Here is a 116,705-nt window from a genome sequence, read left to right as displayed (position 1 = left end):
CTCTAGCACCCCTTTTCCACCAGGGCAGTTCCAGGGCCGGTTTGGAGCTGAGGCCTTATCTCAAATCAGTTCTTTGCATTTAGACTCCTTAAGAACCAGCTCTCTGCAGGGAAACTGTCAGAGCGGCACCAACTCAGTGGTTTACCAGCACAGTTTAATAAAGCTTTGCTTAAAATTTGATTTTGGCGTCTAATCTGACTTCTGTCCTTGTCCCAGTTTACATGCAACTGAGAAAATCGAATAACTGACGGGAATGTGTCCTCCTCCCCATCACTAGGAGCCGGATATGACCGATTACGTCATAACAAACAAGTGGAGAAAGCGGGAAACCAGCATTCTGGAACAACAAGAACAACAAAATGGTGATTTGGAGGGGCAGACATGAACGCCGGATGCTGTTGGAGGGCTACAACAGGAGCCTGTCTTCAGTTCAACATTTTGTGCCGCCGATACTGACCGGCTACTGCGGCACTGCAATTGGCTTTCTTGGATGTTTTTGTTCCAGGGTCATTGTCATAGATGCCGGCGAAAATCTAATCACATTATCTGGGTGTCCTCATCGGAGTTTGAGAACTCCTACATCAGTAACAACAGTATCAACTAACACATTTACATGCACTTCAGTTGTTCAGTTATAGTCACATTAAGGCAATAATTAGGTTTTTTCAAGTGTAATGTAAACTTACTGACTGACGCCAGTTTAGTTTACCTGCAGTGTGATTAATGCCAGATAATCTTATGTTCAGTCAGGCCGGTTTCCTGCCTTTCTCCCCTTGTTTATTATGATGTAATAGGTCAACCGGAAAGGGGGCCATATTAAACCGCTGAAACTATGCATTTCTCCACCTCGTGTTGAAGAGGAGAACACGTTCCGGTCAGTTATTCCATTTTCTCAGTTGCATGCTGGGACAAGGAAAGAAGTCTGGTTAGACGCCAAAATCAAATTTTAAGTATAGCTCGATTAAACTGTGCATGTAAACGCAGTAAGTGTTAATAAGAAGGTAATCTCCGTCCACAGTGATCAGACGAGCAGCACTGTGGTGTTAAACCAGGCGTGATCACAGAGACGTAATGACTACAACTACTAAAACTCAGGTTCATGGTCAAAAAGGGTCCATATGATCTACATCAGAAAACAAGACCATCACTGAGAATATCTTAGTTTCTACATCACATGAATAAATGGACGGCTCAGCTCCAGAAAGTCGTTTTCAGCCAGACGGCCTGGCCGCTGTCTGGCTTCATTTCTCTTTTAGCAACCCCCATTCCAAAATAGTTGGGATGTTGTCTGAAATATAATAAAATATAATGCAATAATTTGCTGATGATTTTTGACAAAACCAATTGCAAACTGTACAAAGAAAAAACATTTAGTGTTCAAACTGATAAATATACAGTCAAAAAAATGAATGTGAGAAACGGCCTTATTGTCTGTAAATACAGGATAATACACCACCATCTGACTGACACACTGTTTTCTGTTGGTAAAACAATTTTGTTTATCGCAAGAGATTTTTTTTGCTGAGTCATTTCTAACTGGTTTGAAGTGGGCGGGGCTCAGTTAGATAAATATCAGACATCAAATAACCCACCTGAAAAACATTGTGCAGGAACTCTCAGGGAAGTAGTGAACAAAGTTCCTCTAAAACATTTTCACACACTGAAAACTCTGCAGCAAGTTCGGCTCAGAGGTTTTTGTTCAGAGATTAAGAAGGTTCTTCCATACAGCATGTCCCAGTTATTGTTATTAAAATCTGACTTGTAACGACCAACAGAAAAACATGTCTGAGCTACTGGAGTGACACTAAAAACGAAAATCTACATAATCAAGAACCTTATACATGACCCCTTATACATGCATTTTGACTTTCTGCATTATAGAAGAAAATGTATTTTTAAAAAAGGGGGAATGTATTAAGGGTGCATATTAAAAGGTTAAATAAAGGCCAGCTGTTGAGCAGACTGTCATTATAACTAGAAAATTTCCTCTGGGGAAATTCTGAAACGGCCACGAGGGCTACTGCCGGTGTGTGTACACTATGATGAGATTCTTCAGAGATTTCAAACAATTAATACTAGTAATGTTATGATACTATATAATATACAAGGAGCACACCTACAACAAGCATTATTTTTCAAGTATTTATTTATACAGCAACCTATGCCCTTTAACCTCAAAATGTGTGTGTGTGTGTGTGTGTGTGTGTGTGTGTGTGTGTGAAACATGTGTATCTGGAGGAGTGTGTGCGCTTACACGCGCATTTGTGTGTGTGTGTAACGAAAATCGCATAGAGTTACCTGTGTGTGTGTGTAATTAAAATCAGATAAAGTTACCTGTGTGTGTGTGTATCTGTAACTGTAATCACAGCAAAGATCAAAGGCAATCAGAGCAGAGCAATCAAGAGAATTAACTGCCACCTGAATGTTCCGGATAGTGACAGCAACCAGAGGTAGACAGACTGGAATTTCTGGCCTCGAACAGAAAGCATTTTTGGCAAAACCATAATACCTATCATTGATCCGACTTCACTTTGAGCGTCCTGAGTTCTTTCTGAACATCTAAAATTTTTTTTTTAAAGAAAAATGAAAAAATAGCTTTGTTAGAGCTATCTAAAAAAACTGCTACATCTCTCTTTTTCAGAAATCTTCCTGCATTTTTAATATGGGAGCCAATGAGGCTGTTGGTGCGTGTTGGTGGCGCATCTGTGCGTCCTACGCCCAAAATATAAATCTGACAGCTTTACCAGAGGATTGTGAGTGAGAAGACAAATTTTCCTATGTTTCTATGTATAAATTATCTCTGTAGAGTGGAATTTGCGGCCTAGAGCGCAGTTTTCAAATGTATTTTTTGACAATTTTTTCTCTCCCTCTACACTCTGGCGATGATGTCACACACTGTGACACGAACATTCCATGCAATACACACACATAATTTCTCGAAAAAATTATTATGGTCATTGAACAGGGATTGATAATTAACTATATGACCTATCGAAACGTGGATTAATACACCGATAAACAAGACTTGTGTCTACTGTTTAAAGTTTAAATGGAGCCTCTAAGTAAAATTATACCACAGAAGTAGACGTTTAAAAATCTCCAATTATTGTTCTTTTTCGCTCTTTTTTTTTTTTTACGTCCGTCCCATTCACTTCAATGCAAAATTTTGGGCAGTTTTTCGCGACTTACGTCGTGAAATAGCACACCGATCCCGATCAAACTGCACGTTTTGATATATAATTTGTCCTGCATCTCTTCAAGTTGTAGGACTAGTAGCGGGACGAAATTGCGTCCGGAAGAGGAAGAAGAAAAAATCCACAGTATAACAATACTTACAAAAATGGTCCCTACAGCTTATGCTATGGGACCAGTGCTCGGTGCGATTGCCCCGTGGCCCTAAAAATATCATCCATAAAATATATTTTATATTTATTAACTCAAGATTGATGAGTGTCATTTACCCTGCATATGTATGTTAATATTCATAATTATAGATTGTGTTACACGCTACTTATTTCAGAGATTTCATTAAGTGGTGACGACTTCTTTCATTAGTGATGTTCTGCTTTACAAAAAGGCCCAACAGCCTGTTTTCAGTAGGCCAGGGAGCGTTCAGGGTCAGATGAGATCCATAACTGAGCTCTGAAACCTTTGAACCAGTTTGGGGCTTTACGTACAAACACTTTATATCATCATAAGAAATAATCAGGACACTTTCATGCATTGTTGCGTCTGTGAGTCCACATAAAGGGACAACATTTAGATAAAAATGTCAGCTGTCAACAAGTCAATCAAAACTGGTGAACTCCTAATGAAGCCGGTTAGCTTTAGTTTAGACTCTAAATAATAATGTACATGATATCTAAAGTAAACTCAGGGGAAAAGCTGAAAGCTGCACACAGGAAGAATGATTGATTGTCAGATGTACCTGGAGGTGACACACCTGAATCCATCAGTCCTCACTGACAGCAGCACAGAGAGAACCGTCTGCAGCCGACTGGATAAACTGCTCAGAAGGACACGCTCACCGTCACCACTTTGTTTTCAGACAAGAGGAACCAGTAAAAACTGTCAACAGCATAAAGGTCAAAAGTTACGCTTCACATTACTCCAACAGCAGTGTTTCGCTCCATGACTTTCAACAGCTCAGGTATTTGGTTTTGTTTTGACCCACAAGTTTCCATAAATACCCAATATGTCGTGCTGATTAAAATAATGTGCATTTTTTATAAGTGTCTCTTTTTCTGCAGCGGTGGAAAAATACCCAATAAAGTCAGCATCCTCTCTTCCAAATCACACAAAGTAAATGTAAAGTAAGTATTCTCAGTAAAAAAAAAAGTTAAAACGCTTGTTCTTCATTTTGCAGTCATTCCCATCCAGGAGGAACTTTAAAGGTTGATCATTCTGTAGCTTGGCAGTCAAGGCCGGCTCTATGCTGGGGCAAGAGGGGGCCGAGCCCCCTGAAATAAATGTCTTGCCCCTTCAAATCAACATTTTAGAAGTTGAGAAAGCACATTTGAATATACTCACAAAATGTATAGACATTACAATTTGACAAAATTATCTGCAATAGCGGAAAATTCACCGAAAAAGGGACACATGATACACGATTGTTGATTGAAATCTGGAAGAAGGATGTTTTATTTTATTTAAATTCTTCAGTCCCCCCCCCCTGAGGGATTGCCACCTTATTGTGGTCAGGGGGTTTGCGTGCCTCAGTGACTTTAAGAGCTAAAGCAGCAGGAGGTTAGTCTTCAGGTGGGACACCCAAGTTGGACAGGTCTGAAGGTAGAAGCCTGACAAAGTGTAAACCACTTCTCCAGGTTGGGGTTGGACACATAGACCCCTTTCAATGAACAAAGCATCGTTACTATAAGCACAGAAAAAAAAGTGCTGGAACATGATGTGTACACATGATGCCCCCTTCACATTTCTGACTGCCCCCTCATATATGCCTGCCTAGAACCAGCCCTGTTGGCAGTACTGATCCTTATGTATTATAATCTAAACATTTTGGTCAAAGTTTGAATGTTTTATCATCAATTATTTTCCCAACACACCATTCTGATGTGATCTGAAGTAGTTTTTTAGTGTCTTACAGTTGCATCATGCCTCTTTGTAGTTGTTTCATGTATTTACAGTCATTCGTTGTCAGTCTTTGTCTCTTTGAGTGACTTTTTGCAGGCGCTGGGAAGCGGGATTTTAGTATTCAGTAATTCATCCATGGACAAATGGTTAAAACCTTAAAATTAATGGAGTAATGGATACAAAATTGAAATAACTTGAATTTCCCTCTGGATAAAAAAAGTATCTATCTATCTAGGTTAAATCAGAACTTTTAGGGAGAAATTAATCAGAATCAGAAATACTTTATTGATCCCCGTGGGAAATTGCTTACGGTTGTTGCTGTACAAGAATAGAAGTAATGTTTAATGTTATAAAATGAAGATATATTTTTTAAGTACTTTACACTAAATATTCATTCATACACTTGCACTAATTTTGCACTGCCTCATGTCCTCACAGTATTTCTTCTTGTATATTATTTCCTTGTATTTTTTTTATTGTCTCTTCCTTCTCTAATTTTGCACATTCATACTAGTGCCCCGCGACCCGGCCCCAGATAAGTGGAGGAAAATGGATGGATGGATGGATAGTTCAAATTAGTTGAGATGAACAGACCTGAGTTCCTGTGACTCAGCAGGAGTTGGACCTCCAGTAACAGTTAATGACATTAAAGTCTCTCTGTCTGTCTGTGCAGAGTTCAGCTGAGTTATTTTTGGACGCTGACGCTCGTCCAATACATGCTGCACGTATGTAATGGTTCAGGGGATTTTCAGAGGAATTACTCTTCTTTGAGGATGTGTTTTTTCCAGGAACGATGGTGATGCTTTTTGAGGCCGAACTGGATCTGCCAGTTACACACGACAAACATTCAGTGTTGAAGTCAACAAAGAAGCTTTCTTGAGCAGCTGGAAGGACAGGTATATGTGCAGGTATGCAGAAGTGCAGAGAACTCTTGGCAAACTCCACACAGCACCGGGAAACGACCTGAAACCGGATTAACCAGTTACACCATTTATGACAAATGATTTTTTAAAATGTAATCAGAGCAGCAAAGCAAAAAGGGCTACAGCTTTTACATATAAAGCACATACAGAAAACAAAATGACATAAGGCAGCCTGTGGGCCGACAGTCGGTTTATATCTGTAAAATAACAGCTCATAAATCTGCTCATCAGTGGGGGAAGAGTTATTAATATCTTTACTGCGGTAAATGTACTAATGCATCACTGTGGAACTTCTCCACTACAAGTAAAAGTCCTGCATTCAAAACTTACTGAGGTAAAAGTACAAAAGTATCAGAAAATGTACTTAAAGTAAAAGTAAAGGTACTTGTTATGCAGAGTGAACCCACTCAGATTGTTTTATATATATTACTGGATTATATTTATTATTATAAAAATTAATGCATTTATGTAAGCCGTGTTTTGATGTTCAAGTCATTTGAACTACTTAATATACCCGATCTGAAAAGTAACTAAAGCTGTCAGATACATGATGTGGAGTAAAAAGTATAAAGTTCATAAATGGAAAAATACTCCTGTTCGCACATTTGTACTTGTTTTCATAAAAAATTTTTGACTGTTTGGTTTATCGAAAAACTATTCTCGTATGATTTCTTATGAAAGGTTTGTATCACGTCGTATAGATTTTAAACACTCAGGCAACAAAACCACTGAACTGATCATCAGTGAAGCTTCTGATGACTTGAAAGAGTTGTTAAACTCGCAACAACTCTTTTATTCAGTATTTCATTTGGTCTAGTAATTGTTGCACTAACTCTATCTGTATGTAAGGTTCTCGCCTCCTCTCGCTGCTGCATCATTGTAAATGTGAACTGGTTCCCAATTTACCGTAAATAAAATTGATGAATAACAACAAAAAACAATTACAATTCATCATGAGTGGAATGTGGATGTTTGTGCAAAGAAAAAGCTGCAGGATCACCAGTTATTGTCATTTATCCAGCGGGGAAGATTCAGCTGCAATCATGAAATAGTTGAGATGTTTCAGTCTGGACCAGAGACCTGCCACCATTAGCTGAAAACAACTAAAATATGTCAGTTTCTTCCAGTCAAGCATGTGACTGTGCTCCACGTCTAAAATGAACAGACGATATCTACCAATCAGATAGAAAGCAGCTCTAACTTTAACACCAATGACTCATGAGAAGTAAAACTAGTTCACACAAATTAAATTTTTACATGTCAAATAAGGTTAGAGTTATTATTAACTGTCCTGATGAATCACTGGATGTTTATAAATTAAATAGATAAAAGCCTGAGGTGACTCTCAAACAGCTGGTTGTACTACAAATGGAGAATAAAATAAAGCTGAATATTCTCACAGCTGGAACGACTTCCAATTAATGATCAAAACAACTTTAGATTAATTTTCTGTGAATCATCACACAATTATTCATTTCAGCTTTGAACATGTGTCCATTGTTCAACTTATAATGAAGGCATTGTGATATCAAATTACTCCTCATGCTCTCAGGTAACCAAGAGCCTGAGGCACGGATTCACCAGGAACTGTCTGTTCTCAGACCGGCCTCTCAGCGTGCACAGTCTGGAGATTAAAAGTTAAGGGATGGTTCTGTGATCTGCTCAACTCGATTCATATCTTCTGACTGTGTGCAGTCATTGAGCAACATTTTGCATACAGCAAATTATATGTAAAGTCAACGTTTGTGCTCCTGCAGCTGCTCAGGTTTCCACCACAGACTGAATAAACAAGGTTTCCACAGTCAACAGGTTAAACACCTGCAGCTGCTCCACTGTCAACCTGTTACTGGACTTGGTGTGTGAAAATAGTTTTTGTGGTAATTTCAGTTGAGAGGTCAGAGGCTCCAGATGCAGACAAATGTCTTTCAATCGGGACTGGTTATTTTTCTGTTATGAATTCTTGCAAGAAATATTTGTTTCTTTCAATAAATATTTATATCCACAATGTGATGATGCTTAACACTTGGCGGACATCATTTTTTAGCAGGATCCTGCATTTGACTGCATGTGTTAGTCCATCTGGAGCTAATCTCTCCTCCCCGTCCTCCTGGACCAATCAGCTCAGATTTGCACATTTCTGTCTTTCTGCTGAAGGACCTCTCATGGTCACAGTGATTCATTATTTTTGATAAACCTGTTTGATTGATTTTATATCATCACTGACTGCTGACTCCTCACTTCCCAGCCTGTAGGGGCGCAAGACAAGCCTCATCTATTGCAGAACCTCGCTGCACCACACGTTTAAACACAGTTTCCTTCTGTCATCCACCATGTTTGAAATAAGCACTATGGCTACCGTACCTTTTGTACAGCTCCCGTAATGTCTGGATTAATAATATGATCCGGAGGTGCACACAGCTCAGATTTCATCGCCTTCATCAGTATGAAGACAAAATAAAGTGATTTATCTGTGATTTAATGTGAATAAACGGCTCAAAAGGATACAGAAATAACATGATGCTGATGTGTAAAGTCTGAACTTGTGCTTTCTCAGGGCTGTCTGCAGGAACACAAGGAAACTTGTTAAAATGCTCGTTTTCTGAGAGATGTAATCCTTGAAAATCCTTTTAAATGTGGAGCTTCAAGCTTTTAAATTTGTCACTGAAGTGGATTGAAGAGCCACACGCTGCACCTCCTGACTTCTATTAAACATTTATACAACACTTACTGTATGAAAGTATGCACCTGAATGTTTTGATAATTAACATCAATCTCTTGTGAACAGTGTGCCAAGTAAAAAACAGGCGTGGCAGCAAAATGAACAAGTTTAACAAGCAAGTTTATCGGAAGGTGAATAAAGGCCTGCTAAGAAAGTAAACCAGAGCAGTTTTATATAAGCTGATGATTACACATGTGACATGTAAGAGAATCAAGATGTTCAACATGTCTGAGAGTTACTAGGACTTTAACTTGACCTTTGGAAGTTTCAGAGCTAACAGCCTTTGGGTGTGACCTCAGGCTCAGTGAGAACAATCCTCAGAGTGAAAGCTCAAACACAGACCTTTGTCTGGTGTTAAACCCTGTCTGCAGCTCCAACAGCACAGTTTCTATTCAACCAGGACAAAGATGTGTAAAGAACCACAGACTCATTGTTTAATTTATCAACACTTTGATTTGATCACCAGCACATGCACACTACAAAACAACTCATAAATAACAAATAAATACACTACAGTCAACAGAAACATCTGAAATACATCTGCAGAGAACAAGCCTCATTTAAAGAAGGGGATTTTACTTCGTCTTCATATCTTCTCATGACACATGGAATAACTGGAGCAGAGAGAAATGTATTTAAATGGATCAAGTGTTCTCAAATTAACTTTATTTTAACTTCACATTTAAAACATGAGCTATCAGACGTGTTTGAGTCGTCATGCTGCTAAAGACAGAAGCACTCAGTCTGTTGGTTCCATTTTCACCTTTGTTTTCACGGCTTCCATCATATAGAGGTGTTTTAATAAGAAATGTGTTAAAGTTTATATTTAGAATAATCACTTAATGTGCATTTTGTGTCCTAAGAAAAACAATGCCACAATTGTTCTGATCCGTCTAAAGTCTGAAAATCTGGTGCAGACAAATTCTGAGTCAGGATTTCTGAAGAATTAGGAAACACGTTAACAAATGTTGTGTCCTGAGAAAAAGCCGTTTCCTAATAATATATTTAGTCTTTGGAGACATGGAACTACACTTTTTTCCTATGAGTATAGTCCCACCTACCCAAAAACTTAATGTAATATGATAAGTAAAACTCACTTTTCAGCACAGAGGACACTTCAACCAAACCACTAACAGGTGACTATAGTTATAAGATACCAGAGTAATAATGTTGACACTTGGCCCAAGGCCCAAGATCAGATTAAGTTTAATTTAGGTTCGTTGGAAATTTGTCAACTATAACCTAACTTAACCTAATCTAACCTAACCTAACCAGAGGGTTTGACAATGTTGTTAAACGTGTCTGACAGCTCGTGTTCAGTTGGCTGGTAAAATGAGGACTGATAAATGATAACATTCATGGACACTGAGAAAATCGATCCTTTATCTGAATGAGGCTCTCTGAGCAGACGGACGAGTCACATGAACGACAGCAAACACAGAAAACATTTTCTACACGCAGTGAAAAGGATGGAGGAGAACAGAGTGATAGAAAAGGTGAGGGGTGAGCTTCAGTAAGGACGGCCCCGACGCTCCTGTCTGTGGTCGCCCCTGCAACAAAACAACATCTGATTACATTACCAGCATCCAACCAATGAGCAGCGAGTGCATGGAGAACAGGTGTGTGTGTGTGTGTGTGTTTATACAATGATGGTTTGACACAAATGAGACTGACCCCCAACATCCATTTGAATCACCATGAGAAACACTCCAACATCACTCTATTTCTCTGACTTATTTCAAAACTAACTGAACCAAAATGAATTGCTGTTTGTTAACTGACCTTGATGAAAAATCTGTAAAGTTACTGAGTTAAAGTTGAGTCAGGATTCAGGATTCACTTTATTGAGCCACAATGTAGTAAATGTGTGTTTGGCTGCAACCAAAGATGCAATTGTGAAATGTTTCCATATACATAAAAAGCAGCAGGAATCTACAGGTAAAATATCTAAGAAAATAATATAAAAAACATACACTGATACCAAATGGATAAAAAAAATATATAAAAAGACTGGAAAATACTGGATCATCAATAAATGAGTGAAATGTGCTGGTGTGCTGTCATTTACATGGCGCTCTGACCCTCCCTAAAACTAATCACATGACCTTCAGCTGAACTTTGGAATTTATTTTTACACCAAACAAGGAGTGTTTAGTTCTGTAAATGGACGTGTGCTGTGCTGCCACTTCTATGATGTTGAAACATTGTACAGGAGTGCCATGTGTTGAGTGTCACTGACCTTGCGTCCATCTTCCCGGGGCCGTATCCTCCGCGCTCGCCACCCCGCCCCCCTCTGAAGCCCCCGCGGTCCCCCCCCCGGCCCCTGAAGCCGCCCCGCTCAAACCCCCCTCTGCGCTCTCCTCCTCCGTAGCCTCCTGACAGCAGAACACACAGTTAGTTTGTAACGACACTTCTACTGCATCCACTGCTGCACAGAGCTCAAACATCACAGTAATAATACATTTATATGGTATTATTACTGGTTATACGTTACTATTAGTGGAGTGTCGTCACAAAAGTTATAGAAGTAACAACAAAGTTTAATTACTTACTCCTGTAAATACTAATCAAACCATTCATATCAGAAAAAGTGAAGTAAACTACGTATTATTACTATTCCTAAAAACATTACTTTTTGACAGTTTATAAAGACGACAGACGATAACACAAAGGGTGCAGAAGTCTCACCTCTATCCATCGGGGACATCCCTCCAGCGTCCTCAGGCTTCGGGGCCTTGCACTGGTTACACTCGTTACGCCACGAGAAGTTCAGGTTCCCACAGTTACTGAAGACGAATGTGCACAAAGGACAGAAATCAATGGGAAAAAAAATCTCTAAACATTTGTCATGCATTCCTTCATAGTTTTTGCACAATTAGCTCCATTAACAAACATTTAATAAAAGCTTGAACAACAAGTCAACATTCTTTTAAACAAATTTTGTAGCATTAAAACTGTATAAATAGTCGCAGGCATGAATGAAATCACCCAATCCTGACTCACGGGTTTGAACACTTCCAGTCTCCGGCTCTCTGTTGTCCTCCTCCTCCACCTCCTCCTCCTCCGTTGCCTCCGTTACCTCCAGGGAAACCTCCACCCCGACCTCCTCCAAATCCTCCACGACCCATCGGCCCTGCAGGGAGCATAGAGACAAACCAGTTTGTGTTTACATTAACTAGCCTCTTCATGTCTCTGTACTTTCAGCTGTTAAATAACTTTACGTGTGATGAAAAGGAATTAGAGAAACATTTTGTCACCGACAGACCTGAAGTCAACACAGACGAGACGTCCTCAATTTGATTATAAAAATATTAATCTTAGCATTTATAGTTTTCTGAAGACTGGGAAAACTTCATGTGCTGAGGAATCTGTGTGACAGGTCATAAAACTACGGAGCAGCTTTCCCGACACTGGGCCGTGTCGGCAAATTGTTTTACTAACTGTTGTTTCAATCTTGAATCAAAGAACATCTGCACACTCAAATCACGGCGAGAACAACTAACAAGTAACTTAACTACAAGTAACCTGTTCTTGCCTTGCAGAATCAAAAAGCTCCAACCAAACCGTGCAAAATGCCAATCTTGAAAAAACAAATAAAGTGTAAAAACCTGGCTCACCCCCTCGTCCTCGGCCCCCCCTCATGCCACCTCGACCTCCGAAGTCAGCTCTGCGTGTGGCGAAAGACACCTTGATGGGATTTCCATTGAAGTCCTTACCTGCGGAAGAAATAATGTGCTTTGCAGTAAATCACAATATGGATGAAGAACAAGCTTTGAACTTAACATAACAGAAGAAAAATAAGTGTAAATTAATGTCAGTTTAACCCTTGTTAGTCCTCCCGTCGACTATGCACTGGTGGACCTCAGGGGTCAAAGAAGACCCCATGACATTAGACTGGTTTTAGGACATGTAGAAAAAAAATTATTAACAACTTTTTTTCACCTTTTAAGGCAACTCATGAACTCCCAATGGTGGCAGTATGAATGTGTGTGTGTGTGAACGGGTGAATGAGCGCCGTCTGTAGTGTAAAGCGCTTTGGATAAAATCGCTATATAAGTGCAGTCCATTTATAATTTTCATATTTTTTTCATTATTATTGGTAAATTTTTAGTCAAATATACAAAATTAGGGCCTAATTTCAAGAGAAAAAAATAATAAAACCTGAATATTTTTTTCAATAGTAACCCACCCCTAATAGTAATAGTGAGTAGGTTATGTCAACTTTTAGTGAAACTAGATGACAGCAAAAAAAAGTTAAAAAAAAAAAAAATCACACCTGTGGTCAAAAAGGACCCCAGGACCACAGGATGGTTAAAAAATGACAAGCCAGTTCTAAGTTGGAGAAAAAAGTATAAAAACTAACTTTTCAAGCCTCCTGTAGCACAGTCCACTGCTCTGCTGTTCTCTCTATGTTCCATACTCATATCCACCAAACTACTGCTGAATACATTCAGATATTACACCCTCAGCTGCAGCCTTGTTGAAGGTACCACGGCTTTAAGCAAGAAACGAATTGTCCAGGAGGAAATGTGTACAACTTATTTTAAGTTTTGTATGAATTTAAAACTGCTAAAGTTTTCCTGCGTCTGACTTTTGAAGCTAAAACTTGGAGTTCTCAATGATCCTCAGCTCACCATCAAACCAGTCGATGGCAGCCTTGGCTGAGGGGGGGTCATCGAAGGACACCGTGGCCTCCCCCTTAAGCTTCCCCGTCTCTCTGTCTGTGTACAGGTTGATCATGGGCAGACCCGTCTTCTTGTTGACCTGAGGGGACAGGAGGACAGATGCAGCGGTTGAATTAGGTCACATGATAGCCTTCATAGAAATTTAGAGACAGAAATAAATTATTCAGTTGAAAAAATCTGCCAGGAGGTCCAGTCATGAATTTCATTGCAGAAAATCTGAATTTCTACTTTAAAAGTTGTTTGAGTTGAATTAGATCAGATTCAAGATGTCTAAGAACCCCCTTTCTTTTCAAAGTTTATCTGAATTTAAAGACCTAAATTAATAAATAATTGTGCAGCAACTTGAGCTTTATTTTTAAATCAACATGAAATGTTGCTAAAAAGTTTCTTATTTTGAAATAAAGCTCCTTTAACTGTAAACACAACACGTGAATGAAACACACAGGCAGTGATGATGACACACACACACACACACACACACACACACAGACACACACAGACACACACAGACACACACAGACACGCACAGATTTACCTTAATGATTCCAATCTGCTTGAAGAAGTCAGCCACTGACTCGACAGTGTAGTCATCTCCCAGGCCTTGTACGAAGATGGTGTTATTATCAGAGTTATCCTGGTCCTGCACTGTTGGAGGAACAGGGAGATTTTAAGAAGTTAACAGGGCAGTGAACACATCACACATCACACAACAGCTGACTGGTTAAAGCATGTAAAATGGTGTTTTGGCCAAACTAAGGCAGTTTATTGACCTGGAAATATCTGAAATATTATCAACTTATGAAAGTATCAGACTCTCTCGCTAGAGAAATGATTAAAGACATAAACAAAAAGTGATGGAAATGAGGATATTTCTTATAATGACACCTCGTCAGTGTCTGAACGAAGAGATAGTTTGTCCAAATGTTGGTGAGAGGGTCAGTAAACAATTTATTTTAGACAATTATTATCCATGGGCGGGGGTCCAGAAAATAATTTATTTTGTTCAAATATTATCCATGGGCGGGGGTCCAAAAAAACAAACACTTTTTGGGACATGTATTATCTATGGAAGGGGGTCAAGAAATGATCTCTTTTGGATACTTGTTATCTAAGGAAGGGGCTCAAAAACATGTGTTCTTTTGACAACTAACATCCATTAGTCATGGGTCAGAAAACATCTCTTTTGGACCATTATTAACGAAGGAAGACATTTGTTTTGGAGCAGTAACATCATCAGCAGGGTACTTACTGAAGCCTGGTCCTCCATGTCCATGACCGGCCTCTCTTGGTCCTTGAGAGGGAATAAAACAGAAATTATTTGAGAACAAACGAATAATAAAGCACATAAACACCTTACACAATACTGTGTTTCTTCCTCTGTGTGTGTGGAGATTTGATCTAAGGGCCTTACCAGGACCGCCTGTATGTGTGTGTCATCAACCAAACGAAACATTTGCTCTCCTGTCTTTCAACCGTGTCATTATTTCATCTTTCAATGTCACTTCACAGCACAATAAGTAGCTGGTTTTATCTTCAGTAAGTGTACGTAACCAGACTGTACACATCAGAATAAACAGCACACACTTCACAGAACACCATTTCACTGGTTTGGTTGTTTGTTGTTCCAACAAGTAAACATGATGAACAATCCACAAGTCAACGGGTTTGTGTTAATGCATTTCTTTATGCACTAGAAATAATTTCCTGTCACACAAACATCACTAACACATTGCAACACAGTGTGCACACCTTCAGCTGACACGGTAATCCATGTCACTCACTCACTCCTTTGTTAAGATGCGTGAATACTAAAGGAGACAAAGGATTCTTGGAAATTGCCCAAACATACATCTTGAGGATAAGAACACCATGTTTGTCATTCTGAGACTGATTTAAAGTGATTGGTAAATAAAGTACAACAGTTACAAACTCTTTACCCGTTCATGAAACCAACAAGAAGAAATTATTTGTTGTCTTAAGTCTGTCACCTTATTAAGTCTGCCTCTTTTATACCAGAGCTTCTGGAGCTTAAATGTTCCATCTTTTAAACAAACTCTGCATTGTGATAAAGAGCCAGAGCCAAACCCCTTTCTTCAACACAACCGTTGAACCTCTCCAGATCTGGCAGGACTCGACTGAAACTGATGACCGATAATTCTTCTGAACTGTGAAGAATGTCACAGTAAACTGATCAGACTGCACTAAACTTGGCACCAACTGGAACATGACGCAGTGTTGTTTCCCAAAAAGAAGAAGGAAAAAAGCTTCCTTTCCAGTGACACACCTTTTCAATGACTGATAACACCATGTTACCATGACGAATGTGTACAGGCATTTGTGTCAAAAGTTAAACCCAGATTTCAGATTTTAAGTCTCAATTTCACTTGATAAATGAATTTAATGAACAACAACCATACATTAAATTCATTTGGATTTTAAATAGATTCTAAAGGACTATTTTTTATCTATGTATGCGTAGCCTGATTCCAAACAGTTGGAGCGTAAATAAAACAGAATGTGATCCTCGTTGATATTTAATCACCGGAAAACTGTACAAAGACAATAAATAAATAAATTCACACTTTGGATTTGAAGCTCTCTGAGTGTGTCCCAACTTCTTTGGACTCTGGGTTTTATAAGTGATGTTTTGTGAGGTTCATAGTATTGTTCAGCTAAAGATCTCCTTCCTGCTGACCAGAGGCACCAACAGGACCGCAGAGTCCTTCAGAGGTTGGTGGACCCTCAGATAAACACAGACCAGTCTGCATGATTCATACAGAACCACAGCTAGTAGGATTATGAAGGATCCTCACCACCCAACCACTGACTGTTTCTACTCCTACACAAGTCCAACACAGAGGGATCAGAGATCTTTATTCTTCAAACGGTCAGGACACCCTGGCCTATGTCTGCTTCCTGTGAAGCCTTTGAATATTTGCAAATTTCCACTTGATTATATAAGAAGTGGGAAGTATTAAGCGTACAGTTTATACACTGATAGAACTGGGCTAATACATATTTAATATTATAGTGTTTTATGTTTGAATTTGTATTATCTCTTATACTTTTTGTTTTTTAAATGATCACTCGCATATTGTTTGTGTATGTAACAGATAACATCACTGATGCATTTATAATTCAACACTGGACCCTGCTGCCTTCACCTTCACTCATCAGAATGACATTGAACCACTGATACTGAAATCATGTTATCACCATGTGTAACTACTGTAAATGTGACATCACTGGTGCATCAAATCTGCTGCTTCATAATTTAAACAAACAAATAAAAACAAATCCAATGTAAATCTCTGAGTGAGCCTTCAGTCACAGACATAAAGCCTCCAACAGTACACCTATAGCATACATACGTACTAATGACACCAGCGTGTGATTATGAGCCTTTGGTTACGTCAACAATAGAAGAGGCCATGAGATTAAACCTCTACACCCTCTGCTCTGTTGTTCCAGATGGATTAGCACATTATAGAGAAACAACAACTGTTCCTTACGTTGACAGCACAACATGTACGCTATCAAGTTACTGCGGCTTGAAAACTTTCCACAGTTGTACAATGAAACCAGTTTTTCCCTTTAACTCTTATCTCTGTCACAGAACCGAAAGCCTTCAACACGTTTCACTGTCACGCTGACATTAGGTTTTCATGATGTCAAACCTGTTGTTGCTTATCTCGTTTCTTTAGATGATTTTGACTACCCCATCAGGTTTCATCACTCCGGACAAAACCTGAGCACACCTTCCATCAGATTCAAACACCATCAATGTACTCGCACAGAGCAGCAGAACTACACATAAAGATAAAATGTAGCATGTAACTCCCTCTGCTGGAGTGTGAGTGCAGGATCCACACAGAGGCACCCTGAGGTTCTTACCTGTGAGCCCATACTGTGGGAAACAGGCACCACACTTTACCTTGTGCAGCAGAAGTTGAAATAACATGAAAGTCTTGACAATAAGTTTGACCTACCCTGTTTAAAGTCATATTTTCCAACAGTTGGATACCTCAATTTTCTACACATAATACTGAATGCATAACACACATTTTGCCTGCATGTGTTTTCTCTGTTCATATATTCACCAAAGCGTCGCTGCAGGGGGTCACAGTTCGGTTCACGCAGCAACACGTTATGCAGATTGATGCATGTAATGTAAAGTTTACAAGTGCGACTTCCACTCGACTTCTAGCCTTTATTGAAAGCAACACCTGCTGAGGTTTGCTAATCAAGCGGACTGGTGTGTGACACTATAGTGAGAACAAATAGAAGAGCAGAGCTGGAAGACCTGCCTGCAGGTTCCCGCTCAGCTCGTCAGTAACACAGACAATCTGTTTAAGACGAGTCAGAGTGTCGGCATCGCTCCACTGTTGTCCGAGATGTAAATGAAACACATGAAATATAATTACACATGTTCAACATCATCATCAGATGTGTCAATCACCGGGTCAAGAAAAAACTATCAGAGCCCAAATCCTTCAGCAGAGCAGGCTAAAACAGAAACATTTATACAGTATATAATCAAGGTGGGACTAACTTAAGCACTAATCATAATGCACGTTTATTATTACATTTTATATTTAAATTTGAAATTTCATTAAGAGATGCTTTTCAGTTTAATCATCAATTGCGACCTGTTTGTTTGTTTAGTGCTCATACAGAGTAATACTGAAATGTTCCTTATTGAGTCAGAAAGCAAAAGTTAGCCTTGAGTCCAGAACACTTTGTCTGTTTGTGTATTTGGGTTTTACTTTGAGTGTACTGCAGTGGCAGCAAGTCGTGACTAACCCGAGGTTTGAACCGAACCGTGACTTCTGTGTACTGTTATACCCCCACTCAATATGCTACATAAAACACACATTTCTGTGTTTACACAACTCTGTATTAATCAGTAGTATAAACGAGTTTTCCTTCTCAGAGTAGTTAGATTACCTAGAAAGCACACAGCTACTTCATGCTTTAAGTGTACTGATCTCCCCTCCTTTTAGCTTCCACTCCTCAAACTCAACAAACCTTTTTGTTCAAGTGTTTTTCTTTGTCACTTACCACCAAACTTATTGAATCCTCCACGATCGCCCATTCTGATGAGGAGGAAGAGAGAAACGACACACATTGAAGGCTGGTGCTGACAGCGATTTCTCTCAACGGCTTGTGGGTTCATTCTCAGTCTCTGACTTAAACCCACCCCTCTTCAGTTGGCACTCTGAACCCTTACTCAGTTTGTTCAAAGGTCCTGAATGCACCACGAGGACAAGAGGCCACTTTAAAGACCTTGTCATTTCACCCTGAAGCTCTATCAAGTCTTTTATTGACTTGCATGAACCCATTTTAGTTTATTAAACTTGGTTTTGTGTCAATTAACCAACCCACACATTAACACCTTGGATCCCTGGTTGGGTATATTTTTAATCTTTGAGTCTTTTCTCACAATCTCCCAAATGATTAATATTTCAGTCACTTTCCTCCAACTCCAAGAAGCCTATTAACTGTCTGTAGACGTCCCCCCTTTTTGCAATTTCCCAAATAATGGCTTAAGAGCAGGAAGCCAGCCTGGAGAGAAGGTAAGAGCCTAGGAGAAGATTCAAAGATTGATTAAAGCAGAGTATGACACAGTGGGGGCTGGTTGGAAAGGTGGTGGTGAGAAAGGCAGGTGATGGCAAAGTTTAGTGACGTGTTAGTGAAAGCTAACTTAGTTCTTAAAATACTTTTCTCTTCTCTGCTTTCTGCTCCACGTGTACCGGTGCATAGAACTTTTAAAATGACATGCTCTATAAGGCTTATACCTGCACAAGATGTTTTATAGCTCCTTGACTAAAGAAGTTCTTTTAACACTTAGTCGAGTGTCTCTCATAGAGAAGCACGCCTTTAAGTCTTATTTTTATCAGAGATGTGCTAAGAAGTTTCTCGAAAAAAGTCATTCAGCATGAAAAAATAATTCAAAAATGACTAACTAAAGAAAGAGGGTGCAGCCCTAAGACCGATATTATTCGGTACAGAAAATGTGACAAATTATTCTAAAATAAGAGACTTTCCTCGTTTTTAGAGCGCAGCACGTTTTTACAGACAAAGAGACTCAAAAAGAGAAGGAAGAAACTCCATGTTGGCTTTAAACGTCACAGCTCGTAGCAGCTTACTGGTCAACTCTGGATGAGTGGAGTAAAAGTCTAAAATATCTAACAAATAATTATTGTGCTTTGAGCAAATTTGTCTAAGTCAGAGTTATATGTCTGCATTTAGTTAACACTTAAAGAAGTAAAAGTTTGTGCCTTTTCTTAACAATACAGACACTTTATAACACCAAGAGATCACATGGAGTTGCAGGACAAACATGTCACTTACATGTACCTCCATTCTTAAATCTTGAACAAAGATCTTTCAAAAAACATTTTAACTCTTCAATATATCAGATAGAAATGTATCCTGATTTAACAACACTTTACCAGCTAATTAGTGCTCAGTGCCATCTGCTGACTGACACATTGGAGATTCAGTTCCAGATGTTGTGCAGGGAGGAGACTCAGATACAGTCAGTGATGGGTGAGAGGACATACGATGAATGGGAAAACTAACTTGTCTATGGGTTCATTATCAACATTATAAGATCACAAGGAAGTACATGAAATATTGTGCCACCTCGATACAAAACACATGAACTTACCACAACACTTTCTGCTTCACTATTGCTGTAAAATCTTGGTTCTGTGATTTGTCTCTCTTCTTTCTGAGTAAATAAACGGAAATTTGCCCAAACCCATATTTATATATATTTTAAATGTATATCTTTCCTCCTTAACTTTGCACAGAGAAGTCTGTTTTATATAATGAATATCATTTTGGGCAAACTACTTCTTCATCTGTTCGATGCAACAAGTTAGTTTTCCTTTTTTCCTCTTAGAAAACAGATACAAATAAATTCTCTTTAGTATAGCAGTAATGTTGTTGTTTATGACCTGGTTTTGTGGCAACACTGAGTTTGAGTGTCATCATACCATCATTTCTTAGAAAGTCTAGGACCAGATATGTCTTAAATCTCTTGTCTGACCATGAAAGTGCACTTTTTGTTTGTATCCCACTGGCAGGTGAGAGTCTGCAGAGTATGCTGGGCAAAAGATTTTCGGTTCTTAAAGTTAGTTTATGTTAAAAAAGGCAACAAGACCACAAGATATCGATTTCATAAATGCAGCAACACCAGCATGCAGCCACACCACCATGAGAAACCACCAGCATGGTTACATGTTGCTATTCAGACTCAATGGTTTGTTTGCCGTTGTTGTTCTTTAGTAAATTACTTTATGAAAGACAAAAGATAAAAACTCTACATAGTGCCGTTTGAGATTTTCATTCATTCCTTCCCACATGTTTGCTTTCTGTTGTATGTGAAGAAAACAAGTCTTTCTTGAATGATGGACAGTCATGTTTCAACCAGAACTCTCATTTGGAAGATTTTAGACAGAAACAGAGAAGGTCACCCAAGGGCCTTATAGGTTTTGGTGGGAATAATCAAAACATTTGAGGAGATGTTTCCTAACCAGCATTAAGCCACAAGGACATCAGATTCAAACCCCTGTATGATAAGAAGTACACTCAGAATTTTGACCCAGTTTACAAGCTCTTCAGACAAACATACTGTTGGTAACCACGTTTGAACACGTACAGTTTCCTTTTGTCTTTTCTGGACGAACACGTCAGAGGTGTTTTTCTAAATGTTTAATATTCTGCTACAGCATCCAGGCAATGATAGCTTTGTGTCTGCTGGACAGATTGATGTACCACCAACATTAAGTCCTGTTTTGAGTTTTGATATTAGCAATACAAAACAACAAAAGTTGATCTGGTTCAAATTGGATCACATTTTGGGAACATGAACACTCTTTTTAGTGCACGCACTAACATGTGAATGTTTGAACATGCATGTAATTAAGTAATTAACCGAGAAAAGGAAATGCCAGATGTTTTTCAAACCACTCAGTGGGATGATGACACATGTCATAGTACAGCAGCAGCTTTTAATAATGACAAGTATCTGGATGGATATTAGTGATTCTTGCCCTGGTTTTATTTGGTAACAGATCAGAACTGATTGTGTTTTTGCAGCCAAGTATCTTTCCTCAGTTTAACTTATGGAGGTGCTGCGACTCACAGATAAACTTTTATTATGTGTTCACCTAAAATAGGTGCATGTGTGGCAACAAACCAAGATATGTGCAGCCGTCACTAGTAGAGATAGATCATTTAAGAATCCCTGAGACTCCCTTTGCTCAGAAGCACAGAGATGCCTCTTTTTGCTTTAGCATGTAGCTATACATGTGGAACAGTAATGCTCTCCTCTTTTATTTTCCTCATCACAGGTGAGGAAACATTTACATGCATCACTGTACTCAGACTCAGGAGATCTACTGAGACTTGGGACATGGACACTGGATGGTTTTTAACACTCACCCCATGCCTCCTCTTCCTCTTGGTCCACCTCGAACACCTCGGTCGAAACCGCGATCATATCCGCCACCACCGCGGCCTCCAAATCCACCCCCGCGCCCCCTGCCACCTCGGCCATCCTGACCTCCGTAGCCTCCATCAGGACTGCCGTATCCTCCTCCTCCACCTCCTCCGCTCATCGGAGGGCTTTCGTCTCCGTATCCTAAGAGAGAGTGAGATAATCAGATCTCAGCAGATTTACTTTAACTCTCTCCTATAAAAGCTATGTCACAGCATTTTCTATTTGAATTCTTTTTATCTCCTGTGTGGCAATGCCACAGCGTTTGTAAAGGTGAATGCAATTTGAGGTGCTCAAAATAGTAAAACAAACATCTGAAAAACACAACAGCAACATGTTTTTCTATTAACAATAAGGCCTCACTGCAAACTATTTCTACTTTCCTGCTAAAGAAGTAGTCCCTCTGGAAGCTGTTGGAGAGCTCTGTGGACTGTCCTGAACTATAAAAAGGATGTCATGTACGATTCAGTGTACATTAATATAATTTCATTTGTAAAAATAAACCCAACATACACATTAGACATTAAAAGTAGATATGAACCCATCCCTTACCTCCACCTTGGCCGTACTGGCTCTGCTGGCTGTAGCTCTGTGGAGGGGGGGTGCTGTAGCTCGGAGGCTGGTTGTAGTGACCTCCTCCATGTTGGGGTGGTTGTTGGTGGCTGCTGCTGCTGCCCCCGTAGCCACCAGTCTGACCTCCACCGCTGCCGTAACCACCTCCTCCCTGTCCAACGCTCGGCGGCTGGTTGTAGCCAGAAGCCTGCGAGTTACCTTCATATCTGTTGAAGGTTTGGATGAGAGAAGCTTTAAAACACTAGAAAACACCTTAACCAAGGCTACACAACTGTGGCCCTGCAGCTTTCTATAGGAGAAACCTAAACTGGTGTCCAAACTGTTCTTAAACCCTGAGTCACCTTCATGTATACAATGATAAATCCTCACATCAGATCGATACATAAATCATGTCAATCATCTTTTTCTAATTCTGTTTCAGTGAGGTATGCAAAGCCCTCACTATATGGCACCAAATTTATACTCCAGCCAACATGTGGCTAAAATCTGTAAATGAAAGTATTAAATCTGAAGCTGATGGCGTCTTACCCTGCAGAGGACGAGGGAGGAGGCTGCTGCTGGCCGTACCCAGAGAAGGATGACTGCTGGTTGTAGCTCATGCTGGAGGGCTGGTTGCTGCTGTTATAGCCTCCAGGACTGTAGGACTGATTATAACCACCACCACCTCCACCACCACCACCACCACCACTGCCACCGCCGCCGCCACCCTGGTTAGAGGGTGGAGAACTGTATCCTACCGGCAGAAGAGAAGAGATAGAGACAGGACATGGAGATAAAGTGAACTACACCTCGATGTGTGACTGTGTAGTGTTGGACTGACTGTTCCTCTACCTGACTGGGACTGCCCGTAGCTGCCGTATCCTCCCTGGCTGTAGGAGCCGGGGCTGCTGTCAGAGCTCTGGTTGTAGCCTCCGTAGCCCTGCTGGCTGTAGCTCTGTCCAGAAGACTGACCGTAGCCATGGTTAGCACCACCACCTCCACCACCTCCACCACCTCCACCATAGGACCCATAGCTGCCAGACATAAAAAGAAAAAAGTTCAAACACCAAATATGAACACATTGCTTAAAAATATTATGCACTGAGAGTAGGCACATTTCCATAACTTTGCAAGAATATACATCTTTCATTAATTAAAAAAAATGTAATGTATGTAAACAAGGAGGTCTTGTCCCAACCACAAGGATGAGAAACCTTTGTAATTGAGATGTTACTTACCCCTGGCCAGATGTTTGGGAATAGTCTATGGAATAACCAAAGTGAGTGTTAAAAACAAAGTCTTGATTGTTTTTAAAGTATACATCAAATGTAACAAAGTTTCATTCATCCTAACACTATAATTATATTCTGATGAAAAATAAATGAATGTTACTTTCTGTACTGAAAAAAATACAAGACATGTTTTAATACCTGTTTTTATTAAAACAACATAATCTTCTAACATAAATTCAATCGGATGGGATCATATTCCATAAGATCATCATATGTTTGTAGTGTGACTGTTTTCAGCTTTGTGAAGACGACTTTTCCAGTTGATCGAAGAGGAATTTTAAACAGTTTATATGCTGATGAAGATCCTTTGGTTTATCACAGACTTTTAAAATAAACACATGTGGAGATACATGGTTTTGGACAGGAAGGGGAGAGGAAAGCTGTCAGACTGATGCAGTGCAGTAAAAAGTACAATGTTTACCTCTGAGATGTAATCGAGTACAAGTATAAAGTAGCAATAAATGGAAATACTCAAATAAAAGCACCTCGAATGTGCACTTAACGTTAAGTACAGACACATTACTTGAGTACTTGTGTTACATCTCGCTATTACTACAATATCGTCACACTGTTAAAATAACCGTTTAAGTCATTTTTTGTCAAAATTGTTTTTTTGGCCTAAATCATCTCCTCATGACGCCGGCCACCTATGGTAAAATCGCCTACATCCTCAGTTGATCAGATCATGTGATTTTACTTATTTGACAATTTGCCACATTCATACGCATCAGATAAGAACCCAGCAAAGAAGAGCTAGAGGGAGATTGTTTAGTTATCAGTTTAGTTTATCGGTGTTTTATTGTTGACACTAATATTGGTAACACTTTACTCTAAGATGTCTACATAAGAGTGACATAAGCATGTCATAAACATGACATGGGAGGTGTCATGAACATTAATGACACTTTGAAGTAACATTAATGCTCATGATACTTGTCATGTCATGTTTCTGACAGGATTGTGTGACTTTTATGTAGACACCTTCAAAATAAAGTGTTACCATATCTTGCTTAAGTCACAAAGGCATGTTCAAAAAATTGCCTAAGTCATTTATTTCTCTTAAGTTACATAATTTACACACAGTGTTATTACTATGCCAATAGCCATCCTTTGTTACATCCTTTTTGAGTGAAATGATCAATAAATGTCATATGTTACACTTTTGGTGAAGTTTTTTGTGTTTCCTGCAAAACTTGAAAAAATGAGTTAGGCTTATTATTCTAACAGGGTGACTATATGTGGTTTGTTACACAAGCGGCTTTCATTCATTTTCAGATGCGCAGTTTAGTTGTCTAGAATTAAACGTGATGTTTTCTCGTTAATAAGAAAAATAAAATTATGTTCTGTTATCATTATGTCATTAGACTCGCAGTCTGTGCTTTGAGAAGCGGGGCAGCTTTCTGAAACCGGTTCAGTGGCACTAACGGCCGAGCTAACGTTAGCTCATGAGCTAAATACTAACGGAATATGCCGGTAGCTAGCATAGGTCAATTTAACAGTAATAGCACTAATGTCAGTGTTAGCTAGCCGGTAACGTTATAGTTTGCTCCTCCCAGCGGGTAAACGGTGCTGTGAGGTCCGTCTGTATTATAACCGATTCATCTAGAGCAGTAATTTAAACACATACAATGAGCAGCTAACGACAACAACCAACACTGACGTCTTGTCACTCGCTAACGTTAGCATTGTCACCGGTAACGTTACACCTTCGTTCCTTAGCTGACGTTAAGTAACGGTAATTAACTGAACCTTCGCTGCTGAGACATCGCTAACGTTACTGAAGCACCGATGAGGAGCTTTTCTTACCGTTAGACGCCATTTCGACGAGCTAGAAGCGGCCGTTAACCTCCAGTGGAGCGGATCACACGGTGTGTTGTTGACCGAGCCGAGGAGGAGGAGGACGGGATGAAGATGATGAATACTGACGGTGTCCGGCCTGCAGTTCCGCCTGCGGCCACAGGGAGCGCTGAGCCAACGTCTTCCCGTCAATCAACAAACAACAGATGATAATATTTATTATTAATGACGGAAATAATAACATAGTAAGGCAAAACAAATGCATTTATATGACACAATCCAGACACGAGGTAGTTTCATTGTGTTTTATTGATAATTAAACTTCACTTCCCCCACATTAATATTTTTGTGCATCACACAACTTTCACAAATTTGTTAGTGTCTTTGTTAGTGTCTTTTTATAGTAGGTATATTTTCCACATTTTTAAAAAACTTTCTACAGTCATGTTCTTGACTTTTGCCAATATCTATCATTTCCTCATAAAGTGTTTATTGAATGCATTAAAAACAGGTCTGCTTTTCAAGGCAGATAAAAAAAACCTATTAGCTGCACACCATGGTGCTAAGATAAAAAAAATCATAATAATGATACTTCAAATTACATCCTATACAAAAATAGGCAACTGTATGGGTGTTTTCAACAGAGGCAGAATGAAGAGAAATATTTAAGATTTTTAAAAAATCAGTAAATGTGAAAATAAATGTGCCCCACATGAGGTTGGTCTTGGTAAAGTGCAATATTTGGAGCAATGATGGAAGTAGTACAGAGGTATAATTCTGTTTTAATATTTATATTTTCTAATGAGACAAAACAATGAAGCCATCTAGAATGACAATGTTCAAAATACCAGGATAAAGTGTTGATGTTTTTAATTTTCTTCTTTTTTCACTTAGTTATTAACACTTCAAAAGTAAACTTGGACCTGTTTATAACGTTTATGTTTTCTCGTCACCATGGCAGCAGAGTTTCCTCAGCAGCAGCCTGACTGACCTCAGGTGAGTAACAACAGAAACAGGTGACGCTGAAGGTGTCATCACTGACTATTTTCTTTAACTTTCTCCTCATTTTTTACTCTGTTATCTATCTGGGAATATATTTCATTTTGACCTTCATATGTTGCACTCAAGGACAGTCACGGATCTCTGATTTCTATTGATTTCTGCCTGTAAAGCTTCGATTACAGACAGTCAGCAGTTGGCTCAGTATTCAGTGAGTGCAGCATATTTGTTTAGAATATGGTGACCTTAAAGAAATCTATAGGGTCTCAAACTTTGTGGTTATCTTTAGATTGAGATTCAAGCAAGAAACTGTGTATCCATTTTCTGTATTTTCTGGTCTATCTGGGTGTCTTTTATGGATGTGTTCTTCGACCTCAAGCAGAAATCTGTCAGGCTGGACTGCAATTTTGTTTTTTAAAGAACCCCTCTCACTCGACTAACAACCTTTTTAATAACCTTCCTTTTTACAACAGACTGAAGAAGCAAAAGAGCAGAACATTTAGGTTTCAGACCAGCAGATATCCTGACACTGACACCCAGCAGGTAAAATGCTGTTTTAAAAAACACTTGTTTATGTGTTTTAAAGGCTTGTGGGTCTTTAGATGCTGCTGTTTTATTTGTGGTGTTCCTCTGTGTTGAATTTGATTTTACTCATTTGTTTTATGCATTTATGATGATTTTTATGGATATTATTTGTTTTGTACTTAATGCATTTTATGCTCTAAGAGTGAGTGGTTATTATTTTTGTTTTAGTGAGCTCATTAAGAAGAATCCCAGTCAGTCATGTTGATAGAAATATTTATTCCAGACAAGTAAAGAAACCTCTGGAGCTTTGGACATGATGAGTTTGATGGATGGGGACCAGAGGGGGAGCCACCATGGTCCACAGTGTCAAAGCAAAGCAAAAGCCTCCAGACCGAGGCGTCTGCATCAGAGCACCCTGACCTTTGGTGACACAGTTCCATGCTACAGCACCACCCACAGCCAGGTCAGCCCACTGTCAGGGACTCAGATGAATTCTGCTTTCAGATAGTCTCTGCAGTCTCTTTATTATTTTCTGTCTTCATGACGGTCAGAGTTTTTCTGGAAGGTCATCTGACGGACGTCCTCTCGTCTTCCACCTGAGAGAGCCCAGCTTCCCTTCGCAGCATCACAGCTGCCTGGATGTCAGCGACATCGCCACACCGCTGCAGAGTCTGCTGCAGTCACACACTAAAGACGTGCACGGGCCCAAACACATCACTCCGGTGAGGGCTGCAGCCGAAACCTGCAAACATCAAGAACACATCACAACATTCCATCAGTTTGATGAGTTTTTAGCAGCTTTTGGGCTGTTTTGATTCTTTCTATGATAAAAAAAAAACTTTAAGAGATGTTGTAATGCAATTATCTTTTTATTCTGCATTTTGCTGTATGTAACACATTGTTATTGGTTCCTATCTTAGCAGTAACACTTTTGAAATTAAATAAATATTGATGCTCCATGAAGCAAACAAGACTTGCAGCATTGAGCCCGCAAATGAAAAGGAGTGCTAGTGTTCAGACTATACTATACTAGATGTTTTATGAGGAAGGAACTGGATTTATCACTTTGTTAAGGCCTTTAGAATACACACATACAGTTAACTCTAAAGGGCACCTTTATTTAGTACGCAATTACTTTAATGGCAAATAAGATCAGCTTTGTCAGCCTTTTATCAGTCTTTTTATTCAGGATGTAGGCAGAGATGTATTTCTCTTATCTATTTATGATTCTAATATTTCTATGAAACTTCAAATGATTCTTGGTTTAATTCATCACATCAATTCAACACTTTCTGTTCTTTGGTCCCTCCAGAGGACCAACCTGAGGGTGGATAACTGGGCTCGGTATCGCAGCGGCCAGGCCGTCAGAGAGATCACCAATCCACCGGACCCACTGGATCCCCCTGAGTACTGCAGCACCTACAGAGCAGGACACACACTTCCACTGAGCGGCAGCTCGCCACAGCTGGCAGGCGGCAAACCAACACAGTGGCATCACCACGACGTACTGACAGGTAGAGCGAGCTCTGCAGCTTAAACATCAAAACATACATTCAGTGTTAGTTTCTAGTCTGTGGGACTATTTCATGTTACACCAGGGTCACAGTTACACCTGAGTTTGCTGCCAAGGTCACTCTTGAATTTCACCTGAATTATTGACACACCAGCATGTAAAATGATTGTTATTCTGTAATGACGTGCTGAAAGAAGCTTCACTGTGACCACTGGAGCACAAAGAATACAATCTTTTAGTTGTAATTATAATGATATATTATCTTCTTTTATGGTTGTAATTATAATTATTGTTTGGATGTCTCAATAGTAATATTTACAATAATAGTATGATTAGTAACAGTTTATCAAGAAATGTAAACTCCTATATTTATTGCATTTTAAAAAGCATTAATAAATAGTACTTTGTCAATGTTTTGTCCACGTTTATTGAAGTACTTGCCTGTTATTTCTGATTGTTTTATTTTGAAAGTATTTTATTGCTAACCTGAATGTTTCCCTGCCATCTGGTGGTCAGAGTGAGGAACTGCAACATTCCGTTTAAATGTGTGGTCAACACATCAGGATAATCATTATTATTAATAATATATGCACCCAAATATAAGCTTTAATAGATGTATAACTCTTGTCCATAAAAAGTATAATAAAATATTTCAATCTAAAAATTCCAAGTTCCTAATTTTGGGCCCAGATTACAGGTTCTCACACATTTCCTGTGAGTTTTGACCTTTAAAGAGAAAATGAAATGCATTTGCATCGTGCAGAGAAAAGAAAGTCTTGCACAATAATGCATTAATATATAATAACGTGTGTGCAGGTGAACAGAGGCAGGAGGAGCATCCAGGTAAAGCCTGCAGACAGACCAGAGACCAGCTGCTGTGGGCAGCGAGGCGCTGGGAGACAGACTGCTGCGCACTCAGACTCTACTGACACACAGCACAACACTCACACACTGCAGACTGCATTAAACATCTGATCCTCTTCCAGGACTCCGTTCTACTTTTGCTAAAAAGATGGTTATAAAATGCACAAGTCGCTCATTTCTAAAAAAAATCTTTTGTCTGACTTTGTTAAAAGAGCTGATTTCTCTTCTGTACTACAGCTCAATGAATCAATGAGTGTGTGTGTCAGACCTGCAGCAGATCACAATGTGAACTAGGACTGCAAGCAGTACTGAACGGGCCCTCGCAGTACACGCATGTCGGGGCATGCTGCCATCGGGATGTGTGCGTTACAGGGGCCAGTCTATACCACCCCTATGAATTTCATTGCCTTAAGTGTTATAGTGTGGCCACGGTACCAAATATGAAATTAGACTGCCACCACAGTGCCACCTAGGGGCCGATCAATAAAACCTTAAAGGGTTATCCTCAGGAGGGCATTGATAATAAGTATACCAAGTTTGGTGTTAATCCGACCAACCGATTTGGAGATATAAAATACTTCAATTTAAAGAGCGCCACCTAGTGGTCATCGGCCAAAATTTTGCACAGAGCCTCAGGGGCTCATGGGGAAGTAGGATCTTGAGTTTCATGTCATTCAGACACACCAATGTGGAGATATGCAACACTTTGTGTTTTGTGTTTAAAATAGCGCCACCTGCAAGAAGTTGTTATTTAATAACTTGAGTATTCTTTGGGTTAGCAAAATTATTTTAATAACTTTTTGTTATGAGGGTCCATAGATGCTGTGTGCAAAGTTTGGTGCAAAACGATGAAATTGCCTAGGAGAAAAAGTATGTTTACGACATTTTGCAAATTTGCGGAAAAAAAAAACTATGTGAAAAAGGGCGTGGCCTATATCACGACATTCAGCACAACTCAGTGAACACGTGGATATAAGGTTTTTGAATGTGCGATAAAGTATGTGGGAGTTATTAGCCGAAACGCACTTTCCTTTATTATAGCGCCACCTAGTGGTGGAAATTCAGGATGACAATATATTATACATTTTTTCGCCCGGTGTGACTTATAAAGTTTCATGAGTTTTGGGGTATGTTCAGGCAGTGAAAAATGCAATCATTTGGGAAGAAGAAAACAAAAATCATTCGAAATACAATAGGGACCTCGCAGGTTGTTGCCTGCTCGGGCCCTAATAAAGTCTGGCATGTCACCAAACCTCTTCTTGCTGCAAACACAAGAACAGCCCTGGAGGGAAACAACTCCGTCTCAGTTATGCAAGATGCAGAAATTAGACACTTTAAGGTCTGAAGGAGGAAAAAAAGTGTGACCAGAGAATGACTGGAAATTAAGTTCAATCTTCATTCTTTTAGCCATTTTGTCTCATTGAACTGAGGGAAATAATTCTCTTTAACTGCTAAATGCTCCACTATGTTCATAAGCTGTTTACATGAGCGTTTCTTGCTGAGCAGCTAATTATTTATACACTCTATGGTATTTTAGAAATGATTTTTAGGGCCACATCCTATTGTGACCAAAACACAGAGCAGTGAGAAGAAACCCAAAACAATGAGCCAAAAGATGCTGTTAAGGTCTGTAGAGCTGCAGGGAACTGCAGTCGGTAAAATTATTTGTAGCTTCAAGCGACACTTTTCACATGATGCATTAGTATAAAAGAAACATGGTTATATTCACTTTAAGGCCATGTTTCAACCTGGTGACCAGATTAGACATTTACTGAGCACAGAACTGCTTTAAATTTAAAGTTTTATTAAACCCTGAAGCTCACTCTGCACACCTGAAGCAAAAGTACAGCAGCAGTCAACTCAAACCAAGAAACAAACACCAGAGAAGATTAATTTAAATCAAACTTTATTCATTTTGGTAAAGAACTCCAATAAAGACAAATAATGAAATGAGTTCAAAGACAAATCAAACCAGAAACAATGAAATTGAGGAAAAGAGAGACAAACAAGAAGAACAGAGAAAAGGAGACAGACAGAGGGAGGGATAGAGTGAGAGAGCCTATTTACACAGACAGCCCCCATCAGGACACTGAGGGACATACGGAGCAGAGTCCAGCTAGCAGCGGTACAGCAGTAGACTTACAGTTGCACTCCTGATGAACTCAGATTTAAATCCAGTTGTTTTCAGCGTTATCATTTTTTTATTTTTATAAATAGAACCAAAGCAGAATAAGCAAAAAAAGGTAAAATTTACATGACCTGTCCTTATGTGACAAAAAGATCCTGAAAAAAAAACAAACTGAGAAATCTATGGGAGGTTAAAATGATGCAGTAATGCTACAAAAACTGCTCAGTAGTCACTTTGTCTAAGTAGAGGGAATGGCTTAAAAGCATTACTGACATCTTAAAGTGAAGCACACTGAACTAAGAGACAGAGGGGGGGATGTCACTGGGTGTGTGTGTGTGTTGTTGCGCGTCTCAGTGCTGGGATGAACATGTGACAATATCAGAACCTTCATGTGGTGGCGGCATGCATGGCGGATAAATCTTTTAAAAAAACACAACCAAGTGCTTGAGGTTTAAATGTGAGAAGGTGTGGGAGAGAAATTAAACTTATCCAATGTGTGAAAAAAAAAAAAAAAAAAAAAAAAAAAAAAAGTGCTTCTTTCTCTGCGGCAGAGACCGAAAGCAGGAGGCTCGTTTTGCTCTCCTCTCTTCTTCAAACAACTTCCTTCCATCTTTCATTTTGTGTCGTCGTTCATCTTTCAGAGGTTTCCCCTTCATCCGCACTTCTGTCTACTCGTTCTTCTTCTCCTTCTGTTTGAGCAGTTTGTTGATCTCCCTCTTGGCCATGGAGGCGTACTTCGTGATGACGCCGTGCTGGTTCAGGCCGGGCAGCAGCAGCAGGAAGCTCACTGCAGGAGGAGAAAGATGAACGTGTCAGCAGCTGATGAGTCACAAGTAACACTTTTAGTCATGTGGCCAATCACTGAGCCTACACTCAATAAGGTAAGGGTTATTGTACTGGGTATTGGGAGGGTGAGGTTATAGATGGTTCCCGATTTCTAAAGCCTCCACAGGAAAAACAGTTTCTGGAGGATTTTTCTAGTTTAGAGTTCCAGAAATGAAATTCAAAAACATTTCCCAGAGCAAGTAGTAACTGGAAAAACAGCCCTCACACACTATACTGGTGTGCTTCACATTTCTAAGTTTTTATAAAAAACAGTTTGTCAAATCATTTGTTTAACCACTGAAGTATTGATCGTGTTGCAGATAGCATTGCTTTACTTTTACATGTTAACACTTTTTCCACAGTAATGCTTAAAGATCTGTTAATATCAAGAGTGTAGAAGTTTCCACAATGACACTAAAAGTTCACCCCAAGCATCGGATATAGATTCCACAGTGAAATTTTATTTTTAGTAGCTCCAGAGATGTGGAGCTGTGGGATCCCTAAATTACTGCCTTTAATACAAACTTGTAAGTTCTTGTTTACGCCAGAGGAAGCTCACTAGGTGAAATGCCTGATGTTACAGACACTGCTGCTCGGCAACTAAACAAATAGATCAACAACTCCCTAATTTCTAATCGAAAGAGGAAGTTTCCTACATTCCAACACAACTGAGGCACAATGAGTGCAAAGGCAACATGACAGCTCTCGGCTGGTCACTGAAGGCACCATGCAGCAGTTTGTGACAAGCCTACCTGTGCAAAAACAGGTCTGATGCATTTCTTAAACAAAAAAGGTGCTGAGGGGATTGTGTGAGTAAGTCTTCAAAAAAAAAAAAAAAACCAAATAAGCCTCATGAGCAACTTGATCCGAGATTAAAACAAAGAATTCTTTGTTGTTTAAGAGTCATGCACCCTCTGAAGTCATTTCTTCTACATGGCTTTCCCGTCAGCTGAATCCCTGACATGTATCAGCTTATAAAACTGATGTTTGGCTCCTACAGCTGGCAGGCCGCTGATTCAACAACTGCCACTTTCCCTAAGGCATCGCTGAGCAGCTCTCAGGCTGACGAAGGCTTTGTCCCATGAGACAAAAGGATTTCAGGTTTCACTGCAAATGCACTTCCCAATTTGGTCTCAATTAACAGTGAAGATCCAAAGTCTAAATCACACGTCTTTAATAGGAAAGTGACAGCACTAATTTAATATTACAATTACTGGAACTATCTGTTGTCTCAGGGATCCAGGTATTGATCTACATTACTGCTTCTGAGTCACAGCAGTAGGAAGCCTGAGTGACGCAGGGCTCATGTGACTTCACTGTCCACCTCAGGAGCTCTGTACATCTTCAGTTCCAGGGTTAGACATGTAAAAACAGCTGATACTGAGGATTTAAATCCATTTTAAAAGGTCTTCACAAGCAGAACATCTGATGACTAGCAGCAACGTTTGCAACTGCTAAAAAAAGAAAAGAAGAAAACAACCCATAAACCTGACAACCACAACTTCCTGTTTCAGATCTATCGTGCATCACAGCAGCTAAACTAAGAGGAAACATTCATTGAAGCAGCTAAAGATGTAAAGGCAGGGGTCTGGGAGCATCTTGTGACTGTTGGTGATCAAAGCTTTAGTTTCCAGATAATCCTCTCACATACCAATGCATAAAATGAGATGACCAACACAGGAGGAAAGGATTAGCCATTTAAACAGTAAAAACACTGCACTGATAATATACTCACCGATCAGGTAGGTCAGGAACAGGTTGTGCACCTGCTGTCCGATCCAGGCCACCGCCAGCAGGCTGCTGATCACTGAGGCAAAGTACTGTGGAGAGCAGGGAGGTCACATTACAGTCAGACTACAGCATTATTCCACAGATGCACGGCCACATGATCAATTTATTTATCACCAAAACATATGCTGTCAATCTATAAAAAAAACAACAAAACTGTCATTGAATTCAATAATGTAATTTAACGGTGTTATAGCATGCTGTGAAAAACCTGGTTATCTCCGCATGTAACCCAGTTTGAGGTCTGTTAAGTGGAGCAGCAGAGCCAAATCAGCTGAGGATATTTTTATCTGGAGCACAGAGAAAGCTCGCCATTGTAACAAACGGCAGTGCAGACAGCTTTCAGGCTGATGTCTACAGTATGTAAAGGCCAACGCTCAGTGACAGATTCACTGTCTGTGTGGGAGAGTCAGATTAAACTTTTATATATTCTTATTTACCATTTTGGGCTTCTCCTCCTTCAGGGCGCAGAGACGCTTCCACCAGCCGACCATGCGGCGCTGGGTTTTCACCAGGTTACTGCAGATCTCGTGGAAACGCTGCTGCTGCTCAGTGGTCCTGTAACAAGGAGAAGAGCAGGTTAAAAACAGTAAAACTGACTGCAACCTGGCAGAGTTTGTTCAGTTAAAGCAGATGAATATTCACCAACACCACCTCTTAATCTGGTCATCGAGAGGAAACAGATAAATTCAGTGTGGTTTGTCACATACAGACAGCCATCTTTGCTTGCTAGCTGCTCTTCGATAGAGAAAATGTATACAGTGAATGTTTGCAACAACTCCCTGTCGAGCTCACGTTGTCTGAAATTTTAACATCAAATCTTATGTCAGACCACTTGTAATCTCCCTTAAAGAAAATGGAATTGACAACTCGCTTGATACATTTCTCTTTGAAGTCATTTCTCAAATGTGAATATTTGTGGGCATTTTTAATCTCATGATATAAAATTTAAGACATGCTATTTGGAAGCATTTAATTGGGCGCTGGGAAACAGATTTTTCACCATTTCATTAGAGACAAAGGCCTGATTGATCCACTAGTCAGATGTGAAGGGCCATAAACATCCTGTGTGTATGTTACAGTGCTGCAAGACTGAGGAGATAAAACTCTGGCAAGGGCAAGAGGACTTGACTGGAAGAGGGCAGCTGGGAAAAGTGGCCTTCAGTTTCTGCTTAGCCATCGTCCCCTATTTTGGTCCTTGTTGTCAGGGAGCCAAACAGAGACCGTGACCAGACTTTGATAGCTCCGTTTAAGCAGCCCTCAGACACACTACTGCTATCCAGCTGACTCTGCAGGCTCAGCAGCAGCAGAGCTACACAGCATGTTCTCAGAGAATCTTTATCAGACTCCATGGATCAATAGAAAACCATTTCCTATCTACAAATACAAAGCTGCCTTTAAACCCAGGGGTGAGTTAGTTCCCATCCCGATTCAATTACCTCCATAACTTAACCCTGACAAAAGCTGGTGCATTTATCCTACTCACAAACCACCCAGTGCAACATGCAGAACACCCCGATAACTCTTCACTTAACCATTTATCTTAATAACACTCAGGACTAGTCTGACCCAGCATGTGTGCTGCTTCGGCCTGAGGAATGTGCAGCATTGCACAAGGGTCCAGGTCATGCTGTGCTGGTTCAGAGTTACATGGAGAGGCTGAAGGCGTCTGGTGGAGGACGGACATCCAACACACTGCGCCAACTGCAGGCTGTCACTCTATCCTGTCCTGGTGTCTGTTTCACACTCAGCTGAGTGAAGCGCTGTGTAATGTCAAAGCTCCATGAAATAGTTGACCAGGTTTCAGGTGACACTCAGAATGTCGAATTAAGTACAGCAAAAAGAGGAAACTCCCCTTTCTCCCAAAAAGTGATATTGAAATAGCCCTTTGGCTCAGATCAGCTCAAGAACCAAGAAAATCTCCAACTGATGTTTGATTCCAAATTAAAACTCACTATGCTGGCTTTGGAGCCATCTACCAACAAGACAGCAAACAAAACCCTGAGGTCCAGCCCCAGCTTCATTGACAGCATAGTCTGTTGTAGAACTATACAACTTTTGTCATTTGTCCTTGTTCATTCCAAGTCCATGCAGACAGGATTGGATTTGTCAGGTGTAGCAGTGTTTGTTCAGATTGACATCCAAGTAAAACCCAGAAAATCTTCTAACTAGCACAAAGCCCTGACACAAAACAGTGATCCTGTAGGACAAAGCATATTTTTATAGGTTGAATTTTTTTCATGGTCTAATGGAAAACCTATTTAATTAATTTTTCACCATCAATGTGACTTTCATCCTCATGCTCTTACCACTTATTGGAGCCGAAGACTCTGGGTGCGAGGGTGGGCACCAGGTAGTCTGCTAGGCAAAGCAGCATGACAGCACAGGAGAGCCCAGTCAGCACTGAAGGGTCCAGGTAGTAAATCAGACTGCAGGAGGTGGAAGAAGACAAAGGCAGTCAGTCATGGTGAAGAGCCAGTTTCATGTCAAGTACTCACAGTGGAACCAAGGGTGTTTTGCTTCATGCATGCAGGCATAAAGTATTGCGGACTTTCCCTTCTCATATGGCAACATAACAGTTTCAAGATAACTGCTTATTGCGAGATTCTTGCATGTGTGCTGGAGCTGTAATATAAAAAACTGTCTGCAAAGAGAATGCAAAAGGCCTCAGACTAACTGAACCAGATATTGGGAAGGAGGGTGTGTGCATTTGGCATCATAAAAAAAGGAATGCACCGTGTTAGCGAAAAGGCACTGACAGAAAACAGTCCCTTTGTGTTCTAGTCTGGATTCTTCATGCTAGTCAAGACTTACTGACAAACAACAGAATGCCACAATATAAGCTCTTTAACTAAAATCTAATCTGGTATAATCCACAACATTTCTTTCTTCAAGCTTAGCATTTCCAAAATGTTGGAAACTAATAAAACCTTTGAACCTGTTTTAGGACATTGATACACCAGCGAGTCAGATTCTGAACCAGAGCAGCTCATTAGCGTAGATACTTCTTGTTATGGATATGTCTCACTGCTGAGCAAGAGGAAATGTGTGCAATGCCCGCTATGTGCCTAGCAGTGTGTAAGCCTGTGACGCAGCACACAGTTAAATGCACTCACAGGAAGACCACGGAGGTGACACCCATCAGGGCACCGGGGAACCACGGCTTCTCCCAGCGCAGGACGCGATCCCCAGCCAGGATCACCTCACCCCAGCCCTGCAGCTGCTCCTCCAGCTGGGCCGTTTCCTGAGCCTGGACACAAAATTATACACATTACAGAACTAACAGAGATTAGTGTTCTTGATTTTAACAAAAATGTGCATAATATCAGGAGTATTTCAGATTTAAAAGGGATTATATCTGCAGGTATCATGGAGGAGTTTCTCCTGGGCCATGCAACTGGAGCCTGAATGTCAAAATATTCCTGTACAATACTCATTCCATTTAACCCACACTATAAGATAATAAAATTAAATATAAAGTACATGCGGAGAAGAAAACTGCAAGGTAAAGCGACGGTAATATGATATGATATCATATAATATAATATGAAACACGTCTATGTTAACAGTTTATACTTATTTAGGATTAGCTAATATACTCGATGCGTCTATTTACCTTTAACCCCTATATAATGGGGATTGAATGAGTTCACTTTGTTGCAAGTCATAGCGTGCTTTAAAGCCAATTCAACGAAATTCTCAAATCCTGACATCATTATTATCCTGCTTTATTTGGGCCGTGGGGGGTTGAGGAAACTTGCTGGTAATGTTTGTGGAAACACACATGTATTTAGTGTTTAAAGAGGAGGTGGGTGGGCTCGGCAATAAGCGAGTGAACGATAACGGTATTTCCTCTTGTCTATGTGACTGTGCAGTATGGCTCTACGCAGGAAATAGGAAATAAAAAACACGTTTCGTGAAGTTTATAGTCAGATGAAAATGTCCTAACTCGATTTCAAGTTAGCGTTAGCGGCCGATAGCGACGTCCCAAAGGTCTTTTCTGAAGCTAACTGGCGTATTAACCCAACGTCAGCTTGCTAACTGGTTAGCTGCCGAGCTAGCTGACGTTAACTGCGACGGCACTTTGACGGATGGTCGGATTAGCCATCGAAGCTAACTCAGACTAAGCTAGTTTAAGTTGCTTGCTACTCGGCGGCGCAAAGTTCACGATGATTGAACAAATCTTCAAAAACACAGGCCTCTGGATGCGTGAACGCTACCAGATTAGCAGTTGATGCTAACGTTTCTGTTACACACACCCACAGCGGGCAGAATCCGTTTAAATTCACCAGTAAATAAAATACTCACGAGCATATTTGCGCTCTTGTTGTCACCTTCAGCCATCGTTACTGACCCACCGTCGGTTAGGAGTCTATTGTAGATTTCGTTATTGTTTAAATAGGGAAACGACCCACAGAGCAGCAGCGCACACGCCTCCTTTACTGACTTTGGCGTCACTAACGGTCGTGCTCTGGCAGGATGTATTTATATCAAAAATTGCGTCAAAATCCGCAAGTTGCATGCTGGGAAATGTAGTCTAGAAGTCGTTATGCGAAAACAATTGTGCCAAGGATTATTTATACAATCTATGATTCACACACAAGGAATTTTATGTTTTGAAAAATAAAATCAAAAGCGATAAAAATGAGTTTACAGTTCAGATTCTTTATTTATAATAGGCACAACACTGAGAAACAGTTGTTGACTGGCTTTAAAAGGGAAAGTGAACTGGCAATATAATACTATGAATAAAATATGTACACTATATCTGTTTTGTATAGCAGCTCTTCAAAAGATCAGTGGAGCATGACTACTGGTAACACCTGCTCATTGGGTTTTGTTTTTTTTTGCCGTTTTTTATTATTATTATCATTTTCTTTATTCATATTCTTGAGAAGACTGAATTGCAGTTCACTCTTTTGCCACAGAGGGACAGCATTTACCAACACAAGATGAGCCTGAAAATCTTTTTTAAAAAAAACTTTTTTTATTTACAGCTTCTATTCAGTTTATTAACTTTTAGTGAGTGAAACAAAAGTTTTTGACTGGGCGGGAGTGTTCAGCAAAATATGATATTGTAACGTGTTTGGAGAGAGCGTAGGGAGTGTTTCCCAGAATGCTTTGAAGCACTGTGTTTCACATGTAAATAAGGGTTTGGAAGCAATCTAAGTGTTACATTGACATGTTAGGTTTGTTACACAGGTTGCGTTAATGTCTAGTTATTTATGTTCACTGTTATTTATTGTTGTTTTGGGGATGAGTCAGAGAGTACCGTTAGTGAACTGACTTTTAAATTTTGTGACCGCCTGCCTCTTTTCCTGATATGTGCACTTCGCTATGTGATTGTATCGCAAAAAAGCTACATTAAAGTATTATTAATTTTATTTTTCGTGTAAATGAAATTATTGAAAAAAGCCATACATACATACAAACATCCACAGGTATATACACTAACAAATAGGATAATAAGAATGTTATGGGAAAAGAACTTAAGAAAAAGTGTAAAAGGGGTTGTTTAAATCAAATCAAATCAAATCAAATCTAGGAAAGGTCGAATAAAGTAATGACTTCCTAACTTCTTTTATAGTGTTAGAGGTGTCTATTATTTCCAATATGCTATATTTTGATACCATATTAAATGTATATTTCACATATGGAAAATGTGCTTTCCTATTACTTTACAGACATTATAATTGTATCACAACTAATAGCAGTCGAATTACAGTAATAATATATGAGATCAGTCAGTACATAACAACCTGCCAGTGATCTCTTTAAGTCTCTTCTTAAACCGTACTTTTATCGAGAGCCTTTCCCGATTTTACTTACGTAAACATCAACTTTCCTTGAACTGTCTTTTAATTGCACAGAATATTGTCATTTGGTCAATGGTGTCATTTACAGACAGACAGACAGACAGACAGACAGATAGATAGATAGATAGATAGATAGATAGGAACTTTATTAATCCCTCTGGAAGGTTCCCTCATTATATTGCACTTCCAGTAGCAGCACAACACCAATACAATACGATACAATAGAATACAGTTAAAACTAGCATGAATGTGCAAAATGAGAGAATAATATAAATACAAGGAAATAATATACAAGAAGAAATACTGTACGATATTGACATGAGGGAGTGCATAAACAGTGCAAAATTAGTGCAAGTGTATGAAAGTGCATGAATGATTAATTACTGTAGAGTGCCTTAAAAAAAAACAAAAAAACAACAACTTTATTTTATTTTAAAATGACTTCTATTCTTAAACATCAGCAACTGTAACAAAGCAATTTCCCCCCGGGCATCAATAAAGTATTTGTGATTCCTATTAATTTCTTTGTCTCTAACAGTTCTGATTAAACCTACATTGACTTGAACACCTGAACGGATCGCATTTTAAACGTGTGTGTGACGTCATTTGGTTTCATCTCGTTCCTGCTTTGGTTGGAGATCAGACCAGCTAGCTGCGAGCTAACTAGCCACATTTCTTTATTTTTTTTTCATAGTTTTAAGGACTCGGTTATAATAAGGTGTGTTTTATCGTCTGACTCGACGGGATATTACTTATCGGCAAAGTCCCCTCGACCAAGTTTTCTCTCCGCTCCCGGAGAAAACACTGGTACGTAATAAGTACGTTAGCTTGCTAGCTTAGATTGGAATCGCTCGCTAACGGATAAGTGTGGCTGGGCCTTTAGAAATGTGTTGATATAAATTCACCGTGTGTGTTATTGAACCGCATATTAAAGCAGTGATTTTCAGCGATATTAGCCTCATCAAGTAACGCTGTGTATGACGCTTTGTCTCAGCCTTAGTCATCATAAATGTGCTGGTTTACATTCAAACGTAGCAACAGGCCTGATCTGGCGCACGTGTTAATGTACGACTACATTCATTTTATCATAATCTCAAGATATGATTATGATTGTGGTTATATAATTAGCCCTGCCAGCAGCCATACAGATCTGCCTAATGTCCCATAAGCCTTTTAGCACCCGTGATACGTTGTGAGAAACCTGTGCTACACAACAATAATGCCGCCTGCGTTATTTCTGTTTCAGAGGTTTCATAAAACTCCTGGATCGTTTCTGCCACCGTCATAAAACTCAGTGTGTGACCTTAAATAACAATCATGACGGTGATCCTGAATCACTACAAGTTAGTTTATGTCAGCCATCTTAGAATACAAAGTCCCTGTTCACTCTTTTAAAATGCTAAAAATGGCAAAATGCGAAACTGCAGAGTTTAATTCTGCGATTTACCTTTAATGTTTAGGATGTTAGGATTTGGTCTTGATTCTCTGTTTAGTTGTCTATGCATTTTTAAATATCTGCTTCTGTAATGGTTTGTGTTAGAGTGGGAAGTCTTTATGGCTGCAATAAATAAAAATGATTAACAATTGCTGGCATCAGATAGATGGAGAACTGTAATCGCAGCGGGAAATTATACCACAGCAGCTAAGCAAAAAGGTCATGCTAAAAACGATCCAGTACTTATACAAAACATATGGACTATAGCATTAATAATACTTTTTTTTACTATCCATATATACATGTGTGCAGAGTTATGGATCAGATGGATGAGTCAGTAAACCTTCATACTGTAGAACTTTTTCTTTGATGCTGTTAACCATCTAAGCTTCATATAAACTTCCACCTACAACTAAAGAAAAAGGTAAAACTACTGGCTTAAAAGTTGTTACTTACAGACCTACCTTTATTTAGCTGACACTTTTAACCACTGAGGGTACAAACCCTCAAAAAGAGCAAGACTCATTCAGTTACATCAGCTTCATCAAATATGCTGTTTTACTTTAAGTGAAACATTAACAGACAAGCTAAATAGTTTTATTTATGGGCTAAGGTGCAGTATGAATGAGAGTTTTCTGCTGTCCTGATGGAGGAGTTCATCCCACCGTCATGCAGCCAGGACAGCAAACAGTCGTGATTTAAATACTAGTGATGGTGGCTCAACTTAAACACATATCTCTGTGTTTTCTTGTAGAGCCATGTACAATGGGATCGGCCTGACGACTCCGCGAGGCAGCGGCACCAACGGCTATGTACAACGCAACCTGTCCAGCCTGCGGGTCAAGCGGCCGCGGGACGAGCGTGGCGGTGAGCGAGATGAGAAGGACCGGGAGAGGCTGGAGAGTCAGCTCAACAGGCAGCCCAATGCTGACATCCTGGAGCACCAGCGGAAGAGGCAGCTGGAGGTCAAGTGTGCCGAGCTGCAGGACATGATGGAGGAGCAAGGGTAAGAGGAACGTTGTGCTTTCACATCTGCACGGGGTTCTGCTGACACAAATAGGGCTGTAATCACACCTGAAACAAAGGACCCATCGCTGCCGACTTGAAATTGTCTTTCTTTTTATATGGAGTCCACAGCAGATATTTAACTTGAGGCTCTAACAGTTTAATAATGTCTTTAACCTTGGCTCAAAACTATCAGCTGTCGTCATTGATTCTGTGACTGATGTACATGTACTGCTCTGGAAAGCTGCATCTTACTTTTAAAGCTACAACCTTGAGGTTTTGTATTTTTATAGCTAGTTAAATTATTTCAAGCATCAATCAGCTCTCAAATAAATTATCCAGTAAACTTTTACAGCATCAACTAATTGTTTCAGCACTATTTAAAGGGTGTTATCATTTTCTTTGCTTGCTACAGGTTTCTTTTATTTAGTAATGTAATTGTACGGAAATGTTGCAGTCTGTTTGACGAGGACATAGAGTGGACAGCAGCTCACCACAGTGAGAGAGAAATAAGAATAGTGGCAAGATTGTTGCTTTTTATCTGTTCAGTGTTAAATACTCGTCTCTGTTTGGGTGTTTAGGTATTCAGCGGAGGAAATCGAGGAGAAAGTCAACAGTTTCCGTATGATGCTGCAGGAGAAGCAGGAGCCGGCTCCCGCCGCCACCGAGAGGCCAACGTAAGTACAAAACACACACACACATACAGACGACAAGGACTAATATGGCTCCATTTTAAAGAAAAAGACAAGACAAATAGTTTTAATGGAATAAAACCTTTTGTGACTAGTGATAGTTCACTGTGATGCTCTTTAGTTCAGAATGTAAATATTGAGACATTTTAGTATTAAAGTATTGAACCTATGTACTGTTTCAAATTAAACATCATTATTTTATATGTCACTGTGTCCATAACACAAAGCCGTTTGGTCTGTTTCCTCTCAGGGCGACAGAGACTCATGCTCTGGCTGCAGCCAACCAGCAGAAGAACGATCGCCTTCGAGCTGCTTTCGGCATTGCCAGTGACTATGTAGATGGCTCATCCTTCCACGCCGACCGCAAGGAGAAAGAGAAGGAGAAGAGGGAGCAAGAGCGCCTGGAGAGGGACAGGCTGCAGCAGCAGAAATACACGTGAGTATCAAACTAATGTGCAATTTGTATTGCAATCTAACAAAGTAACAGAGCTGGACAATGTGGCGACAAATAATTGTCAGTGTTGTTCTGCTTCGTCTAAAAGGCTTTAAAAAAGGACGAAGTGAACATTAATATACATTAAAAAAGAGCTTTGTGCAATGCTAGACGTGTAATCAGTCATGCAGTCTTTCACTTATTAAGTTTTCAGTGGTATTTACATGCAAATGCTCTGTGAGCAGGAGCTGTTATAATAGTTTAAAGTGGAGTAATTCCTTCTGAGACCGTACTAAAATTAATCTAAAAGGCTCTGAAGAAGGCACAGTGTTGACAAAATATCAGCTGATGGAGAAAAGTTTATGCTCTATATGTGTCCAAAGTGTTATTGCTTTTAAGACATTGTAATACTTGTTGTGTATTTTGCAAATAACATAGTTTAAAAGGTAATCTGTGCACTCACCATATCATGTGGTCTTTCCTCAGGTTGGTGGAAGATTCAGACAACTCAGAGTCTCCTCCCAAGAAGCGCAGCCGGAAGAAGAAAAAGAAAAACAAGACCAGAGACAGGTGAGAAAATGAAACTGATAAAGAGCACAACAGTTCCTGCTGCTGAAGAAGCGCTCTGACGTTCATTTGTTCCTTCTGTCAGCAGCTCAGAGAGTCCGTCCCCGTCTCCTCGACGAGAGAAGAAGAAATCCAAAAAGAAGAAAAAGAAACGGTACTCCATCCGTGGATTCTCATCTTACATTTGATTATTTAACATGTGCCGTGATTGTTAACTGGAACATTTGTGTTTTCAGTGAGGCGTCAGAAGACGAGGAGGAGGAAGAAGACGACAGGTAGCTGTTTTAATTTAACCCGTTTGTGTCCATCACATCTGTCCCGCCTCAGCAAATAGCCAGATTTGTTGCTTTGTTCTTGTCCTGTCAGAGTTTATACTGTAAATAGAGAATTTTATTGGAAAGACATTCAGAGTTTTGGTTCTTGACAGTAGCAAGTTCCAGAAATACTTCTGTAATGTTATTAATGTGTTGCAGGCTACTGAATATATGGAATTGTGTCTAAATCTCTGTCATCGCTGTCCCACTCAAAGTTCCTCAGATGAGAAGCAGAAGAAGTCAAAGAAGAAAACAAAGAAGAGTGAAAGTTCAAGTCCTCCAAAATCAAAAGCAGTGCCTGGACCCAGGAGTGTGTCCTCCAGCTCTGCTCACAGGTAAATAATAAAAATACCAGCTTTTTACCAGCTGTGCTATAAACACATTGGCCTTGAGACATTTTTGGAAAATACTGTGTTCAGACTAGTTTGTTTAAACGTATGACATTCTTTATTGGACTGTGATGGAAATCCATCCGTCAGTATATGCATTTATTTCTCTCTCATATCAACAGCGAGTCTCCAGCTCCACTGAGATCACGTCAAGAGGAACAAACTGCAAGAAAAGCTGATGAAGGCAGAAAGGGGAGATCTCCAGACAGGAGAAGACGAGGCTACGAGGAGCACAGCCCGCATCATCAGGGAGGAGAAGGGGTAAGCCACTTCTAAACAAATCTTGTGTTTTTTTTTGCTTATGCTAAGGATGTTATTGTGTATCTACTGAGAACATAAAGCTGTGTGTGAAATGACACCAACAAGTCTTTCGCTCTGTCATCTAGAAAAGGCCCAATCTTGAGAGAGAGAAACAGCGGCCGAGTGAGACGGAGAAGACCTCCTCCAAGAGGAGACATGACTCTTCATCTCCTTCTCCACCACCACAGACAGAAAAAAACAAGGAGAGGGAGAAGAGGAGGCGTTCCCGGAGCATAGAAAACGAGAGGGAGAAAGGGAGACGTTCAAGAAGCAGAGAGATGGAGAAGAGGAGGCTTTCCAGGAGCATAGAAAAAGAGAGGGAGAGAGGAAGGAGCCCCAGAAGCAGAGAGCTGGAGAGAGGGAGGCGTTCAAGGAGCAGAGACAACGAGAGGGAGATTAGGAGGCGCTCCAGAAGCAGAGAAATGGAGAAAGGGAGGCGCTCCAGAAGCAGAGAGATGGAGAAAGGGAGGCGCTCCAGAAGCAGAGAGATGGAGAAAGGGAGGCGATCGAGGAGCAGAGACGTGAAGAAAGTGAGGCGTTCAAGGAGCAGAGAGGTGGAGAAAGTGGAGCGTTCAAGGAGCAGAGAAAAGAGGGACAAAGGAAAGGAGAGCGTTCCTCAGAGGACCAGACATGACTCGTCCTCATCCCGTTCTCCTTCTCCTCCACCTCCTCCCAAACAGGAGACTAGGAGGGGAAGGAGCAGAGACACTGAGCGCGAAAAAGACCGAAGTAAACATGACAAAAAGACGAGACACGACTCCTCGTCTCCCTCACATCCCCCGGAGAAGGACAGGGCAAGGAGTGGAGAGAGGGAGCGCAGGACCGACAGAGATCTGCAGTCAAAGGCAGCAAATGAGAGGGACAACAGGAGAGATGCTGGGAAGAGACAGGAGAGGGAGGCGTCTCCCTTCCAACAGAGAAATGACCGAAGGAGGGATGGAGGACATCCCTCCTGTGATCCCCCTTCACCTGCCTCTCGCTCACCTGTCGCCAATGGGCGTCAAAGGGAAAGGGAGGACGAGAGGAGACGAGAGAAAGACAGGGAAGACATTAAGGAGAGAGGCAGGCATCTGAGGGAGCCAGACAGAGATTTTGGTCAAGAAGGAGGCAGAAAGAGAGAAGAGGCTGTCCGATCGACTGCAGAAAGCAAGCGAGATGGATCCAGGAAGGCGGAGAAAGGCAGGAGCGAAAGACCAGAGACAACCGAGAGGCAAGAGATGACTAGAAGCCCTCCCCGGAAGGAGAAACGTGACGACAAGGAGAGAAAAGTAGAGAGCAGCAGCAGTAGCAGCAGCGGTAGCAGCAGCAGTAGCAGTAGTGATAGTGACAGTGATAGCTCCTCCTCTTCATCCTCCTCTTCCTCTTCCTCCTCGTCCTCATCCTCTGAAGATGAGGGCAAGGCGAAGAAGGATGGGTCAGCGGAGAGGGAAAAAGGCCCCGCGAAAAATCCACCATCTGCCATTGGAGCTGCAGTCCAGAGGTATCTAGCCAACGGCAGAAAGGAAAGTCCTGTCCCTGCTGCTGAGGGTGACGGGGCTCGACGAGCCCAGAAGGAGAGAGAAGCTGGAGCAGACAAGCATGAGAGAGGGAGAGCAGAGAGTTACCCGTCCCGGAGTAAAGGTCAGGAGCGATACAGCCCCTCACAGATGGACAGCCCCAGTCCTCCTCCTTCACCATCCAGCAGAGCAGACGCCAGCAGAGGCAGCAGCAGGTACCCTCCCTCTGAGGCAGAGGCAGAGAAAACAAGGGTGGAGGGGAGAGTTGGAGAGAGAGAGAGGGTGAGGGAGAGGGAAGCAGCAAGGAGACCGGTGAGGTCCAGCCCTTCAGCCAGGAGGTCACGCTCTCCACCTCAGAAAACCTCCACCGCCTCCCCAGCACGTCGCACGCCACCAAGGCAGTATCAGGAACCCCCACCCCGATCCAGGAGAGCTTCACCTCCTCCAGCCTGGTCAGACCGGGAGAGAGAAAGGGACAGAGACAGGCAGAGGGACAGAGAAAGAGACAGAGACAGGGAGAGGGAGAGAGACAGGGAGCGGGACAGAGAGAGGGACAGAGAGAGGGAGCGGGACAGAGAGAGGGAAAGAGAGAGGGAGAGAGAACGTGAGAGGATTTCCAGGAGGAGCAGGAGCCCAAGAAGGCGCAGCAGGTCCAGGTCGAGAAGTCCGAGGAGACGAAGCCCCCCCAGCAGGTGAGACCCAAACCTTCACTTCTGCCTTTGTACCTGGGCTGACCAACAGGAGAACAGTGTGGATTAAAGCACTGTTGATCAGCCAATTATCTTGGATAACGGATGATAATAGTAAAAAAAAAAAAAAAATTTTTGCATTATTAATTTATGCATTTACACAATCAGTGATTTTTTTTTTTTTTTTAAAGATGTGTGCATTTATATTTCCAGCTATCCTTTCTGCATTTATCACCTAGAACTGTTTTGGTTTTGAACTTCATATTTGTCTAATAGAGTAGATTGCGCTTCATTTGTATAGTATAGTTTTGTTCATGATTGTGATCGGTCAAACTCTGCTCCTTTTATGTAAACTAGCTAATAACTTGATTAAGGAAACCTGGAGTTGATAACCACGACTGTAGCACTGCTCAGCCTCGTTGTGGTGGTGAGTTTTTGTGAAGCCAGATTATGAAAAGACTGTGGATGCTGAAGCTGTTTCTCAGTGCAGGGCTCTGATTACTCTGTAGAGTGTGCTGTGTGAGTGAGGATAAATGGGTTTGAAATGCAGTTTACTCTCACCCATCACTGAATAAATAGCCTTTGCTCTGCTCACAAAAGCATATGATTTTATGAAATTATGGTGGCATGTTAGCTGCCCAAAATGTCATGAAAGAGTGAGACCAGTTCTAACTTTCAGACCTTTTAAGTACACAGATCGATAAACGACCCAAATATCACACACATTTACTGATCTTTTATGCAACTTGACAAAATATTATAATTAAAATATTTTTTTTGTGATGTTTTAATGTAAATTGGAGCGGTCCTTTTCACCCAAAAAATCCAGTTAACATACATGCAGATCATTTAAGGTTGAACGAGTGTAAATGGTGATCTTTAAGGGAACTTGCTGCATAAAGTTTTTGTTTGAGTTTGAGAGCAAAACATTCACTTTCACAGAAATTTTGTTATGTGTATTTTTTTCTGGATAAGGTAATACATAGGACTGTACATGCTGTATGTACTGGGTAGACAGACAATTTATGAAATATTTTAGTAATGGAGGTAACATTTTTTAAGGAACGTTGCCTTTATCGGACAGTTTGACCATGAAGACATCAGCATAAATAAAGAAGAGAGAGGTGTGTGACCTCTTTCTGTTTGCCTCCTCAGGCCTCGCCGCTCTCCCTCTCCACAGCGCCGCAGGAGGACCAGTCGCTCCCTGTCGAAAGAGAGAGCCAGAGAAAGGGAGCACGAGAGGATCAGGCAGAGGGAGGTGGAACAGGAGAGAGAAAGAGTAAAGGAGCAGCAGCTGCCCCCAAAACAAGATCCCCAGCCCCACAGGTCCTCCTCGTCCTCCTCTTCCTCCAGTTCCTCCTCTTCCTCATCCTCCTCCCCGTCACTGCAGCGAGAAAGGAAAGAAGACACAAAAGCACCAGCAGAGAGAGACAGGAGGACAGAGCGAGAGGACGGGGAGCAGAAGAGTCGCTCCTCTTCCACACAAGGTCTCTCCAGAGACTCCTCCAGCGCCCCGGCCTCAGGGAGGAGAGGCTCCCAGCCCGACTCCAGGCGCCCCGACGGGCCCTCCAGGAGGTCTCCGGCCTCTAGGAGGTCTCCAGCCTCTAGGAGGTCTCCAGCCTCTAGGAGGTCTCCAGCCTCTAGGAGGTCTCCAGCCGGCAGCCAGCTAGAAGCCAAGCAGTCGTCTCGCGGCTCCAGCAGGAAGCAGTCGCCTGTGACCGCCCCTCAGCCGTCAAACCAAACAGTGAGAAGTGAGAACGCTGTGAACGGGAAGGAGGCAAACAACAAAGCCAGCAGGAGCTCCAGCTCCAGCTCCTCCTCTTCGTCCTCATCCTCCTCGTCCTCCTCCTCTTCATCATCGTCATCAGACAGCTCCGACTCTGAAGCGGAGCAGGGGAAAGAGTAAGTATAAGCTGTGTGACATGAACAAATTTTATTATATAGACAGAAAACCCAGGGTTTTCAGCAGACTTTTTATTATTTCAAATAATTACTACAATATGTTGATATGTTTTCTTTTAACAGGAAGCCAGTGAAAGCTCAGAGCTCTGCTTCCTCGTCATCCTCATCGGAGAATGAAAAGGAAACTAAGAAAAAGAGGTAAAAAAAAGCAGAAATGAAAGCTTGATGTGAGCTGCTGCACATTGAAATATGCTTTCTGCTACATGAATTACTGTTGGTTACCTCAGGACACAGTTTTCACACTTTAATTACACATTTCACTTTTGGAAAAATAGTTTTTATATTGTTACAGAATTCTGCAAAATTGAGCAGAATTGTGTTGAACTGAAATAATACTCTAGCTGATATTATTAGCCGAGAATAATTCTCTTTATTTACTTTTGTATTTTTAACACAACAGAGCATTCCCTGACATATGACCTCATAAAAAAAATTAATAAATAAATATAAGTAAAAAGTCATTTTGAGACGCCGGTGTAGCATAGTGCCGGTTTCAAGCCTGGATAAATGGAGAGTGTTGCGTCAGGAAGGTGATGCGGATCACAAATTGGAAGAAGATGATCCGCTGTGGCATCCTCTAATGGGAAAATGCAGAAAGAATAATAACAAGTCATTCTGAGGTAGTTTAGATGCCATGTCTTCATTACATAGTTTGTCTATTTTACACTAAAATGTCACACTCAAAACACAATCACAGATCTTTAATAACAATATTTAAAGGATTCTTATGCAAAGTGTATCGGCCCTAAAAAACAATTTTGTCAGATTTAGTCAAACATCCAGCAGCATCAGTGTTTCCTTTCTGAATCACTTAACATCAAACTATAGTTTTATAAAGCACAGAGAGGCTCCGGACGTATTGATTGGTCACGAATCAGCAGCTCAAACAGAACAAAGCTCTCTAAAATGTGTCACGTTCACCTCGTCATGCTGCGTTTAAAGTATCCTTCTGTGTCGGGATGAAAATTCTCATTTTATGACGTTTTATTTATGTAGTACTTACCACCCCCCTCACTGTTCTGTGAATACCAACTGTTACTGCAGCTCTTTGTGACTTGGTGTGTTTGTGCATCAGTGAGTGACGCCTGTGTTTCCCTGCAGCCCTGCCATGCCTCGGAGGGTGCCGGCCGACTCACTGAGAGACTCCCGCTCACTCAGTTATTCTCCTCCAAGGTACATGAGAGCGGCGCTGCCCTCGCCAAGCCGCAGGTCTGTAGCCACGGCATGACGTTAAAACTGCCTGCAAGAGCCTGATGACAGCTTTTACTGTGTCGTCAGATAGTAAAGTGCTGGCAGGAGATTCAGAAAACACTTTGACCCTTTTAAGGCTAGTTGATCGTCTGCATCGGGGCTGTAGCAGACATTCAGAGTTTTACTTTGGAATTTATATAAATTTGCCTGCAGTTGTCTTAAAATGTATATTTAATCAGACCTTCAATGTGTTACTGTCTTTGTAATAAGTGAGAGAGAGAAAAGTCAACGAGCATAAAGCAACAGGGTCAGAATGTCACCTTGACATTAGCTGAAGTCCTTCCCAGAGACTCTGGTGCAGGCGAGTTTTTTCAGGAAGTTCTGGGTTTTCCAGCAGGATGTCAAACTGTCTTCATTATTAGTGTGCTGATCAGTTCTGTTGGGCTTCGTCCCCTCATTATGTATATAAATCAGGTCTTAAATCAAACTCTTAAGACTCCTGAGGTCCTAACAGCAACAATATAGTTATAATTATTGCCATAAATTTCAGTACAAAAAACGCTCAAAATATCTACAAACCACACACCTGGGGTTGCTGTATCTTCATGTCTTGCTGTAAATATACTGACTCTTCAGGGTTCTTAAAAAGTTAACATGCAAGGCTTGTGACTCTTTGTTCAATGCCTATATTTATAATTATCCCTTGTGTTGTCTTAACTTTCTGTATACACCACTTGCCCTCAGGGTCGAAAGTGACCCACCTTCACTAAACCCCTTAAATAAATAGCTTGATTGAATTGTAAAACCCAAATCTATTTTGTATGAAGAAACAACCTGTCACTCATCACAAACTTTGTGAATATTGAGGTTTTTGCTCTTTATAGTGCAGAAAAACTGTATTTAATCAATGGAATACACTAACACCTGTCATAATTGGTTTACTATTTTACTAAAGTAGGGGTTTATTTTTATTACTAAAGGTACTGGATAGGTGTAAGCATAGTTTTGCAGCAAACTTGCATGCGTACGTGCATGCATGTATGCATGATTTTTATGGTTTTTGTGGTATGAAAATGATTTTATAGCTGCCGTGCAAAAGATGACCCTACTTTTTCTCATGTTTGGATCATTCAAGGAAAACATTCATTAAGGGCGTTTTTCTTCTGCTGTTAAACATAGTGACAACACAAGGGTTAAATATGTTTCTATCTGGTCATGTTTGTCTCCCTTCACCCTGCCTTAGACAGAACCTGTGCTGTCCAGATAAAGTTTGACACTAAATGTGACCCCTTTTATAAATGCTCATGTGTTGTTCTCTTCCCTCCTGGTAGAAGTGGCAGCAGGCAGTCACCGAGGCACAGCTCCACCAGCAGACGAAGGAAATGAGCGGACAGCTGGAGGCGCTTCTCTTCTTCTGTGTAGTTTCTGTGTTGGTTCCTGCTGGTCTGAACTGGACTCTAACGGGGACGTCACAGCCAGCCGTCAGCAGAATGTCCCGAGCCACCACACACTTATCAACAATGTGTTTGTTTTCTGAGAGGCAGTGACCCGAGGCTGACTTGTACATTTCTTTTTATGAGCAGAATAAGAAAGGTGCACATTGACACACGCAGACAGTCCGTCAAATGTAACTCTAACATTCTTCCTCTGTACTCGTACTGTTTGTTGCGTTCTCCCTGTAGATATGAGCTGTCTGTATTTTGGTTATTATCATGTAACAGATTCAAATTTCCATTTAATGTGAGCAGAAACTGAAACGTGGTTAATTTCTTTGTTGAAAATGGTTAATAAAAGGCAATTGTACATTTTATTTGTGTGGAATTTTCATCAAACTTAATAAATAGGTTTGGTAATATTTTAATTTTCCTTTTATCAACAAATATAATGAAAATATTATCATGATCAAAACATAAAACTAAAGTTTATATGTATAATTATATAAATAGTGCTGTGGATATAAATTCATTCTGATAACTATTTTTAGCATTTGCATTTATAGTAATATTTAAAATGAGATTATAAATGCTCAAGTTGGGAATTTTTTCTTTTGGTACCTTGAAAGTTCTTTGATTTTTATCTTAAAGCTGCATAAACCCTGTAAAAACGATAGTGTTTAAATAAACACAAGATGAAACAGATTATTTAAAGTACTAAATAATAAAGTTGACAGGTTATGAATTAAATCATTTCTAAAGAGTTCTGTTTTTAATATTGTCCTCATCATTACATTATATATAATTAGACATTAAGGCACATTTTAGTTATCTGCTGCTTTAATCTTGTACAGAGAAGATAAGCTGTGTGTGTGAATCACTGTGGACGGAAATCTTACACAACGTTAACTGTGACCGGACACACGACATTCGGCTGATGTTGCAATATTGAAACTGATATGTCGACATCAGTGTTAGGTGTGTCTGTACTGGTTGTTTTATTGCACACAAATGTCAGATAATAGCCATTCAGATCTATATTATAACATATTGGGTTAAAACCCCAGGCAGTAATATGAGTGAACTGAACTAAATGTTTCCCTATTTTTGGACCTAATTAGAGGTTTGCATCTGGTTCTCTAATTTGTCAGAGTTAATGTCTGTCTCTGTTCGACAGCTTTAATCAGCCCGTCATGAAATGCTGACACGTGAAGCTACAATTTTAAACCACTGCAGTGACAAAAAAAAATCCCTCTAAGAATTACTCAAAGGAACTAAGTTCAAGTTCTTTATTGATTATATGCACAAAAATACAGAACCCTAGGCTTTATATAACAATGCTAATTTAATATTTATATAAAAAGAAATTACACAAGTAAACAACATGAGAATCTAAATATAATAAAGTGAAAATCAAAATGTACTTAAAGTATCGAAAATAAAAGTACTCCTTATGCAGAATGGACCCACTCAGATTGTTATAAAAATTATAAATATATTATATATTTTTTATTCTTATTGATGCATTTATGTAAGCAGAATTGTAATGTAGTCATGGTGGGGTTAATTTTAACTATTTAATAAATGTTACATGGTTCCATAATTTAAAGAAATGTCTATTTATTTTAGATTGATCATGTTTTTTATGTTAAATCTCGTCCTGAAAAGTAACTAAAGCTGGCAGCTAAATGTAGTGGAGTAAAAAAGTACAATATTTGTCTCAAAATGTAGTGGAGTAGAAGTATAAAGCTACATAATAATACATAATGGAAATACTCAAGTAAAGTACAAGTACCTCAAAATTGTACTGTAGTACAGTACTTGAAAAGTATAGTAGACCCTGAGTTGGCACACAGCGCTTGCACACTCTGGTTTTTCCCACATGACTTGAACGCAGCATCAGATGATGAGAGTGGGTCATCAGCTGCAGACAGTCAGGTGTGGTCCGACCGGAGCGGTGATCCAGCGGACTCCACCGGGACAAAAACACCGTCTACCGCGGGTCTGTAAACATGACCCAGTGACGGAGCACCGAGTACACTCAAATGACCAAAGTAAGTATCTGTTTAATCCGTGTCTGGTCCAACATTTCTCGAGGAGTGAGAAGTTTTCTGACGTCTTGGTGTCGGGAGCAAGTCAGTGGCAGGCCGGGGTCAGGCCCGGAGACCGCAGCTCCGCACTGGCTTCAAAAATCGGGAAGTTTTAAAGTTTCTTAGCTTCTTAGCAGCGATGCGCATCTTACCAAAACACCACCTGCCGTTTTTATGAAATGTTGCGACCTCGTTGCTTCTACGGTTAAAGTATTCCGCGTTTAACTTGAAAGAAATTTGTACTTAATTCGCTGTTTCATTTCGCTCATGTAGCGACGAAAGATGTAGGCAAAACTTGGGTGACAATTTAAATGGTTCAGCGTTCAGACGAGGCCATATTTGTGTTTTTAAAGTATCCCGAATTGAAGAACATATTAAAATCGTTACCCACATGTCTATATAAGTAACTTAAAGCCTTTGTGTTGCATCGCTAAAGGGAGTTTTCAAAAAATAAGACATTTTCTTGTGAGGCCTGGCGTGACGTTCTCGTAAACCGAAAGCGTTCACGACAAGGTGAGTTGTTGGTCAGTGTCTCAATTACCACCACATTACTAAACTTTAGTGTCCCTGCAGCTGATCCTAACAACATGTCGACATCAGTTTAACATCGACCCTCCAGGGCTGCGGATGTCCTGTTGGACCTGTAGCCACTGATTGGTGCCGTCATGTATTGTAGAGCTTCTACGCCAGACATAGTTCACAATATGTGGAAGAAAAATCTTAGTTGTCTGTCTGCAAGTGCTCGCAGCCCATATTAAACACATTAAGACTTTTTGTCTAAAATTGACGATATTATACTTCAGTTCGTCTTCTACATTTAGGCATATCCAGTAATGGATTTAATTAAACTTTTAGTACATTATTTGCTGCAATTAATACAGCTGTGGAACAAATGTAGTTGTCGAACTAAGCCGAATTAAATGTTTGCTATTATAGGACACGACATGATTTGTAATTGTATTATACAGAGTGTTCATCTTTGCTGATATACAAATAATTGTCAAATTGCAATTTTCCAAAGATTAGTGCCGCCCTCTTAGTAAAAGATAACCCTCTGGAGCTAGATTAGCTCGCATTAGCAACTGATCCTAATTGCTTTGAAAGGCAGCTGCAGCTTTTCCTGTTTTCGTGGAAAACTGACATGTTAGCTAGCCAAACTCCACTGTTTTTCTTCCCTATTTAGCTTCGTGCTAGTCATGGAAAGGCAGTGACAGCTAGAGAGACGGGCTGTCAGGAGGCTTGTGTTGGTGCTATGCAGCTAACCAGCTAAGTTATAGGATGGGGGTGGATAAAGCAGGATGAGGAAGTTATATTTAGTGACTCAGCTGTTGTTTGAGGAGCAGGGAGGAGGTAAGGAGGGGCACACACTGCATACTACAATCAAAAATGAGCTGATCGTCACAGTGGCAGCATTCAGGTCCTTTACTGCAGTAAAATACTAATAAAACACAGTGAAACTTGTCCTACAAGTAAAAGTCATGCATTCAAAACCTTACTCAGCAAATGTACTCTACGTAGTTAAAATAAAAGTATATATAGTGCAGTGAAATGTTCCCTGTTTAACTAATGTATCTGATGTTTTTGGATTAACATTCTTGCTGCATTAATGTTGCATTTTCCTGCTGTAGATGTTTCAGGATGAACAGCTACTTATATCCTGTTGGGTAGTTTAATCTGCAGCGATGCATCATATTCAATAAGATCATCGTGTTTGTAGCATGGCTGTCCTGTGAGAACCACACATCTCTAAAAAGTCAGGAAAAACAGCTGTTTTCAGCTTTGTAACGGCGAGTTTAACAGCTGATCCAAGAGGGTTTTAAACAGTTTATTTAGCTGAAGAAGAAGAAGAAGAAGAATTTATCTCAACATCCTTCAGTTTATCACAAATATTCAACATCAACATATGTGGAGATGTTGATGGTTTTCACTGGACAGAAAGTAACTGAAGCTGTCAGACTGATGCATTGCAGTTAAAATAACAGTATTTACCCCTGAAATGTAGAGGAGGATTTGTGCATAAGTACATGAGTAAATATATTTTGTCTGATTGATGTATTTTCCTTTTAACTTCTCTCTTTGTGTAGCACCTTTAAACGCGGGATGAAGAAGCGAGAAGCGGGAGCCCTCCTCATGTCATGAAACGGGGAACCCAGCCACCAGAGGAACTGAAGTGAAATTAAGGGATCAGCTTAAAGGAGCCTCAGCAGATGTAACCACTACTGAACTACAGCCAAAAAGAGGAACATCTACATTTCTCGCTTCTTTTTGAGATGAGGGATGGAGTTAATGAGTGAGCGGTGCAGGAGTTCAGGGCAATAACTGGCAATAAGCGGATTTATGGTCAGTAGTCAAGTCAGCCGTCCATTTGTCTGTCAGAGCAGCGACCACAAGACGCAGAATCCCCTCATCATGCAGCCTCACATGTGTGGCTGTCACTGTGTGAATGCATAGACCTCTGTGGAGACGTTGCATCAGAAGGAGGAAGGAAAGAGGTGTCCACACTGCACTGACAGAACTATTGTAAAAAAATCATTGAGTGTGTGTAAAAATCGATGAGTCGTCACGAGCTGGAAGTCCCCTTCTGGACTGTCACTGGGTGGAACTGGAACTAAGGTGGAAGCACGCGGCGCTCTCAGCCGTCGAGCATGAATCACACATGCAGAGCTCTGCAGAAACACTGCTGTGGTTTCACTGTGAGTCCAGGGAGGAGGATGTGAGCGTCTGACCTCCAGGGATAAACCAAAAAGTGCAGAAATTCATCTGGAATGTCCTCTTGTTGGCACGGGAGTGATCTTTGGACAAACTTGTGCACTCCTCTGAACTCGTAGCATTGGGAAGTGTAGAGAAAAACAAACAGTGGGGAGATCAGGAATATCACCTCCTATGAAACTGATTTTACTTGGAAATCCAGTCAGAGGCCTTCCACATGGCGGGGAAGGACTATAATCATCTCTTTAAGCTGCTCATCATTGGAGACTCCAGTTAGTGCATTTTATTTCTATTAATTTAAGATTAATGTGAAGTGAAAGCACATGTTCATGGAGTCCCTGCAAGTGAACAATTACTAACATCAGAGGTTTTCTGTCACAAATTGCCTTTTTATCAGCTGCTAACAAAACTAACAGAAGAAGTGAAGTAATTGCAATAAAATTGTTAAGAACATGAGCAGCAGGAAAATGAAATATAATCAAATCTAGTTAGAGTTTTTAGAGACAAAAGAATCAAAACTTGACCTTGTTCAGATTTGACTTGTAGTAGGAAGTTCACGGGTTTCACTCTTGTTTGCCTGTGAAAGTGTCTTTAGCAGGAGCGGGCAGTTTTATTTGGCAGTCATTGGTAATAAAATACCCTAAAACCTTTCAGCATGTTGTACTTCAGACTAGACTCTGCTCCTTTTTATAGCTTTTATAAAATCGAGTTGGTGACAGGTGACTTGGTCCAATCATAGCTCATGTCAGAGAGGGCATGTCATCTTCTGTTGTATAAATGCAGATGTGCATGCACGTTTTTACTTTTATGCTGGAAATTCTTGCAGAAAAAGTTGCTTTTCCAGTATTGACAATAACTGTAGACACTGCAGAGCAACCTGGAAAAAAGGAAGACAGATTTCTGACAATAAATGAGTGAGTTCAGTGTTTCCCTCCCTGCTGCTGCTGCTTTATTCTGGTTTGTCAAGTCTTCTTTGAGCAAGTTGCCACTAGTTCAATCAGGGAGAGTTTAAGCAGATTGTAGTCAGTTTAATCAAACACATGGAGCTCATTTTGCTCCTGAACGAGTTCAACCTTTGCCTTTATTTTGTGGTTTTGTTTCACTTTTGTTACCCTGCCCTTCCTGCATGTTGAGTCACATTCCTGTGAGGAGGCTGTCAGTCAGGACAGGACTCGTCTTCTCTGATGGGGACGCTTGGACATGACTGGCTTGTCTGTTCCTGATTGTTCACACTCATTTCCTCACAGTTATTCACTTGCTAACCTCGTCTCTTTGATCTGTTTCTGTCTCAGATGTGGGGAAAAGCAGCCTCCTGCTCCGCTTCGCAGACAACTCCTTCTCTGGTGAGTAAACGCCTCAACATTAGCTTTTACCAGCTTTATTATCAGTCCTAGCTGGGAAAAAAAAAACCTCAGAGTGACACACATTAAGCTCCACTTTTAGGCCGAGAAGACCAATTTTATCAGGAGCAATCATCTCGTCTCCCTCAGGGTTTAGGGAGCTGTCCTGACCTGTCAGGAGCTCCAGTGGGAGGCTCAATCTGGACATGATATCAAAGTCTCCTTATAGGTATTCGGATTGTAGCCAGTAGGCAGGAGAAGGACTCAGGTTCATGACGAGAGCTTCAGGCTTCAGACCAGCCCACTTCAGCTCACAACCTGCTGTACTGCAGATATATATCATTATAGTAATTTTCTCTACAGTGTATTTTTCTAGAATATCATAATTTCCAATTCAATGCAAGTAACAGAAGCTTTACATTTAATTTGAGCACAACTACACAACTACAAGCTTGTTTCAGGTGGATAGCTTGGATTATTTGAAGTGTATGAAGTTGTCATATACTGTCAGTGTGTTCCTGGTATTGGCACAGCTTCAGGCATGTGTACGCTATATTTAGAATATTCTCACAGTTTCATCTGGCCTTCACACAGCCCACAACAGGAACTGAAGCTCTTTTTGAAACATTTCACCTCACAGAACACAGGACCTGCAGGTTTTCTGCCGATTCCGTCTGTTAGTTTGGGCTGTGAAAATATTCTTAACATAGCTTATACTAAAACTCTGTTCCTAAGTAATCATCGGTGTTTTAGAAGAACTGACAGCCTACATAATCTATTTACAAGTTATTTCTTACTGACTGTTCAAAAAGGCTTTCAAACATTTGTCCCTGTCTGGAGATATTACCATCAGGAATATAAGATGGTTTGACAGTATGCTCATCCCAAAACACTTGATAGTAATTTCTTGCATTAAATAATTTGGATATGGTGTGATACATGTCAGTTATGGTTAGCCCTGTCATGATAACACATTTTTAAAGGACAATTTATTTTCCCAGCAACTATCACGATAAACTATAGTATTGCTGTACGATGTTTTTTTAGTTTTATAACGACATTAGAGCATAATAAGTAAATCCTTTTCCATGGCAATGAATTTTTAAATCTCAAGAATATTAAACATTGGAATTGAAATGTGGAAAAGAACATTTAAAATATCCTAGATAAAAAGAAAACATAAATAAATAAACTAGAACCAAAACAAATAAAATATACTTTCAGGCTCTATTAAAAAAATGCACTGAGATAAACATTATATATTATATTATTAAAATATAAAAACATATAAACAGCTGGAATGGCTGCTTGGGAAATATAGTTGTTTTTGGCAGTTCGTGCTGCCTGTCAAACATCTGCAGCATTACTTTAAACACAAAAAAGCACAAAAAGTGACACATGTAAACGACAATATATTGAGTCCAGAAAAAACTATCATGTACTATCAGTTATGTCTTTGCTAACAGCTGCAGATGCAGTTTTGTTGCTGACTTGGTTTTAACTCCGTTATCTAAAGTTATGTTTTAGTGAAAGTGACTGAAGAGAAGCTGTGTTGACGTTCAGGGTGGAGCTCAACAACAACAATCCTCATCTGATTGTTCATGTTGCTGATAAAATCCACGGCCAAAATCATAAACATGAAAATGTTTCAGTGTGTCTGTGTGGATCTGATGTAGATTAAGCTTGTGTGGTGGATGGATCGATGCACACAGAGTACAGTAAAGTGTCTGTCTGTAATCTTTTCTGCAGGCAGCTACATCACCACCATCGGTGTCGACTTCAAGATCCGGACTGTGGACATTGACGGAGAGCGCGTCAAGTTGCAGATCTGGGACACGGCAGGCCAGGAGAGATTCAGAACCATCACATCCACGTAACCAAACCAGATCACAACTGCTCTCAGGAATATTCTTTACCCTTACTTACCTTTCAGTCTGGTTGTTTATCTCTCCATGTTTGTCTTTGCAGGTACTACAGGAACACTCACGGTGTCATCATTGTTTACGACGTGACCAATCCAGAGTCCTTTGTCAATGTGAAGAGGTGGTTGAATGAAATCTCCCAGAACTGTGACAACGTCTGCAAGATCCTGGGTGAGTGAGCCGGACAGTGTGAGATAAAACATCCTGTTGTTTAAACGTTCAGAGCCACACTGTTAGTGGACTAATGTACTGCAGGTACTTACATACTGCATGAAGGATCATTCATCCTGCAGACTGTTGATGCTGAGGTCTGCATAAATAATATTTCTTCTATGCATCACAACTTTTCCGCTCCAAGCTGCTGTTAAATTAAACTGTTTATCACAAATAGAAATCAACATTCTCTCTTCAATCAATTTAATACTGTTTTAGTATTCTTTGCAGTCAAATCCAAATTATTAAATGTTTTTGGCACAGTACATTTTATATCTGAGGTCCTGTGTTTTTCATCTTAACTACCTTAAATCACAGCTTTTCACTGAGTTACTGACAGAATGTTGAATAATTTATAGTAGTTTTCAGTAGGTTGTGGCAGTTTAGTGGAATTTATATTTGGTCAAATACATTTTTTTAAATGTATTTAATGTTTTTTTTTTAAGTTTTCAGTAGGTTGTTGAAGTTTCATTTTGATCTCATTTTTTATTTTTATTTCTCGATTTGAAGAAAATCCACTGTTTAAAAGGAGAAAAAAAGTAAAAGAATATAGCAAGACAGGCTTACTCATCATCTGTCTTTAAAGAGTTGAAATTAAGATGATTTTTCTTTCTCAGTGGGAAATAAAAATGACGACCCTGCCAGGAAGCAGGTTGACGCTCAGGATGCTGTGCGTTTCGGGGAGTCGATGGGGGTCCGAGTGTTCGAGACCAGTGCCAAAGAAAACATAAACGTAGAAGAGGTACCTTTTAATATTGCTTCATAAAAACTGCATTTTAGTTTGGTTTTGAAATTTCTTATATACATTTGGCATTTTTTAATGTTCGATTTGGTCGTGTTATTGAGGTATATTTGCAAGTTTTCAAGTTTGGGCTGCAACTAAATTTTATTACAGAGTAATCTGCAGAGTGTTTTCATATGTGAAAATGCTCCTCACATTTTTAAAGCCCAAGTTGACATATTGTTTAGTCAAACAACAGTTCAAACCTTAAACACGTTCACCTTTCTTTTATAAAAGACTAAAATAAACTGCAAATATTCTGACTTGAGGAGTCATTTTTGGCATTTCACCAAATGGAGACAAATAGTTTAGTTGCCTATTTATGTCGATTGTTGCAACGTTTTCCAGTCACTGCAGACTCAGTGTTTTTTTGTTGTTGTTTTTTGTTCAGATGTTCATGGCGTTCACCCACATGGTGCTGCGGGCCAAGAAGCAGAGCCAGAACCGAGCGGAGCGGGAGCGAGAGCGGGAGAAGGACACGGTCAACATGAACGCACAGAGAGACCGAGACCGCCGGAAGAGAGGGAAGAAGTGCTGCTGAGCCTCAGACCGACTCCACTAGCCGCTCACCGCTCCTATAACAAGCATCCAATAAGATTGGGAAAACGTGCCTTAGGAGATAAAAGTGTTCCGTGTTTCGAACTGCAGATGTGAATGTTTGAAACGTTTTACTTCAACGCCAAGTTAGGAACCAACAGGCCGCTATGCTGAGCTGCTAAGGGATCAGCAGCCTGTCAGCAGCCTGGAGGTCACCAGTTAAAGGAGCATTCTGGTGTTTTTCAATTTTCAGCCCATTTACTGCAGATCAGTTTAAAAGCATGCAGTGGAGTTTCAGGTTTGTGCTCCTGATGATGAAAGGTTGGTTGTTCAGATTAACACCAAGATTTCTGTTGCTGTTGATGATTCCCAGAGGATGAACACTGGTATTTTCAGAGACCCCGGGCCTTTTCATTCATGCACAAGCACAAGGAATCAATCTGACAGGTTGCAATGAAACGTCAAGCACATTCACACACTTAGTCTTACTGTAAAGTTACAAATGGCTAAATTATTAGATTGTTTGTTGCAGGATTTTAGGGAGAGATTATGTTCATAATCTATTAATCTGCTAATTCTTTTTCTTGGCAAATCACATTAACAGTAAAAAAAAACACGTCACAATCTCTAATGTCATGCCACCAGATGTTTGGTTTTGTTTTTGACATCTGAGACAAAATATTTCAACCACAGTTTATTAAAATGTGTTGCAGATATTCAGGCTTTCCAGAGGATTCATTCTAATAGTTTCAGTGACCTCCACCCTTTTCTCTGCTGCAGACATTAAATGAAAAGTTTCAACTTGAACATGAGATATGTTCAACATTTATCTGGCAGAGGCCTTGAAATTTACTGAGCTTGTTCATCCTTTAAGGATGAACCTCTTCAGCCTTTCTTCAGTCTGTATCTGCAGGTCGGTTTAGGTGTTGATCCTCCTGTCTGGGCAGCCGCCACTTTTATCTTTTAAATTTGACATCTGATTTGAGACAATCCACCATAAACATCATGCAAAAGTGAGAAATCTCACTTTGACTCCACAAAAGAGGAATATGTTAACTCCCAGCAGACATGATGTAAACTGAATGTCTCTTAAGGATGATAAAGGAGAAAACAGCTACTGCCTGTTGATTAATAAATCTAGAACATTGTGTCTGAGGTGAATGAGCTGAAACATAAAAACACAGTCTGCTTCTTTAACTTTGCACTAGTGAACCACTGTCATGTACCGATGTTTTAGTTGTTTAATCCAGTAAACGTGACCACTGAAAGGGAACCGTGACACACTAACAGTGTCAGTAATAACACAGACTACAGAGTGTGTTTGTGTAACCTCGCAGCCCAGACGTTCAACTCATTAGTATGTTGTTTTTTTAATATAAATCTGTTGCCTAGCAAATGTGTCCAAATCCAAATAAAGCAATAAATCCAGAGTTACTGTTTGTATCATAGAATATTTTTTCATGCAGACCAGGTGGAATAAAGAGTCAAATGATGATAAAAGTTTACTGAAAGAGGATTAATAATAACAAGCAGTACTGAACGGGCCCTCGCAGTACACGCGTGTCAGGGCATGCTGCCATCGGGATGTGTGCGTTACAGGGGCCAGTCTACCACCCCTATGAATTTCATTTCCTTAAGTGTTGTAGTGTGGCCACGGTACCAAATATGAAATTAGACTGCCACCACAGTGCCACCTAGGGGCCGATCAATAAAACCTTAAAGGGTTATCCTCAGGAGGGCATTGACAATAATTGTACCAAGTTTTGTATAATAATGCAGAAACTATCCCTTTAATCCTCATACAGTGTCTGAAGGAGGACTCTTAACTGATATGTATAAGTTAGAAGAGGCAGGTAGCAATGGTGGAAAGTAACTATGTATATTTACTCAGGTACTGGACTTAAAGTAAAATTTTGAGGTACTTTTATGTAGATTTTATGTAACTTTATACTTCTACTCCACTACATTTTGAGACATATTGTACATTTTATTCCTCTACATTTAGCTGACAGCTTTAGTTACTTTTCAGGTCAAGATTTAAAATGGAAAACATGATACATTTAAAATGATTACCCATTTTTATAAATTAGCCACTTAAGAGTTTATTAGGTAGTTAAAATGAGCGTAGTGGAGTCATTTCACAGTGTGGTATTAGTACTTTTACTGAAGTAAAGGATCTGAACACTTCTTCCACCACTGTATTTTTAATTCTTTACTTTTTTTTACATTTATTTTTTTCTTTATTTTATTTTTTTTCTTGTTTTTAAATTTTAAATTATTTCATTTTTTCAATTATTATTTTTTATTATTATTTTTTCTGCGCATGCGCAGCCTTTTCATCTTCAGCGCGCAAAGCGAAAAAGGCCGCGCATGCGCAGAAGCGCAGAAAGCCGCGCATGCGCAGAAAAAATTAATAATAATAAAAAAAATAGATAGATAAATAAAATAAAATGAAATAAAATAAAGAAAAAAAAATTAAAAAGTAAAAGAAAGTAAAGAAGTAAAAAAGACAGTGGTGGAAGAAGTGTTCAGAACCTTTACTTCAGTAAAAGTACTAATACCACACTGTGAAATGACTCCACTACGCTCATTTTAACTACCTAATAAACTTTTAAGTGGTTTAATTTATAAACATGGGTAATCATTTTAAATGTATCATGTTTTTCATTTTAAATCTTGACCTGAAGAGTAAGTAAAGCTGTCAGCTAAATGTAGAGGAATAAAAAGTACAATATATGTCTCAAAATGTAGTGGAGTAGAAGTATAAAGTTACATAAAATCTACATAAAAGTACCTCAAAATTTTACTTTAAGTCCAGTACTTGAGTAAATGTACATAGTTACTTTCCACCATTGCTACCTGCCTCTTCTAACTTATACATATCAGTTAAGAGTCCTCCTTCAGACACTGTATGAGGATTAAAGGGATAGTTTCTGCATTATTATACAAAACTTTTATTGTCAATGCCCTCCTGAGGATAACCCTTTAAGGTTTTATTGATCGGCCCCTAGGTGGCACTGTGGTGGCAGTCTAATTTCATATTTGGTACTGTGGCCTCACTATAACACTTAAGGCAATGAAATTCATAGGGGTGGTATAGACTGGCCCCTGTAACGCACACACCCCGACAGCAACCTCTCATTGAAAAATAAAAACTCACTCAACCAAATAGTAAAGTGGTCTAGCAGACTGATTGGTGAGCCACAGCTCAACGTGGAGACCTTGTACACAAAACAATTACAGCGCATTACTGGTTCAATTTTAAATGACAGTTCCCATCCATTGCACACAGAGTTTCAGCTCCTCCCCTCTGGGCATAGGTTTACAATCCCTAGGTGTAGAACAAAAAGACACAAAAACAGTTTTGTCCCTGCTATGCTTTGCACAGGTGTTTATTTATTATTTCTTTTATGTATGTTTTTACTATTTCTATATATACATTTTAACCTTTATCTACATTTTTTACAGCCAAAACAAGTTTTATTTTATTTTGTTTATTTTTCTGTCTTTTTTTTTTTGCTATTCGTATTTTAGGTCACATCAATATCTAAGTATACTCTGGACCTCTAAGAACTTTTAATAATGTTTTATTTAATTTTTACATTTTTTATTTAACTTGCCATTTCTTAACTCCCACTGTCTTAAGTTGAATGGTGTGTGATATGTGCCTCTTTTGTGTGTGTGTATGAGGACTCTATTTGTACCCAGAGGTAGATTTTGTTTGCAGTATGAAGTAAATAACATAGATAAAAAGATAAAAAACATGATAATGATAATGAATTTCATTGCGTTAAGTCTTATGGTCTGGGCACAGTGCCAAATATTAAATTAGACTGCCACCAGAGCGTCACCTAGGGGCCGATCAATAAAACCTTCAAGGGTTATCCTCAGGAGGGCATTAACAATAAGTATACCAAGTTTGGTGTTAATCCGACCAACCGATTTGGAGATATAAAATACTTCAATTTAATCGGCCAAAATTTTGCAGTGAGCCTCAGGGGCTCATGGGGAAGTAGGATCTTGAGTTTCATGTCATTCAGACACACCAATGTGTGTTTTGTGTTTAAAATAGCACCACTTGCAGGAAGTTGTTATTTAATAACTTGAGTATTCTTTGGGTTATCAAAATTATTTTAATAACTTTTTGTTATGTGGGTCCATAGATGCTGTGTGCAAAGTTTGGTGCAAAACGATGAAATTGCCTAGGAGGAGTTCGAAAAAGTATGTTTACGACATTTTGCAAATTTGCGGAAAAAAAACTCTAGGCGAAAATGGCCTATATCACGAGATTCAGCACAACTCAGTGAACACGTGGATATAAGGTTTTTGAATGTGCGATAAAGTATGTGGGAGTTATTAGCCAAAACGCACTTTCCTTTATTATAGCGCCACCTAGTGGTGGAAATTCAGGATGACAATAGATTATAAAATATTTCGCCAGGTGTGACTTATATTTAAAGTTTCATGAGTTTTGGGGTATGTTCAGGCAGTGAAAAACGTGATCATTAGGGAAAAAGAAAAAAAAAAATTCGAAATACAATAGGGACCTCGCAGGTTGTTGCCTGCTCGGGCCCTAATTAGAGAGGCAATAGAGAGTTGCAGCAGCTCTCTAAAATAGAACACCGCCTACCTGAAAACTTTGGGACAATGTGAACATGTAAATAAACACAGAATGCATCTAACCCAAATTTCTAAATTTATTTCCCTCCATTCTGTTCCAGCTGCAGCACATTTATCTGCATGATGCAGAGTGAGTTTAACTCTTTCTTCACTGCTGCTTCATCAAATCAAATGTTTTTACTGGCCTTTAAAATAAAGTTCTGCTGGTCTAAACTGCACTTAAACTGAACCAGTTTAAGTGCAGCAGAGTTTAACATTAACCGAAATACTTATATAATATGAAGTAAAAATCTCTGATTGGTCTAAAGTCTTGAATTTGGTGCAGAGAGTTAGTATCACAGTAACTTTGAACATGAAAAATCACACTTTCACCAACAGTGTCAGGATTTTTGAAAATTAGAAAACATTTTTAGACTGCATGTGTGCACATCTTAGATATTAAACTTTAATGAGTTTAGATACTCAATACTCAAAGATGATTGAGATCTTTGAAGTTTCTAAGATGCAGCACTTTCCAATCAGACTACATTTAGCCTTTGGGCATATGGGAGGACGGTTATATCCTAATTTATATAGAAACACTCTTTATAGTGCAAGTTTTAAATGATTCAAATGCTGCAGAAAGAATGCAATAATGTTGGGAAAAGTTTGTGCTTCAGGAGAAAAGTGTTCTGTGTTTCAAATGGCAGTAAAAGTTCACAATAAGCAGCTCAGTGTTCAGTATAAACATTAAACTCACTGCTGGAGACTCGTCACATGCTTCTAAAAAAAGAAGTAATAAATGTTTTAAAGTGTTTAAATGTGTCCCTCTTTAATTAAGTTCAGATAAACACACAGGAGACATGTAAGAGCTTTTATAATTATTATACATCAGTGTTCAACACCAATAACCTTGACAACAGCTTCACCTCCAGCTGCAGCATCCACACGGTCAGCTGATGCTGCGGAGGGTGGAGGAGCTTCAGGAACCTTTGAGAGGAGCAGAGCTTGTAAAATGATGCTGATCAACTCACGGGAGGATCCAGTGTGACACGCTGGAGGTCATCTGCTCAACAGTCATTTATTGATCACTGCTATTAGTGTAAAACTGAGCAGAACAACATTTTCCTATTTTCCCTGCAGCACCTGAAGGCAGCGCGGCAGGCAGTCCATTCTGCTGGTTTTGTGGAGTGGATCCTCGTCATCAGTTGGCTTTGGGGAGTCTGTAGACGCCCGCCGAGACCATCAGCTGATGCTCCCTGACCTTCCTCTGCAGGAACGCCTCCAGCTCGTTCACATCCATCTCTGTGACGACGGGTCCCGTGGCGACGAACATCCGGAGCATGGAATGGATGCGGTCCAGCGTCATGCTGTCCAGGTTAGTCAGCATGGCCTGGATGTAGGCCCAGAACAGCTGCAGACACACAGTGTCAGTAATGTGATGGTTTATAATAATGTCTTTTTATGGGCAATAATAACATTTATTCTAGTGCAATAATAACATTTAATCTTGTGCAATTATTACGCTTATTCTAGTGCAATTATTACACTTAATCTAGTATATTAATCACATTTATTCTAGTGCAATAATCAAATTTAATCCAGTGCAATAATTATGTTTAATCTAGTGCAATAGTTACATTTAATCTTGTGCAATTATTACACTTATTCTAATGCAATTATTACACTTATTCTAGTATATTAAATACATTACTTCTTGTGCAATTATTGAATGTGTTCTAGTGCAATAAACATATTTAATCCAGTGCAATAATTACATTTAATCTATTACAAAAATTAAGTTTATTATAGTGCAATAATCACATTTATTCTAGTATATTAAATCATTTATTCTAGTGTAATTATTACACTTATTACATTCTACTGCAATAATTCATTTTGTTGTAGTGAAAAAATCATATTTAATCCAGTGTAATAATCATACTCCTATTAGTGCAATTATTACACTTACTCTAGTGCAATAATTACATTCTGACAAGTGCAATATATCTATCTATGTATCATAATATGTAATGTAATAAATACTCTTATTCTAGCGCAAATTGTAATATAATTATCTACTTATATAATTATATATTAATATATGTGTGTGTGTGTGTGTGTGTACCTGCAGCTTCTCCTCCCTCTGCTCTGACTGGGTGGTGGTGTTGGAGTCTCTCTCCTCGTCGCTGTCGATCAGCATCACTCCTCTCTCCATTTTCTCTTTGGACGAGCCCGTCTCCACCACGTAGTATCTTCCCCCTGCCTCCTCCCTCAGCACGCCGTGCTGCTGCCACAGCGCCAATTTCCTGTGCACCAGCTCCTTTGGGGCGCCCAGCTTCACACTCAGCTCCTCCAGAGTCCAAGAACCTGATGGAGCACAGACAGGCAACCAGTCACATCACTGCAAACACGGCCTTGATTAAAAAACATTAATTAGCGTCTGAATGCTTGGTGTTTTGTCTCTGAGCATGGTTGATGACAAAAACTAGAATAGAAGTGAGATGGAAAGCTTAAATGCATGTAAACATTATTAAATATGTATCTAAATTCAAGTTTAAGAAATACTTTAAACATTATAAAAATATATATTATTTGGCTGGCATTATTTTATCAACTGCATTATTCTGACTTTTTATATGAATACAAATAAAAAAGTGAAGTTAGTGGAAATGTGGGAGGAAAGATTTCAGTGTGAAGCAGCTGCATGAAGAGTTTGGTGGTCAGTTAGTAACATTTATATATATTACATATATTCTGCAGTAAATATATATCATCATGCACACCCACAGCAGGTTGCACAGGAGCACAAATCAAATTCAAGTAATTTTAAATTAAGATTTTCACAAAAATGTGTCTGATCTGTCTCATTAAGGTGACAAACGAGGAACTGTCCAAATGTTAATCTACAATATTTCACTTCTAATTATTATAATTCGACTATATATACAGGAGAACCATCATACTCTTCTCCTGGAAGTGCAGGATGATGGCGGCGTGGATCGGGGACACGGTGAGGTTGCTGAGGGTCCGGTCCTCCAGCTCCAGGTCCAGAGTGACGGAGCCCAAGTGAGGCTTCCAGCTCAGCGTCCTCATGGCCTGAAACACACCAGACACAGTCCAGACCAGACAGGTGTGAGTCAAAATTAATCTTTAGTGCTTGTAGTGTGTTTTAAAGAGTGTTTAACACTGAATGAAGCGTCTGTTAACGAGCTGCTGAAAGTATTTAAACCTGATCTTGAGGAAACTGACATGATGTGTGAATCAAGTTTTATTCACTGCATAAAATAAGTTTCTGTTCAGCAGCAGACTCTGAACCCTCAGCTGTCCTGATGTTTTGATCCTGATGTTTTGCACCTTCAACAGTGAAGGTTTTTTTTAAAAAAAAGAAGGATATTAATTTCTATGTGCTTAAACCTGATAAACCTGCTGACATGTTGACTCATTAGCTGCAGCAACTTTCATGTCAAAATGTCATTTCACCAGGTGATTTTTCAGATTATATCTAAAGTATTTGAAAGAAAAAAAGCTGTAAAACACTGTGGAAAGTGCTCAGCAGCTGAAGGCCCACCTTGAGCTTCTCGTAGCGGTGCGTGTACGCCTCCATGGCCTGGAGGACGAGCGGCGGCAGCTCCAGCTTCTCCTCCTTCAGCGAAGGCCAGAACTCAGATGACAGGATGATGGAGGACAGGGACAGAGGAGGCTGCTCCTCCTCACTCAGCCTCGACTCCTCCTCACGGATGTTACTGTTGATCCTCCGAGAGTCCGCCATGTCCTGGACAGAGGACAGAGGACGGGAGACCAGAGACAGAGGACAGGAGGGAGAGGACAGGAGACATGAGACAGAGGACAGGACTGTGTGACTACAGGTGAAACTAAACTTAATAACTCCACTGTGACAGTAAAACTCTCCATGAGACACAGGAGGAGATAAAACAAACAGTAAATATCTGTGTTGTGTCCTCTCATGTCCACAGCTGATGTTGTGTTTGTGGTGATGCTGCATGTTGTTTACCTTCAGCATGACCTCGCAGTAATGCATGTGAGACTCTCCAAACCGGAGCTTCAGCAGCTCCACGTTACGGATCTCCCTGCAGACACATCACAGGTAAACAAGTAAACAACCAGTAGCACACAAACACAACAACAGATCAAGAATATAAAACTCAACCTGTCCTGACGCTGCGGTCCTGTCAGACTGGAATCGTAACTACCCATTTATAACTTGTACATCACATATAAATCATAATAACTGCCTGAAAACCAAACACACATGTTTCACATCAGCTGGAGTCACTAAAGGCTGTTAAACATTTATTTTATTTAATATTTTAAACCTTCATGTGACAAACTGTCTCTAAAATCCCTTGCAGCCTGAACACAGCATCAGCTGCACAGAGACACAATCTGATCTCTCTGATTGGATGGTTCTCACAGCAGTGCATGCTGGGACATGTATTTCAATCAGAGGCAGCATTTTTAACACTTCTTCATTGTTTCAGTTTCATAAAATGGGTCTCAGAGTTTGTTTTTGTCTGTTTTGTATTAATGTATGTTGGATAGACAGCAGCAGATATTGAGGCGTTTCTGTATTAAATATTAATAGAAGCTCCAGACTGCAGCATAAGTGAAGCCTGACTCTCCCTATGCGTGTCGGGTCGTACCTGGCCGTGTTGTAGTTGAGTTGGTGCAGCAGTCTGTCCGCCAGCACGGCTCTGTACTCGTCTATGAAGATGTCCTTACTGCCGTAGATGCTGACCAGCAGGCTGATGATGTCTGATGAGCGACGCTTTGAGCCCATTTTATCTAGAAACAAAAGCGTTAAACTCTCAGTGAAACAGAGTGCACGGTGAATCCAAGCAGCAGGAATAAGAAACGATGCGTTTACTGACCAGGGACAGCGTCGGTCGGGTCCGGAGTCCAGTCCTCGGGGTCGTTTCCTTCTTCATCGCTGTCCTGCATCTCCAGAGTGACCGGGTCTCCTCGGGACAGCTCTGAGGCCAGATCTGTGCAGCCCTCAGCGTCGCCTGTCAGGCCGGCCACGATCTGCCTCACTGTGTCCTCCCGGGTCCTTGAACACACCATGGAAACGTCAACAAGACTCAAAGGAGGAACAGCTCAGGACAAAAAAGACACAGAAATCCCCACGAAACTAAACAACTTCAGCAAACATCGACAACACACGGTCAAAAACAACAAGTCAAATAAACAATGTTATTTTGCACTGGAATAACAGAATCTATTGCACCAAAGCAAATTATTATTATTGCACAATATCTAATAGGTTTGCCCTCAAAATTTTGTAGATGATGGGTTGAAGATTGTAAAGGTAGGAAAAGGTTTTCACATACAAGGAATTTTCTGTGTTGTTTTGGTGCATTAGAACAAACAAAGTACTAAAATATAGAGATAGTCAACTCTTTAGGTTCAAAGTGTTATGCCTTTTTGTGAGTGTTTCTGCTGCCCAGTGCTCTGTAATCTGTTTAAAAAATTGCTGTGTATAAATAAAGTTTGTTACCAGCTGATGTCAAACGAGAGCAAAAAGATTGAAGATATCAGCGAGTATCAGGCAGGATTATGAACACAACAACACATAAATAATGTTTGGTGTGCTGACCGGAGGTACTTGCGGATGGGCTGGCAGGCGACCTGCAGGATGACCATGGAGGGGTCGAGCTCTCGGAGGGCTTTGATGGCGGAGATGTAAACTGTAAGGATGTCTGAAGTGTGAACTCCTGAGAACAGATGGAGCAACGATTAAAAACTCACGTTCAAATCTCTTCTTGTTGTGCTGCATTCTTACTGAACAAATGCTTCTATTTACTTTTTTAACCCAGCAGTTTAAAACTCACCAGGGTGCAGCAAGCGGCTCTCAAAGGCAGATTTTAATGAGGTGAGCAGCTGCTGTCTCTGATTTGTTCTCTCCAGACAAAACTTCAGATCTTCAATTGCTGCTTTAGACTCCGGGAAATCTGAGAGAGAGACAGAAAACTTTAGAAAAGTCAGACGAAGAGAACTACAAATGATCTCCATGTCACAAAACACTGTCTCCGTCACCTCTGATGATACTGAAGAGCTCCTCGATCCTCATGTTGACGTAGATCCTACAGAAGAACTGGTGCATGTGGCACCTCCACTGCTTTAGGACGGAGCTGCCGGCCTGGCTGCTGGGAGCGATGGGAGTGATAGGAGCGCTGGAGGCCGATATGGGAGCGTCTCTCTCCGCCTCGCTGGTGAACACTTTGCTCAGCCAGCCCAGCACCAGCTCCAGCCACTGGCCACACACAGCACAGTGAAGACACAGTCAGCAGCTGATGCAGGATTTATCACAAGACTTTAATATTCATTGATAGATATTTTACCTCCTGGAACTCCAGCAGGAAGGAGCGCTCGTACTCGCCCCTGCAGTGCTGCTCCATCCGCTGCTCGATCAGCTTGTGGAGGATGGAGGTGACGGCCTCGGAGCTGACCCACTCCAGCAGCTGCAGCTTGGAACTACACCCACAAAAACAACACAAGCAAGATATGCTTGGTTAATTAATTTTTTCTATGCCTCCAAACTTTAAATATCAGCAGTGTGTTATCTGTTCATGTATCATCTTTCCTGAGAGGACTTACAGTATGTGGCTGAGCTCCTGCAGCTGCTCCAGGGCCTCCTTACACCAGCACTGCTGTGTGGGGACCCCGCAGCCCGGGCAGACCCCTCGCTCGGGGCCCTCTGGGACCTCGGCCCGGTCCTCCGCCTGCCCTTCCTGGTTCATATAGACAGAAAATGTCCTGCTGTAAAACTCCAGCACTCGCTCCTGGAGGACAGGGGAGGGGGAGAAGAGGAGGAGGGCCCTGATGATAGTGAAGGCCCGCTCATGGAGGCCCCTGGGCCCGGGGCCACACAGACTGCCGCAGCCCTCGTCCTGCCACGTCCCCAGCCTCTCCAAACCACCTGGGCAGAGGAGGGAGAGGGGATGTTTGGATAATGCTGCAGCCTCAGTATGAAGCAGTAATCACTACTGGATTTATCCACACATTATATTTTATTCTACGTACCCAGGAAAGGTTCCAGTCGGCCTAACAGAGTCCGAAAGGCTGTGAGAAGAACCCAGGCCCGGCCTCTCTCCTCCAGCTCGTTCTCGGGCTGTTTGAGTCCGGACCAAAACTCGGGAACCACCGAGGAGGACAGACACATCTGCAACATCTCCAGCAGCCAGCCGCCCAGCAGCTGGCCCAGACCCTGACCGCACAGCAGGGCCAGCGAGTCTGAGAGGCTCTGCTCCGCCACCGAACAGCCGGGAGACACCTGGAAAACACACCAAAGTAAGTAACTTCTGACAGTAGTATACAATCTGATATTTATCAAAGTAGAAAAAGCCAGGTGAAAGGCAGTTCATACAATGAACACTTTACAAGGTGTGTTCTTCAGGGATGGAGCCACCTGAAAGTGGTTCACTTCAACTCTACACCTGCACCGGAAACTGTCCTGGGTCTTGGTATGTTTTTGCACACAGAGATGCAAACAACAAGCTAGTACACTATAGCTAATGAAGAGAGGTTAAAAAAACAATGACAGCAAGACAAAGACAGACATATAAAGTGAAGATAGCGTTACATGTATGCAGAACTCAGCCGGACACACCTTCACATTAGTGAACAGTCGTACTTAATATCCAACCCGGTACTCATTGTTACAAGCAAGAAAACATTAAATCAGTAAATATTTGAATGTAATTAGACGACTTCGGGCCACTTCATGTTGGCTGTGCCATTTGGCTCCTTCAGTCCCGTGAAACAGCCCACTCACCAAAGCTGCAGTCACGGTTTCCCACGCGTCAGAAACCCCTTGTTGCGATGCGGATGCTGAGATCTCGGCTGAGTCCGCTTCCATCCCGATTTCCTCCATTTTCTTGGACTTTCTTCAGAAACAACGAACTAGCTAGTGTGAGTAAAACATTTAAACGTTGGCTGTGTTTTATTCGCGTTATAACGTTGCACGCGTCCGTAAAATACACATTCTGTCCGTAGAAGTGATCTCATTAATGTCTGAACTTAATAATTACTTGTATCAGTAAAAATGTTCTGTTATTAGTTTAAAATAATATTACATTATTCCTGCTCGCAGACCGCGGGTTACTTTCTTCTTCGTCGCTATCTTCTTCTTCTTCGAAAGAGTTTCAGGCAAACTGTGTGCTTAGACGCTTAACGCTGCCCCCTAAAGGCTAACTCCAAAACGACTCTTCCCCGCTGGCGTTAATTGTTTTATTTTGAAGGTTTACAGGAAGTGATGAATGATATTGTGTCTGTCTTCATGTTGGTTAATTGACAACTGACCTTAAATTAGAATCATAAGGGTTCACTGCCCTCCAGTGGTCACAGTGAAGAACTGCAGCACCAATTTAAATGCGGCTAAACACAATTAGTGTCAGTTTAATTGTCATTTAAACAAATATTCATGGGATTACTACAAACAAGATGCTATCAACAACATTTGTAATAATAATACTTTTTAACAAGTTTTTTCAATAGTTTTATAAGAGTTAAATGATCACTTTGTATATCATAATCCCACGTAAAGCTGCCCTCTTGTGGCCACAGTGAGTAACTACAATTAACTGCAAACGCTTCAAGTTAGAATCATGACGCATAAATCACCCGGTCAAAACGTTCAAAATAAAACTTTTACAAATGTTGTAGTTATATGTTTTGGCCACCAGAGGGCAATGTAAACCCATGATTATTTATTACGAATTATTGAATAGCCAAACTTTGAAAATAAATAAATAATTGAACACAGGAAAAAAATGCAGAAAACAACAAATTAAAATAAAAGAGATAAGACAAGATCAATCAAAAATTATTAGAAATTATTATTTCATCATATCACATTATTTATTTATCCCCGAGGGGAAATTCAGTTAGTCTGGTAGAATCTCTGTTAGAATGAGACAGCCTGATGACTGTAGGAGCGAAGGATCTTTTGTATCTCTCCGTCCTGCAATGGAGAGAGAGGAGCCGTCCACTGCTGTCTTTTTTCGTCCATAAATGTTTTGTGTAGCGGACGATCCCGGTATTTCAAGATGGCCTCGAACATTGCATCTCTCCACCACCTCCTCCGGTGTGTCCAACCTGGCTCCAACCACAGAACCAGCTTTTTAGACCAGTCTGTCTAGGGGATTCCCCAAGGATCAATTCTTGGTCCATTACTTTTCAGTCTGTTTATTCATGATTTACCCAAAACCTGCCCTGAGGCCGGCTTCCAGCTTTATGCAGATGACGCGGTCATTTATGCTCCAGCTAAGTCACCTAGCAAGGCAGCATAGACCCTAACACAGCACTTAAATGAAGTCCAACAGTGGTTGGAACACAATCATCTCATTCTGAACTTAAACAAGACTGTGTCAATGTGTTTCTCAATACGAAAACCAAGCTCTCATGAAAGTCTTCATGTTAAAATAAAGAATGAAGAAATTCAGGAGGTCAATGAATTTAAATTCTTAGGAATAGTTTTAGATCCCCAGCTCAAGTTTGATGCACGCATTAAGAAAATCACAAAAACTGTGAAGAGTAACCTTAACTGTTTCAGATTAATTAGGCATTATATTCCAACTCAAGCAGCTCAGATCTTCATGCACTCTATGATTTTTTCTCATATTGCATATTGTTTGACCGTATGGGCTCAAGCATCACCTTCTGCAGTAAAGAAAATTTCCTCATTATACAACCAGGCACTAAAAATAATGGATAAAAAACCCATCTGGTGGCATCATTGTCTTATACTAAAAAAATACAATCTTATGAGTTTTGACAGTTTTGTACACTTGTGTTTTCTTAAGTTGGTATTCAAATGTATTAATAACCTTGCACCTGAACCTCTTCACAGATATATTCAAAGACAGGACAGTAACAGAGTAACAAGAAACACAGTGGAGAGAAACTGCAGAATTCAACACTGTAGAACCACTTTTGGACAGTCAGCACTCTCACTTAAAGGTTGTAAAATCTGGAATACATTACCAACTGAAATAAAATCAACGACTAATCTTGAAGCATTCACAAAAAACACTAAGTGTTGGCTTAAAGCAAACCAGAGCTGTACCCATTCTTAAAGTGTTATAGTTTAAGTAGTTATTTTGGATTGGGTTGCAATGTTTTTCTTTTTATCCTTTGTATTATTATTGTATATATTTGTTTGAATAATTACCTTGGATTGGTATGTAAGATTGTTTTTTTTCCTTTTTTCCTTTTCTCTCTTTTCTTTCTTTTCTCCTCCTTATTGTTGTATAGATTTGTGAGGATCTTAAACTCTAAGCTATATGTATACAGGGTTTATTTTTTATTTTATTTATTTATTTTTCTCAGGGTAAATGTATATTGTAATTGTTTGTAATTTTATTCTATTTTGTAGATGGGGTAATTGTATATTGGATTTTTATAGTATTGTGATTTTGTATGTAGTTGTAAAAGCCCAACTAGGGACAGGAGTTGAAAATTAGCTAAAGCTATATCTCTATATGCAGCACATCGGATGCACGCCCTGTATCTATGTTAACTGCATTGTCCCTATCAAAGAAAAATAATAATAAAAAATCTTAAATTTTTTTAGTCTCGGTATTAATTTTATGATTCTTAATTAGGATTTGGGGATTTTAAAAATCATATAAATGTAAAAACCCTTTTTATAAATATTTCTAAACCCGGCTGCAATTACGTACTGTGACCACAGGAGGGCGCTGCACCCATAGATATATATATATATATATAAACATTTATATATACTTATATACTTATACTTATATATACTTATATATATCTATGGCTGCACCTCTGTGACAACAACCATCAAGTCAGAAATAATAACATGCTAATACTTCCGGTGTATACATTCACAATAAAATGAGGCAGCGGTAAAGCTACGCCCTTTGCCTTCATGAATCGGGATGTTACGCTTGTAACAGGCATACCACAGGTTCAGTTAGCAGTGTAGCTGCGTGATTTTTTTGCGTGTTGAACCAAACTAACGACACTTCTCGCCGGGACACTTGTGTTTTGAAGCCGTTCATCAGTTTTAGCAGCAGCGGCACAAACATCATCATGGCAGCGGAGTGCGAGTGAGTTTGTTGACAGCTTGAGTTGAATTTCCCCTTAAAAACCTAAAACACAAGTCATGACAGTTATTGTATTTTACCCACAGTTGATTAATCCGCTGATGGTTGATGTGTTTTGAGTGAAATCTGATGAAATGTTGCAGCTAACGATGACTAGCAGTGTGGGAGCTAACATGCTAAGGCTAGCTTCAGTCGTGTTACAAAATAGCACAGAAAAGCTGCAGTGCGAGTTAATATGATATATGTTATTATATATGTTATCTCCACAGTGTGCTGTCTGAAATCGAGGTGCTGCAGTCGATCTATCTGGATGAACTGCTGGTCGAAAGGAAAGAAGACGGGTCAGTTAGCTGCAATTACATAACTTTGACGTTTTATTAATAAATGTTTTACAGGGCAGAAAGAGGTGTTAGGGTTTTTATTGAGGTATTATTTACATGTTGAGGTATTAAAGTATTCGTGTTGTGAAGCTTTATACTTCTACTTTACTGCGTTTTTACCCTACTACATTTATTTACTGTAGTTACTCTGCAGATTCATATTATTAATATAAGATATATTAAATCCAATCGGTTATATTATTATTATTATTATCATTGTTATTATTATTATTATTATTATTATTATGGGTTATTCTACTCAGCACTGTAATAATAATGAAAATGAGCCCCACCTTCAGCCACAGTGGTGAGGTGATGCTGCTCCAAGTGGACCGCACTCACTAGAACTGACAATAACTGCACTTTAATATCAATACAGCATTTAGGTGTATTGCTCACTGGGTAATATGAATATGTTTCTTATACAACAGTGCAATTTTCCGCTGCTCATATCATATATATTGTTCCCAGTGTTAATCATTTTTATATTTCTTCTTGTCTAAACTGTCAATACTTTTATAATTACTGTTAATATTGCTTGTTTCTATTTATTCTTCTTTTATTGATGCTTCTTTCTATTTTTGCTGTTCACTTCTTTCTGCTGTTACACTGAACATTTCCCCGTTGTGGGACGAATAAAGGAACATCTAATCTAATATTATCTGTGTGTGTGTGTGTGTGTGTGTGTGTGTGTGTGTGTGTGTGTGTGTGTCCGTGTGCAGGTGCTGGGAGGTGAGCCTGGTCCTGTACCCGTCCACAGCTCAGGACTCTGTCTCCCAGTTTGTGCGACTCACGCTGACTCTGACCCTCGATCAGCAGGTGAGTTATCTCTCTGTTATCAGCCGGGGCTGCAGCATCTCAGCCTTTTTTATTTTTAGATTTTAGTGACAGAGAAAAACAGACATGACATGGCTACTACATTAAACATGTAGGAGTCAAAATGTGTATTTATCCTGTGTTGTTTATTATGTCAGGCTGCACTCTTCTCTTTGGTTTAGGTGATTGGTCAGTGTGGTTTCACCTGACTCTCCTGTTAGTCGTATGACAGGAGGTGAACAAAGAGGGCGAGAGAGGCTCTGATATTATCTTTTGACCTTCCTTTTGAACACCTTTTGCTTATATTTTCATCAATATTTGCCTCAACTTCTTCTGTAACCCTTGTTTGAATTTTTCGGGTAGAACAATGCTTGTCAGTTCATTTTTTGATCTCATAATGAAACAGTTTATAAGAAACATCTCTGTAATACAGTATGGATTCTTTGGAAGCACTCACTTAGCCCACTTTCATGCAGCAAGACATAAAGATCTGTTCACACTTTTTCATAAATGTGTTAGAGGTGAGATACACACAGACTTCCAGCAGCTGCATTACCTTCTGCAAAAGATATAAATGGTCTCAAGTTGTATAAAATTTTCTGGTGGATTCTCTGATGGGGATTGTTTTCTACATGATAAATAGCATCTGTCATCCACTGGCCATATGTTGGAGGGAGAGAGGATGAGTCTTCTGGCGAGCAGCAGCTAAATGCCACAACATTCATATTAGATAGAGTCTCAGTGTGTTCGTTCAGGTTTCTACTGATGAACATAGGTAATGTTTGACCCTTTATTTGTTCTCTGTGCTCAGTATCCGTTGTCTTCTCCGGACATCTCCATTCACAACCCACGGGGACTCTCTGACGACAAGATCAGCAGGTAACGAAGCCACTGGACTCGCTGCTCTGCTGTTTAACACGGAGTGTAAATGAATCCTGTGATCATGTGCAACTCTTTCTCTTAGTGTCCAGAGGTGTCTTCAGCTGGAGGCTCAGTCCTGTCTGGGCTCAGCTGTGTTGTATCAGCTCATTGAGGTCATTTTATTTAATATATAATTTCAACATGTTTGTGATATTAGTGTTAAGGTGAATGATGAGCAGTCACATTTTATAACTGTTGTCATGTTTCTCTCCTTCAGAAAGCTAAAGAAATCCTCACTGAAAGCAATATTCCTCATGGAAACTGTGTCATCTGCCTCTATGGTTTTAAGGTATGCACAGCACGGCAATAAACATAAGTAATATAAAGATAATATGTCAATGTTTACAGCTTGTTCTGGTCTTTTTTGTGGCTACAAATATAATGCAAAAACTGCAAACTGTTAATGCTTCTGTGTGTGTTGATGTGTGTGTGTTCAGGAGGGAGAGACGTTCACTAAGACCAGCTGCTATCACTACTTCCACTCCCACTGCCTCGGCCGCTACGCCAGCCACTCGGAGAGGGAGCTCCGGCAGAGGGAGAAGGAGTTGGAGGAGGACAAGACGAGGGAGAGATCAGAGCACGAGGTCAGCTGATCTGCTCCGTGAAGGCTTCTGCTCTTCTTCTGGCTTCTATGAGCTGTTGAATCAGTGAGTTTCTCTCCCCAGGAGCTGACGGTGGTGTGTCCCGTGTGCAGAGAGCCTCTAACGTATGATGTGGACCAGCTCCTGTCCTCCCCGGCCCCCCAGCTGCCCGAGGTAGCTCCTCCTGCTCCTCCTCCTCGTGTCTTACAGTCCGTGTCTTAAGTCACAGAATAAACATTCAGTCTTTGTGTTTTTCAGCAGGATGAAGCAGCGATTGATTCCACTTTCCAACAGAAGTGGTGTGAGCTGCAGAAACTGTTGGAGATCCAGCGGTCTAAAGGTGGGATCATCGACCCGGAGGTGGAGTCCAACCGCTTCCTCATCCACACCAGCGAGGTGAGAACAAACCAACAAACCTGATCTCTGTAAGTGTCTGAGGCAGTTTCATAAGGCCCCTATAAACGTTTAGATTTATTGGTGAAGCTGTCCCACATACTATTGTTTTAATTGTTTAAAGAGTTAATACATTTTATCGCAATTGAGAGACAGAATTTGTCTTTTCATCTGTTATTCTACAGATAAATTATTTGGACAGCAAATCTGCCAAAATAAAAAAGAATAAAGAAATTGCTCTAAAAAATGTTTTAAAAAATAAAAGTAATACTTAAATATAAAAAATAAATTAAAATAAATATAAATAAAAGGCAAGTTTGAATAAAAAATAAATAAGTAGGGGAATTATTATAAAGGTAAATAATGGGGCAGTGTAATTATCAACTTATTAATGTCCACATTTATTTTTTAATATTTATTGACCAAATTATTATTTTTTTTGCTGAATAATCTCCTCATGATGCTGGCCACCTGAAAAAATGACTCTTGCCATTATTTTAAGAGGGTGTCAATATTATTTTTGGTATATTAAAGGTATTTATCAAGTCTTTTTATTTTTATTTTGGCACTTTCAATGTAAAATCGAAGATATAAATCTGTTAATTAAGGGAAACTCTCCAGTTTGCTGTGAGTTAATAAGCTGGATATCAGTTTCTCTCTCAGCTCTAACAGCAGTGTTGTGTAACTCCTGAGCTGCCTGTCTGACGCTGTTCCTTTATAATTAATACAAATGTTAGCAGTGATGCTTGTCGACTCCCACAGACTCCATCTGCTGCTGAAAACGAAAACCTGGACCCAGACGTGTCTGCCGGTCCCCCTGTGCCCTCTGCTTCCAACGTCTCATCTTATGGAGTCAGAGCTGATCCGTTTGTTCCTGGACTGTCCCACTGCAGGGGCGGGCAGGGCCCGAGGCGCCACAGCCAGGTGAGGGGGCCTAGGAGGGGGGGCGGGTCCAGACCCCAACACCGCAGAGCCGCCCCCATCACAGAGCACCTGGACAAACTGTCTCTGTCCTCAGACGCCACTGAAGGACCTTTTACAGCCAAAGCTCAAGGGAACCAGCAGGCGCACGTCGATGCAGAATCCTGTCGGTCTGAGACGGGCGGGGGGGTCCACAGTGGTCAGGAGACCCTGGTGTCTCCAGATGAGCCGGGGGGCCAGGCTACCATGGAAACTGAGTGCCCAAAAGATGCTGCAGGCGGTCAGGGCCACCGGGGCAGGAGGAGGGGGCCTCACCGGTCCTTCCCAGACAGCGGGGCCCCCGGGCGCTACCACTGGGACGGGCGAGCCTCCAGGAGCAGGGGGGGGCCCGGTAACCTGTACAGCAGAGGAGGGGGGCCCCGCCGGGGTCACGGCAGGGGCTTCCAGCACAAAGTGGTGGAGCGAGAGAGGGCCAGAGAGGAGGTGCTATGACAAAGGGCACCAGGAGGGCCAATGAACAAACTTCCGTGTGCCTCCAGTAGATTAAAGCCCTGCAGCAGGAGCAGCACCTCCTCCTGCTCCATGCACACTCACATCACACACACATGGTTGTTGCTTTCTGTTGTGCTGCAATATGACTTGAAGGAACTACAAATTAAATTTTCTGTGGATGTCGGAGTGTTACAGTGTGTCTGCATTTCCTGTATTTTTTTTTCAAGAAGACGTTATTCTAAAAATGTCAAGATTCCTTCTAAGCTGTTGACATGGCCACTGAAACTAATATTCCACTAATAATCCTGTTAACATGCAGCTGTGCATCCTCTGATGAACATGGAGCTTCTTTGTACCAGTGGCAGACATGTTGGACCATGCAAACACACTACTATAATATGTAATATAAGCTATTTTGGAATAATATTGGAATTAGTATGCATTGAAACATAGACAGTGACTCATTTGAAGCAACTGAAATTGAGGCAGAGTGGTCCTATGGTCCTTTATACCTTAACTATTCAACATTTACCAGAGAAGGATTCTATAATTCACTAAATTACATCTTTCCAACAGCTGTAAGTAACCGATGACCCTGTGAAAATATTATGACTTTATACCATACAATAAATTTTATTACAGTAAATTAAACCACCCAACAGTAAATATAAAAATAAATAAGTGGTTAACGTGATAATTCATCAGTAATAATGGTCAACGTGACTATGTTCTGTGTACTTTTATGGCCTAATTTAAGTAAATTAGATGACAAACAAGGCAACACTTTTACTCAAGTACCCTTTTGAAAGAAATATCTACTAAAGCTTTCCTTGATCTGTTATTTGTCTTAATTATCTTATCTAATATTAGTTTATTTTTCACTCTGTTTTTGCTACCATTATGATGGGAAAGGCTCTAAATATATTTTCCTCCACCAGAGAAGTGGTAATAGCGCCAAACAAGAATACGTTAAATAAAAAGTAGCCAAAACAATGTTAAACCCTGAAAGAAATTTAAATAACCTCCTTCAGTACTGGAAGTCAAAGATGCATTTTTCCTTTATTGAACAACACATTTTATAACAAAAGCAGATTGAACATGGTAATAAAATCTGGAGGTGTCTGAGTAAATAAAAATTTATAAAGATATATATATATATATATATGTGTGTGTGTGTGTGTGTGTGTGTGTATATATATATATATATATATATATATATATATACATATACATATATATATACACACACACGCACATATATATATATATATGTTTGTGTGTACACACACACACACACACACACACACACATACATACCGGAAAGGTAATATCTGGAAATAACGCAGTACTGACTCATGGGAGTTGTAGTTTTTGGACGTTAAGGCGCGCGCATTCTGGGGGGGAGAGGCGGGGCAGGAGAAACGGAAACTACGTCCCACCGACGCCATCTTGGCACTTTATTGTGGAGGACCAGCCCCTGTAAATAATCTGCGCAGGACCGCAGAGGCGTGTTGTTGTTTTCAAACCGACTGAGGTTATGACTGGCGGGACCGACTTTCACAAAAGCTACACCAACAGTAAGGACTGTGAGCCCAGAATGGACGTAGACATGGACTCTGGTCACATGGAGAGTGAGCGGGGGGAGCTGGACAGCAGCGTCCCGGCTGCGTGCTCCTCTAACGGCAGCGGCGGGGAAGAGGACGAGGCGGAGGCCATTGGCCGTGTGAGAGAAGCCGGGGGCTCTAGTAGCCAGCATATCCCGGATGGAGGTGTATTCTGCGGCGGCAGGGAGCAGGAGGTGTCGGTCGAAATTGGAGAGACATATTTATGCCAACGAGCCGACAAGACATGGCGTGAGTGAAGCCTCTTCTCTGCCTGTTTCACCACAAGTTCAGTTGACGTTAGCAGGTCAACGTCAGTGGCGTGGGATCCCCTTTGTTTTGGTAGTAATTCACACCAAACTCCATTAAAAACTGCAAGTGCAGTGTCTTGAAAGCGTGGCGGCGAGACGTAACGTCTATCAACAACTTTTTATTTACCAAGGCTCGGCGGGGCTTTCTGGAAAATTCGGCATGGGTGATGAAACCAAAACAGTGCACACAACAGGACAGCCGATCATAAAAGCTGATACTGATCAACTTGCATTTGTTGATACATACTAATGGCTCAACACGTACCAAGTAAAGTTTCATGAGGCGAAATAATAAAGATATATGATTGCAAATACGTAAGACGGTGTTCAAGTCGTAGAAATCTGAATGTTTGTGGGATGCCCCAATCAGAAGATGTATAACTTACATTTGCACCTGACGATAAACACTTTGTTGGACAGCATGTCATTCACCAATGGATCTTGCTCTCTTTTCAGATACGGCAGAGGTCATTCAGTCCCGGCTGAATGAGCAGGAGGGAAGAGAGGAGTTCTATGTTCACTATGTAGGATGTGAGTAATAAAGTGCTCATGCATGCAATGCACACAATGAAACCTTTACATCTATACCATCAAATCTGATTTATTGTGTTTCTTCTCAGTTATTCCTGCTCCACTGTCATTTTGCTTGCTTTTGATTTATTTCTTAACCTGGTCATGCCCTCTCTATCCCCTCACCTACTACTTAATAATGGTCCTCATCCTTTTTTTTTTTGGCATGCAGTCAACAGGCGTCTAGATGAGTGGGTGGGTAAGGCACGCCTGGCACTCACCAAGACGGTGAAGGACGCAGTGAGGAAGAGCACGGAAATCGGAGCTGTTGGTGATTTGGGTGAACAGCCTGAAAGGAAGATCACCCGCAACCAGAAGCGCAAGCATGATGAGATCAACCATGTACAGAAGGTAAACATATTAGTTATATCATGCTTGCTGCTTGTGGGGATATTGTTTTTGTAATAAATGGTTCATATTTATCTAATGGAGCTTTCCTTTGCAGACATATGCAGAGATGGACCCAACAACAGCTGCCCTGGAAAAGGAGCATGAGGCGGTAAGGTTCAGTGTCCGTGTGTGTCTAGTATTTGCTCTTATTAAAGATTGTAGAGAGGGAGATATAACTATCTTGTCCTGCTGCTCTGTAAGTTCACTTCACTTCTGATGTGTCCTCTACATCACATCAAATCAAAATTACTTTATTTATCCCCGAGGGGAAATTCAGTTAGTCTGGTAGAATCTGTGGAAGAATGAGACAGCCTGATGGCTGTAGGAGCGAAGGATCTTTTGTCTCCCTCCAACATCTTGACAGTGCATCTCTCCACCAGTTAAACTGCCTCTTAAATGTTTCACCATCTCTGTGTGATGAAGATCACTCATCATCATGTCTTACATGTCTACCCCCTAGATCACCAAAGTAAAATATGTGGATAAGATCCAGATAGGAAACTTTGAGATCGACGCCTGGTACTTCTCGCCGTTTCCTGAGGACTACGGCAAGCAGCCCAAGCTGTGGATCTGCGAGTACTGCCTGAAATACATGAAGTACGAGAAGACCTTCAGACATCACCTGGTCAGTCCAGCTTTCACTTCAGTTTAAAATCTAGGGATGCGGTGAGATGCGGTGTAAAATGTTAAAAAAAAACAACAACACAATGCATCGAATAAATGAGTGTGTATATTAACAACAAAACATGTTTCTCAGTTTGAGCAATGGATATCTTGTCTTTGTATTCAATTGAATGTAGGTTGCAAAGGATTTACAGATCATTGCATTACTACTACTACTTATTGCATTGCAAACAAAGATGTAAACTAGACGGAAAAGCTTAGTTTGAGTCGAAAATTGGAGACATGACATCTGATGTTAAATGTCTCTTAAATGAACACAGTCCTGGTAAATGTCCTGCAGAATATCATAGATTTTTACTCAAATTTAAGGCTTTTCTTTGTGAGAAATTTGTTCCACGTGTGAGACCCAAATCGTTTAAAGTTTACTCCAAAGGATAGACAGTTAGTAGTCATTGAGCGATGTTCGCATGTCCCATGCAACCTGAATGCAAGAAGTTTGACTTTTGTACCTTTGTCTCTTCAGTCTAACTGTCAGTGGAAACAGCCTCCAGGTAAAGAAATCTACAGAAGAAGCAACATATCTGTGTATGAAGTTGATGGGCGGGACCACAAGGTGAGTGACCTGGATGACTGTGGCCATACCTGAAGGTGGAAGCTGTTTAATGTTGAATAATATGGATTCCTCTGCTTCTAGTGTCTGTGTCCCACTCTGTGTTTCTGTTGGAAATTAAACTGGGCTGCCATTTGGGTTAAAGAAAATCTTAAAGAGAGGTTTATTTTAAATTGATGATATTCATCGTTGTAATTCATTGTTGGTCTCTGTTTGCAGATCTACTGTCAAAACCTTTGTCTTCTAGCAAAACTATTTCTAGACCACAAAACACTTTATTTTGACGTGGAACCCTTTATCTTCTACATCCTCACTGAAGTCAACAAACAGGGAGCGCACATCGTCGGATACTTCTCCAAAGTAAGGCCTGTTTCTAATCTTTTTTAGTCAAAAAATGTTCTTATAACAACCTTGGACCCACTGATGTTCCATTTATAAATTTTGCAATCTTAATGTTTAAGTCCAGCTGCATCACACATTAAGTGGAGAGAAACTCAAAGTGGAATCCTTAACAGCAGTTTGTCTGAACTTTTTGTTTTTTATTTTTCAGGAGAAAGAGTCTCCAGATGGGAATAACGTGGCGTGTATTCTCACACTGCCGCCTTACCAACGCAGAGGCTACGGAAAGTTCCTCATAGCTTTTAGTAAGTGAGAGTTGCAATATGTGCTACAGCTGGTGATATTAATATGGTTTTCTTTATATATAAATGGTTTTATATAACACACGTTTGCATAAATGTATTTGAAGCAAAACTATTTAGGAAAGTGTTTGTGACTGTTTCAGAAAGTAGTCGAACACAAAATAAGAACCACCCCTTTTGTAATGACAGTTCTGTTGTTACTGCTGTGTGTGTGTAGGTTATGAGCTGTCGAAGCTGGAGAGTGCGGTGGGCTCCCCAGAGAAGCCTCTATCTGATCTTGGGAAGCTGAGCTACAGAAGCTACTGGTCCTGGGTCCTGCTGGAGATCCTGAGGGACTTCAGGGGAACGCTGTCCATCAAGGACCTCAGGTGAAGACACACTTCCATCAGTCACCCAGCCCAACTTATCTTTTTATCTCCGATGCTCATATCAGTCCCTCTGTTTGTCCTCAGCCAGATGACCAGCATCACACAGAGTGACATCATCAGCACGCTGCAGTCGCTCAACATGGTGAAGTACTGGAAAGGTCAACACGTTATCTGTGTGACGCCCAAACTGGTGGAGGAGCACCTGAAGAGCGCCCAGTACAAGAAACCCCCAATCACAGGCAAGTCCACACATTTTATTCTTTGCATTTGCTTTATTTTACTCCTTCTTTCTAACCTCGTTGTAACTTTAACAACAAAACTCAAATTTACCTAAACAAAACCCCGTGGTATATGTCTGATTATTGAAAATAAAATGTTGATGAGGATCAATAATCAAAGTATTTGTTATTTTAAGCATAAATCAAATTTCTTGCAGATAGATGGACACCACACCAATACACAAACAAACACTAAGGCTTTTTACAGGAGCATAGGATGCATTAACTTCATCATGTCAGCAGATTGGGAAGAACATTATTCCAGTTTCAGGGTGCACATGCATTGTTCCCCGCTGGTTCCACCCTCTGCTGACTCAGTGAACTGCTTCAAATATCACAATGATGCAACAAAAGCAGATCAAAGTGACTTAAATGTGATCACTAACATGTGAAACCAGATACAAACTAACTGTATGTGGATGATTTTATATTTGGCTGAATTTATTTAATTAGTGTTCATTTTGGATTATATTGAGATTTTTCACCTTATGGTTACTAACCGTTTTGTTGACACTTATTTGGTTAATTTTTGCAGAATTGTATTGATTTTTGTTCTATTTTATTTTCCATTTAAAATGTTCATCTTATCCCGTGTTATTATTATTTTTGATAATAATATTAATAAAATGAGATGAAAATTTGAAATGGAAAAATACTTTTATTTGTTATCTTTATTACATTTATTTTTTGAAAAGTATTTTAAAGTTTTTACAACATATTTTAAATTACTATCTCCATGTATAGAAGTATTTATGCACATTTACCTGTCCTGAAATGGGCGTTGAAACTTAGATCTAAGCTGTTGATCCATGTACAGCCTGGACATTTCAATAAACTGGAATAAAAAGAAAGAAAAGACAATATCTCAGACTTGAAATTATGACTTTGAGAATGAATAATTTTTATTCTCATAGGAATATATGGTCTAAATAATAATGCATGAAGACAGAAAATGTGAATCTTTAGTTCATGCATCATATCTCTAAAGTCTGACATCAGTGCAGCTTTTGATGAGTCGGTTTCAGCTTCAGACTTTTCAGAATGTTCCGGCAGCTCTGACTTTGTTGTTGTTTATAAGAAGTCTCTTGTGTCCTTGTGTCTCATCTCTCTCTTGTGTCCTGTCTCTGTCACAGTGGACACTATGTGTTTGAAGTGGGCGCCCCCCAAAAATAAACAAGCCAAGTTATCGAAGAAGTGAAAGGCGGAGCCGGGAAGCAACATCTGTTCGCCAAGTCCACCTGTTTTTATATCATCTGCCATGTTCTTTTTCTCCTCAACTGGTGAAAAACCTGCTGTTGTTAAAACAAACTGTAAATAATCATTAGTAGCTGTATCTGTCAGTATTTTCTTAAAATATGTATACAAAAAATCTCAGACTTGTGTCCTCATTTCTTTCCTGAATATCAGCTAGTAAGTATGCAAAACTCAATTTAAAAAATATAAGTTTAAAGGCTACCGATTAGTTAAAATGTTGAATTTGTAAGGGTTTATTTAAAAAATAAATGGATTTGATATGTCTAAAAGTCACAATAGCTTTTTGCCAAAAAATACAAAATCTATAAAAGCTGCCTCATCACAGCAGATATGTTTATCATCTCATGTAATTACTAAAGGCTGCAATCCATTTAGTTGTTTCAGTTCCAGGGCTCGAACAGCATGGCTGCTGGTTGACTGGTGAAGCTAAATGGAACGGGGCCACGAACACCTCAACCGGAGTGGAAATATCTGCTGTGATAAAGATGTGCACAGAGGAACCTTGTTGAATTGGATATTTTCTGAAATTAAAATAAGAGGCTGTTCAATCCAAATTAATTAAAAGAAGATGTTTTCATTTTAACTGTGAGGAGGTCAAAACCAACAACATATAGTGCAGGACACTGCTCCACCTCCACTGTTGGAATTGTGTGGAGTTCAGCAACATGTGAGTGTATTTTCCTCCACAAGCTTTGAAGAGTTTGTTTGCATCAGAAATTCTTTCCTCACCAGGAATTAAGGATCCACAGTCTGATCTCCATATTGTTTACGATAAAAATGTTCACAAATAAATAATTGCATACAGTATAACTGCCAGGCAATAAAACTCCAGGTTTAATACAGAACTAAGCTTAAATCAGCTATCAACTGTCTGATGAAACTATGATAAAGAACAGCAGGGGGCAGCAGAGCTCCAGTCTGAACACTGTCCAGTTTTATTCTGACAGAATTAATTTTATCCTTAAAAGGTCTCAGCTTAGAATATGTGATATAATGTATAGCAGGATATCTGTTTCATATTTGTTAACAGTCCCTAAATAGAGTACAACTAGGTTTCCCTGCTTTTCACTGTAAAGGTTCACTGCTTTTAATGAGACTTTCAAGTAAATCTCAGGTTTTTAACCATTGCAGGACGACAGAAGAGTCTGCAGACACAAGATCAAGTCCTGAACGAGCAGATGAGCAGAAACACTGTTCCTTCTTCTCTTAACCTGTCTGTTTACTCAGGGTGCTGTTATCTGACATATTTAAACTGTTTATAGATGAATAAATGAATGGCAATACAATCAAATCATAACCTTCATGTTCACATAGTAAGCTATTTAACTATAATAACCTTTTGTGTTTTTATATAAATTATTGTGCAGTGCAGAAACACCGAAGTTAAAAAATATCCAAATAGATGCTGTTTCTATCTAATTCATAATAAATAAGTATAATAAAAGTATCAAAATGATCCCATATCCAATATGATCTATATCTAATGATGCATTTCCCTTCTGGGACCTGCAGAGTCAGATTATTTGTAATGCAATAGTCACAAAGAAATATAAAAGAATATATTAATTAACTAATCAAATAAAAACACCACAATAACAAACAACCACGAATACATATAAACAAAAAAACTAAAAATGAATAAATTGATGGATAACTTTTTCGATTGTTCATTATAACATTAATAAAATGTTTTCTGATCGGAAAAATACCAAACCATTCCTCGCCTCAAGATATTTTACTGATATCTTTGTTTATTAGTTATTATTCTAAATGCTACTCATAAACTGTACACTTAATTTCTCTCATTATGAGCTCAGAAAATGAATATCAGTTTTATTACAGTGTGTTCTCTGTAGGAGGTGCAGGATGGTCAAGTTTAGAACAAATGCAAGAAAGTGTTCCTCAGATAAAGTGTCCAGATGACATGAAGGCCTGTGTGTGTTAGCAGCTCAGAGTCACATGTTGCTGACAGCAGCTAAACTCTGCTGCCACCATAACGATCAGCTGTGTCCTGCAGCTGCCTGTCATCGATCAGCTTATTGATGATTCCATCACTGCTGCTCTGGCTGCTCCTGGCTGCACACATGGAGCACTTTAAACTTCAGTCAGGAACATTTTAAGATATTTTCAGTTAAAAAACCCTCAAAAAGTAAATGTACTTACTGTAGTTTAGGATCAGACTTTGATTATACTGCGGTGGGGACATTTAGTTGTCACAGCACCTCGAGGTACACCCAGATACAGCCAGGAGTTTACAAAGATATAAAACAGAACTAGGACTGCAATCAGTACTGAACGGGCCCTCGCAGTACACGCGTGTCGGGGCATGCTGCCGTCAGGGTGTGTGCATTACAGGGGCCAGTCTATACCACCCCTATGAATTTCATTGCCTTAAGTGTTATAGTGTGGCCACGGTACCAAATATGAAATTAGACTGCCACCACAGTGCCACTTAGATCAATAAAACCTCAAAGGGTTATCCTCAGGAGGGCATTGACAATAATTGTACCAAGTTTTGTATAATAATGCAGAAACTATCCCTTTAATCCTCATACAGAAACTTAATACTTAAACATTTTTTTATTTTTATTTTTTTTCCCTGCGCTTCTGCGCATGCGCGGCATTTCTGCACTTCTGCGCATGCGCGCCCCTACCACGTTTCTGCGCATGCGCGGCCTTTGTGCGTTTCTGCGCATGCGCGGCCCTCCACGCTTCTGCGCATGCGCGGCCTTTTTCCGCGTGTGCGCAGAAGGGTAGAAAGGCCGCGCAGAAGCGCAAAAAGGGCCGCGCATGCGCAGAAGCGCAAAAAGGCCGCGCGTGTTTTTCATTTTCAATCTTGACCTGAAAAGTAACTAAAGCTAAGAGTCCTCCTTCAGACACTGTATGAGGATTAAAGGGATAGTTTCTGCATTATTATGCAAAACTTGGTACAATTATTGTCAATTGTCAATTGGTACCGTGGCCACACTATAACACTTAAGGCAATGAAATTCATAGGGGTGGTATAGACTGGCCCCTGTAACGCACACACCCCAATGGCAGCATGCCCCGACACGCGTATACTGCGAGGGCCCGTTCAGTACTGATTGCAGTCCTAGTTATTAATATTGCACATAGGGTTTTTATTTTAGTGTATTTTTTGCACAGCTTTAAGAGCGTGCATATCACGAATGCTGGGTCTTGTTGGTTTTCTGAGAATCTACTGCACCTACTGGTACCTTGTTTGCCATGTAGAAATAAAAAATATACTAAAAACCTTGATTAATCTGGTTAGTCACATTGGACTGCTATTAGAATAGAATTCTTTGTCATTGCACAAAAATCCAACGAAATTGGATGGCAGTCCTCTTGGTGCTTATAGATTAAAAATAAATAAATAAAAACAAAATAGAGTTCTAACATAATACAAGACAAAATAAAACATACATGTCCAGCTATTCACAGACATTCACAGACAGGCCCCCTCTCTACCCTCCCATATTCCCACATACATTCACATACATTCTCTAGTGCATGTTTTTAAGGTGACAGTGTGGTAGAATGAGAAAAGTGCATAAAGTGCATACAGTCAGACACTCAGAGGGGCTCAGTCTCTAAGTGACCATGTGTGAGGGTGACTGCAAGGGTTCAGTGTCCGTATTGCGGTGGGGTAAAAACTGTTTCTGAATCTGTTTGTGTGTGATTTGATGGACATGAAACGTTTGCCGGAGGGCAGCAGTACAAATATATGATGACCTGGGTGTGAGGGGTCACTACTGAATAATATAGGAAAATATACAGCAGATATTTATATATAAGGTATGCTATTTAGTATGCTAAGTATAATAATAAGTATTGATAATATTACAATATATAATAATGATAATATATAATAATACAGTTTAAGAATACAGTATAAAATAATATGCTCTTGTGAAATAAATAAATCACGCAGACACAAAATAAAGGGAGATTCAGTTTTATTTTCAAAAATTGTACTTCAAACCCGCTAAGGTCATGTATAAGGCATTCACAACAATTCTTTCTATTTTTTGTTTTTTGGACACACACACAGCACAGCTAAGGCACAGCACGACTCCCAGAGAGACAGACAGAGATGGCACCGAAAAAATAAATAAAAACAGGTTGGAAGTTAAAGAAACAAAAAGAAAAAAACCTCTCAGCTGGGATTTCCCTCCAAAATCTGAAAACTTTTTATCTTTCCATCAAAATATCTGAAGGAACAGTCCCAAGACGTCTGTGCCACCACCATCAAAGTCTTTTCTATTAATTAACTTAAAAACTGTACATCATCTATGAGTATTTTACAAAACACTGACTGACATCGACTCACTCATCTTATGAAAAACACACATCAGACATGAATTACCTCTTAACTTTCAAATTAACATCAAGCAAGAGCAGAAAATACTCGTTTTTGTAATTTTCCCAAAAACATTTTTTAATGTTCAGGGCTTTCTTTCTTTGAGACCGACATGATGCCAAAATGACTGCTGACATATAAAAATATTCCAAAAATTCATTTGTTATTGGATCAAATCATGAAAGGTGTGGCTGGCCAAAGCTGTAATAATAAATAATGTTTAAACTGTATGATAAATGTGATTCTGACTGGCATCTGTCAAAATAAAAATCTATTAAAAATCTAGATATTGGTGTTAAATTTAATGATGCAAAAATTGCAATTAAAACATTTAAATCAATTTAAATGGTAGTTTTATACATGTTAATTGTTTGATTTCAGAACAATAAGACTTGATTTATCTTGATTTACAGCAAAGAAACAAAAATAGTTGATTATTATTATTATTATTACTACATATCAAAATAAGACCACCATTTTATTTATTTTTACAGCTCTTCACAGTATCGAAATACCTTAAGAAATATAGATTTAATTCAGAAGTAAAGTTGTTGGTAGATAAATCAAATTCTTGAACTCAGAACTGAAAACCTGCCTTAGGTTTACAGCAGATTTCATTTAAATTTAATGATGTATTTTTATGAAATTGTTTGGACATGTTTAGTAACTCATGCACCAATATTTAAACAGATTTTTTTCCTGATAATTTCCCTTACAGCTGGATAGTTTTGTATGATTTGTAAATTTTCCTTTCTGGCGGTCAGTGTTGTGTTCTGAAATCAAACAGTTAAAATCTTCCTGCTCCGTGTCTGTAAGTCAGTGAAGCTCTGTGTGATTTGGTCCGGCTCTAATGTTTGTACACTTTAACAGATTTTAAAACAAACATCTGGTAACATCTGTCAAATAATAACTTGTATATAATAAAATTATTCTGCTGCCTTGTTCCTGTCCTGACTGAGAGAAACACTCTCCAGTTTTGGTTCCAGAATATTGTCGTATGTCGATGACACACACACGAGTTCGAACAGTGTAAAAATATTAAATTTGTTTTTATAGTAATGAACAATATAACTACCTTGGTTGGGATTTGTTCATTAGAGATTTTATTGCATGTTGATGTAAAAGTTCATTTGAATAAATCTGATGACTTTATGTTTGACACTGTACCAGCCGGGCTAGCTGTTTCCACCCGTTTCCAGTCTTTATGCTAAGCTAACTAGCTTCTGGTTGTATCAATCTGAACCTTTAACTCTTATTGTTTTGAGGGACTGTCGTTAGGCTGTTTCTAAGCTTAAATTAAAAGCAGATAGAAGCTAATTTTTGTTTTCTTCCACATTAAAATGTAAGTCACTGTGAATTTTTAACTCCACACAAACATTAAGTCAACGTTCTACCTCATAAAAACATCGAGCAAAGCCTTTAAAACAGTCTTAATAAAACTGTTGTTGTTTACATCAACTTCTAATGCATTTCTGCTCATAAAAGGCCACACAGCGTAACCTTTCTCCTCTCTGGTGCAGCCCAGACTGAGTTATGAATATTTGATGTCTTGGCACAGAGTCCATCACTGAGCAGCATGAAAATATAAAAGGTGCTTCTAAACGTCTCCTGCTCCTTTTGGCTTCCAAACATTAATACTAACTTAACTAAAAACAATTCAGCTTTCTACAGGTAATTTGAGTGATAACCAATTTTAAAGCTTCTTAAATATAAAACTTTTCTGCTTTTATTCAGTTTTATATAATTAGAAATGAAAATATTTTGGGTGTCAGTGCTCAGACATATTCAGAACCAAAAACATAAATGAATACATAAATCTAAAACATGTATTTTGAAATGAGTAGATGAGTTAAAGGGCGGTAAACATTTACCATCAGTCCTCAAACACTTGAAGGCCTTTTTTAAACAAAGACAGATGCTTTTGTCCAAAAAAAAAAAAAACAAATTTCACCTGTTGCAAACATCAGCATATCAATTAGAGAAGAAAAAAGTGTTGACAAAAGTGTTTGACATTAACGTTTGAATAAATTACTGGCTTTGACACAGTCGCATCAGTTCCTACAGCACAGAGTAAAATAAAAGAGGAGGATCTGTTCTGAGGACACCTTCTGAATATTCAGACATGGCACAGAAACAAACAGAAACTCTCAGGTAGACTGCAGTGGTGGAAGTGACTGAGTACCGTTACTCAAATATCGGACCTTTAACTTCACTACATCTAGTCAACAGCTTTAGAAAAATACAACAGCGATATATAAAATTACATTTTTATAGATGAAAAACAGTGTAAAATTAGCCCCAGCTCTACCAGCTACACATCAACATGCTGCTTCCACCAACACAGTCAAAATCATAATGTTTTTTTTAAATATCCAGACCATTCTACAAAACCAGCTCTAGACTTCTGCTCAGTAAAACTTCTGTACTTCAGATTTTGAACGCAGGACTTCCACACTTCATAGTGTTTTTTTTTTTTTACTTAAGTAAAGGATCTGAGTGCTTCTTCCACCACTGCTAGTTTAAAAGTGTTTTCAATTTGCAGGAAAAATCATCTTAAAGGTTAAAAGAGAAAAACTCTGACTGTAGCTGGAGATAAAATTTGAGCTGTGGTCTCCACATCTGGCCATGTGGTTTGAGACCAACTAAGTTAAATAAAAGATAAATATATTTTGTGCACAAATCAGCGATTACTTTGAATTTCCCCCCTGACATCTACCTGGATCTGTAGGAGGACGTCTGAAGGTGCTAATTAGCTTTTTTAGGCTCGAGAAAATAATATTTCAGGCCTTTTATTCCAAGATTTAAGTTCAGCATTTTCTGAAGAAGCCAAACATTGTTCTGTGGTGATGATCAGCTTGTTTCTCTCAGCCTTCACAGAAACTTCTGATCTGGATTTGTAATCTAAATAGCTTGAACTTCAAGAAATATGTTTTGAGGATTTAATGCTTTGACTCGTTTTCACTAAGTGCCTGTTCAGCCTCCACCAATTAGACTTGAATTAAAACTGCAATCTTGGGATAAAAGCCTGAAATAAAATAAATATGATCACTAGAAAAACATAATTTATGTGAGGAAATTGAGCCCAAACCAAAGCCATGATCAATAACTGACCTCGGAATGAGCAACCACACCACCTCAGCGTCTGAACATGTAAAACATTCACAACAAGAGGTATAAAGTTCTTCTGACGTGTGCACACACACACACACACACACACACACACACACACACACACACACACACACACACACACACACACACACACACACACACACACACACACACACACACACACACACACACACACACACACACACACACACACACACAGCAGACTGAATGAGGACTGAAGGAGAAGAGTTTTCCTCAGTTTGTTTCTCTTCTTCCCGTCGCTGCCTCCAGAGTTCGATTCATCCATCTCCTTTCACTCAAACTTTAAATAAATAAATATGAGACAGGAACAGGACATTGGCCCTGTCCCTTCCTTCATTTGTTCCTCTTGTCCTCCCTCAGTCCGTCCGACTGCTACCTGATCCGTCCGTCCTCTCTGGGCGGGGTCAGTTCAGACTTGGTGTCGGGGCTGGCGGAGCTCCAGACGGTGAGGGGACAGCGCTGCATGACGGGACAGACGCTGGGCCCCATGGAGCAGACGTCTGCAGCTGACCAGTGGCCCTCCAGCAGTCGGTCCAGCCAACGCCGCAGCGGCACCCCCGTCAGACTGGCGTTGGCCTCCGCCTCCTCCACCGCGCCCAGGCTAACCGGAAGCCGCAGCACTGGGTTCAAGCCGTGAAAACTTTGCTCCATGTATGAGTTTCTGGGCGGGCCGCCGTGTAACTGCAGTGCATCCTCTGGATCCCAGAAGGAGAGGAGAGGAGAGGAGAGGAGAGGAGAGGAGAGGAGAGGAGAGGAGAGGAGAGGAGAGGAGAGGAGAGGAGAGGAGAAGATTTCATACATGAAATTTGATGTCATAGTATCGTATGACGTCAAAAATGTCCTAAATGTCTTAATATAGTATGACAGTATGAGGCAACTGTTACAGGGGCGAGTAAAAACACAGTCATAAACGCACACACACTCCGATCAGATCACGTCACATGCTGCCTTCAGTTCAAACACCAGAACACCAGCCAATAACATCTCTCACTGTCTATTCATGTACCAGGCTTTACTTAGAGTCCTGCAGTTATCACCTACACACACACACCTACACGCATGCACACAAACACACATGCACAGACGCACACACACACGCACGCACGCACAGGCCCCAGGAGGCTGAGGAGGTCAAAAGAAATGAAACGTGGAAGTCTAATTTGGACAGAGGTGACCTGCGTGTGACTGGATACTGACACTATAAATATGTTTGCATGGTGCTGACAGCTGTGATGGCAGAGAGTGTAATAGAAGTACCAGATCTACTATACTATGATTTTCTTAACGTGATTTTGGACTACATACTGTACTGTGACTTTTTTTTTGATGGTGTCATTTTTGGACATCCTATAATATGGTGTTTTTTTTGTTGTTGCTGTTTTTGGACAAACTATACTACCACATGTATCAACAGACTATAATTGACCTATTTTAAGCATTTTTAGGCATTTTTAAATTTGACCTTTTTTGACAAAATCAACATGCAATACTATGGGTGCGTTCCATGTCCCTTAATTTTCGCCTCCTCTATCCTCTATCCTCACTTGAACCAGAAGTTCTTTCGCAGGCGCCATCTTTACGACCGTCCCAAAGCTCTTATTTGTGCTCGGAGGATGGAGGATAGAGGATAGAGGAGGCATATCGGAGGAAGCACAAGCGAGGATACATGAGAACATCCTATGCGGAAGTCTTTTAGCGGTGTCCCCGCCCCCTGACTGGACATCGGTTATTGATTAGACGCTGCAGCTGGTCAGACTGATCTTATACATCGTAACATCGCTGTAGTTTCAAACCGGAGTGAAGACAGATCACAGATTAAACTAAAGTGTGTCACCACAAGTTTTATATTTTATTTATATGATTCACCATGTAGTTAAAATCTGTTTTATTGTGACTCTGAACAACAAAAACACCACAAACACCTTTTCGTGATCTGTTTTTTCCACCATACAGATTTATTATGGATATTATTAAAAAGTTTTAAAAAAAAGTAGAGAGTATGAGAGTCTGTCCGTCAGCAAGAAACACTTTTACATCGTTTGTCATTTTCATCAGTCCCATGTGAGAATGATCCTTGCTGAGTGTAGGTTTGATCTGAGTGACATCATTTACATTTTACCTTAAATCATCTAACCTAATAAAACATTGGCCGGTGTTCAGCGGACACAATCATGTTCTGGGATATTTAATAATAATTTACCACCAGGATCGTCTACTACGACGGCGTATTAGGGCCATGTATGAAAAAATAAATAAATCCGGACCCAGGGTAGAGGGGCCCAGCCACCATGGCACGCGTAAAAACACATAACATGAGGTGATGGTACTACATCACCACATTTCATTCCTTTCTACCCGCGGGATGTCTCTTCTTCTCCATGACTCACTCTGTTTTGGGTGTTTTATCAGAGTGTGATGCGTCTTTACGCGTGCCATGGTGGCTTGGTGTATGGAATCTTTATTCATCTTTGAAGTGTGTGTGTGCTTGCATTTGGACACCGTCCTAATATATGCAGAAGCAAATAATAATAAATAAATAATAAAGGCATTCCCCTGCCCCTGAGCTGGACACAGTATAAATACACAATGGAGGTTGTTATTCATGTGCAGGTGTTTGTTAAACAGAGAAAACACTTATTATTATTAGTGCATGTCTACAGCTGTTAAAGTGACTGACAGCTGATCCAGCTGTGATCTGCTGTCATTAGAAACGGACATCGCTTCACATGGGGCGGGACTAAGACGCAAGGAAACGACGCAAGTGAGGGAAGCAGGGATGCAAAATAAGGAACATGACATGTACCCTATGACTTTTTCTTTAGGGGGTCATTTTTGGACATCCCAAAATATTGTTTTTTTCTTTCATTTCTAGCCATATTATGCTCTAATATGTATCAACAGACTATAACTGACCCATTTTAAGCATTTTTTTGCATTGAAAAAATGGAAACTTTTTGTCAAAAATCGACATGACATTTTTTAAGGGGGTTATTTTTGGACATTCCATAATAGGGTGTTCTAAAAGGACAATTGGAAAAAGAGCTTTTATGTTTCGGGCTACCAATTATTTGCCTTCTAACATTTTGACATTGTTTGGCATGTTTTGGAATGTTTTATGTACTTTTTTGAGACTGATTGCACATGTTAAGGGACATTAATGAACATCTTTCCTTGGTTACTTTCTGGCCATTTATTTTTTCCTATTAGGTTTACAGCATTGACAGTGATCGGATTGCTCACCTTGCTGTAAAGGTTGCTGTCGGTGGAACTCGAGCGGAGCCACGATGAAGCTGGTCTGGCCCAGCGGGTTCCAGTGGTGCAGCACTCTCAGCGTCCACAAGCCGGGCCTCAGTGGCGAGGTGAGCGGCGGCCGGTAGTGGGTGACCTCTGCAGAGGCGTCAACCAGAATGTCGTAAGTGGCGGCGATGACGTTGGTGGGGTCAATCCACACCACTGTGGCTGTCAGGTTGCTCTGGCTGCGGCTCCAGCGCTGCACAGCCACCGGCTCGTCCTTGGGACCCAGCAGACCGCCCCAGTTCCTGAAGAGACGCTCCTTAGGATCCCAGTCCGCCCCGACCTGAAGAACCAGAGAGTGCAGGATCACTCAGACTGCAAAAGCTGCTTTGAAATAATTTATAACATTGCCCTTTTCATTACTGTTATTTAATGGCATATGTTTTTTTTTAAATGTCCCTATTTCATATGTGAATGGAATGAATTTTCTCACTTTGGGGCAATTTAATCTTATAAATGCTAATGATAATAATAATAATAATAATAATAATGTACTTCTCTTTTGTTAAACTTGTGAATTGTTTGATATAAAACTGTAAAACAGACATTTGTTATAATGTACTGATGTATTACATTGTTTTGTATAATGTGAAACCGTTTCAGATAAATATTTTTTAAAAAGCAGCACCCTAATCCACATTTTGACATGCAGTTTATCAACTTCAATGTGGTGATTTAAAAACAACACATTACATTTGAGGTGCAAAAACATAAAATAACAAAATCATGTTCGTTAGTTTCCCCTGAATTAATGTGTGTGTTTCTGACCTGAATGTGCTGCAGTCTGTTGGAGGGGTGGGGGGGGCTGGCCAGGGCGAAGTGGTCCTTGGGTGCCACCCAGGTCTCCAGACTCTCCAGCTGGGTGGAGGCTCGGTTAGTGGCCACATGACGCACAAGGTAGCCCTGGAACTGGTCTGACAGGAAGTAGAGGTGGACGGACACTGGATGGCCCATGGACATGTACCTGAGAGAGACATACTGTACTGAGACGGTCTGCAATAAAGTGGAGAAGCTTCTTTTCTATCTGCGTTTTCCTTTCATCCACACAAACGTTACTGCCAACGTTGTAAACAATAAGTCACTTTACTATCACATTTTTCCACCTATTCCCATAATATGGTGTTTTTTTCACTATTTTTGGACCAACTATACTACCACATGTATCAAAAGACTACAATTGTTCCATTTTAAGCATTTTAAAATTTGACCATTTCTGACAAAAATCGACATGCTATAGTATTACTTTAAGGAGTCATTTTTGGACATCCCAAAATATGTGTTTTTTCCTGTAATTTCTTGCCATATTATGCTCTAATATGTGTGAACAGACTATAATTGACCCATTTAAAGCATTTAAACACCATATTTTGGGATGTCCAAAAATTACCCCCTCAAAAAAAGGCATAATATAGCATGTCGATTGTTGTCGAAAAATGGTCAAATTTTAAAATGCCTAAAAATTCTTAAAATGGGTCAATTGTAGTCTGTTGATACATAGGATGTCCAAAAATGACCCCATCAAAAAAAAAAACCACATTATAGACTAACTTGGAGTCGACGTCACGGCTACGTCACTGGCATTTGTGGTTGAAGACTGGTGGCCAAAAATGTGCACACAAACTTTTTTCAAAAATTGAAAAAAAGCCATAGTATAGTATGTTGAAAAATGTAAAAAAATGGTCAAAGTTTAGTTGGTCCAAAAATACCTAAAAAACCCTTTGGAATAGTATGTTGATACATATAATAGTAAAATATGAGCAAACCTTTTTTTTCGTCCTGTTTTAGACATATTATACTATTACATGTATCATCTAAACCATTTTTAAGCGAATCCATCCACATGATGGTGCATGTAGTCTGAGACTGAACTGGCAGGTTAAAGGGAACAGACTACTCCTGTTTTAACTCCCCTTCACACACACGTCCCATAATGCTGCCCCCACCCATTCTCGCCACCAATCCCCACCCCGATTCCAACAACAAGTACCTCCTTGTACCTACTCTGGGTCTCCACCCCACACACACATTACACACACTGCTGGAAAAAGCCAGTCCTTGCAGACACTGTAGCCTGATTGTACCCCAGGACAAGCTGGCGTTATCTTTATATTTAATTTGGACTCACAAACACCAGTGGTGGTGAGTTTAGTGGAAAGACACATTTCATCTGCCAGTCCTCAGACAGTGATTGTGCAGTTTCTCCCTCAGCCTAAATTTACTCACCCAGCAACTAAAGACTGTACAAAGCATCCTTAAAACTCTCCCTGTACATGAGGATGAGGCTGGAACAATCTAGCACACACTTTTGTGCTCACACCTGTAGTTCTGTAAGTTAAAAACGAGCCGTTTCTGCCTTTTAGTTCTGGTCTGGACTCTGTTCACTTTGCCTAATTAAAACCAAACAACAAGCCGTAAACATGAAGTGACCGTCACCATCAACATGGACACACATGGGAAATGAAAATTCTGGTAACTGACAGCAAGTGATGTTGCTGATGAAGTTATATTTTCTGATACCACAAAAATGATCAATATTAATTGAAACTAACTTCATCAGCTCCTTAAGGGCGTCCGTGTCCTCAGCTGACTTCAGAGGCTGCAGCAGGCTCATTTTAAATGCCACAAGATGTTGATAACATATGAAAGTAGAAGACCTGAGGAACCAATTGGTAACAACCACGTCTTTCTGGCTTGTGCACTAAATTATAGCGAGGGAAAAAACATTTTCAAAGCGGTCCCTTAGCCTCTGACTTCATGATATCTGAATGAAAATGGGTTCTCTGTGTACCCACGAGTCTCGTCTTTAAAGACATGCTCACTTTATGCTGATGTCTTGCAGTTTGAGGCAGGAACCATAGGCCTCATGCAGTACAAATGGGTTATTTTGTAGCGACTATTTGATCCCTAAATACAGTAACTTTCCAGTCATACCCAATTTATGCAGCTCACAGACTGAGACTCTTGTGGATTTAATGAGCCCAAATTTCTTCTTGTGTGATGATGTTAGTCAGTAAAACTTGACCTCGCTCTATAAAATGAGACAAACTAGAGACCTAGAGCATTCAGAGTATGGATGGCTTTACACAATATATTTCCACTTCACATCAAGCTGTCATACCTGCAGCTGTTGTCATTGGGATGTCCCTGCAGTGAGCTGGCAGCGCGGGACAGCCCCATACGAGCGAAGGCGTGGTAGTGGCTGAGCGTGGAGTCTGATAGGCTGGCGAGGCCGTCCGTCTCCTGCTCATAGATGTTTTCCCAGTAGGCCTGCAGGCCCGGGCTGCCGGCAGCGTACGGGCCAAACAGGTAGGCGTCCAGCTGGTTGATGATCTCCTGGCTGACGCTGGCCTCGAACTTCCGGGCAAAGAAGGTGGGTCGGGACGCTTGCTGTGGTCAGAGAAGACAGAAGGAGATGAGGAGCGATAGAACTATAGAAAGAAAATATTAAAAAGCCCAGAGAAGACAATACATAAAACAAAGACAAAAAAGAGAGAAATTACCGGTTTGCAAGATCCATCATCTACCTGTGCATCGACCGTTCCAGACTACAGATCCAGCACCAGTGTGTTATTAATGCTGTATGTGTGGAAACTATTTCAAATGTAAAAAATACATTTGGTGTCTGAATTAAACTGTTTTATCTCTGTTAAAATAGTTATTATTGAACATCAATAGAACAGGTGATTCAACATGTTTTAATCATAGTGTGCCTGAAGAAAAAACCTTGGACACCTTCAGGTTCAATTTTTATAAAGTCAAGTCAAGGTACTTTTTAAAGCTTTTCCAGCACCTTTCAGCCCTGGTTAATTGTACATTTATATACAGTACACACAGAATATACAGTATAGTGATTATCTCCCTTCCTCATCACATGAAATAAGATGTTCTTGTCCCATAAACAACCATTTTTCTGTTTCATGAAAGCATTCTACAGAAGAATAATTAAAGTTAAATATAAGTTTCATGTCTCAACGTGTCACCTGTTTGTAAGTAGGCTTGGCATCCTGTATAACCTACATTTCAAGCTCATTTTAACCTTGAAACGGTAATTCTACGGAAAAACCAAGGTATGGACAAGTGAACTCATAGAGACATACACTCTGTCATGTGGCCCGGCCTGGAGGAAGGAAGGGCGTGGTTCATGATGTCACGAGGAGGGTGTGACCTCACCACACCAGTTCTTGGTGGGTCCCGACAGCAGCAGCGAGCCAGGAAACCCCAACATAATGAGAGCCATGCGGACTGCCCGGGCTGCAGCGCAGCAGTTATTCTGGGGCTGTTACCCAATGATCTGTGTCCTCACACAGCTAAAGACAACACTGGAAGCCATGAGTTACAGCGAGGGAAGGAGAGATCACAGGGAAACGATATTAAAGTGCTTTTACTGTATGTTTTGTGCTCCTGAAGGAGGTCAAGCTGCTGCTCTCTTGTTCAGCTTTATTTAGTCGAGACTGAACAGGTTTCTTCTAATATGCACTATAACCAGTTAACCAGGATAAATTACTCTCATATTTTTTTGCAGTAAAAGTAGCAATACTACAGTGTAAAAATACTCAGTTACAAGTGAAAATCCTGAATAAAAAGTAAACTAGAAGACTCATTTTTACGGTTCGATTCGGTTCCATTTTCTATTTAATTTGCTTTGTTTTTGGCTGTGTTGTTTTGATTTATAAAGATAAACAGAACATTGAATTCATGTTCCGACAACTCGTTTATCTAAAATATTCTACGTGGTATCAAGTGTGATATAACTGCCATATTTTTATGACCTGTACCACACCAAAGACATATGCTAAAGTTTTTGTTTTTGTTGATGCTGCTTTTAATTTGAAGAATTTAAACTGAAATCTCCTTTCGATTGTTTTTAAATCACAACTGAAATCGTGACTCTCCTTAATCACACTGATGCAAAAGCATTAAAGCATCAGCATCGAAATATACACAAAGAACCAAAAGTTAAAGTGCTCACTATGCAGAGTAATATGTGTTATTGGATTATAATTATTGATGCATCATCACCACTTTAATGATGCAGCTGGAAAAGAAGGAGCTCATTTTAATAACATAACTTTAATTTAAGATCATTTTCTTGTAATAATCTGAATCCCCTAAGGAAGTAAGTTATCTAATAAATATAGTGCAGCAGAAATATATTATATTTCGCTCTGAGATGAGCAGCACATACTTTAAAATGCAGAACTTAAGCGGCGCTGACATAACAAGCTGTAGAGTTTTTCATGACATTGCATCTTTTGCAGTTTTATGTCAGCTTGAAAAATATTTTGGTAAAGAAATTACATTGGCAGGTAAACCAGAACAAGTCATTCTGGATCCTTCTGTCATTCTGGAGTACATACTGTTAACCAAGCTGACCTTGTATATATATTTTTTAATTATCTTTTTTGCTATTTTTAATATTTGTATTTTTGTAAGAGAGAGAGAGAGGGACAAACCGGAGTCAAATTCCAAGTATGTGCCCACATATCTGGCCAACAAAGATGATTCTGATTCTGAAATCAGAAATCTTAAAGCTCTGGAGTTTAAACCTTCAGGACGATTTACTGTGAGAAAGACAAACTTATTTGATTTTTACATAAACATCCTCCTGATTCTGATCTTGGTGTTGGATGTTGCTGATCTTTTTCTTAAAAAATCAAACTGAAAGAGTCTCAGCTGGTTAAACAATGTCTATAGAGAGTGTGTACGTACTGTACATGTGTGTTCTGACCCTTACGTTGAGGACTCGGAGCCTCGTTCTCCCTGGTGAACCCCGACATTATCATAATGACAACCTTAAAACCTCAGCGGCAGCTCGCTACAAAGCACTATAAATACGGAGTGGCTGGAGTGTACAGCTGTTTCCAGGATCAGCTCTTCTTATAGAAACCATCAGTAGCTCGACCACAGGGAGCCGAGGAAAAGCAGCACTGCTAATTTGTGAATACGGAGCTATTTTGGTCCCTGAGAAGGAGTGACTGAGAATGATGACTATTATCTCTTAGCTCTGCCACTCATAACAGGGCTGCAACATTATTACATTTGATACAAAAAAATCCAAAGAATGTTCCCCTGTGGAAAGCTGTGTGACTCCTGAGAAGTTGAACCACATCTGTCGCTTTGAATGTCACCAGTCATGGCAGAAGAGTAGAGTAATAACACACAGGGTGCCTCGTTCTTTTTAAGAAATAATCATATGTGACATTGTCTGCAACCAGCAGACTGCCATGTTCCCTTCTGTCTCAGCTAAAAGCACATGTGAAAGGATGAAACATATAGACTTCAATCACAGCTACAGAGGACAGGTCGGTCGGTCTGTCTAAGAAAAAACTCAAAGGAAAATTCCCGAACATAAAACTAATCTGTAATCCTCAAAGTACCCGCAAAGAGTGCAAGTCATCCCTAACAGAGCTCAGTTTGTACAGTTTTATCGCGACCTATATATGTAAGCATTTCTTTTGACAGTTTTTCAACCGGAGTCACTCAGAAGTTAAAAAACTGATTCTAAGGCATTTCATTGTAGGTTGAAACTTAATGTGTGATGGCTAGTAACTTCTTAAGTTTTTTTTAAGGTTTCTACTTATTTCTAGTTTTGACTGTCTTCGACCTCCAGTAAATTGTAATGTAAATGTTTACATGCCCTTTGTGCACTATAACCAGTGGGAGATGAATTACTCTCATCTTTTACCTCAGTAAAAGTAGCAATACTGCAAAGTCAAAACACTCAGTTACAAGTGAAAGTTCTGTATAAAAAAGACTAATTTTTAGGGTTCAAAGCATCAGGGCTCCTGTATTTCCTGATCTGGCTGCCAGATTCTGCTTCATGATGAATAATGCAAACCTTACAGCTCTGGGTATCTTAAGGATAGTTTAATGTGAGGAATAAAAACTGATTTGATATTTACATTAACATCCATGTGTGTATGTATGTAGCCTCTATTCAAATGAGCCTCACTGCCAAACAGTCCAATTCACAAAGATCAGTGTAACTTTCCAAACACAGTTACTGTGAATTTATTGTTGGCATATCCTGGCAGCTTCTTTCACAGTCTGAAGCAGCACCATCACTGACAGTCCTGGGAAGTTTTGAGGAATGCCTCTGAAGCTTGTCAGGCAGCACCTGCAGCTAATGCTCCGAAAATGTCATTTTTCTCTCTAGCATAAAGCAAAATAAGGGCAAATTGCACTCAGCTGCAACACTCTAAAGGCTACTTTCCTGCAGGTAAACAGAGAAGATGCAGAAAGATTCACTAAAAGCTTTTAAAGTATACTGAAGTATACATTCAGAACCATTGTGTTTGAAAACTCTGAAGATGTCTCACCTGGAAGCGTTGCAGGTCTGAGGGCTTGAAGTCGTTGGGGGAGCAGCCGCACCAGTCCACTATGTGCTTGTACTGGCATTTACAGCCCAGTTTACGGTTCCAGTTGGTGAGCCGCAGGTTGTTGTCAACCATGGACTCACAGTGGGCGCTGTTCTCCAGCACGGTGTGGAAGAACGACTGCACGGGAAGAGAGACAGTTTATTCACAGTCAAAAAACACACAATGAAACAAATATTACAGCTGCAACAAATGATTACTAGGCTTTTTCGGTTGTTTCTAAAATTAAATATTTCATGTAATTGTTGTTTAAAAAAAACCTTTCTGTCTTATTCTGATTTGTTGCATATTTTATGACTCATTATTGTTGCTGCCTCGTCAGAAAACTTTGGATAAAGACTTTAATAAACACACGTCCTCTGTATTTGAACGTTTACTCGAGTCTGTGTGTGTGTGTGTGTGTGTGTGTGTGTGTGTGTGTGTGTTACCTCGGCCGGCAGCAGTGTGTAGGTGTAGAAGCGCTTCATGCTGCTGACCAGCTCGTCTCTGGAGTTGACCACATAGTCTACAAAGGGCCGGTTGAGTAGGAACCAGTCAGAGCCTCCGTCCACCGCGATGCCCTCTGGGATCTTGCGGTCCCCGAGACGCCACATGTGTGTGTCGCACTCGTAGAACAGACGGTCCAGACCCTGTTTACGGATGAAACTGAGAGGACACACAGGAGTCCAGTGATCAGCTGATTACTCAGACTGTGTAAATACTTCTACCTGAGACATATTTACTGTCATACTGTAGAGAGAGAGAGGTGAACTGTACATCAACAAGATTATTCAGTATACAAGCTCTCTATTCAGTCACCGAACCTGTCTGCAGACGGTCAGTGCCTTGGGCACAGCACCTGAATTTACATAAAGTTTCACCTCTGGGATAAAACAAAATTACATGAAACAAACTTATAGAATATTGGTTTCGGTGCAGGGTCAGGTGTACTTTCAAGAACAAAAGAAGATGAGAGAAAAAGACAGAAATAAACTGATGAAGAGACAGAGAAAAGGAAAGTTTCTCTCTCACCGTGCGTTGTCTCTGCCATGAGACTTGATGAAGTTCATGTTGCGGTACTTGGACAGGAAGGCCACCAGCTGCTCGTTGGTTCTGAAGAGAGACAGCAGCTGTCAATCATCCATTCAGAAACACACCTCCAGCATCACACTGCAAACTCCTAATATGAATATAAGTATATAAGTTTTTAAAGGAAATCGGCTGATCTGATGGCGGTCGATCCACTGATTTGATCCAGAACTTGAAATTGATCAAATATCTCTTCTCCTGAGTCTTCCATGTCACCGTTTTATAAATGTGCATAAGAAAAACCTTTGTTGTTTTAACATTCTTTTTTTTTTTTTTTAAACATTTGTTTATTGATTTTTCAGTGACATAACAAAATCAAGAGATGACATTACAAGAGTCAAAACAGTGTCAAGTGTAACAAGTAAAATAATAATAATAATAATAATAAAAATAATACATAAAATAAATATAAAATAATAAAATAAAATAAAATAAAATAAATAATTAAATAAATAAAAATGGATGTTGTTTTAACATTCTGTGCAAGAAAGAAGATGCTGATTTACTGACCCCTTCTGTTAAATCAATAATGCAACAGATTCCCTTAGATTTTTTTCTTCAACATTATTACTAATGTATTAACATTATTCTTAGGAAAACCATAAAATGTTTTTACATGTTTTACATTTAGAATTTTCTGTCAATCGACTAAACCTTAATGGACTAAACGTTTCAGCTCTACTTGACAAAACTGTTGGGAAGTCTTATTTATTACTGAATATAATAATTATAAACATGTCACATGTCACTTATGTGTAAAATTTTAATGTGTAAAGTAACTGAAGCTGTCAGATAAATACACTAAGTTATATTCCTTCACTGCCAAATACAAACTGGTCCATTCTCTACAGCCAAATCTTATATTTCCTCCACATTTACATTTTATAATTTAAATTGCTGACACATTTATGCTTTCAAACTCCTCTTGTATGATATCAGAACACCTTTATGTCACAGGAAGAAGACAAACATCAACAATGCATTAAACAGACTCATCCAGCACACATTACCAGCAGCTGTGTTTAATGGGGGATTCTTCCCTTTCAGACCGACCCTTCTCGTTCTTTTAAACAATGCAACACAATCTTCCATTTAGGGGCGTTAGAGTGACTCTTTGTGACTCTGTTCTGGTGTAGCTGGACCAGTTTATTTAGCTTCCTCTTCCAGCTGCAGTGTGTGGCCTGCAGCAGCGTGCAGTGTGAGCTGTGAGCACGCGTCTCCAGCCTGGTGTCGTCCTTACGAGCAGACGGGACGGCAGACAGACAGACAGATCGCTGCTGATTGCATTTGATTACAGTCGTTAAGACGCACCGCAGGCGTGCATGTGTGCGTTTGTGGGCATGTTTGTGTTCATCACTTACTCACAACACATTTAAATCTAACTGGAGCTGCAACAACATACGCTCATATATCACTGAAGATGCTTCTCATCCAGGATTTCTTTCTGCAGATTATGATATTTGAGATTAGCATAGTTAGCATTTAGACGGTTGAGAAACATGTTTATTGGCTTTCTTGCTGAGTTATATGTGAAGTTTGATACCATTCTCATGTTAGAGATTCTAAAAGTATAAAATTTGTCCATGTCATATCGAATCAATAAGCATAAAAGCCAATACTAGTAAAAATCAATCTGATTGTTTGTTTGTTTTTCAGTCAGAAGTCTGATCCTCTGGAGCTCGCTGATATGAGAGGTCACTCAGACTTTTTAAATATCAGTTAGAGAGAAACATGCAAAAGCCACGCACACTCACAGACAGACAGACAGACAGACAGACAGACAGACAGACAGACAGACAGACAGACAGACAGACAGACAGACAGACAGACACACACACACACACACACTTCCATTGACTCACTCTCCCGTGACGTCACAGCTGTCGATGGCTCTGTGTTAATGCTGTGGTGTGTTATGGATTTTAGCTGGAAGGCTGTTCAAACAGTCACTTTGATGGGAGGACAGAGGATGGATCAGACTGTGTCTGTGTATGTGTGTGTGTGTGTGTGTGTGTGTGTGTTATTACATTTCTATCCTCATGAAGCACTTACAATGCAGACATTTAATATTTGCATGTTTTAAGAAAGTCATAATTAGTCTTTGAATCTGCTTTACTGTGGAGGAAGGCGGTGGTTCAGGAGCAATAAGCTTTATTTTACTTGAATTCAACCTCAGTCACATGAGCTGCCAGAGGGTCATGTATGTTGTAAAGTAAACCCAAAATATCTATGCAACTTCCACAGAAATCACCAAAAATGTCAATTAAACCTGTATGCATGTAAAAGTATGTGATGACAGTTTGTTTGAGTTTCACTTCTGTTTTTACTTCTGAATAATTTTGTTCATGTAAATCAGCTAAAATTGCAATCCTGACCTGACCACATTCCCAGAGTTTACAGTCATAATCTTGAAGATTTCAAATAATCATTCAAATAAACATCTGTTAAGTCACTCTACCTTAAAATGAATTATATTAATATTGCCTACATTTGCCTACTACCTATAAACTTGGTGCAGAGCTAGTGACCCAGCAGTTGTTGCTTCACCAGAGAGTGAACGCTCTGCATTTCACCTGTGTGTGAAGCAGCTTTCAGATGTTTCAGGTCTTTGTTTGAACAAACAAACAAGGAAAAGAGCGACGACTACAGATGATGAAAACTACCAACTGACTGATGTCACAGGTCGCACTGTTTGAATCACTAGGAAACAAGATCCAAAAACACAATAAATACCAAAGACAACAATATAGAGATCTTTGAGACTGTAACTGATTAGTCAATTGGCAGAAAATTTATTTTTTGATAATTGCTAGTTTTTCAATCCAAACCCCATAGTCATGAGGATTTTCTCTTTATATCACTACAAACTGAAAACATCTGAGTTTTGCACTGTAAATTTGACAAAACAAGACAATGAAATATGTCAGGAAAATTGTTATGAACCTTTTTTAAGCCATTATTTTTTTTAAAAGGTTAATCAAGAAAAATAATCAGCAATAGCTTGATAATTAAAATAATGATTAGTTGCAACCCTTTTATGTACCAATGGTTCAATTAGCTCAACAGCGGTGATAATCTATCAGGACTGAATGAATAATGCACCAGAACTTGAACAGGTAGACTCTAAAGGGGCCAGTTAATGCACTTAATCCACTAAATCCACTTAATCCAAGAGCTGATCACAGATATATATAAACTGAAATCTAGGAACTCCATAAAGGTCAAAGCCAGACACTCAGGTGTCAGGCTCAACTCTCGGGTAAAGACAACCATGTGGAGCTGCTTAAAGAAGCATCTCTGTGTGCACTGATGAGTTAAACACGACTGACCTCCACAAACCTCTTTATGTTGCCGCTTCCCTTTACTGCTGCAGCAACAGCGAGCGAACCACCGCTCAATACCTGCACTGATCACAGCCAAGCTCTCTGCTCAACAACACAGATCCCCTCAAATCCCTGAGCAGCAAGACAGCCATTAACAGGGCTCTGCTTCAAAGCTATAGACTCCACATCCATTCAGAGTTGATGCTCTCTGGGTCTATCGGCCACGTAACCTGATCCATAAGACCTTAAACAAACCAAACACGGCTTGAACAAATCAATGTGCTGTGTGTTTGGATGGGACTTGACGTGACGTGACGTGACGTGAGATACAAAACAGGAACCAGTGGGGGGATTTCCAACCAAACCTTTGCGGATCACCAGAGAGCATTTCTGTGCCATGGTGAGGGCCTCGTTAACTTCAGATTTAGTTTAAAAGAAAAAGAAAGGTAAAATAATCTAACCACTCAGCAGTGAGCCCTCTCCTCTCTGCGTCTCTCACCTGATGGGGTAATCTGCGGCGCTGAGGTTGATGAAGAAGTCCCAGGACCAGTCGGACATTTTGAGAAGGTCCTCCATGCTGTGCAGGTACATCGTCAGCAGGCTGGCCCCGCCCCAGATGGTGGACATCCGCCAGGGGGTCACCCGCACGTTGGGATACTGGCCGGCCAGGGAGAGGACCTCTCTGTGGAGGTAGTTGGACCTCTGAGGAGGGTGGACGATGACAAGAAGAAAGAAGGTTACAGAGAGAACTAAAGACAGTCAAGGTTTGTATCCACGCCACTAATAACGACACTGAGGTGGCATGGGCTGTGGGTAGCTGCTAGAGCAAAGTTCTCTGGGCTTTAACAAGTCTAAATCGCCTATTTTTCCCATTTTCCATTTTTTTCTACCATTGTTTAGGCTGAGGACTGGAGGTCAGCCCTACACGTGGGTCTGTATGTGACTGAGTGAGTGATCTAACTTCTACGCCTTTCTTCAAGCACACTGTCATGGCCTCATAAGGACACTGCTGTTACTTCACTCAGTATATTTCAAAGGTAATGATTAGCACCCAAGCACAGTTCCTCTGGGAGTGAGACGTGAGCGAGATGTGCATTATTTGCACAGACTGCTGTTTAAAATCACACAAAAATCCTGCTGTATATGTTATTGGAATGTATTAATTGCATGTTAATTGATACAGCAAGGCTGTCAGTGAGCTTTATGTTGGCTTCATGGAAAGAAATCAACAATTGTATATACTGATAGATTGATTTATATTTCCCCATCCTCTGTAGCGAGTGAGGTGGATCAGGAAAAAACAGACCGGGAGTCTTGATCAACAGCGAGATATTTGTGTGATTTAAACAGCTGTCTGGGCAGAGGAGGTTGTAGCCAAAGTGGTTGCTGGCTCTAAACTTAACGTTTGTCATATAAGTGGAAGAGTCGCTTTAACAGTTATTATCTGCAAGTTACCAATATAACCGTGTCAATCTCCATTTTTCTGCTCAGGAAGATGTTGTCCTCATTGTAACCCCGCTCTCTGGTCTCACCTGATCCACATGGATGTAGTAGTAGTGCGAGGTGTGGTAGATGGCTTTGAAGAGACGATGGAACTGCCGAGAGGCTCGGCCGTGGACGACCAGGACGAAGGCGATCCGAGCCGGCACGAGCTGGGCGGCTTCTGAGGGGTCTCCATCCCATTGCACATTCACATTAGCCTTACCTGGACAGACATGAGACATGCAGCATTTTATAAGCTGCAGTTAACAACTGAACTCTGGCTTCTGCAACAAGGGCTTGTCTAGAGTCTGGGCGCAAATAACCAATTAGTGAAAAAAAAAAATTATTGGCAGCCATTTTTCACACATTCTCTGGTTCCTCCGCTGCCTCTCATGCGAAGCTTTGCTGCTTTTCTTTTAATTCATATTTTGGGGTTTTGCTGAGTTGGCCAGACAAAAATAAAGTCGGCTGTGAGATCGACAGTAAATCCAGCTCCTTAGATCAAATCATCGACTTCAAATCATAAAGTTTTTCAGCACACGCTGTCACTCATAAATCAAGAGGCTGTGAACAGGAAGACACTTGCTGGATCTTAGTTTTTTGGTTGTCAGCCAAATGCCGCTGTCACTGTTACCCTGCCCTCCACTACGTCTTCACTTCTATCTTTCCTGGAAATATTCCTCTTGTCTGTGGCTGTCTGAGCTAAATGTGCCTCTTGTATACACAAACCCTCTGACAGCCTCATGCTTCTCCATCATCACGCTCACTCTAAAGATGGCGCAGGTTGAGGCCTGCTCGGCCTAATTAGTGACCTTCCTGGGCTGAGGGGCATGCTGGGAGAGGGAGTCTGAGGAGAAATGACTGTAATCAGGCGGCTCGCTCGAGCGATGTCGTGTACGGAGAGCAATGCACACCGAGCGCAGAAACACCCAACTCTGCTTCAACAACCCTCGTTCTCTTTCTGAGCGGACGTCAGTCAAACCAAGTCATGTTTCACTGTGCTCCGGTCTGTGGATATAATGACTAGTGTATCATCAAAGCAACCTATAATCATATAGATTAAACCTCAAACGGCTCAGGGTGGTTCTGAGAGCAAGACTACAAGTAAATCATTAGTCAGCCATTCCAAAAATAAGCCTACAAACTGCTTGTTTAATTGGGGTGTAATTACGCCGGCGGAGGATCGTCCTCGCCATGTCCATCTGAGCTCCCAGTCCCTGAAAATAGACCTGGATGCTTCTTCATGACTCTGGCACGTGCCGGGTTAAAAATGCTTCTCGAAGAGTAAATTTGGAAACGAAAAAAGAAAAAAAAAAGGCCACTTCAAAGCAGCCGCATGTTCGTTCAATTCCGTCGCTTTCTGTCTTCAGCGTGTCACCCTTTCATTTGTTGACTGGCTCAATCACCGTCTGAGTGAACATGAAGGGATACATCAGGCCTTAAATCACAGGTTAATACATTTAAACTAACTATGTACAATAATGCTGGGTGCTCATATTCTGGATTACACCCACTGTAAATACAGGCTGCAAGTCTTTCCTGTGCTGTTTCCAAGGAAATATCTGCCACAGAAACATTTGGCCCACAGTCTGACTGCTACAGGAAACATAGCTATTGTAGAATTTATTTTCTGGGAGGAAATGTGCTGATGTTCGGTGCCTCAGAAACAGAGGCTCGGGAAAGTCTCATCTATATTGAAATATTTAAACGAACAAAGGTTTATTTTGTTGATTAAACAAGATGATTATATTCCTGGCGGCTAATTCATTTTCTGATAGGATATTTGACTAATTGTTTTGTTAATATGCAGGAATTGTTGTTTGCTGTTTGTAATATGACTTTCATAGCTTGATAATGATGTAAATAATCTTGATTTGTGGTTATTTAATAAATAAACAATCTATATGAAATAACCACATGATAAGACCAATTTTGCATACTCCTGTGTTATGGAAATGTCTCATATAATGAAGAACTTTGAACAAAACAATCAAGAGAGTAAATAAATAAATTTGGGCCTTGCCAACAATATTATTCATTCTCCTCAACTGTTTATCTGAACTCAGGTCGCGGATATAGCTGACATTGGCAGAGAGGCGGGTCCACCCTGGACAGACAAACTACTCCATGTTTGTGGACTGTGGGAGGAAGCCAGAGGAAAATGTAACAGGAAACAGAAAACAGCTTCAAGAACAGAAGTACAGTTGAGCTGTTTTTTGACATTGTGATAAAAAAAATAAGATAAGACATATTTATATAGTTATGACGATATACTGCCTCATCACATCACCCAGCCCTGACACTTTTCCAAGTTGGAAACTTCCCATGGGAATTAATGGAAATATACTGGGAATTTACTATATTGAAGGTTGGCCCTTAACATTCATTCATTCATTATCTTTAACCGATTATCCGCATCAGGGTCGCGGGGGGCTGGAGCAGATCCCAGCTGACATTGGTTGGAAAAGGCGGGGTACACCCTGGACAGACATTCACTCCTATGGGCAATTTAGAGTCACCAATTAAACCTAAGTGCATGTTTTTGGACTATGGGAGGAGGCCAGAGTACCCGGTGAAAACCACGCTGACACGGGGAAAACATGCAAAACCCCACACAGAAGAGCCGCAGGCCGGAGTCGAACCTCTCACTGTGTAGCTGGCCCTTAACAAATGTTCTACATTTCAAATATAGTTGGGAAAATATATTTCAGCATAATCTGGACTAAAACAACCAGATTTTTATGCAAGTACACTTGAATATCTGCTGTAACTCAATCACATGCACACAACTTACTGCAGGGCTGCTGAGGCCACACCCCCTACCGAGACCACGCCCTTACCGAGGCCACACCCACCTACACTGTGCATTCCTCCACATGTTCAATTCAACGTGTCAATTTACTTTCTTAGGATAAATCTGTTGAAATGTTTTTTTAATTGTATTATTTGGAAGTATGTTTATTACAAAACAAAAATGTTTAGATCTATGTTTGAATATGATACAGTTTGTTTAATTAACCTCCAATTTCCAGTTAATTCCCATAAATTCCCATTGAAAGTTTCTGTAATTTTCCATCCCCATCTGGTTCATGTCCTTTGGTGTTCAGCCTGTGGTCTCACCTTCGATGGGGCAGTACCGCGGCACTCTCTCGGGCATCAGCGCTCTCTCCTTGTGTTTGCAGTAGACCTCCACGATGTGCTGCCGACACTCGCGGCTCTTGGCTCGCGACAGAGCGGAGATGGCTTCCTTCCCGCTGATCTCGCACTGCGGCTGCTCCTTCCTCGACTCCAAACCGGACGGCGGCAGCGTGGCCGACTTCCTCGCCTGGTGGAACGGCGGATCCTGATCGGACCCCTGGATCGGCGCCGGGAAGGTCGGCACTTGGGGGTGGGGCTTACGGATGTGGGTGCGGTTGAGGCTGAGGCCCGCCCCTTGGGGCTGGAGGGGAGGGAGCTTCAGGACCTCGTTGGCAGATTTTCCCAGCATGCTCTGCGCCTGGGCTTTATCCAGCTTGCGTTTGGCGTTTGCGAGCTGCACTCGCTGGCGCTGAGACCGAGCTCCAAGGTTACTGTTGCTGTCGATGGTGTCAAAGTCTTTAGGGACCGAGTTCTCGTTGTTGTTGCTGTCCAGGCGAAGTTTCTCTTTGGGCCGGTGGGAATGGTACACGTCCTGAGAGGGAGAGGTCAATACGAGGTTAAAACCATGAACACGGTGATATCCTTCACTTCTGAACACTCTGAACCACAAAAGTGTTCTTAACAACAGGAATTATCTTATCATCTTATTTTCAACTCTCCGACTTCATGAATGAATCATGTGTGATGATTTATTAGCTTTCATCAGAATTTAAATGACAGCTTACAATTAAGATATTTAATGAAAATGAGATGTTTCCATAAGTGGGATATTTCCAAGGAAAGAGGATGAAAGTGACGACATCCAGCCAGGACTTTCACACAGAGCTCATTTTCTGTCACAACTGTAAGAAGATGTCTGTGTGTTAAACGAGCACACAACAATCAGAATAACTGACATTTTATTCAAACGAAAATAGTAATGCAAATAAAACTTGAAGGACATGAAAGGCCATCAATTTTATATATTTATTTAACTATTAAAGCCTTTTTTAATCAATGTGGTTCTTATATGACGTGCATTTAGTTAAAAGGTTTGAGGCAGTTCTAAATGTATTCTCTTTAGACATTTTTTAATTAAAAAAAATCATATTTTCTGAATGAATTAAACTACAGATATTTAGACTATCTCATCAAATACACT

At 40.2% G+C, this 116,705-nt stretch overlaps 9 protein-coding genes across 15 annotated transcripts in view; 5 read left to right on the top strand and 4 right to left on the bottom strand.

Moving 5' to 3' along the window:
* Positions 1–9,547: 9,547 nt before the first annotated feature.
* fus (FUS RNA binding protein) lies at positions 9,548–25,672 on the bottom strand. Its single transcript, XM_059347928.1, has 15 exons — positions 25,575–25,672; positions 23,715–23,739; positions 23,329–23,510; positions 23,026–23,230; positions 22,477–22,703; positions 21,870–22,068; positions 18,477–18,511; positions 14,665–14,706; positions 13,951–14,060; positions 13,365–13,494; positions 12,348–12,446; positions 11,734–11,863; positions 11,419–11,516; positions 10,970–11,105; positions 9,548–10,280 (listed from the first exon to the last, which is right to left on the bottom strand). Exons 1-15 carry the CDS (start codon positions 25,585–25,587, stop codon positions 10,241–10,243), a joined length of 1,671 nt encoding a protein of 556 aa, XP_059203911.1. The 5' UTR covers positions 25,588–25,672; the 3' UTR covers positions 9,548–10,240.
* LOC131983242 (uncharacterized) lies at positions 25,047–29,554 on the top strand. Of its 3 annotated transcripts, none has more exons than XM_059347930.1 (7): positions 25,047–25,810; positions 26,530–26,561; positions 27,038–27,107; positions 27,373–27,552; positions 27,641–27,811; positions 28,402–28,603; positions 29,419–29,554. In XM_059347930.1, exons 1-7 carry the CDS (start codon positions 25,772–25,774, stop codon positions 29,529–29,531), a joined length of 807 nt encoding a protein of 268 aa, XP_059203913.1. In that variant the 5' UTR covers positions 25,047–25,771; the 3' UTR covers positions 29,532–29,554. The 3 variants fall into 3 exon arrangements, with proteins under 3 accessions (XP_059203913.1, XP_059203912.1, XP_059203914.1); XM_059347929.1 differs by having other exon boundaries at positions 26,527–26,561; XM_059347931.1 differs by lacking the exon at positions 25,047–25,810 and having other exon boundaries at positions 25,863–26,775.
* A 1,801-nt stretch (positions 29,555–31,355) lies between these two features.
* On the bottom strand, positions 31,356–38,660 carry arl6ip1 (ADP-ribosylation factor-like 6 interacting protein 1). The gene is made up of 6 exons (XM_059348835.1): positions 38,516–38,660; positions 37,324–37,457; positions 36,517–36,636; positions 34,648–34,765; positions 34,155–34,239; positions 31,356–32,381 (listed from the first exon to the last, which is right to left on the bottom strand). The coding sequence occupies exons 1-6, from the start codon at positions 38,549–38,551 to the stop codon at positions 32,263–32,265; spliced, it is 612 nt and encodes a 203-aa protein (XP_059204818.1). The 5' UTR covers positions 38,552–38,660; the 3' UTR covers positions 31,356–32,262.
* A 1,975-nt stretch (positions 38,661–40,635) lies between these two features.
* Positions 40,636–52,304, top strand: srrm2 (serine/arginine repetitive matrix 2). Of its 4 annotated transcripts, XM_059348465.1 has the most exons (15): positions 40,636–40,830; positions 42,213–42,464; positions 43,045–43,140; positions 43,406–43,591; positions 44,075–44,158; positions 44,241–44,309; positions 44,392–44,430; positions 44,685–44,804; positions 44,981–45,119; positions 45,245–47,346; positions 48,499–48,954; positions 48,991–49,245; positions 49,369–49,443; positions 50,407–50,514; positions 51,828–52,304. In XM_059348465.1, exons 2-15 carry the CDS (start codon positions 42,217–42,219, stop codon positions 51,880–51,882), a joined length of 4,032 nt encoding a protein of 1,343 aa, XP_059204448.1. In that variant the 5' UTR covers positions 40,636–40,830; positions 42,213–42,216; the 3' UTR covers positions 51,883–52,304. The 4 variants fall into 4 exon arrangements, with proteins under 4 accessions (XP_059204448.1, XP_059204446.1, XP_059204447.1 ...); XM_059348463.1 differs by having other exon boundaries at positions 44,244–44,309; positions 48,499–49,245; XM_059348464.1 differs by having other exon boundaries at positions 48,499–49,245; positions 50,407–50,478.
* Positions 52,305–53,847: 1,543 nt separating this feature from the next.
* si:dkey-16l2.16 (ras-related protein Rab-35) lies at positions 53,848–62,951 on the top strand. Its single transcript, XM_059348814.1, has 7 exons — positions 53,848–53,983; positions 56,104–57,000; positions 58,021–58,071; positions 59,818–59,941; positions 60,037–60,161; positions 60,821–60,945; positions 61,376–62,951. Exons 2-7 carry the CDS (start codon positions 56,946–56,948, stop codon positions 61,523–61,525), a joined length of 630 nt encoding a protein of 209 aa, XP_059204797.1. The 5' UTR covers positions 53,848–53,983; positions 56,104–56,945; the 3' UTR covers positions 61,526–62,951.
* A 3,974-nt stretch (positions 62,952–66,925) lies between these two features.
* anapc2 (anaphase promoting complex subunit 2) lies at positions 66,926–74,283 on the bottom strand. Its single transcript, XM_059349016.1, has 14 exons — positions 73,916–74,283; positions 73,165–73,414; positions 72,739–73,060; positions 72,483–72,615; positions 72,178–72,394; positions 71,973–72,092; positions 71,738–71,855; positions 71,013–71,191; positions 70,785–70,926; positions 70,136–70,211; positions 69,692–69,895; positions 69,087–69,219; positions 68,249–68,490; positions 66,926–67,534 (listed from the first exon to the last, which is right to left on the bottom strand). The coding sequence occupies exons 1-14, from the start codon at positions 74,012–74,014 to the stop codon at positions 67,325–67,327; spliced, it is 2,445 nt and encodes an 814-aa protein (XP_059204999.1). The 5' UTR covers positions 74,015–74,283; the 3' UTR covers positions 66,926–67,324.
* Positions 74,284–77,033: 2,750 nt separating this feature from the next.
* rnf25 (ring finger protein 25) lies at positions 77,034–81,917 on the top strand. Of its 2 annotated transcripts, none has more exons than XM_059348272.1 (10): positions 77,034–77,219; positions 77,486–77,557; positions 78,319–78,415; positions 79,224–79,291; positions 79,377–79,446; positions 79,551–79,622; positions 79,771–79,917; positions 79,999–80,088; positions 80,176–80,310; positions 81,070–81,917. In XM_059348272.1, exons 1-10 carry the CDS (start codon positions 77,203–77,205, stop codon positions 81,718–81,720), a joined length of 1,419 nt encoding a protein of 472 aa, XP_059204255.1. In that variant the 5' UTR covers positions 77,034–77,202; the 3' UTR covers positions 81,721–81,917. The 2 variants fall into 2 exon arrangements, with proteins under 2 accessions (XP_059204255.1, XP_059204254.1); XM_059348271.1 differs by having other exon boundaries at positions 77,035–77,219; positions 80,173–80,310.
* Positions 81,918–83,165: 1,248 nt separating this feature from the next.
* On the top strand, positions 83,166–88,667 carry kat8 (K(lysine) acetyltransferase 8). The gene is made up of 11 exons (XM_059348259.1): positions 83,166–83,573; positions 84,089–84,163; positions 84,375–84,553; positions 84,648–84,701; positions 85,053–85,217; positions 85,740–85,829; positions 86,046–86,186; positions 86,377–86,470; positions 86,685–86,835; positions 86,920–87,074; positions 88,247–88,667. The coding sequence occupies exons 1-11, from the start codon at positions 83,258–83,260 to the stop codon at positions 88,309–88,311; spliced, it is 1,485 nt and encodes a 494-aa protein (XP_059204242.1). The 5' UTR covers positions 83,166–83,257; the 3' UTR covers positions 88,312–88,667.
* Positions 88,668–96,040: 7,373 nt separating this feature from the next.
* LOC131984137 (xylosyltransferase 1-like) overlaps positions 96,041–116,705 on the bottom strand; it is a 30,255-nt gene continuing 9,590 nt past the window's right edge. The window contains exons 2-11 of the mRNA XM_059349023.1: positions 115,547–116,096; positions 112,477–112,649; positions 111,444–111,646; positions 107,565–107,645; positions 106,982–107,198; positions 106,497–106,673; positions 102,296–102,564; positions 99,946–100,141; positions 99,124–99,460; positions 96,041–96,578 (exon numbers count right to left, since the gene is read on the bottom strand). Coding sequence (XP_059205006.1) covers positions 96,256–96,578; positions 99,124–99,460; positions 99,946–100,141; positions 102,296–102,564; positions 106,497–106,673; positions 106,982–107,198; positions 107,565–107,645; positions 111,444–111,646; positions 112,477–112,649; positions 115,547–116,096 — 2,526 coding nt within the window. The 3' untranslated portion in view covers positions 96,041–96,255. The remainder of the gene's footprint in view (positions 96,579–99,123; positions 99,461–99,945; positions 100,142–102,295; positions 102,565–106,496; positions 106,674–106,981; positions 107,199–107,564; positions 107,646–111,443; positions 111,647–112,476; positions 112,650–115,546; positions 116,097–116,705) is intronic.

Source organism: Centropristis striata, chromosome 13 (assembly GCF_030273125.1).
Source record: "Centropristis striata isolate RG_2023a ecotype Rhode Island chromosome 13, C.striata_1.0, whole genome shotgun sequence".
Lineage (NCBI taxonomy): Eukaryota > Metazoa > Chordata > Actinopteri > Perciformes > Serranidae > Centropristis > Centropristis striata.
Note: the sequence above shows the minus strand (reverse complement) of the source record. Positions and strands in the feature narration are given on the sequence as shown.

Excerpts from the sequence above, each read along its gene's own strand:
- fus (XM_059347928.1), bottom strand. Across the intron at positions 12,447-13,364 it reads TGCCATCGACTGGTTTGATG|GTAAGGACTTCAATGGAAAT; the intron begins GTGAGCTGAGGA and ends TTTCTTCCGCAG. Across the intron at positions 11,864-12,347 it reads GGGGGGCCGAGGACGAGGGG|GGCCGATGGGTCGTGGAGGA; the intron begins GTGAGCCAGGTT and ends TGCTCCCTGCAG.
- si:dkey-16l2.16 (XM_059348814.1), top strand. The coding sequence starts at position 56,946 with ATGGCGGGGAAGGACTATAATCATCTCTTTAAGCTGCTCATCATTGGA. Across the intron at positions 58,072-59,817 it reads CGCAGACAACTCCTTCTCTG|GCAGCTACATCACCACCATC; the intron begins GTGAGTAAACGC and ends TCTTTTCTGCAG. Across the intron at positions 59,942-60,036 it reads TTCAGAACCATCACATCCAC|GTACTACAGGAACACTCACG; the intron begins GTAACCAAACCA and ends TTGTCTTTGCAG.
- rnf25 (XM_059348271.1), top strand. Across the intron at positions 78,416-79,223 it reads CTCTGACCCTCGATCAGCAG|TATCCGTTGTCTTCTCCGGA; the intron begins GTGAGTTATCTC and ends CTCTGTGCTCAG. Across the intron at positions 79,292-79,376 it reads TCTGACGACAAGATCAGCAG|TGTCCAGAGGTGTCTTCAGC; the intron begins GTAACGAAGCCA and ends TCTTTCTCTTAG.
- kat8 (XM_059348259.1), top strand. The coding sequence starts at position 83,258 with ATGACTGGCGGGACCGACTTTCACAAAAGCTACACCAACAGTAAGGAC. Across the intron at positions 84,702-85,052 it reads TGGAAAAGGAGCATGAGGCG|ATCACCAAAGTAAAATATGT; the intron begins GTAAGGTTCAGT and ends TCTACCCCCTAG. Across the intron at positions 85,218-85,739 it reads AGACCTTCAGACATCACCTG|TCTAACTGTCAGTGGAAACA; the intron begins GTCAGTCCAGCT and ends TTGTCTCTTCAG.
- LOC131983242 (XM_059347929.1), top strand. The coding sequence starts at position 25,772 with ATGATAATATTTATTATTAATGACGGAAATAATAACATA. Across the intron at positions 26,562-27,037 it reads AGCAGCCTGACTGACCTCAG|ACTGAAGAAGCAAAAGAGCA; the intron begins GTGAGTAACAAC and ends TTTTTACAACAG. Across the intron at positions 27,553-27,640 it reads ACAGCACCACCCACAGCCAG|AGTTTTTCTGGAAGGTCATC; the intron begins GTCAGCCCACTG and ends CATGACGGTCAG.
- srrm2 (XM_059348462.1), top strand. The coding sequence starts at position 42,217 with ATGTACAATGGGATCGGCCTGACGACTCCGCGAGGCAGCGGCACCAAC. Across the intron at positions 44,805-44,980 it reads TCCTCCAGCTCTGCTCACAG|CGAGTCTCCAGCTCCACTGA; the intron begins GTAAATAATAAA and ends TCATATCAACAG. Across the intron at positions 47,347-48,498 it reads AGACGAAGCCCCCCCAGCAG|GCCTCGCCGCTCTCCCTCTC; the intron begins GTGAGACCCAAA and ends TTGCCTCCTCAG.
- arl6ip1 (XM_059348835.1), bottom strand. The coding sequence starts at position 38,551 with ATGGCTGAAGGTGACAACAAGAGCGCAAATATGCTC. Across the intron at positions 37,458-38,515 it reads ACAAGAGCGCAAATATGCTC|GCTCAGGAAACGGCCCAGCT; the intron begins GTGAGTATTTTA and ends TTTTGTGTCCAG. Across the intron at positions 36,637-37,323 it reads GTCACCTCCGTGGTCTTCCT|TCTGATTTACTACCTGGACC; the intron begins GTGAGTGCATTT and ends CACCTCCTGCAG.
- anapc2 (XM_059349016.1), bottom strand. The coding sequence starts at position 74,014 with ATGGAGGAAATCGGGATGGAAGCGGACTCAGCCGAGATCTCAGCATCC. Across the intron at positions 72,616-72,738 it reads CAGGAGCTCAGCCACATACT|TTCCAAGCTGCAGCTGCTGG; the intron begins GTAAGTCCTCTC and ends TTGTGGGTGTAG. Across the intron at positions 69,896-70,135 it reads ACTGCGAGGTCATGCTGAAG|GACATGGCGGACTCTCGGAG; the intron begins GTAAACAACATG and ends TCCTCTGTCCAG.